At 46.9% G+C, this 140,639-nt stretch overlaps 9 protein-coding genes across 16 annotated transcripts in view; 1 reads left to right on the top strand and 8 right to left on the bottom strand.

Moving 5' to 3' along the window:
* Window positions 1–10,282, bottom strand: part of ap4e1 (adaptor related protein complex 4 subunit epsilon 1) — a 12,284-nt gene extending 2,002 nt beyond the window's left edge. Inside the window, exons 1-21 of one of the 3 annotated variants that reach the window (XM_056598316.1) lie at window positions 9,715–10,282; window positions 9,414–9,588; window positions 8,953–9,024; window positions 8,702–8,825; window positions 8,510–8,583; window positions 8,233–8,354; window positions 7,888–8,047; window positions 7,615–7,781; window positions 7,444–7,517; window positions 7,227–7,349; window positions 6,982–7,091; window positions 6,549–6,688; window positions 5,549–5,661; window positions 5,335–5,453; window positions 4,316–4,618; window positions 3,897–4,008; window positions 3,565–3,703; window positions 3,097–3,367; window positions 2,411–3,019; window positions 1,991–2,190; window positions 287–447 (exon numbers count right to left, since the gene is read on the bottom strand). In XM_056598316.1, the coding sequence (XP_056454291.1) occupies window positions 287–447; window positions 1,991–2,190; window positions 2,411–3,019; window positions 3,097–3,367; window positions 3,565–3,703; window positions 3,897–4,008; window positions 4,316–4,618; window positions 5,335–5,453; window positions 5,549–5,661; window positions 6,549–6,688; window positions 6,982–7,091; window positions 7,227–7,349; window positions 7,444–7,517; window positions 7,615–7,781; window positions 7,888–8,047; window positions 8,233–8,354; window positions 8,510–8,583; window positions 8,702–8,825; window positions 8,953–9,024; window positions 9,414–9,548 (3,328 nt within the window). In that variant the 5' untranslated portion in view covers window positions 9,549–9,588; window positions 9,715–10,282. Of the gene's footprint in view, window positions 1–286; window positions 448–1,990; window positions 2,191–2,410; window positions 3,020–3,096; window positions 3,368–3,564; window positions 3,704–3,896; window positions 4,009–4,315; window positions 4,619–5,334; window positions 5,454–5,548; window positions 5,662–6,548; window positions 6,689–6,981; window positions 7,092–7,226; window positions 7,350–7,443; window positions 7,518–7,614; window positions 7,782–7,887; window positions 8,048–8,232; window positions 8,355–8,509; window positions 8,584–8,701; window positions 8,826–8,952; window positions 9,025–9,413 lie in introns of all 3 variants that reach the window. The other 2 variants (XM_056598315.1, XM_056598317.1) reach the window with 2 other exon arrangements.
* A 35,758-nt stretch (window positions 10,283–46,040) lies between these two features.
* On the bottom strand, window positions 46,041–50,752 carry gnb5a (guanine nucleotide binding protein (G protein), beta 5a). Its single transcript, XM_056598575.1, has 11 exons — window positions 50,286–50,752; window positions 49,785–49,921; window positions 49,614–49,655; window positions 49,456–49,532; window positions 49,219–49,351; window positions 48,098–48,241; window positions 47,916–48,007; window positions 47,508–47,556; window positions 47,245–47,341; window positions 46,991–47,157; window positions 46,041–46,885 (listed from the first exon to the last, which is right to left on the bottom strand). Exons 1-11 carry the CDS (start codon window positions 50,419–50,421, stop codon window positions 46,874–46,876), a joined length of 1,086 nt encoding a protein of 361 aa, XP_056454550.1. The 5' UTR covers window positions 50,422–50,752; the 3' UTR covers window positions 46,041–46,873.
* Window positions 50,753–50,998: 246 nt separating this feature from the next.
* myo5c (myosin VC) lies at window positions 50,999–72,277 on the bottom strand. Its single transcript, XM_056597944.1, has 40 exons — window positions 72,186–72,277; window positions 70,841–70,951; window positions 70,591–70,762; window positions 70,235–70,379; window positions 69,808–69,964; window positions 69,420–69,563; window positions 69,262–69,343; window positions 68,958–69,065; window positions 68,765–68,871; window positions 68,344–68,609; window positions 68,175–68,256; window positions 67,934–68,074; window positions 67,667–67,789; window positions 67,492–67,575; window positions 67,288–67,419; window positions 66,993–67,090; window positions 66,379–66,465; window positions 66,150–66,261; window positions 65,815–66,026; window positions 65,545–65,710; window positions 64,251–64,397; window positions 63,653–63,817; window positions 63,432–63,525; window positions 63,290–63,353; window positions 62,867–63,141; window positions 62,086–62,149; window positions 61,909–61,989; window positions 61,496–61,676; window positions 55,689–55,782; window positions 55,511–55,574; window positions 55,253–55,421; window positions 54,901–54,985; window positions 54,713–54,811; window positions 54,107–54,261; window positions 53,719–53,808; window positions 53,419–53,569; window positions 52,852–53,137; window positions 52,457–52,631; window positions 52,281–52,361; window positions 50,999–52,152 (listed from the first exon to the last, which is right to left on the bottom strand). Exons 1-40 carry the CDS (start codon window positions 72,210–72,212, stop codon window positions 52,000–52,002), a joined length of 5,229 nt encoding a protein of 1,742 aa, XP_056453919.1. The 5' UTR covers window positions 72,213–72,277; the 3' UTR covers window positions 50,999–51,999.
* An 878-nt stretch (window positions 72,278–73,155) lies between these two features.
* LOC130388577 (unconventional myosin-Va-like) lies at window positions 73,156–89,775 on the bottom strand. Of its 2 annotated transcripts, XM_056597942.1 has the most exons (40): window positions 89,540–89,775; window positions 89,224–89,334; window positions 88,748–88,919; window positions 88,230–88,374; window positions 87,516–87,672; window positions 87,278–87,421; window positions 87,001–87,082; window positions 86,742–86,849; window positions 86,408–86,514; window positions 86,058–86,323; window positions 85,850–85,931; window positions 85,632–85,772; window positions 84,915–85,040; window positions 84,672–84,755; window positions 84,276–84,398; window positions 84,029–84,126; window positions 83,851–83,937; window positions 83,132–83,240; window positions 82,628–82,839; window positions 82,209–82,365; window positions 81,635–81,874; window positions 81,214–81,432; window positions 80,985–81,078; window positions 80,741–80,886; window positions 80,377–80,487; window positions 79,711–79,845; window positions 79,535–79,591; window positions 79,125–79,352; window positions 78,820–78,890; window positions 78,651–78,725; window positions 77,270–77,468; window positions 76,964–77,057; window positions 76,722–76,856; window positions 76,434–76,588; window positions 76,099–76,188; window positions 75,838–75,988; window positions 74,504–74,789; window positions 73,887–74,061; window positions 73,415–73,495; window positions 73,156–73,308 (listed from the first exon to the last, which is right to left on the bottom strand). In XM_056597942.1, the coding sequence occupies exons 1-40, from the start codon at window positions 89,564–89,566 to the stop codon at window positions 73,156–73,158; spliced, it is 5,433 nt and encodes a 1,810-aa protein (XP_056453917.1). In that variant the 5' UTR covers window positions 89,567–89,775. The 2 variants fall into 2 exon arrangements, with proteins under 2 accessions (XP_056453917.1, XP_056453918.1); XM_056597943.1 differs by lacking the exons at window positions 89,224–89,334; window positions 89,540–89,775 and having other exon boundaries at window positions 88,788–88,872.
* A 90-nt stretch (window positions 89,776–89,865) lies between these two features.
* Window positions 89,866–91,920, bottom strand: arpp19b (cAMP-regulated phosphoprotein 19b). Its single transcript, XM_056597946.1, has 3 exons — window positions 91,526–91,920; window positions 90,929–91,051; window positions 89,866–90,835 (listed from the first exon to the last, which is right to left on the bottom strand). Exons 1-3 carry the CDS (start codon window positions 91,568–91,570, stop codon window positions 90,665–90,667), a joined length of 339 nt encoding a protein of 112 aa, XP_056453921.1. The 5' UTR covers window positions 91,571–91,920; the 3' UTR covers window positions 89,866–90,664.
* A 431-nt stretch (window positions 91,921–92,351) lies between these two features.
* rsl24d1 (ribosomal L24 domain containing 1) lies at window positions 92,352–94,416 on the bottom strand. Its single transcript, XM_056597945.1, has 6 exons — window positions 94,239–94,416; window positions 93,749–93,862; window positions 93,577–93,649; window positions 93,405–93,468; window positions 93,167–93,252; window positions 92,352–92,823 (listed from the first exon to the last, which is right to left on the bottom strand). The coding sequence occupies exons 1-6, from the start codon at window positions 94,317–94,319 to the stop codon at window positions 92,735–92,737; spliced, it is 507 nt and encodes a 168-aa protein (XP_056453920.1). The 5' UTR covers window positions 94,320–94,416; the 3' UTR covers window positions 92,352–92,734.
* Window positions 94,417–97,614: 3,198 nt separating this feature from the next.
* LOC130389783 (protogenin B-like) lies at window positions 97,615–111,961 on the bottom strand. Its single transcript, XM_056599721.1, has 19 exons — window positions 111,855–111,961; window positions 111,100–111,399; window positions 107,998–108,142; window positions 107,715–107,848; window positions 107,241–107,537; window positions 106,501–106,660; window positions 105,902–106,149; window positions 105,239–105,403; window positions 104,576–104,881; window positions 103,259–103,444; window positions 101,376–101,471; window positions 100,900–101,086; window positions 100,238–100,365; window positions 99,812–99,982; window positions 99,444–99,626; window positions 99,036–99,159; window positions 98,708–98,834; window positions 98,159–98,266; window positions 97,615–98,034 (listed from the first exon to the last, which is right to left on the bottom strand). The coding sequence occupies exons 1-19, from the start codon at window positions 111,922–111,924 to the stop codon at window positions 97,615–97,617; spliced, it is 3,555 nt and encodes a 1,184-aa protein (XP_056455696.1). The 5' UTR covers window positions 111,925–111,961.
* Window positions 111,962–114,787: 2,826 nt separating this feature from the next.
* LOC130389227 (DNA-binding protein RFX7) lies at window positions 114,788–126,566 on the bottom strand. Of its 5 annotated transcripts, none has more exons than XM_056598912.1 (10): window positions 126,189–126,566; window positions 125,583–125,616; window positions 124,459–124,544; window positions 123,225–123,266; window positions 123,000–123,122; window positions 122,621–122,737; window positions 121,918–122,002; window positions 121,600–121,807; window positions 121,124–121,428; window positions 114,788–121,027 (listed from the first exon to the last, which is right to left on the bottom strand). In XM_056598912.1, exons 1-10 carry the CDS (start codon window positions 126,320–126,322, stop codon window positions 117,665–117,667), a joined length of 4,497 nt encoding a protein of 1,498 aa, XP_056454887.1. In that variant the 5' UTR covers window positions 126,323–126,566; the 3' UTR covers window positions 114,788–117,664. The 5 variants fall into 5 exon arrangements, with proteins under 5 accessions (XP_056454887.1, XP_056454888.1, XP_056454884.1 ...); XM_056598913.1 differs by having other exon boundaries at window positions 121,136–121,428; window positions 123,225–123,263; XM_056598909.1 differs by having other exon boundaries at window positions 125,583–126,276.
* Window positions 126,567–132,912: 6,346 nt separating this feature from the next.
* Window positions 132,913–140,639, top strand: part of LOC130389548 (transcription factor 12-like) — a 12,320-nt gene continuing 4,593 nt past the window's right edge. The window contains exons 1-10 of the mRNA XM_056599376.1: window positions 132,913–133,022; window positions 135,599–135,698; window positions 136,640–136,782; window positions 136,888–137,002; window positions 137,242–137,306; window positions 137,684–137,780; window positions 138,067–138,140; window positions 138,309–138,494; window positions 139,376–139,496; window positions 139,757–139,886. Of these exons, the coding sequence (XP_056455351.1) occupies window positions 132,954–133,022; window positions 135,599–135,698; window positions 136,640–136,782; window positions 136,888–137,002; window positions 137,242–137,306; window positions 137,684–137,780; window positions 138,067–138,140; window positions 138,309–138,494; window positions 139,376–139,496; window positions 139,757–139,886 (1,100 nt within the window). The 5' untranslated portion in view covers window positions 132,913–132,953. The remainder of the gene's footprint in view (window positions 133,023–135,598; window positions 135,699–136,639; window positions 136,783–136,887; window positions 137,003–137,241; window positions 137,307–137,683; window positions 137,781–138,066; window positions 138,141–138,308; window positions 138,495–139,375; window positions 139,497–139,756; window positions 139,887–140,639) is intronic.

Genomic DNA, 140,639 nt, shown 5'->3' with positions numbered 1-140,639 from the left:
AAAAGAAAAGATAAACATGATAGAATTATACTTAAAATTTATTTTTGCATTCTTATGCTTTTTATGATCGACAGGAAGGTAGGGGAGAGAGAGAGGAGGACATGCAGCAGAGGAACACTGGCAGGAATCGAACCGGTGTCGCTGCGATCAGGACTGAGCCTTTACCAGGTGAGCCACCGGGGCGCCTCCTTTTTTAAATCTTAACCCGGACCAACAGTCACGACATTTCATTGATGAAACGTATTCCCCGGGTGTGTTGAGGGTTGCAGAGTCTGTCGGTCCCCACCTATGATGTCCACGACGTTGAGCTGCAGTCGGTCCCTCAGGCGGTGCAGTGTGGCCCTCAGGGGGTCAGGCTCCTGGCTGAGCAGCGCCAGGTTCTGCTTGGTGTCGTTTGAGGAGGCCAGCCACAGCCGTCCGTACTCCTCCGTGGACACGCTCAGTGGCCTGCTCCACCCAGGGGACCACGAGGAACCGTTAAAGGGGGGATATTCTTTAATTCTCCTTTGCTTTAGACTGTTGACATATGTATTGCTTTACGTCTGCTAAGCTACAAAAATCTAAGTCTGAGCCAGGGGGAGTATTCGCGCCCTCCAAGAAGGCACCTCAATAAGTGTGTGAAACAGCTTGTTTGCGCTCAAACTTTACTTCTGTAACAGTGGTCCGTCAAGACTGCACAGTGGGCGGTGCTGAAGTGTAGGGGGGGGGGACAATTTGCCGATGCGTAAAGCATTCAAACAATAAGAGCAGACTGGGCTACTAGGGAGGGGGGACTTAAAGCGACATGATACAAAACAGAACGTTTTTTAACAACGCTCAGATTGTTTTTGCCGAAATGAACCGTTTGAGAATAATAAGGGGGATTTCTAACATACAGGCATGTAACCCTATTCAAGTAGTAGCCCTAAATGCCATTATTAACCCTAAAAAAGCATGATATTGGATCTTTAAGATGGATCCAAAATATAACCCTAATTCCAATTTAACTCATAAACTGTTTTTTTTGCAGGCCGGCGGCAGCTTCTCTGGGCCCAAGCTCATCTGAGATGGACTGACACAAAGTGGAAAAGTGTGCTGTGGTCTGACTAATCCAAATTTCAAATAGTTTTTGGAAATTAGGGTCATGTCCTCCGGTCAAAGAGGAAAAGGACCATGCGGATTGTTATCAGCGCAAAGTTCAAAAACCAGCATCTTTGATGGAATGGGGGTGTGTTAGTGCCCATGGCATGGGCAACTTGCACATTTAGATGTGAAGGCACCTTTAATTCTGAAAGGTACATACAGTTGTTCTTAAACTGTTGGGCTATTAACTCACACAGTTGTTCAAAAGTGTTGACCTCGCCCAATCCTTGCTTGCGAATGACTGATGCTTCTTTTATACCAAATCATGACATTGACCGTTTCCAATTAACCTGTTCACCTGTGGAATGTTCCAAACAGGTGTTTTTTGAGCATTCTTCAACTTTCCCAGTATTTTGTTGACACTGTCCCAACTTTTTTGGAACATGTTGCATCCATCAAATTCAAAACGAGTGAATATTCGCAATAAAAAAAACAAGGTTTATCAGTTTAAACATTAAATACCTTGTCTTCGTAGTATATTCATTTGAAAATAGGTTGAAAAAGATTTGCAAATCATTGTATTCTGTTTTTATTTATGTTTTACACAACATCCCAAATTCACTGGAATTGGGGTTTCACAAAACATACTCATACAAGCAGTGATTTGTCAGTGTCTGGGTTTGGCCCGATATCATTCTCTCTTAAGAGCCCAAGGAAAAGTTATTTTATTGACCATGTTCAGACTAATGACAGTAGAAGAAAAAATATTCTCTTGAGCTCATTGCATTTGATTGTTGCCTGTATTATCATGCAAGATACTTTTTCCAAATGTATTTACTAAATTCAGTTTAGGCAGATTTCCACCGCAGAAGTCAGTCAGCAGATGAACTGATAATGACCAGATAAACATAGAGCTTGGATACGTCACCTGATGAAGTCGGGGAGGGAGAGGCCGTAGGAGAAGGGCGTGCTCTGAGGCTCCCCGTCAGGCCGCTGGTAGGACGCCCGGCCGGCCAGCTCCATGTGGACCGAAGGCCTGGTGGGGACCAGGGAGTACTGGTACACCGCCACGCTGTGGCCCTCCACATGCTCCTCCTCCTCCTCAGGGCCACCACGCACACGTGACACCTGCACACCAACAACCAACACCCAATGACTGAACAGCCAGCTGGATGCTTCAGCATCCTACTGTTTGGTTAAGGTATGGTGCTACAGGACCATTATCTTAACATTTGTTTAATTAGTTTGTTTTCCATCCAATAATAGCATCTTTGTAATCTCCATCCGCAGGCCCTGGGCAGACACACGTTACAGAACAAGGTTAGAATACAACGTCCTCAAGAAGTACCTCAAGGTCACCGGAGGTCATCTGCAGTGCAAATCCCCGAGCGGCCGAGTCGGACGCGTTGGAGACGAAAACGACGAGCAGCGAGGAGTGGTCGGTGCGGACGCAGCAGGCGGAGAGCACCAGGCTGGCGTCGCGGCAGAGGGGTCTGAACTCTGAGCGGGGCAGCCCGCACAGCTCCTCGGGCAGATGGGGGCTCAAACACAGGGACTCGGGGTCATAGGGGTCGACCACCGCCACACTGTTCCCCTCGACGACCGTTTCACTTGTGTCGGTGTCCTCCGTGAGGTCCTCTTGTGCATCACATGGTCTGTTGTTGGCGGGAAGGTCATGAGGGAGGTGGGGGGCGGGGTCAACCGGAGATGTGGCGGAGTCAGCCAGAGAGGGGGCGGAGTCAGCCGGAGAGGGGGCGGAGTCAGCCGGAGAGGGGGTGGAGCCGGAGTCCAGTGGGCTGCTGCACAGCAAGTTATCCATGGCGCTCTGAGCGGAGAGAGGGGAGGGGGAGTGGGAGGAAGAGGCGGAGTCACCCGATGGCTCTCTGGCGCCCGAGGACGACCCTTGACCTTTGACCTTCTTCCTGAAGCCATGGCGTGTCGGCTCCGCTTTTCCCATCTGTTGAGATGAACGCGTTAGGGGACACCACGTCAGACCTGGCGGTTCAGAGCGGGAGGAGAGCGGTTCAATCTCACCAGACACGGCCCGGCGGCGCCCTGGGAGCCCAGACCCACGAAGAGACAGGAGGCCAGCTGCTGCTTCTCCCGCTCCGCCTGCAGGCTGGGCCCGGGGGCGGGGGCGGGCAGGGAGACCACGGGCGTCCGTGGGGCAGAGCCTCCTTCCTGGAGGACCGAGAGGGTGCAGGGGACCTCCGTCTTGGCCGCCTCCTCCGGCTTCAACGCTGCCTTTGCGAGGTATCCCTCCTTGCCCCACACCCGTGTCACGCCCTCCAGCCTCAGAGCGCTGCTGAGGAGACGGAGGGAAGGACAACGCGTCAGAGCCCAGCTCCATGTGGGTACACACAAGGGCATCATTCATTAACTACCAGTTACTACAGTCACTACAACATGTGTTTCAGTCAGAGGAATACATTTGACAGGGTGATTAAGAAATAACAATCGCGTTCTTAAGGAACGGTTATTACATTAAGGTCTATACCATACCCTCCTTTAGGTGAGAGCTCGGTGCTGTTTCCCGACAGGCCGGAGCTCATGGAGAGCACGGTGGGAGAGAGTCTCCCTGCTATACTGGAGGAGGACAGGCTGAGAGGCAGAGACAGGCCGTAGGGCTCCACGCTCAGAGCTGAGGAGGGAAAGCAACCACAGTATAATGGTTAAGAAAGTTAGGCTGTGTGGCTCTCAGCCAATAAGAGCTTGGTTCTATTGCCAATGTAGATACTTATCCCACAACACTTATCCCACAACATACGCAGTGTGTCACTCAGGATAAAGGCGGGCCTACAGAGTGGAGGAGGAGCGGTATCTCCCGGCAATACCTTTCTCCTGCGCCAGCTCCTCCTGCCTCTGATGGGGGGGTTTGTACGGCGCAGCCCCCGCAGCCAGGGCCTCAGAAACAAACCCGTCCAGAAAGGACAACGACGAATCCACCTGTCCAGAGTCCAGGAAGGACGTGTAGAAAGAAGAAAAACAAGGAGGAAGTGTCACCAAGTTTTGATTTAGATTATCTATAGTTTTATTAATTGTCTATAGTTGATCAGATTCTCTACAGATATTTGGACTTTTGAGGACTGAGGTTAGAATAAATTAAATAAATATAAAAATATATATATAATAAATAAAAGATATTATAAATGATGAACATCTAGATAAAACTGGATTGCATCATCTCATCAAGCACCACAGCAGCCCAACGGTCCACACATGACTTCAGTGGGTCTCTGAGGGGACCCCTCACCTCCAGGGACTCCAGGCCGTCGCTGCACGGCAGCACTCTGCGCAGCAGCTCGGCGTCTGAGGCCAGGTGCTGCAGCTCGTGGAGCTTCTGCCTCAGCGTGGTGTCCAGGGAGCCGCCGTGGCGCTCGGCCAGCTCCTGGGCCACCGACAGGCAGGCGGGGCCGGCGCTCAGCTTGGTCATGGCCGCCAGCACCCAGCTCTTGGTCTCACTGCTGCAGTGTCTCAGGTCCAACAGCGGGGCCAGGAGTCTCAGGACAGTGGCTGGCTCGAGGCCTTCCTTTACACTAGAGTATTCCCCCAGCACCTGGCCCACAGGGAGCGAGAACAAAATGGCTTAAGGCCACTGGGACCTATGGGAACGGTGAATCCATTGACAGGAATGAATAAATTATAATTGTAATTGTTTTATTTATTAATTCATTATCGAACAATTGCATTCAGTTCTTAAAGCTTAAAAAATGCATATATTTATGGCAACTTTTTATCATTAACACATTAACGCATTATCCTTTATTGACTGCCTGTCAAACAAATCAAGAAGAAAATATGGTAACTCTTGCAATTAGCATTCACCATTACTTTATATAAATAATTAACCTTGAAATATTGTGATGGGCTGCCTCATAGGCAATTAAAGCCCTCCAATGCAGCCCTGATGAGATGATACGCGTGTGCACCATATACCTTCATTCTCAATATATGTCGAGATGATGGACTGCATTTATGTAGCGCTTCTCCTAACTCAAAGCACTTTACAATATGGCCTAACATTCACCCATTCATAAAACACAATCACACACCGACGGCGGAGTCAACCATGGCGACAGCCAGCTTGTCGGGATCAGTTAGGGTGAGGCGTCTTGCTCAGGGACACCTCGACACTCAATTAGGAGGAGCAGGAGATCTAACTAGCAACCTTTCGGTGACCAGCCGACTCGCTCTACCTCCTGAGCCCCATGCTGCCCTTCGATGAGGATGATGATGATGTGGATGATGATGAAGGTGGGCAGTGTTGCTCACCCAGCTGATGACCTGGAGGAAGCGCTGAGGCAGCCGGGCGGGCTGCTCCTGGAGCAGGGACACGTAGGAGTCCACCGCCAGCAGCCGCAGCTGCTGGTCCTCCTCAGCGCTCTCAAACCCTTGGGCCAGACGCACAGAGAAGGAGAGCAGTGAGCAGGTGTTACAAACTAAGGCCAGCAGGTGGGAAGGAACCTCCCTTGAGAAGTGAACATACCCTCAGACAGCAGTCTCAGGAAGCTGTTGGGGATGTCCGGCTGCATCTGGTCTCCGACCAGCAGGAAGACTGTGTTCATGGTCCTGATGAACCAGGAGTTGTCCGGGGCATATGTAAATTAGTTTATAGGAAGATAAACACCTTTAGAAATGTTACGCTACTTCTTCAGTTAAATACCAGTTTTGTAAGCGCTCCTTACTGCTGCCTTGTTCAGCTTTTGGTTTGTTTGGGAAACTATGCTGAAAGTAAGGACTGTTTAAGTTTAACCGTGTCAACAAGCAGCTTGTTTCATCAAATTATGATTATATATGCAAGACATCCTGAGTAATCATCGAAATGCATGAATGATTGTCCCCAATAGATAAAACATTAAAGCTGAAACGGTAAGAAGCAGGTCAGAAGCTGTGTGACCAGCCGTGCTTCGGTGTGGAACATGGACTGCGCAAAAGTAGGGATAAAAAATTACCTTCGAAAATTGGACCGTTTATTCAATTACAATTACTTACTATTTCTTGCATTCCTAGTGGCCATGTGGGTATATTTACCAAGCTCAGCCTTGATTGTTGGAAACATTGGCAAGAACTATGATCAGGGACAGTATGAAACTGTTGATCGCTGGAATGTTTGGTTGATAGCGAGATTGCCGCCTCAATACAGATTTAAAGCATTAGAGACAGGACTCGTACCTAGCAACGTCACTCTTCTAAATTATGAATTGTACTAAATACAATTCATAATCCATGGAGAAACCTCATCACTTCACAGTTGGCTACTCAATGATTGCGTAGAAGTCATTTTTGAATACCTTCTGGCACCCCACAGGCCATTGTTTAAGTCTCTACGTGGTTTAAAGGGGGGGGGGGTACTCAACCTCACTGCTAGAATCCACCTAACCCTACATTGCACCTTGTACAACCTATTACATGTAAGGGAATCATTCCAAGTGTTCATTCATTCATTCATGCACCACAAAGAGCTTGAAATCATTTCTGAAGGATATTTCTCTGCCAGCTCCGTCACCTTTCCCCCGAGGTCTATGGTGACGTAGTCGTCCTTACTGTGACGGAGGAATTCCAGCAACTTTTCCACGATCACCTTAACATTCTGACCATTAGTGATCCGAAACAGCAGCTCCAGGGTCTGTCGTCAACCACAACAATACATTACATGACATTAGGTAAATCACTCTGTCTGCTAAAGTGACTATCATGCCAGTCTGAGAACAACCAAAGTATTCAATATAACTTTGAGTAACTGCTAATAAAATGGATCAGATGGATGAGGCGAGACGAAATTAATGAATTCAGGTATAAGTACTTATGTAAGATCTCAAACCATTTATGTTGTCTAAATTAAAAGATAACAAGTGCACAAGTCAGTTATCTGTCCACACTGGTCACACTTCCAACTAGAAACACTGTGCTTCCTCCCACCTCTCGCTTTATGATCAGGTCTGAGTGATCCAGGCACTCGATGATTGTCATCTGGTGCTGTAGAGCCAGGTTAGCGTCCTGCTGCACCACATAGGTGAGGGCTTTGAGTCCTTCAAGAGCAACGCAGGTTAACAGCATGAACAAGGTTCTATGTATTACTACAAATATATATGTACTACTATGAATATGCTCTTATCATATATAGATTAGATCTAAGAAGCAAGTCATTTCGATCCAAACCTTACCCAAGTATTTCAAGTTTATTTTTGGTGACAGAACAAAGTTGCCAATGCACTTTGCAGCTTTTTCCAACAGCTCAGCTTTCGGGTGAATTGTGTAAATAGTCTTCACACACTCAAACAATATTGCTGTAAAACATTTTTTTTACAAGGAAACGTGTGAGTACAAGGAACAGCTGAGTAAATACATAATAGTCATGAATGCATGATTGATTTAAGGTACCATAGGTGATGTTGTGGTTCATCTCTGCTCGTCGGAGAGACTCATCCAGGACCTCATACATCATCTCACTAGTACTGCAGAGACCCACAACAATCACATGTAAGTCCAACGTATTGCACTAACATCACATCATCCGCACTCATCAAATAGACGATGGAGTCCCTGGGTTACCTCCGATCGTTCTTCCCCAGTAAGGATAGGATTCTGAGGAGCTGGATCTGAAGCCAGGGAGCGGGTACGCTGTGGTAGTTGAAGTCAATGGGAAGTTTCCCACCCACCACCTGCTTCAAGATGGTCACAAAACTCACCACTAGATCCTTGTAGCTCTCCGGCTTCTCCTGCAAGGCAAGAATCAGCAGGATGGTAATACTGTCCTCTGATCATGAATCAAAGCAACATATTATACTTAATACTTAGACATGGCTGATTGGAGGAGGAGCCTACCGTGACCATCTCCAGGTAAATGTGTAGTGAGGCAGACATCACGCCTGGGTCCTTGTCACACAGAGCCTTACGGAACTTGCTGTGAATGTGTTGGACCTGGTTGGGCGCTATCAGGTAGAACTTGTAGAGGGCCAGGACGGCTTTCCTCCGGATAATCTCTCTGTTTAGAAGTTATGAGGGTTAAAACCTATTCTGTTACAATACATGAAAAACACGGAAGGACCAGAAAAACACATCCAGAAGAACAATGTAATAAAAAGAAATGTCTAACTTTATAATAAGTGAAGTAAAGTTTGATACTATATAGAAATTACAACACTAAAAGCTGTCCGTTTCAGTTCTTACTTTGGGTGATTGAGTTTCTCCTCTACCATGGGCAGGATTGCAGGGATCATATCTTTGGGAAATACTTGACCAACAACAGTGAGCGCCATGCACACTTCTATCAGATTTGTGCTCTGAAGATCCTGCAGAGACACCAACAGATCAGCATCTCAGTGTACAAACATCCACCTCATCCAAATGTGCAACCTCCCTGTCACTGTGAGGGGAGGGTTTGGAGATCTAGGTAGCACTACTGTTATCCAAACACACTTACTTTGATTATCAAGCAAACACTCACTTTTAATACAGTGTTGACCAGAAGGAGCAGGAGCTCATGGCTCTCATTCAGAAACAAGGATACAGCCAGGTAACCTAAAAAAAACATAAATATACAAAAATGTATATAGACACAAATAGTTCCATTATTCGAAATGTGTCTACTTAAGAATGTCTTGGTACATTGAGACGACGAAGAAACCAGATAACGTACCGACTCTCTTGTCCAGAGCCGTGCCCTGCTGGGCCAGTTTGATGGCATGGATGTAGCTGAAGGAGGCCTCGTAACCCAGCATCTCACAGTAGACCGCCCGCACCATCAGCTCCTTCATCTGCCTCTGAAGGAGTCCACAACACATCAGCAAAACACATCCCTCATAAGTAACCCATGCATTCATGTACTTTTTAACAAAATGGCAAGAATATATTCCACATATTAAAAACCAAAAAGGAAAGTACCAGTACCATGGTCGTGTTGGGAGAAGACACCTGCTCTTTGATGGAAACAAGTTCACGTTGAATAAGTTTCTCTTCATCCTTGAGGGGGGAATCAGAGAAAACAGTAAATAAACCTGGAGTGTGTTATTGTCCATGACTGAAAGGGGCTGTGTAAGGACTCTGGAATCTGTTTCCGTGTGTTATTGTGTGTGTTAATGTCCATGGCTGAGAAGGACAACCAGTGAGGACAGTGGACTCTGTTACAGCACAACCACAATTCAATTCAATTATATTTGTATAGCCCTAATCACCGGTACAGTCTCAAAGGGCTTAAAAGGCCATATACTTATGACCCAACACTGACCCCCAAGAGGGCCGGAATAAACACTATATTTATTAGCAAGGAGGACATCTTGAGGAGGAACGCAGAGCGGGGGGTTCCTCCTTCCACCACACTGTGTTTCGATGCCCTAATACAATAAACTCACATGTTTGGATGTTAACTCAGTGATCCCCCTGATCAGAGTTCCTAGTTTGGAGGTGGAGGACGGTCTCCCCGGCGAGGGGTCTGAGGACAGCAGGCTGGGCAGCGCCGTCAGTGTCCTCTCCACCACATCACTCATCCTGACGCCCCACACAGGACTGGATCCAGCTGATATCGATCTATATATATTTATAATAATATACCGTTCAATTCATCTCCAAGGAAGGCTCGTTTATTAGAAAGGGCAACATCTACACCTCCATGTTTCACGGTATCCCAAGTTGTGAAATATCATTTTGACATACCGGCCAATGTTTTGATTCGGCAGCGGCGGCGGCAGCTCAAAGATGATGTCACGTCCGCTTTCAATTGTAAAACTGTATTAAAGGGGTAGTTTGGAATTCTTGACGTAGGGCATGATTCCCAAGTTAGCCTGTTCCAATATCCATACTATCCGTACTAAGTAGCTTAGGTATAGTACCAGAGAATGTCTAATATGAGGAGAATGGGCACTCGCTGGTTAGTTCCGGTTTTCTGGACTGGTTGCAGTAATAATCTCTGTCCACGCGGGGCGCTTGCAGGCGAGTCTACTGCGTTCACACGCTGCACGGGATATAAAAAATATGAAAGGGAAAGCAGTACAGTAGTTTATAGGTCTCTGCGGCTTTCTAGATTCTGGATCGTCCAACCAAATCATCGGATTTCCAATATCTGTTCACCAGAATGACCAATCACACGTTCCACTGTCCATTTCTCTCCCTTATCTTTTCACCAGAATGACCAATCACACATTCCCCTGTCCATTTCTCTCCCTGCGCTAAGCCAATCACGGACAGGCTAGCGACGCTCCGAATGCGGAATGGTTTAAACTGTAAAACAACACACACGTTTTCGGCATTCCTGAAAACGATAGTTATGTTATTATAACTCTAGTTCTATGATTGTAGGCGTAGCCGTCTAGGCTTCGCCTTATGGGCTTGTCCCGTGCGCGCGCCTGCGCGCGCTGAAAATTCAAACTATGCACCTATCAGCGTGGGCACCGCCCACATTTCCCACGGTATCGTGTCTATATAACGCGGTGTATACCGTCGCTCATCCTCCACGCTTTTCTTTCAGCATTTGGAGGGTACAGCAGGTGGGAAACTAGACGGCTACGCCTACAATCATAGAACTAGAGTTATAATAACATAACTATCGTTCTATTTCATGTAGGCTACGCCGTCTAGGCTTCGCCTTATGGGCTAAGGTGAAGCTGCGAGCGGAGCCCGATCAATGTACTCCTGCTGGACCCCAGTCAAAACGACCTAAGTCACCAGAACACATTAAGACTCAAAAAGCCAAGGAAGTGTAAAACACAACAGCTTTATAAAAACTAATTCCTCCTAGATCAAGCAAGGCAATGATCAAGGGAGAAAAAAGTGAGTCTGTAAAGACTCCGGCTCTATTCCGTGCTTCATGGAACCCATGAAAAGGAAAAGAAAACCAGAGCAACACGGTTTCCATTAGGTCCGCTACTACCGGGGGCGGAGCTACGGAATTCGGCTCTCCAATAATGGGACTCTCTCGGCCGTTTCTTATTTGAAGAAAACGGCGGGAGTGCCTCACTGGTAAACAAAACCACCAGACAATTGGCGAGCCAATAGAAAACCCCCTAGCCTGTTTTTCATTTGAAAAAAGGTGGGAGAGTAAGAGACTGGTAATCAAGACCAACTCGCCAGCCGGCGAGAGGAAATCCAACCACGCCGCTTTAAAGAACATCTATATTCTTAAGCCGTAAAAGGGGTCCCGGACTCTAGCACAGAGTTGCCGAGTGAGCCCCTGGACATGTCTAACATGTAAAAACGGACAAAGGGGCCGGGGGAAGACCAAGACGCAGCCGCGCAGATGTCTTCCACCGAAACGCCCTTGAGTAGAGCCGTTGAAGCGGCCACGCTCCGCGTGGAGTGAGCTTAACGCCCAACGGTGGCGCCAAGCCCTGCCGAGAGTAGGCTAGGCAAACGCCCTCACATATCCAGCGAGAAAACCGCTGCTTAGAGAGAGCGCGGCCCCTGCTAGCGTCGCTATAACACACAAACAACTGTTGTGTGGAGCGGAACGCTGCCGAGCGATTCACGTACATAGCCAACGCCCGAACCGGGCACAGGAGATGCAACTCAGCCTCCGCCTCACTAGAATGAGGCGGGGGGTGAAAAGCCTTAAGCACAATATCCCTCGACCGAAAATAACTATTAATGTTCTTCGGGAGGAACGCAGGATTAGGTCTGAGCAACGCGAAGGAGCTGTCCTCGTTTAGCAACAAGCAACTCGGGCTGACAGACAGAGCGGTTAGCTCACCGGCCCGCTTGGCAGAAACCAAGGCCAACAAGAGCGCCGTCTTAAATGACAGGGCATCCAAAGGGGCCTGGGAGAGAGGCTCGAAAGGATCCCTGGACAATCCGCGCAACACGGTGGGGAGATCCCAGCGTGGTGTAAGCACGCGTGAAACAGGCCTAACCCGTCTAGCCCCACGCAAGAATCTCTTGACCAGTGGATGGCTGAAGATCGGTCCACCATCACAGCCTGCATGGCCAGCCGAAACGGCTGCCGCATAGACCTTGATAGTGGAGAAGGCCAAACCTTTTTCCAATAAGTTTTGCAGAAACGAAAGCACGCTTCCCACCTCGCATTGAGATGGGACAGCGTGGTTCGTCTCACACCAATTAGAGAAGGCGCACCACTTCGCCGCATAGAGGGAAGAAGTAGAAGGCGCACGAGCACTCTGAATAGTGTTGATAACCGTCTCAGGCAAACCTTTGCCCTGCAGGATCAACCTCTCAGGAGCCAAACCAACAGCCGTCCCGAGACATCGGGCGGGTGGTGCACCGTCCCGTGGGCCTGTGAAAGCGCATCCGGCCTGAATGGTACTGGCCAAGGCGCCGACCGCGAGAGCGCGGCCAGCTCTGGAAACCACAGAGCTGAACGGTTCTCCGGGGCCACTAATATCAGGGACAGTCTCTCCTGTCTGACCCGTTCCAGAAGAGGAAGGATCAGCTGGAGCGGGGGAAACGCATACAAGAGAGCCCGCGGCCAAGGTGTGTGTGCCAACGCATCTACCCCCAACGGGGGAAGATCCCGAGGGCTGAGGGAGAACCACCACCTGCAGTGCGTGTTCTCCCGGGACGCGAAGAGGTCCACCTGCGCTGTCCCGAACCTCTGCCAGATCAGTCTGACAATGTCGGGATGTAACCGCCACTCGTCTCGGCGGGGACCGCCTCGAGACATGAGGTCCGCCCCAAAGTTCTGGGCGCCCGCGATATGCAGGGCTCTCAGACTGCGGAGATACTGATGAGCCCAAAGCCAGAGCTCGACCGCCTTTCGGTGGAGAGCAGGGGAGCGGACTCCCCCCTGTCTGTTGATGTACGCCGCCGCCGACACGCTGTCTGTCCTGATCAGAACGTGGCGGCCGCGCACCAGGTGAAAGAAATGCAACAGCACTTTCCTCACAGCGTCGAGCTCCAACACATGTATGTGTGCTGTAGGGGGCGTGCGCCACTCGTCTCCGACCGAGTGAGAGAGGCACGTTCCTCCCCAACCCGTCAACGAGGCGTCCGTGAAGACCACTACGTAGGACGCCACCCTGCCCAGTGGAACACCCTTGAGAAGGGCGGAGGGTCCTTTCCAATATTCCAGGTCTGGCGACACCGAACGGGGGACGAGGAGCACCATGAGCTTGTGTCGCCTGGGGTCCAACCGTTGGCGAGCAAACCACCGCTGGAGTCTGCGCATAAAAAGCAGACCCAGGGGGACCACGGGGTGGGCAGCTGCCATCAGCCCCAACAGGCGCATGGTGGACAGTGCGGTCACGTTTCTGCGAACGTGAAAACGGGAGAGCGCCGACAGGATGGCGTCTCGCCGAGGAGGCGAAAGCATCGCAGTCATGGTGGCTGAGTCTAGGCAGAGCCCCAAGTAGGCTGTCTGCCGGCTGGGGAGCGGGGAGCTCTTCTCCCAGTTGATGGCAAAACCCAGGAAGGAGAGATGGTTTATCACCAACATGGTGTCCCTTCTCGCGGTCTCTTCTGAGTTGCTCAGAATAAGCAGATCGTCTAGGTAGAAGAGAATCCTCTTTCCCTGACGTCTGAGCGGTTCCAACGCCGTCTCCACACACTTCGAGAAGGTGCGCGGAGCCTGGGAATAGCCGAACGGCACACTGGTACTCGTACGCCATCCCCATAAAGGCAAAGCGGAGAAACTTCCTGTGCGCCTGCCGAACAGGGACGTGGAAGTAAGCATCCTTGAGAGCCAGGGATGTGAACCAATCGTCCTCTCTCACACACCGGAACAATGCTCGAATCTGTTGAGCACGCGAAGATCCAGAATAGGTCTCATTTCCCCTGACTTCTTGGAAACCAGGAAGTAGCGGGAATAAAAACCTAGGTGAGACTCGTGGGGGGGAACGACAGTGATGGCCCCCTTTACCAAGAGACGTGCCACCTCTGCTGCCAGAGCCGTGCTCGCAGCCGGGTCCCGTAGCGTGGTCTCCACCAACCCCATAAAGGGTGGGGGACAACGCTTGAACTGTATGGGATGGCCCCATCTCAACGTGGTGTCCAACCACGATGGCAGAACGCACCGCTCTTGCCAACACGCATAGCGGTTGGAGAGAGGGCGAGCCGACAGCTGAGGAAGACCGTCCAGGAATAACCCGTATTCCTCTGCCCCTACCGCCTTCACACTGCGTGTGAACCATGGGGGGCTCCCCACGAAAGGGAGGAGGCTCAGCGAGCGTAGGAGACGTACCACAACTAGCAGTTGTAAAAACAACGAGCTGTCTAGACGCCGCGCTCGTGCCCGCTGAACAGGGAGCGAGCCGTCCGGCCGCAGCACCTGTGCGCATGCGCTGTCCGCAGGCTGTAGCCAAAGCGCGCGGACCCATCTCCTCACCTATAATGTGGGGAACCAGGAGACCGGTACAAGCGGCCGTATCCACGGGCTCGTGCAACGAGTCTCTGATCCGTCCACGAGGCTCCAAGGGACGCCGCTTCTTAGAAGCAGGTGAACCAGAGGCCATGTGAACACGCCGTCCGACCGCCACCCTACAGCCACCGGGCTGAGAGGGGGAAAGAGGCAACATGGAGGAGCGCACCACAAGCGTAGGACGCAGGTGGCCTGGGGAATATCGCTCTTTAGGTACCATGTACTGCCGTTCGGCCGAACGGTCTTTACTCTTTTCTTTAATAGGGAAAGAAAAAGTAGGAGCAAGCGTCCGGAACTTCCCGCTCCGTGGCGCTGCTGCTCTCCCCGTGCGCGGCGGCTGCGGCTGCTGCACCGGGGCTGGAGTCGGAGGCGGCCCCATGGAACGCTGGGACCGGCCTAGACCCCGCTTCCTCTCAGCCTGCTGGCGGGAGGAGCCCGTGAGAATCGTCCCGAACCGGGAACGATTCTCACGGACTGACTGCTGGTGCGCGAGCACCTCGGAGAACCTGGGACCAAATAGGCCATCCGGCGCTAGTGGACCCTGGACGAGGCTGACCCGCTCTCGTTCCGGCACCGCAGTGTGGGAGAGCCATATGACCCTTTGAATCATGGTAGCCCACGCCATATGCCGGCCGGCCGAAACGGCTATCGGCTGGCATAACTGGAGGATGGCGCTGGAAAAGCGGGAAACCGCCAGCCATCTCGCGGCTTCCTCCGGGCCGTAGGCCTCCCTGTCAGCCGACAAGGAGACCATGGCAGAGGAGAGCAGGGCGATGTTGTTGACCGCCGCCGCGGATTGAGAGGCACAAACGAACACCCTGTCCGTTAGGCCGACAATCTGCTTCTGGAGGCGGTCGGGGGGCAGCGGCTTTTCGTTAAGGAGCCATCCGGCGCCCGGACAGAGACGCGCTGCCAGGGGAGGCTCCAGACGAGGGATCCCCCTCGCCTGAGTATCGGCCCACCCCTCCACGTTGGTGAAATCCGTGTAGGATCTTACCGGAGCCTTCAGGGTCGAAGGGTCCTCACCGGCAGCAATAAACAAGTGCTGCAAAGGCGGGAACAAGGGGCACTGGGTAACCCGCCGGGAAAAAGATGGGGTGCGAAAGCACTCGCCCTGCATATCGTCAGATACGGGGGCGAGAGGCGGGGCCGGCATGGGAATCCCTTTGATGGCCGCCGCCTCACCCATGATCTCCCGGAAGAGATCGGTCATCCAGCGCGGACCCTCGTGTTGTATGACGGTGGCGGTTGTAACCCGAGAGCGGGAAAAACCGGACGCCGAGTCGCCGTCCAGGGAGGCGTCGATGATGCCATCTTCGACGTCAGGTCCGAATAGGTCGATGGCGTCAGCCATTTCCACCGCAGGGGAAAAGAAGAGATGCCTGGAGAGGATCCCCTCTTCAGGCAGCTCCCGGCAGGCGACACAGGAGACGGGGGCCGCCATAGCAGCCGCGGCGTGGTCGGCGCCGAGGCACCAAAAGCACGCCAAGTGCCCGTCACCCGGTGCCAGGGAGGCGGGACAGGAGGCGCATAGGAGTCCTGAAAAGGACCTAGCTCTAGGAGCGCTCTCAGGTGGCCCTGAAAAGGGCCGTTTGTCCGCGGCCTCGCCCGAGCCGCTGCCACCGGCTTGGGAGATCCGTGTTGAAGTTCTCATCTTCTTAATAGTAGTTCTCAATTTCTCGCTGATAAGCACAAGTGCTGAAAGAAAAGGGAGGATGAGCGACGGTATACACCGCGTTATATAGACACGATACCGTGGGAAATGTGGGCGGTGCCCACGCTGATAGGTGCATAGTTTGAATTTTCAGCGCGCGCAGGCGCGCGCACGGGACAAGCCCATAAGGCGAAGCCTAGACGGCGTAGCCTACATGAAATAGAACGACTCTGTAAGGTAAGGGTTTGAATTACATTAAAACACATTTAACACATTTAACACATCCAATCGCGGAAATGATCCACCTTATAAATTCGGACAGGTCATGCTCTGGAAAAGGTAGCGGTATTAACGGTAGTAAGTACGCTCTTCTGAAAACTAGTCTGCAATGTAACTGTTTGCAATTTACATTACAACAAATGCTTTACATTTAAGAACCAATAAATCGCGGAAATGATCGACATTATAAATTCGTTCTACTGAATATAGGGTATTACTTTATCCAAAAGTCTGACCGTGCGGATTGTCCTACCTTGTCCGGACATGTCACTACTTTTCCTTGTCATTTCACTGACTTTGGTTAATTTACTAGCATGTTAGCATCGGTTTAACTTTACTAACTTGGGTCAACTTCTTGTTAACTTATTGCATGTCTGCCTCAGTAGGAACTAGTAGTACGATTACGGTGAACAACCATTTTAATTCACCTGTACGGTAAACAACCATTTTAAATTACATGGGGATATACTAGGGATTATTTTGTATGTATCATATGATTCATGAAGTGTCAAGGTAGGTAAAGGTAACGGTCCCATACCAAATATGATGAGTCCTAGTTTGTACACACAAACACACACACAGACACACACACAGACACACACACACACACACACACACACACACACAGACACATACAGACACATATATATATATATATATATATATATATATATATATATATATATATATATATATATATATATATATATATATATATATATATATGTATATATATGTATATATATATAGCATATGTCTTTGACAATGTATGGTAACTTGGCCATTCTTCCCCTTGTCTTCAGATGTCTACTAAGAAGCATCGAGCCATGGGGTCTGAGGAGTGGGTGAGCCGCCTGGCACTTTGCCCTCCAGTGCAGGGAACAGGCCATCTCCGAAACAGGCCAAGTGGCCCAACCTCTACCAGAAGGTAAACTTTGCCCCAACAGTAAACCAAAACTCCAAAGTGAACCGATTGTGTCCAAGTAAATCATTCATTTCAATTAATTACAGATTGAGTAGTGTCCCACGATGCTGCGTGGGCAAACCTCTATCTTAAGGGTAGCGCAGACATGTACCTGTGGCTTTCACCCCCAGCAGGTAATATTGAGAGCCTGGTGAAATAAATGCATTTTGTAGGCTTACAACTTGTGATGTGGACAAAATCCCATTAGTATTAATGCTTGTTTAATGGTTTTATTGTTTCTGTCTGTCAGTCTGTGAGAAGCCCTGCAGCTACCTCTGCCTCCACCTCTGCTGCGCCTGCACGGAGCCCTGGGAGGCCTGCATTGACGCTGGCGATGGTGAATATTTCCATCACGTTAAATACCATGTCATTCACCTGGGTAGCCATGATCAACTCATCTCAGATCTGTGTGTTTACATAACTTTCATGCGTATCACTGGTGTGTATAATGTTTTTATTTTTAAGACTATTTTATTAAGACTATTCTTGGTTGATTTTCAGTTTGAGAAATCGCGGTTCGGTGGGACTTTGTCTGCTGCAGCCAAGCCGAATGTCAATCTGACTAGGAGGCCTGTTGAGGTAATTGATGTACCTATAGCTGTGCCTGATGCCTTAGAACACAGCCATACAGCCAACACTATCCTTGTTTTGTAATTGTACTTCATCGGCTCAGTTTCCCCCTCTTCCCAGCGTCCCTCCAGCCCTGCCACTGTCCCGTCTGGGAGAAGCACTCCATCCGCTACCCCACCTCGAGTGACGCCCCCTTCCAGTCCCAGCTTCTACAGGCCTGTCTCCCCTTTCTCTCTGCCTCCATCCAGCCCTGTCATGTCGGCGGTGAGGACCAGCTCTTCCCCTCTGGTTAGTGCAACTGTAATAACCTCTACACAGGTCTTACATACTGTAGCGTGTAGCGGATAGATGATTTATGATCTTTTTCATTTTCTTTATGTAGGTTGTATCAGATATGAGTCCTGCTCCTCCAGGTCTCCTCCCTGCTCCTCCTGGTCCCCTCCCTGCTCCTCCTGGTCCCCTCCCTGCTCCTCCTCTTGCTGCTCCAGATCAGTTCTGGCTGCCGGTGGAAATGAGGAAGACCATTCCCCAGCAGGACCAGCGCTGGATTGCGTCCGAGCTGTGGAGGAACCAGCGGCTGCGCCCGGACGTCCAGCTCTGGTATGAGCCACCAGTTCCTGCCCTCATCTACAACAAGGTCCCGTCACCAGACCGCTTTTTTATGCACCCTGCCCCTCCTCCGAGTCCCTGACCAAGGAGCAGTGGTTGGCGGAGAGGAGGAACAAAGATCACCCGTGTTAAATCTATATGTTATATGTTAAAATAAACATGTTTATATATTAACAAATGTTTGAAGAATTATTTGCTGGTCATCTTATTCGAATCATTAGCCAGATCCACTCCACAAGAGGAAGCACCATACTAATATTGCAATATAATATGCACACAAAATGATTTATAGTTGAAATACTTGTAGGTTGAAGATGACGCTAAATTGAGCATACAGGTCACAATACAAATAATAACTAAACAAGTAGCTTGCTAAAGAGTGCACAGGTGTGCTGTGAATAGCTGTATGGCTACAACAATAGTGGAATAGAAAGTAACATAGTAATTAGAATATTCCCATTAAAATAAGTGCATATGTGTGTCAATGGAGGGCAAGGGTAATTATATTTGCGCAAGAGATCTTGAGTACATCCATGAATGAACCAAAAAAAATGTTTGTCACCGGTAGGACTTGAACCGCCGACCTTCTGTTCCAAGGCAGAAGAATTGCAAACAAAACTCCACATTCTCAGGTTTTTATTTGTTTTTTATGTAATGAAATGTTTTTTTGTAATTGATGTCCTAAATTTCTCTCATTCCCTTCCCTTTCCCCTTTTTCTCCCTTTTTCCTCTCTTTTTCCTTCCTTTTCTTCTCCCCCCTTTCCTTCCTTTTACCCCCCCCCTTAAAAGACTATTGTTCCCCAGCTTTGGCGCAATTGGTTAGCGCGGTCGACTGTTAATCAAAAGGTTGGTGGATCAAGCCCACCCAGGACGATCCAATTTTAACAGACCACCAGGCTAAGCATCAGCCCAAAACCGGAATGCAGTACACGTTCAAATGTAAGTGCAGTTATATATATAATATATAAGGCCCACTATGCAACTTCGGGAATTTCTTCGCTGTTTTCTTGGTTTTGGCACGCACATTTCTCTACACAGCGCCCCCTACAGCTTCGTAGTAGATATTTTACAACACTGTCGTAACAACTCGTTGACGACCCTTCCCCATGCACTTCTACGCGAGCCATGGCTGTTTCCCAAAGTGAAGGCTGCAGCCTTGCTAGGACGCGTCCTTGCTAGTCGCGTCCTATGGAGATGAGACTAGAGTGCTAGCTCGAGTGCTTCCTAGCGTTTGTAACGTCTGACTTTGGGAACGATTTGGTAGTGTGGAAGCGCTTCCGCTTCCGCTTTTTAATACTGCGTGTCCGCTTGTAACACATGTGCGCTTATGAATAAAACATGGCAGCAATCAAGCTGATCGATATTTATTTGACTTTTGTCTGTTATGAATGCGGTCATGTCTCCTTCGCATGGAGCCTCTTTGGGGAAGTCACAAAAGCTTTGTTGTGGTTGATCGAATTGTCTTTATTAAAAGGAAAATCCATTCAATTTTTATAAAACTAAGTGAAATTGTCTGAGAACTTAATTCATGCATCACATTTACAGTACGGTTGATTACTATTATGCAGGGGGAAAAAGACAAAGAAAGAGATGATAAACATGTATTTATTTGGATATATGATCTGATTCATTCATTCATATATGCCTACAATCTACCAGTGCTTTGAACACATAAGTATATCATATAAAATACAATTATATACGTTCATTAAAAATTACAAACATTGCAAATGATCGGTTGTGCATTAATTTTACAACATTGGATAGTGGCACTATCCCTTCCACCGGCAAACAAATGTTTGTGCGCCACCCTAAGGCGCACAAAAGCCTCCGTTTGCTGGGCTGACCCTAAAAAAACGTAAAACATAAATAGGTATACATAAATAATGTAATCTTGTGAGCGAGTAAATTGACATTGGTGACAGTGGTGTTTAACACCAGCTACGTCCATGCAAAATATAGCAACGTATCATTAAGTTGCAAAAACGTTTGAAAAGTGGCACAGGCCTTTAGGCTTGATTATTTGCATTAACATGATGAATCTATAAAAAGCAATACTAGGGCTGTGCAATTAATCGAATTTCGATCGCGATATCGATTTTGGGGTCAAACGATCTCCAAACTCGTATAATCGAGTTGAAACGATTAATTTGACATTTTCCGTTTTACAGTAGGCCTAGAGAGTTTATGAAAGTTTATGAAAGAGACGCGCATGCGAAAGCATTCAACGCGGCGAGAGGGAGTACAATCAGAGCCCGTCTACGAAGAGCCTGGGCACTCCCTATACGCCCCATTGTACCGATTTTGGTTGTAGTTCCATGAGACATCCACTGGGGGTGATCGCGGGCGAGTCCAGATTGAATGGGAGTCTATGGGGCTAAACGGCTAATTATGCCTCTTTCACCTGCTTGTCGTTGAAATATCGCAAATTTTATTGCAGATTCCGCAAGTTCAATATAGATTATGGTTCAAAAGTCAAATGAGTGAGTACTTATGTCCTTTCGATTTCTTACAGTTTGGGCCGTTGTTGGCCATACACGCTAGCATTCTGCTAATGAACGCTGATTGGTCAGGGACGGACTTGCGACTGATTACGACCAGAGACCCCTCTTGACGGCATCTGAAGCTGAAGAGCATTCAGAAACGTGTTAACTCAATTTTTGCGTACTGTATTTATATTTTCCTGCAGGCCCTTTTAATTTTTAGATAACCTCTCTCAATTTCTCTCTCGTTCTCGTACCTCTAATAAGAACCTCATTGTGGAAAAGGATTGTTTTTTGTATTTTGCGTTGGACAAGTAAACCCTTTAAAAACATCACGTCGTGGTCCGGTGGATTATTATCGTGGATAGTGGATGAGGTATGCGAAGAAGGGAAAACGGAGCGTCAAGCTGAAGCTTCACATTAGAAACATTGTTGGCCGTACATTAGTCAAAAAAGGTATGGTGAAAGTACATGGGCATAAATGGAATTTCTTCAATTTCTTGTGTTCAATGTTCAATGTGTTATATACATGGTAGGTACGGTATGACCACCTTAAATAATACAGTCAATATCCCGCTCAATATCATTTAATCTGTCATTGTCTATTTTTCGAAAATAAAGATAGTTTAAAAAAGAAATGCCTCGTAAATGTGCAATGATAAACTGCACTTGCAGTGGAAACGGATTGTCCGTCTTTTCGTTTCCCAAGGACAGAAAAAGGTAACGTTCTTGCTTGCTCCTGTATGAATGGTCCTAGGCTACCTGAGGCTTCACCTGGTAAGGAAAGTGGCGCTGGAGCCCGGGTATTATCGCACATGGCTTATTCAAGTTGCGCGCTAGACATTCTCTAAAGTGTCGAGACTCAAGCACTTAACTTACCTTAACCGATTGTTCCATACAAATGGTTAGTTAGCGATTTAACAACTTCAACATCTGCTATTACAGTCGTTATTTTTTTGTAGGACTTGGGCTAATGACCTTGCACAGAGGGAAAACCATCTACACCACTTGTCATTGATTTCTATGCATTCACTGATCTTTACAGATGGGTTTGTTTTAAGCCATTGAATATAATTGCTCTGCCATGCAACACATTATAAGCTACATATGTTTGTTAAATGAGAAATATGGTCTGGGTCACATTGAAACAGTAACAGTTGTATAACAGTAATTATACAAACATTATACCAACATTGCAACAGGCAAGTTTATTCAAACATCACACTAACAAGAACACAATAAGAACAGTAACTAATAAAAAAAAAGAAATGATTTAAAGGCACCCAGTGCAACTTTATGTAAACATTCAATGAAAAATAAACATTCAATTCTAGTCTTTTTTACACGTAGTAAGTTTCAATAACTCCATACCATTACATATCGACATTCAAGGAGCAAAGATGAGACGTCGCTGTGTGGTGAGAACTGATAGAAAATCGTAAACAACAATCGCCGGTGGGGAGAAGCCATTTTTCCAATGACTGGAAGCCTGCTTTATTTATTGTAGGTTACAAAAAATAAAGAAAATGGCGGCATTGTTGTTGTTATCGATTTTCTATCAGTTCTCAGGCGGCTGCATGCTTCAGCGTTGGTGTTACGTTGTTGCGCAAAGTTTACTCAAAGCAATTCATGCTCCCTTTTAGGTTGCGCGTGCCAAGCAATTTACCGCCAGAACAGTAGGTGGAGTAATATGTGGAGTAAAGTTTTTCGTTGAAGACGACCTCGAGAATGACGTCTTTGTCTGTGGGAGTCGTTGGTTTGTATATGTGCCAAAGTTTGATGATCTCCTTTCGCGAGTCATCCGATATCTTCCCGACTCTCACCAAAACCGGCCCTTGTCAGGGAGCAGCTGGCAGATTATGTTTTGTCAGATGCTGACGTGTTTCCCCACCGGTACAATGTGCTACGATTGGGTATGCGCACTGACCAATAAATATATATACATTGGTCACTTGGAAGCATGACTTTTGATTCATTAGTTATCATGTTACACAAGTTACCTAATTTGGTTTACGTCAAACTCATTAATTCATATCCATATAACAGTTTATACAACAGCTACTGCCTTGACAGATGAATGAATTATTTAAGTGTAGGACTATAGCCAAAGGCTTTAAGCTATAGCGCATAATGTCCACATAAATTATATGGTAGGCAGCATTATTAGAGAAAAGGGGTTTATTTATCAAATACAGAAAATAGTCCCACCATACACGCACTTTTTTCATTCACTACACACTCACGCTTTCAAATTTCATTCACTGAAAGAGGCTACTGAACTTATGTTTCACACAGAACATGAACACTTATGTTTCACATAGAACGTGAACACAAAACATTACGTAATTAATTCAAATAGGCTAACACTAAAACAAATAAGGCCAGTAGGCCTAATAGAACGAATATCGGGTGACAAGTTCATTAAAATGGCTCACAATCCCGCATCAGCTGTTCGATGTCGCGCATCAAAATAGCACTTTGCCCCTGTGGAAGGGTTCGCATAATTATGTGCCAGATCGTGTGGTAGGTGGCGGTATGAAAACAGGAAATGTTATACTCCAGACAGGAAGTAGTAACCAGACGAGCAGACCAATCACAGCCTTGCAGGCTGCGCGGCTCGCGTAAAAGCTTACGTAAAAAATTACGCAAGTCTAGAAAAATCGCCCGACGCACGCAAGACGTGAGAAGTCGCGCAAGGGGTGCGCAAGGGCGCGCAAGGGCCTCTTGCGCTTGCGCTTACGCTTACGTAACTGAGCATAAATCAGCCTTTTAATTGGGCAGACTTTAAAGCCTCTTGCTGAGCATGCTGCTCTCTGGCTCTGCTTGCTGCTCCGGCCTGTTGTTACACAGGGCTGGCTGCAGCTTTTTTCTCCTTTACTGGTTTTTGACTTGTATAACAGTGTGGTCTTCTCTGTCAGTTGTACCTGTGTGGCCACATGCTGCTCTGGGTGTAGTAGTACCAGATAGGTTAAATGTAGAGAAAGAATTTCCACAACGGCTTAATAAAGTACACTATTATTGTATTTTTTCTATTACATTTTATATATTCTATATATATATATAGTTTTTTCTATCTGTCTCATTCCAACTGATGAAGTGAATTATACCTCGTTTTATAGGCTACTACCACGTACAGGCTAAAACCTGCAACTGCATGTTAATACTTCAGACAGACTTATTTACTTCTAATGGAATTTTAACTCTAACTTCTGAACTCTTTTATTGTTTTTATTGTACTCAGAAGACGAATAAGCTGACTCATGTAATGCTGTAATAAATAAATGTAATAAACGATACGCTATAAATAAAAGTATTTTTTAATTATGTTATCATAGTTGCCACGGCACTTACCATACACAATGTTCGGTCAAGTAGCTTAGATAGTGTATAGTCAAAGTGTATGTACTTGTAGTGTTCACCACCTCCACATTAACCACCTAATTTGAAACATCTTAACATCTTTCGACTTTAAGAACGACACAACAGAAAAGATTCGCGAAAGAAGAGCTCTGGGCCCTGTACCACGAAGCTCGCTTAGAGGGTTAGCGAGGTATGTTGAGCTCCAAGCCTGGGTTAGTTGTACCACGAAAGTCGATCTCTTTTAGCGTCGCTGTATCACCATGGTGACTTATGCTCGCAACCAAACCTGGTCGGGAGCAGTTTTTCGGCTTAGTCTAGCCGGAGATCGGCTACTTAAATCGGCGTGCGCAGCTTCCTAGCCCCTCCTCTGACAATGGCGTCACCATTTGTGGGTGTTCCCGTGGACCCCGGCGCACTTCTCCGGAGACAAGGGTTTTACGGGACAGAACCGATCCCTTGGCATTGTCTGACGATATTCAGATTTCAGACTTTATTGTCATTGTGCAAACAACGAAATTGGGGTTCTTCATGAGAGATACAGATTCTCATCAGAGGGTGTTCGTTATTTGATCGTCCTTTTGGACCTTATGGAGACAATGATTACTGTTGCGCATTGTGTCTCAGTGACAGAGTGCTAGAGTGGAGGTAGCGCGTCAGTCTTGAATTTTTGCGCGGGGGGTTCAACTCCCAAGTGACGCAAATTTATGTGAAGCTTAAAAAGTCCTAATTCTCATGCATATGGAATACTTATTCACTAAAGCTTATGGAATTATATTTTTGTGCTTATTTCGAACTTGAACCCATATTTTCAAGGCCGTGCTGGCACCACATCTATGGGGGTAAAATGCATGATGATAGACCGGCGAATTTGAACCCCGGTCGCTGGCGTTCGGGTCTTATACTAATTCACTACGCTACAGCCGCTACCTCTCAGCGGTCGAAAACATGCGATATATTTCTTAAATATGGTGTATTTAAAGTGAATTCCCTAAATGATAGAATAAGGCAGGATGGACGTTGCTTATGCATTTTTAAATCATCATCATTCTATTTGGATTAATGGCGAACAATTCTGCATTTGGCATAGTTATTTTACAGACAATATGCAGAATCTTTTCACTTACTCATATAGACTGCTTGATCTATCGTAAAGGTGAGAAAAATGACGCAAAAAACGCCCCTTTCACGTGAACGCGCACTGAACCTAAAGCGGAAAACCTGGTTCAACTAATTGAATCTAAAGTGAGCTTCGTGGTACCATTTAACTCTGATTGCGAGTTGCGGCTCTGTTGAGCCAGGTTTTCCCAAGAAAGCCTGGGTATGTTCAGCGAGCTTCGTGGTATAGGGCACTGGTCTCGACTGATGTTGTCTGTGTGTTTGCCCTAGCATATGATTAGGTGAAAACGGCTCAAATCTATTGGCTGAGAAAATTGAGGGGAGGAGCGCATTAGCATATTAACAGCACGCGTGCTATGCTAATATGCGTTCTGAGCGCGCGCGCAGAAATGCCGGAACGCGTTCTTGGCGCGCGCGCTGAAATGCCAGAACGCGTTCTGGGCGCGCGCGCTGAAACGCCGGAACGCGTTCTGGGCGCGCGCGCTGAAACGCCGGAACGCGTTCTGGAAAACCAAAACGCGTTCTGGGCACGCGTGCTGGCGTTTCAGAACGCGTTTAATTGAAGTCGAATTGTGGCACACTCGGCTTGCCATACAGACTTGCCAAGTACCCGCTTGCAAGTCATCGAGTCCGTAGTACGCGTGCTACGAATTGAGAAACGGCCATTCTCTGGTACAATCTAACAGGCGTGCTGCATCAGGAAGTATGCCGTTGGCAGGAGGCGGGACATGCCAGTGAACCGCCAATCAGCAGCATCGACTGTTGACAGACATGTTGGAGTAGACCTACCGTGTGGAATAATAAAGTTTCAGTAACGTTAGTTTGATGAACGATAACTAGCTCCTATAGCAGACTTTAACTAAGAGTTCTTTAAGGCAGAACTGCCAAGTACATCTTGTATATGTATTTCTGTTTAACAACAATATGATTTTTATTAGGCAGTGATGTTGCTAGGTACGCGTCCTGCGTCCCTGACGCATTAAAATCTGAAAGGACGCACTAAACTCACTATCCATGCGTCCCGGGGACGCATCTCATTTTCCCCATGAAAAACGATACATAGTGAACATTAAACAACTCGTGTTTAATCACAGTAACTGGCCAAAGAAACCTTCTTGGGAGCAGATCGGACAAGCGCATGCGCATCTATACGGCGCAGACGTGATCCCCTGTACAAAGTATCGCGACATGCTAATTTAGCAGCTACCAAAACAACTAGCTCGTCACCGCTGATTTCATTTCAACAATTAAAAATACGAACTTTATAGTAAATAAACCCACGTTTCCACTGCTCGATGCTGTGCTCATTCGTGTCGAATGAGCAAATCAAACAGGATTTTTTTGCAATCCTTCTGATTGAATATATGTACATTTATGACAAAATCGTGAGGACTAGGCTTGTGACACACACACACACACACACACACACACAAATGTGGCGCTCGCGCGGTAATAGCTCATTGGCGCCACCTAGTGATCATTATGTGCAAATGCACAGCCTCTCATTAAAATGACTTAAGGCTGAGGGGTCATTTGACCCCTCTTGCGGCGCTAGGAGTAAGTAAAAATGGCCCGGCGTTTCTAGTGTTAAACATGAACGGTTGAGTACTCCAGCTCTAACCATATCATACCACCATCAAGGAGTTTAACACTATTAATTTAATTTAAGAAATGGAATAATAATAAAAAAGAAACACATTTTTTAAACTGGGGAGTCGGGACCCATTGAATTTCTCAGGGACCCACCCAACTCGCCACCTGTGGGTCCCGGGGACTCACTACATTGAAAACCTATCAACATCACTGGCCATGTGTTTGTTATGGCTTTGTGACTTTTAACTTTGCTATGGAGAAATGCTGGGACCGTTGTTCTCTAGACATTAAATAGGGAATGTATTATTTCAGTCGAGTCATTCGTCAGTGCATTTGGCTGAATATATTGTATTCATGAAATGTTTTGTAAAAATCAAATGTTAGATTCAGAATGTTGTGGCAGACAGTACACTTACACACGAAAAAGGTTTTATTTTGGATACTTACACGTGTTTCTATTTCATAATTGATTGTGTCAATAAATGCATGTTTTCAAACTCAAAAATAATCGTTTGAATAATCGTGATATCAATGTTAACCAAAATAATCGTGATTATGATTTTTCCCATAATCGAGCAGCCCTAAGCAATACGGCACAAAATATTTCTGAAAACTAATATAACTTCTCTGCCATTTTCAAGAACCCGCCCAGTGAACGCAGAGGATTGTGGGTAGTTTTGGCTCGTCTAGGATGCAGCGATGCATCCTTGAAAAATCTCGGAATTCTCAAAAACGAAGGACCCGAAAAGGGGGCGTATTTCGAGTGTCCTCAACATTGATTGGAACAGTGCTTGTCGGCGTTCGATGACGTAGCGTCCTTAAAAGGGCGGCCGTTGAATAAATAATAATAAATAATACATTTAATTTAGAGGCGCTTTCAAAACACCCAAGGTCACCTTACAGAGCATATAGTCATCATACATATTTAAAAAAAAAACAAAAAAAAAAAACAAGACATTGTGGAAAAAATAAATAAATAAATAAATAAATAAATAAATAAATAAATAAATAAATAAACATAAGCAATAAGAAATAAATAAAACAAAAACAAGACAAAACAAAACAAAATCAAAACAGTGATCAGTTAGACGTTGTGTGCGAGTTTGAACAGGTGAGTTTTGAGTTGTGACTTGAAGGTTGTAATGGTGTCTGACTGTTTTATGTGTGGGGGGAGGGAGTTCCAGAGCCTGGGTGCTGAACAGCTGAATGACCGGGCACCCATTGAAGTGAGTCGTGATGTGGGGATACATAGTAGTCCAGCAGAGGTTGAGCGGAGGGAGCGGGAGGGAGTGTATTCTTGGAGGAGGTCGCAGAGGTAACTGGGGGCTAGGTTGTGGAGAGCTTTGTAGGTGAGGAGTAGGGTTTTGTATTGGATGCGGTAGTGTACTGGGAGCCAGTGAAGTTGAATGAGGACAGGGGTGATGTGGTCAGATGATTTGGTGCGGGTGATGATCCGGGCGGCTGAGTTCTGAATGATCTGCAGTCTGTTGATGAGTTGAGCATGCTTCCTTGACATTGGGAAACAGCCCATGTGCATTTGTTTCAAAGAAGCCGGCCAATGCGTGGAGCCATGTCCGAAGTAAATGTTCATAAAGTGTAGGCAAGGTTATACATTTTTAAAATGGTGTATTTGTATTGCAATAAACATAAAGCCATCCTTTTTATAGTTGACGGGGAGAATTTATATCCTAGATTATAATTGTTTTATCTTAGGTTGAACAGAACAATCAGTGTGAGAGTGTTGGCCAACATAATAATCTAAATAAAGAAGAACCTGGATTCGGGTATTCAGTCTGTATCTGGGGGACGAGACAGACGAACAGCAAAACACCAATGGAAACAAAGGTGTTTATATGGTTGCAACCAAGCAAGCTAGAAACATACGGGACTCTCTAAATCGACGCCACTTCGACCTGGGCGGGACTTTACATCCTACGTCACTCGCTATGGGTTTGCATGTGTGCGCGTAGCCGTTTGTCTCAGGGATCTGTTCACGAACTCCCTTGCACTACAGCTTACGAGCGTCAGTGTCATACGCGATGGAGGGTGGGTGACATTCCTACGGTCTGTGATGATAGGCTATATTTCTACAAATGACTTACTATTACTAGCGATTAACATGACGAAACAACACGAACTAAGCTAACATTAGACTATAGCCATACCAAATAACGCCATACCAGCTATTCACTCACCTAACTATTTCTATTAAACTCTGAACCATTTTGCAACAGGCAACTGTGTGTTGGTGCGTCTTATTAATTCCCACGTCTGCGTCTGCATCTTTCCCACTCCTGGCTAGTTTCAGCTTTTGTACTGTGTATCAGAAATGATCACCCTGTACCACACTGCTGACTTGTTGATGTTTTGTGAGCACTCACACATTTCTCTAGGTATCTTAAGTTTCCTACTGGAGTCATCAAAACTTTGGACTTTGTTATTGTAAGAAATATTGTGTTGCAAAAACACTTTGTGTCTTACCCTTAGCGTTACCCTAACCTTAACCCCAGTAACATTTCTTCATAATAAACTACAAGTTACGCAAAATGGCATACAAACATCCAGTCCAATATGAAAGAAAAAAGCTAGCTTCATTAAGGAATCGAACCCCTTATCCCCGCGTTAATGAGTTGTTCTCTGACCACTAACCCATCAGGTCTTAGTACATGCGATTCAAGAGTTAACCACCTGACAATCATTAAACTTCGGTTGCCTAGAAATCTTAAAGACAGTGATGTGTGTACATTGTGCGAGTATCCGTCACTCGCGATGTGTGTGCAGTCCAAAATGAAAGAAAAAACCTTGTTGGTAACTGTAAACAAAGAGATCGCATTTTGTTTAACTGCTAACTAACAAACGGGTTTATGCGTTCACTGAACAAAGATTATGGAAATAAAAGACCACTTTTCCATCAGAAAAATCATCAGAACCGTTATTACCAACCCATAGACACTAAAGCCAAAACCTTTCTCACATGCACACCCATCGCGAGTGACGGCTATGCGCACACATGCACACCCATAGCGAGTGACGTAGGATGTAAAGTCCCGCCCAGGTCGAAGTGGTGTCGATTTAGAGAGTCCCAGAAACATACAGGGCTCACAACAAAACGGTCGAGAAAACAATTTTTACAGGGCTCACAACAAAATGGTTGAGCAAACACATTTGTACAGAGACTATCAACATCAAGAATACCACGAGGACAAAGTTCACCCAAGGGTACTTTCAATTTCAAAAGCAACACGACAAAGTCGGAGTCTGATTTGAAGTCTTATTTTTCTTTCAGTTCACGCTATTCCTGAAAAGCTTGCCCAACGTTTACTCGTGTCTGGCCTCTCTGTCGGTCAGTCTCCCTTTTCTCTTCTTCTGTTCCTCCGACATTGGGTTTCTCTGTCTCTTTTTAGTCGGCTGATCTATGATGAATGTAACAATCCCTTAGTTACTTGTGTTTATATCGAGCCGGTTCCGTGTTTGAGGGTCTGTGCCGCAAAGCAATTCGTTACTTCGCGAGACCCGAGACTCCCTCGAGAGTGGGCGGCGGGTCGCCGGCAGAAACATATTAATTTTCTCCGCCAAGATGCGCAAGGGGGAGTTGAAACAACGAAAAATCGAACAAAAATGTATAATGGAACCATCGCAATGACTCCTAGCCTGTTATATTAAGGTAAATCAAGCCAAAAAAGTTGCATAGTTCCCCTTTCACTCGTGTCTGATCTCTTTTCTCGTCCATTCTTCTTTTGTTCCACCGACAGTCGCCTCTTGGGTCCCTTATCAGTCGATTGATCCATGATGAATGCAACAATTGCCTCGCAACTGGCTGTTTATATCTAGCCGGTGCCATGTTTGGGTGTGTGTCTGTGCCGTAAAGCATTTTCGAAACTACAATCTGACTACATTTTCGAGGATACTTCCGCTGCGTCACATCCGGATTGGCTCGGTCCGAACAGATCAAGTTGCATATGCGCTTTTTCACTGGAGAGGCGACATGGGTAAATGACACACCCACCAATCGACCCAGAAATGGATGCAGAACCATCAGCATAACTCTCAACCTGCATACTTAATGTAATTTTGGCTAAAAAAGTTGCATAGTGGGCCTTTAAAGTTTTCAGAAATATTTTGTGCCGTATTGGTTTTTATAGATTCATCATGTTAATGCAAATATTCAAGCTTAAAGACCTGTGCCACTTTTCAAACGTTTTTGCAACTTAATGATACGTTGCTATATTTTGCATGGATTCTATGCGGCATAGATCTGTTCCTAAAATGTGTTCCGAATGTAGGCTACTGTATACATGGCAGTAACAAAAGTGTCCGTTCTGTCTCTCGCGCACACCTGACACATCTGTGGACCGGCGGCGACATAATGGATGTCTTATCACTATCGGGGATTTTTAATTTGATTTTAATGAAAGCACAGCAGGAGAGAGCTTTTCTCTGCCTGCTCCTTCAATTAAGAAGGAGGAGGACAGCGCAGCAACGTCAATTTCTCGTCAGATCTTTATGTACCTTAAGCTCCGCCGCAAACAAGAGGAATTTGGATGCAAATCTGCAGCCAAGACTGGTGGGAGAGAGTGGTCTACAGGAATTTAGTGACCAGGAATCCTCGAAGGTCCATTTGCGAACTACTGCAGCTGCCATCTCTCTAAGTTAAGAAGTATTTTAACGCTCAGTCTGCAAAAGTACTACTAGTAGCCTACTCATTTACAGTTACCTCGGACGCGCGCGGACACTACGATACGCAAACACGTCATTAATAAACACCCATGTCCCGTCGCTTAGCAACCGGACACGCTTACCGGACTACTTTTACGGAGTGATAACAAAGACGTGAATCAGGCAATAAATCCACTTTCCTTGACAGCGGTGAAGTTCGGTGCGCTTAAAAGTACCGACGGAGCTCAGTGGACCAATTGCGAACTACTGCGGCTGCTCTAAGTTAAACCCCAATCTATTCGGAATAAGTGCATACATGGCGATTAAAACGGACTACACCACCTCTTCTATTCGGCATAGAATCTATGCCGAACAGATAATTGTATTCCGATTGAGGCGTATACATGATCATTTTCTATCTATGCGGAACAGATGTGTCCATGTCAACGCGGCTACTGACACTTGACGAGGGGGTTTACTCGTTGTGCCCTGTAATTATGAGCCGGAGCCCGATTTCAACCCGACATTTGTTACTTAGGCCTACCCTGCTAAATATATATAATATATATAAGTATATAATGCATAGAACCAGTGGTGTAGTCTACGTGATACGCAGGTATACGCCGTATACCCAACCCACTACGCACCAGGATTTGCGTATACCCACTTAAAAATGTGCACGGTCGGATACGTATCAATCGTCTTGTGACAGATCTTTCACTTCTGTGTTTATTTTTCGGAAACATCGGTTGGGTATAACTGCAATAAAATACTTTAAGCAGGGGAAGTTATCGCCTACATTCACCATTCATAAAATTCCCGCTGCGCGCTCGCGCTCTGCCCTGTCTCTGTTACGAAGCGCGAAGCTGCCCCTGCATCTCTGCACGTTAGTTGGCGGGCCAAGCCCCTCCTTCTCGCGTGCGTGGGCGTGCGTGTGTGTGCGTGTGTGTGTGTGTGTGTGTGTGTGTCCAGTCCTCCCGTATTAATGTGTAAACCACATAATAAGTAGTCAACAGAAGACAATGTTTTAATCCCACTTTATATCTCCTTGTTACTTTTAGATGAGAACCCCTGGCCAGCCTTTCAGACTGGGTGTCAGGCTAGGGAATTTAAAAACAGGCATCCTTGGTTAGAGTGGAGGGAAAAAAAGTTATAGGTAAATGTCAGCCAACATACAGTTGGTATACACAATTGAAATTCAGAATGTTAATCACTATGCAAATGAGAGTATAGCTAATTCATGGTCATTTTTAAGGCGCAGTAATTTCACACTTTTACACGATTCAATTACTGTATGGTATGTTAGATCAGTGGTTCTTAAACTTTTTGTCTGGCGACCCCACAAAAAAGTATTGTAAGGTCTGACGACCCCACTTTCCCCAAACCCATTCTAAGTCCTTAAAATACCCCCTCAACAACTAAATCAAGCAAAAAATAGTAGGCAAAGTAATTCGTTTTATTTATTCCATATGAACAACAACCGAGAAAACCAAACAATCACGATTAAACAAGTGTAGGCTGCCGCTATCAGATCAGAACGCTATGTGCGTGGCGCGCGCACACAAAAGCACACACACGCACACGCACACACACACACACACACACACAGCATTAGGCTTACAACGTTACATGAATTATATATATGGCGAGAACAATAACGGTATTTTTTTATTTCGCTTTTCTGGTTTACTATCTTTAACAATTTCAATGGGAAGGGTGGGCCTGCTTCCGTGAACATAGCAAGTTAATTCTAGGAGGAATGCTGCATACGGCGACACAGAGATTTTCCTCCATGGTGCTGAGCCGACATCTGTATTTATTTTTTATATATGCGAGGGACGAAAATGTCTTCTCGCACAGATAGGTCGACCCGAACGGAGTTAGAATGTCCATGGCAGCCTTGGACAATCTGGGGTATTCCTGCGCAACAGACAGCCAGAATTCATCAAGTGATTTTGAGGCAAACGATGTCTGTATGGTTCGGTCACTGGATAGCTCAAGCAGCGCATCTTCGAGCTCAGATGACAGATCGTTTGAAGAGCAGCTGGTGAATGGTTGTCGTATCCAATCATAATTCTCCACATTTCCCGTCGGAAAATATTGATGGAATTTTTCGAGGAGGCTTTGGAGATGAACGTTGATGGAGGCCTTCAATGAATTTACATTCACGTCTTCCTCCTCCAAAAAGTCATGGAGCTCCGAAAACATCTCAAAATCCCCACTCTCCGCACGGACTGCCCAACGCTGCAGCTTTTTTGTGAAAGCATTCACTTTGTCCGAGAGGGTCAGGATGTTAGTGTTAAGGCCTTGTAGTGACAGGTTGAGCATATTTAATTTGTCGAATATGCATGACAAATAAGCAAGACGGGCTATCCATTCCGAGTCAGTGAGATGGTGCGCAAAAGCAGAGTTTGCGTCTGAGAGGAAGGTGCGCACCTCGCTTCGCAACTCTAACAGGCGTGTAAGAACCTTGCCCCGTGAAAGCCACCTAACTTCAGAATGGAAAAGAAGGGATTCGTGTGAAGACCCCATTTCCTGACAGAGAAGGGTGAAGAGTATTGAGTGGGCGAGATTTGATGAAATTCACCATTTGAATTGCTGTCTGGAGAACATTGTTAAGCTCGGGCTCAAGTGTCTTGGATGCCAGGGCTTCTCTGTGGATAATGCAATGGGTGAACTTGGCATGTGGTGCAACGCTAAGGACCTTTGCTTTCATCCCTTTATTTTTCCCCAACATAGCTGCCGCACCGTCTGTGCATATGCTTAGGCAGTTGGCCCATTGCAGCCCTGCGTCTTCCATCCAACCATTGAGACAATTAAAAATGTCACTGCCGGTACACCTTCCTTCCATCGGAGAGCAGAGCAGCATGTCCTCGTGAAGTTTTCCTTCATAACTGTAGCGAACAAACTCCAACAATTGTGCAACACTCATTGTGCAGTAGACTCATCTAACTGTAAAGAAAACATGCAGTTTTTTACTCTCTCGATTATCTGACATTTCATGTCATTAGCGATCTCGACAATGCGCTTGGACACTGTGTCATTGGAGAGGGGTATTTGCTTGAGCGCACTTGCAATCTTTTCACCATGCTTTGCGGTGGTCATCGCAATTGCTGCAGGCAGGATGAGGCTTTCGGCAATTGTGTGTGGCTTCTGTGCTTTTGCCACAAGGTGGGCCACTTCGTAGGAAGCTGCCAAGGCTTTGGCGGGCAAGGTTGCTTGCTCATGCACTGCGGTCTTCTGACCTTGCAGGGCAGCTTCTTTTCGCAGAAAGAAAGTCATTTGTTTTGTAGCTTCCTCGGGATGGCGGGTTTCGAGATGTCGTTTCAGTTTGACAGGTTTTAAGCTCTCATTCGCCAGAACATCGCCGCAAATCACGCATTGTGGGTGGTCGAGGTTACCTTTTACTTGGCAAGTGAATCCATATTTCAGAAATTCTTTCTGATAATGCCGACGCCTCGTTTGTTCCTTTTTATTCTCACCGGCCTGTAGACTTGTCCCAGGCCGGTGGGACAAGCGATCCTCCTCCGAGGATCGCGGAGGAGTAGACGCACTGGTAGATGGCACTTCCGAGCTTTTGTTCAATTTATTAAGCAGCCACCTCTCCATTTTGGCATGCAGGCTACCTATGTGTTTTTATTTTGTTCTACTTCAAATGGCGGCGGGAGCAGATAGTTAAATAGTTTCTATCAGTGGAGTAGCCCATTGGCTGAACCAGATTGAAAAGACGAAAGACTGTTGAAAGACGAAAACATATTTTCTCTCTTCTCGACTTAACTGCGTGTAAAGAGGAAAAGTGTAAGAAAAAGGCCGATTTTTTTTCCGGATTATTATTTTCGGGAAAATATTATTTTCCTTTGTTTCACCTGGCATATTAATAATTTGGGTCATAATAATTGGCGACCCCACGTAAGTTTTTCGGGACCCCATTTGGGGTCGCGACCCCTAGAATCACTGTGTTAGATAACAACAGTAAGAGCTCAAATTAGAGCAATTGAAAGAGTGAAACATTAGTCTCCTGTCATCTCCTTCTCATGCACTGGTTAGCCATGGATGTAAACAGTTCATTAAATTATTTTGAGTAGATTTTGTCCTTGTTTAGCATGTACTATAGATATACAAAGGACAACTTGTCATTTTTGTGTTCTATTTGTTCATACTGTTATTAAAACTGGTTCTTTCCATGATTGTTGATAATCGTTATACTCTTAAATCAGCGGGTTGTAGACCCCTGCGTTGGTGAGTGTGGTGCGACACCCCATAAGCGCCACACACGTACACGTACCGGTCGGACGGGTTTGTACGAGGCTGGGAGGGAATCATCACAGTATACCCACTACAATAAAATAGACTACACCACTGCATAGAACGCCGGTCACTATCGGGAAAATAAGCCCCGACAGGGCGAACAGGCGACCGACGCGCAGCGGAGGTGTCTTGCTTCACCCTGAAGGGGCTTATTTTAGATAATGACCGGCGACGTTCTATACTACATCATCCCGCTTATTACAAGGCTACTTGCCAAGACGAAAAAATAACTTCACATGGTGTGTCTTTTTACAATTTATTCGTTAGCAGCATTCGTAGTGTTGATCAGCAGAGAAATAGTCCTTCAAAGACGTTGACGTTGCTTAGCAAACGAAGACGCTGGGGTTGACAAGTTACCGGACTATCTATGCAAGTGAACGGAGCGTTCCACGGCATTGAGAAGACCCGTGTAATAAAGGCCTATAATATTTCTGTTTATGGCATAGATTTCTTCTCAGATTAGGTCAATAAAGCAATGATTTAAAAAAAAGAGTGCGAATGGAAATTATTGCGGCCGGCAAAAAATTATCGCTCATTTTAATTTATCACGCAATTAATTGATTTATTGCATATCGCGACAGGCCTAGTTGTGCGTTCAAGCGGAGGACTACCTTGGATTTACGTCGCGGTCGGGCTACTGCGTTACTTTCAGTGTGTCGGTTAGTTTGCGTCGGTCATGTCTTTTCCGAAAGTGAAAGAGGAGGAGACTGGTGCGTTCGGATGGACAGAGGAAGCGTATGAGGAGTTTCGCAGAGTTTCCCAAGAGGCCAGAGAGGGGTTGAGAGGAGCTGCAAGGAAGCTGGCGGCCGACGCAGGGCTGTCTTCGCTTCCCGCTCGCCCGGAGCAGGAGCCCGCGGCTCGGGATGTAAACAGACATGGTGGCGCCCATGTTCCAGTTGCCGCCCCCCATGTTCCAGTTGCCGCCGCGTCGGTTAAGACGCCTAAGTACTCCGGTAGGTCTCACTGGGAGGCGTTTCATGCTCAATTTGAACTCCTGGCTGACGCTGGGGGATGGACAGTAGAGGCTAAAGCATTGCAGCTGGCTTTGTGCCTCACAGACGACGCGTTGTCGTGCCTGCTGCTGCTTTCACCGGGGAAGAGACGGGATTACGGAGCTTTAGTGGGGGCCTTGCAGAGGCGGTTTGTACAATGTGTCAAGCCCGAGCTCCTTCGTAATGAGCTCGGTATCCGCGGCAGGAAGCCGGGGGAGTCGCTAAGGGTGTTGGCTAATGACATTGAGAGCCTGACACGTAGGGCATATGCACACATGCCCCCCAGCGTGCAGAGCGAGTTGTCACGGGACCAGTTCATCAGAGCCCTCCTTCCTCTGGAGCTGCGGGTTCAAGTGCAATTACAGCACCCAATTTCTCTACAGTCGGCTTTGGAGATGGCCGTGGAGAGGGAAATCGTGTGGGGCGCGGTCGCTGAGGGGGGCCCAAGAGGGAGTTATCCGGCAGCGGGAGCAGCCCGGGGCCCGGCGGCAGAGGAAAAGCCGGCGTGGGCGACAGAAATGACGGAACTGATAAGGGCCGTATCACTGCAGCCGTCACGCATTCGACAGCGCCCCGACCAAAGAGCCTGCTGGGGGTGTGGCCAACCTGGACATTTGGTCAGAGATTGCCCCACTTCACGTGCGGGTCCGGGAAACACCACAGGGCCCGCACAGGGGGGGATGTGCAGACCTTAAACAGTTCTTCCCCCGCCTCCCCCGCCCCAGCTGTACCAGAAATGGAGGGGCCACGTCATCACAGGCGGGGGAGCCAAGACCCACTTCCCCCAGAAGCAGACGTCATCGAAGCTTCAAGGACTGCGGTGGTGGTGGGTCGACTCGGTGGCGGGGATTCATGCTATGTCCCTGTGGCCGTGGAGGGGGTGCCGTGTTCGGCCCTGGTGGATACCGGTTCATCCGTGACTGTGCTCAGACCAGACGTGTGCCCGGAGTGGATTCGGTTGGAGCCCACTGACATGCAGCTGCGCACGGCCACAGGGGGGCTGGCCCCGATGAAAGGTACGGGGCTACTTACATTGACTTTGGGGGGAAAGGACGTACGTCACCCGGTGTGGGTAGCAGCGGTGCAGGACCCATGTATTCTGGGCTTTGACTTTTTGTAAGGCCACCGGTTGTCTACTCGATCTGGACGGGGGCACGGTGAGCTTCCGAGGGGGGCCTGTGATCACTTTGTTGCCCACTGGCTCTTGTTCGGGGCCGCCCGTGGGGCCCCTCTCGCCGGAAGTGTGTGCAGTAGAGCCCGAAGTCAGCGATCCCCTGCCCGTGGCGTCCGTAACCTTTCCCAGGACTATGTGCCCCCAGCAGCCCAGGCCCAGTCACGACGACTGGAAGGGGGGGCGTCGCCGCCGACCGTGAGGGAGATATGGCTAAAGAACCGGGAGGGGCTGGACGACCAGCAGCAGGAGCGGTTGTGGCAGTTGTTGCTCGAGTTCCAGGACAGTTTTGCAATGAGGGAGGATGACGTGGGCCGGACTCCCTTGGTGCTGCACGAGATCGACACTGGGGAGGCCAGGTCTAAGTGTCGGCCGCGTCGTCTCCCTTTGGCACGTCAGGAGGTGTGTGACCAAGCGGTGGAGGACATGCTGCAGGCAGGCGTAATTGAGCCTTGCGACAGTCCTTGGGCGTCCGCTGTCATCATGGTCCCCAAAAAGAACGGCACCTGGCGGCTCTGGCCAGACTACAGGCCGGTGAACGGGGTGACCAAAAAAGATTCGTACCCGCTGTCGCGCATCGACGAGTCCCTGGACTTGGTCTCGGGATCGTACTGGTTCTCTGCCTTGGACCTCCGCAGTGGGTACTACCAGGTGCCCCTCTCCCCAGAAGCAAGACGCAAGACAGCGTTCTGCACGGGCCGGGGTTTGTGGCAGTTCAAAGTCCTTCGTTTTGGACTGTGTAACGCTCCCGCCACCTTCGCCCGCCTGATGGACCCGGTTTTGTCAGGCATCCCCCGCCAACAGTGCCTGGTATACCTGGACGATATCCTGGCGCATGGCAGCTCCTTTGACTCCGCCCTCGAGTCCCTGCGCCGGGTGCTGGAACGGATCCGTGCAGAGGGCCTGAAGCTGCACCCAGAGAAGTGTCACTTTATGCGCAGAGAGGTACAGTTCTTGGGGCACATAGTGGGGGGGAGGGCATCAGCACAATGGAAGCGAAAGTGCAGGCGGTTGCAGACTGGCCCACCCCGGCTAATCAGAAGCAGCTAAAGAGCTTCCTGGGCCTGGCTTCCTATTACCGTAAGTTTGTATGGGGTTTTTCATGCTTGGCTGCTCCTCTTTATAGGGTGCTCCAAAAGGACAGTGTCTTTGTGTGGACTGAGCAGTGCCAGGGGGCGTTCACCAGCCTTCAGCGTGCCCTGAGTGAGTCCCCCGTGCTGGCCCCAGCTGACCCCTCACTGCCGTTCATGCTGGACACCGATGCTAGTGGCGTCGGGGTGGGAGGAGTGCTCTCCCAAGTGGGGCCTGATGGAGAGAGAGTGGTGGCGTACTTTAGCCGGGCCTTTAACAAGGCGGAGCGGCTTTACTGCGTTACCCGCAGAGACCTCTTGGTCGTAGTGCTCTCCATCCGTCACCTCAGGTACTACCTCTGCGGCCTGCCTTTTACAGTGAGGACCGACCACTCAGCTCTCCAGTGGCTCATGACCTTCAAAGAGCCGGAAGGGCAGGTGGCCAGGTGGTTGGAGGAACTCCAGGCCTACTTCTTCAGAGTGGAACACCGGGCTGGAGCCCGACACACCAACGCCGACGCACTCTCTCGGCGGCCCTGCGCTGCCGAGGGGTGTCGCTGCTGCGAGAGGAAGGAGGCCCGCGAGAGAGAACTGCAGGCAGAGGGGGAGGGATGCGCCGCGGTGCAGCAGTTGGAGGTCGTCTGCCTAGGGTTGGAGACCATAGATGGAGGCGATTGGAGAAAGCATCAGGAGCATGATACCGACCTTCAGCCGGTGTTGCAGTGGGTGGAGGCGCAGCGAAAACCACCGTGGGAGGAGGTGGCCGCCCTCTCCAGAGATGTCAAGGGACTGTGGGCCAAGTTCGGGGTCCTGCGCCTCTGCCGGGGCGTGCTGCAGCAGGCCTGGAAGGAGCCGGCCACGGGCGAAGAGAGGTGGCAGGTTGTGGTTCCCAAGGGCCTACAGGGGGCAGTGCTCGAGGCCATGCATGGAGCCGCAGGGTCGGGGCACTTTGGGGTTGCAAAGACACTCCGACGCCTACGCCAGGGTTTTTACTGGGGCCGGTCCCGGAGGGATGTCGAGGACTTCTGCCGGCGGTGTGACCCCTGCACCGCACGGAAGGGCCCCACCGGGCGCTCACATGCTCCCCTTCAGCAGTTTCTGGTGGGCGCACCTATGGAGAGGGTGGCGGTGGATGTAGTGGGGCCGCTGCCCCGCTCGGACCGTGGCAACCGCTACGTTCTCACAGCCATCGACTACTTCTCCAAGTGGCCCGAAGCCTATGCCATCGCCGATCAAGAAGCTGAGACCGTGGCCGACACCCTGTTGGAGGGCATGTTCAGCCGTTTTGGGGTGCCAGAGACTTTGCATTGCGACCAGGGGAGAAACTTTGAGTCCCGGGTGTTCTCCGCTATGTGTGAGCGCCTGGGCATTCATAAGACCCGCACCACGCCCCAGAGGCCGCAGAGTGATGGACGCGTTCAAAACGCCACCTCAAGCGTTTTATTAGCCGTTTTATGTTATTATTTTTTGCTGGAAAAGGAGGGGTGGGCAGCTGAAAGGAGTCGTAGTGAAACAGATGTTGTTTCGGCCCGCAATCAAGAGGGCCTAGTGCACGGCTCCGTTAACTTCGCGTGTCCGAGGTTTTTCCTTTTACTTAACATGAATGACTTTGATGGGTTTTAGTCACTGTGGTGACTCAAACTGTGTTTAAGTGATAAAGGGATTTTTAGACTGGTTCAGCTGCTGCTCAATGACGCTCGTGTTCCCCTGCTTGCGATCATTGCGATTCACCATTTATTGATCCATTTATTCAAAAGATCCAAAGACAAAGACGGGTGCATTACGGTATCATTTTTATAATATTGTTAATAGTTTGGTGGTTAACATAATTCACCCACGGAACTATGGGTGGGGGGCGTGTTTAGCACAGACTCTTTTAGCAGACGGAACGACCGTCCAGTTCAGTCCGGTTTTTGCCTTTCGAATGTACTGTTTTCAAGTTGTGTTCATTAAAACTCAGTGCTGGATACTCTGCCTCTGACGGACTCCCGGACTTTTGGATTAAAACGGTTATTATTACGTTGCCTACGTCCTCCTTTTCCTCCGGCACTACACTGGTGACCCCGACGTTCGTTTTTGTTTATTTATTGATTACAAAAACCGCGAGAGCGTACACTGCAATTCTGCAACATGTCCGCCCGAGGAAGATGTTCACGGCGGCAGACATCACCGTCTCCTGTCAGGGTGATGCAGGACGTGCGCACCCCCACTCTTAAGCTGCCAGAGTTCTGGGACTCAACGCCTGTTGCATGGTTCGCTATAGTGGAGGCGCATTTCAACAAAAGCGATGTTACCGACGACGACGACCGGTACAACCATGCTGTGTGGTTGTACCGGCTATGTTGGGCAGCTCCACCGCAGCGCGTGTGGTGGGGTTTCTGTGCGACCCCCCGACGACAAACAAATATGAGCGCCTCAAGGCCCTGCTCCTGGAGACATTTGAGCTGTCCACCGCGGAGAGGGTGACGAGAGGCCCTCTGCACGTATGGAGAGGACGCTAAACCTGCTCGGTACAGAAGACCCCATGATCCTCTTCACAGAGCTGTTTATGCGCACACTGCCAGCTCAGGTCAGGATGGCGCTGGCTAACACCACCATCGTTGGACCCTGCGCCTTGGCCAGGGAGGCGGACCGGTTCGTCTTGGCCATGCCCCAACGGTCCCCCGACCTGCTTGCTCCCGCGGCTGCCCCGCCACCGGACAGTCGCAGGAGAGCGAAGGACGACGCCAGACCCTCTGGCCTGCAGGGTAACGCTGCGGGCCATTGTTTCTACCACGCCACTTTTGGCGCCCAGGCCAAACGGTGCCGCTCGCCCTGCTCCTTTGGACCGACGGGAAACGGCAGGGCCGGCGCTCAGTAGTAGCCCTGAGCGCTGGTGTCACCAACAGGCTGCTCTTCATACAAGACACCGTCTCCGGTCGCAGATTCCTTTGTGACACAGGTGCCCAGTGGAGCATCATTCCGTCAGGGAGATCGGAGGGGGCGAAGGGGGAGCACGGTCCGCAGTTGGTGGGGGAGCACGGTCCGCAGCCCCTGGGCGTCTCCCCTGCACATCGTCCCTAAGCCTGACGGTGGGTGGCGCCCATGTGGGGACTACCACCGCCTCAACGACGCATCCAAAGGTGACCGCTACCCGGTCCCGCATGTCCAGGGCTTTTCGGCGCACCTGGCGGGCAAACGCTTCTTCTCCAAGGTGGACCTGGTACGGGGGTACCATCAGGTGCCAGTGCACCCAGAGGACGTCCCTAAGACAGCCGTCGTCACCCCTTTCGGTCTCTTCGAGTTTCTGCGGATGCCCTTCAGCCTGAGTAACGCGGCGCAGACCTTCCAACGCCTCATGCACTCGGTGCTCCAGGACCTGCCCTTCCTCTTCGTATACTTGGATGACATCCTCGTCGCGAGCACCACGGAAGAGGAGCACCTGTCCCACCTCCGGACCCTCTTCACGCGGCTCAGCCAACATGGGCTGATTGTCAATCCGGCGAAGTGTGAGTTCGGACGGGTCACCCTTGACTTTCTCGGGCATCAGGTCTCCGCGGAGGGTGTGACCCCCCTACCCTCGAAGGTGGAAGCTGTTGCAGCCTTCCCACGCCCCTGCACAGTCAGCGAGCTCAGCCGCCAGCTGTCCTTTGACAGGGAGCTCCTCGGGCTGTGGCTCGCGGTCAGACACTTCCGTTTTTTGCTGGAAGGCCGTGAGTTTACGGCCTACGTGGACCACAAGCCGCTCACACACGCCATGTCCAAGACCACGGAGCCGTGGACCGCCAGCAGCGCCAACTCTCCTACATCTCCGAGTTCACCATAGACATGCAGCACGTGGCTGGGAAGTCCAACCTGGTCGCGGATTGTCTCTCCAGGGTGGTGGTCGGGGCGGTCCAGCTGAACTTGGACTACTCCCGCAGGCTGTGGTTCAGGCCGCCGACCCCTCCGTCCAAGCTCTAAGGTCGTCGAACACGGGGCTGCGCCTGGAGGAGGTGCTCTTCAGTGATAGAGGGACCAAGTTCCTGTGCAACGTTTCCACGGGTCAGCCAAGGCCTGTAGTCCCCTCCAGCTGGAGACGCCCCGTCTTCGAGGCGGTACACAGCTTATCTCACCCAGGTAGGAAACCGTCCTCGCGGCTGGTGTCAGAGAAGTTCGTCTGGCACGGGCTCAAGAGGGATGTGAGGGCCTTTGTCGACACTTGCACTGCCTGTCAACGTGCCAAGGTGCATCGCCATGTCAAGGCCCCTCTGGAACAGTTCTCGGTGCCAGAGCGGAGGTTCGACAATGTCAACGTGGACCTGGTGGGACCCCTGCCCCCCTCGCAGGGCTTCACCTACCATGGTGTACAGGACGACGCGCTGGCCGGAGGCCGTCCCGCTCTCCTCAAAGACAGCCCCCGACCTGGCCCGGGCGTTCATCGCGGTGTGTGTCTCCCGCTACGGCACTCCTGCTGACCTCTCCTCTGACCGTGGCCCGCAGTTTACTTCAGAGCTGTGGGCGGCGGTGGCGGAGAATCTGGGGGTCAAGCTCCACCGCATTACTGCCTACCACCCGCAGGCTAACGGACTTGTGGAGCGCTTTCATCGCTCCATGAAGGCTGCCCTTCGAGCCAGCCTCACGGACAGCAACTGGCTCGACAAACTGCCGTGGGTCATGCTGGGGCTCAGGACAGCGCCCAAGGAGGACCTCCGGTCATCGTCGGCCGAGCTGGTATTTGGACAGCCGCTGCGGGTCCCTGGTGACTTCATCCCCAAGTCGACCGAACCCTGGTCCGCCTCCACTCAGCGTGCCTCCCTGCTGGACGGCGCCAGGTCCTTAGCCCCGGTCCCGACCACGCGGCATGGTGTCCCTGCTTCGCGGGTGCCACTGGAGCTGCAGTCAGCGGGTTATGTTTTCATCCACCACGACGGCCACAGGGCTCCGCTACGACCTCCCTATGACGGACCCTTCCGTGTCATCGAGGCAGGAGCCAAGAACTTCATGGTTGACATGGGGGGTAAGCCTGAGTGTGTCTGTTGGTCGCCTCAAACTGGCTCACTTGGACCTTCAACTGCCCCCGGACTTGGCTCTGCCACCGCGCAGGGGCCGCCCCCCGTCCTACCCCCCCTGCCACGCCGTGGCCGTCCCCCCCCTCCAACCCCTACAAGCCCCCACAGCTTGCGGCCCTCCGGTTGTCGCTGCCCCTCGCCCCGCCCAACAAGAGGATGTGATGGACGATGTCACGCCTCCTCCCGCACCTCCTGACTTTGCCTACAGTCGTAGGGGCCGGGCCATATGCCCTCCTCGCCGCGAGGATTTTGAATATTGAGGTGAACACTGGGGGGGCTGGTGTAGTGACTACATTATGGGTTCTGGGTTAGGGTTAGGGTTAGAAAATTAAAAAAAACAACCTTGATCAAGGAAATGTAACATTTAACATTAATACCACCTCCAGCTTTCTTCATGAGTGCCCGTTTGTTTAAATGATGTGATGTGGGCGCATCTGTCTGCGTCACATAAATACCCGGCGCATTTACTGACGCAAATGACGTTTAGAAATGTTCAGCGTAGTGTCCGAATTCTCGTTTGTTCGTTCCCTATGTAGTGCACTACTTCATGAACACTATATAGGCACTAGTGAGGTGAATAGGGAACGATTTCGAACACAGCTAGAGTAAGTCCCTCAAAATGCAATGTAATGCAAGGTTGGCTTTATTTCTAACATTATTCTATCAACACAGACATTTACATCGACCGTCTGGCGTTATAGTTGATTTTCCTCGGGTGTACTGTGGAGTGGGTAAGACTGTTTTATCAGCGGGCTAGTATTGCCCGTTTCCGTGCGCTAACCTAGCACAAGCAAACCCTGCAACTAGAATGAAATGTGCTGAAAACTGTCTTCAATGATAAAAAACACCAAGGCTAACTTGGGAATCAGGACCTATGTCCAAAATTCGGAACTATCCCTTTAAAGGTTTGTAAATGGAAAAAACAATAACATATCGAGGACGTATTTTCGTCCCTAAATGTAATAAATATTTTGATGTTTGTCTATGGGTTTACCAATCACAAAAAATATGTCTGTAACTACTTCGTTAAATTTCTTGATTGTTTTAATTTTCCTATTTATTTAAAGACGACAAATTATACCAAAAGATGTGAGTGTGTCTAGCAGTTACAAACCGTTTTGACTCTTCTGACTGACATTATAGTTGGGCAACTACGGAAAACTGTAGTTCCACGCTAGAGATCAGACGTAGGTTAGGAAAAGTCGAGTCTAATTCATTTTAAGCAGTGCTGTCTTTCCCTATGTTCGAAAGGAAGCACATTTTCATCCCTCTTTGACCCGCTGACGATTTCCACAAAGGTTAAGGAAAGGAGGCATAAAGGTTAGGAGATTTGACGATTCGTAAAGGCCCCTGGTGTCCGAGGCATCTGGATCACACCACGATCCAACCGGCACACATCTAGGGTGACACGCCCAATTGTGATGTCAGAGGAGGCGGATTTTCACAACGGCTTGAAGCGGCTAATCACACCTGGTGGTATAATATGTCATCTTTAGATAAGACTTACACAAAAGCAACAAAATAATAAATTAAATAATAATAAAATTAAGTCAGTCAACTAACACCTCTTTTAAATTCAAACTGTTCAATAAACCCTGCACTTTAAGCAAGCACTTTTAGTAGTCTAGGCTTTGTTTGACCATGTTATGATAATAATGTATTTTTAAACCTATTTATGATTATATGTCTTTCTAACTTATATTATCAAGTTGAGTGTCAGCGCAGTCTTGAAGCGAAGTCAGGATTACATTTCAATGCTTGTTGTACAGGTAGGCCTATTACTATGCATGTGACAAAATAAGAAATCTTGAATCTTGAAATCCCGATTTATTGTTTTTGTATATATGGTATTCATAACATTTCCTTAAATAACTGATATGTACACTTAGCTACAATAAAATAATTACAATAAATATGAAATCACAGACATAAGATATCTCAATGAGGGGGACCAAATTCTGAGAGCTTAAACACATTTTCACATATTATGGAAAGGGGCCCTAGTAATTCAGGGGGTATTTTATGTGGTGGATTGTGCACATAACGCAAGTGATTTGTAGATCAGGGGGGAATAAAAGTAAGAACCAGCTTCAGGCTTGAAAGAATCCAAAAAATAACATGACCACTTACCGTTCACCTAAACCATAGTCATATTGCCATGTAAGTAACTGAAAACACAGGCAGTTCTGGGGTAGGTGATGTGTGTTATAGGATATACAATTCGGACGCATATCGTCTTCCTGGGTGCAAAACAATATCCTACCATATCATTTCATTTCACCTCTATCCTAAATTGACATTGTACAATTGTAACTGTCTGAAATATAAATTTCACAAGTAACTATAGCCATTACCCTGAATATTGTGCAATTTTGCTTATCATACTACAGTATACTGTATTATTCCACAAGGTCGAATAATCCTATAAATGTATTTTTTATCACGGATGTATATACAGTGCCCAGTGTCATCGTTTAGTATTATATATGTATGTATGTATATATATATATATAAATATATATATATATGTGTATATATAAAACAGACTATGAGACACTATTTTCATGATTGTACTCAAGCAAACTGAACTTTGAGCATCTTCTCTCCAATAGCTCTCTCCATTACTAAGTCTTCCTCTGCCTCTCCATCTACCTCCTCAAGCCCAGACCTGGAAACAAATAAGATAAAAACATGTGACATTACAAATGACAGTACACAACGTTGTCATAGTAAGCCATCCCGAACAGAGTGCTGCAGACAGAGGTCCGCCTACCCTGAGGGTGTGGTCCCAGGACCCGGTGCAGAAACCCGTCCCGTCGGGGGACACACGCAGGGTGCTGACCCGGTTCTCGTGGCCAAACAGAATGGACACCCGGGTTCCCTTCAGAACGTCCCACACGTTGATGGTGTAGTCATTGTAGCCGGCGAAAAGTAGCCTCCCTGGAACGCAAACGGCAATCAAATAACGTCTGAATGCACTAGGAACTCAATGAGCAGGTGTTGTAAAACATCTTTAAAAACTCTTACCACTGAGAGAAAAGTCAACACTGGAGACACCAAAAATGATGCTTTCTTTGGAATAAATGGCGACCTCTCTGTCCGCTCTCAGGTCATATAGACGGCACTGTGATACAAACACAAAGTACGTTCCAGTCTCAGCAGAGCAGTTTAAATGTGCAGCCAGCTGCATGACATGAGCCACCTTCAGTGGGACAGGAGCTTTGGGGTGAAATGAGGTGTGAATTGTGTAGCATAGTACTATAGTAGTAATACAATCGTTGATCACTCACAGTAGCATCGTCAGAGCCAGATGCAAACGCATCTCCACTGGGGTAGTACCTGTTGGAATTGATAGAGAAGACATGTGCACGTTACAAAACATAACGTGCACATGTCTTGGACATGGCGTGTGTGAGCGGCTTGTAGTCCACGTAGGCCGTAAACTCACAGCCTTATATTCATTTGGTTAATGTGAATAACAACAATTTGTATATTTTGTAACGTGCATTTGATGGTCTTCCGATTACAAAGGGAACAATCTCTATATCACTAATTTAATTGTATACTTTATTATTCTATAATTTATAATTAATTGTATGACTTAGACTCAATAATAAATGTATTCATTCCAAAATGATATGTTCATATATTTACCTCGATATAGATTTCACACAGAACATACCTCATGAAACCCTTACCTGACACTGTTGATGTCTGAGTCATGGGTCTCAAAAGACTGGATGCATTGTCCTGACCGCATGTCCCACACATTGGCCTTCTTATCACAGCCCTTCGAAGCACACATAAGAAGGTTTTAGTAGCTGCAGACATATGTAACAAAGACAACACCGTGTTAAACATGGCAGCCAGTCCTTCTCACCCCTGAGACAAAGGTGTTTCCGGTCTCGGACGGGGCCAGGTCCAGACAGAGCACGTCGGCTGCGTGGCCATGGAAACTCTGCAGCAGCTGGCCACTCTCCACATCCCATAATGCACATGTTCCGTCGCCGCTGGATGTCAGGATCTGGTTTATAAAGGAGAATATGGTCGTAGCTGTTGAGAATATGTCATGTAATAACAATCATTTAAAGTGAGGATGTCAGAAATCCGTAATTAATTTGTAATTATGTTATTGAGGTTGAGCAAGGTGTGCATTAAGCAACAGAAAAGGATGTTTGATGGAACCAAACAACCTCCCCACACAGCAAGGTTAGATTTGGCTTTGGTTTGGTTTTATATTTTGTTTTAGTTTAAGGTTTAGTGTTATGTGAAGTTATATGTTGTGTTTACACCCGTCGTCATCCGTACAGCACATGTTCCAGTCATCCCTTCACTTAACTCACAACCGATTACAGGTTGTATTCTTATGTTATTATTATTTCTGATGAATTTCTTACATTATCCTTTAATCCTGTGGGGAAAAGTCTTTAATGTGGACCTTTGAGCCAGGTCCTCACAGTGCCTAGTGACAGCATGTGACGGCACTTTGGAGAAGCACCACCTCCACATGGAGGTGGTGTACTTTTTGATATTTTTTAAGATATTCAGAAGGTGTGCAATGGAAACATCCCTCTATGATATTTTATGGGTATTTACATTTTTAGTTCCTGTTGTCCATCACTTTTATGGCTTCTCTTATTTGGAAAAGCCTAAAACAGCAGTATTTAAATGGTGGTTACAATGGAATGCTGTGAATGATTGATGCTGTCAATAAGGTGCAAAGGGTTCTTTGCATTATGTTTAGTCTTTGAATTGATCCTGTGTTCAGTTGCTTATGTTGCCTTTTTTTTTTTGCCAGTTCACAGGTTGATCCCTCAACCTTCCAGTACAACAAGGCGTAGAAGGCGTATGGACAGGTGTTTGATTGGCCATGATTGAAGAGCTTAAAACCCCGGGATCATTCAGTCCAATGGAGCTCCCCCATTGTGCTGGTGAAGCCTGGTGGTGGTAAAGGCTCTAATCAATCCTTCCACTGGACTTGAGTCTCCGAGCCGCTCTCACCTGCATGTCTGAGTTGGTGAAGCTGCAGGCAGACAGGTAGTTTGTGTGCATGGCAACAGACTTCTTCTTAGCTGCCAGGTTTTCGTTCTTGTCCAGAGACAGAGGGTAGACTGAGCATTTGTTATCCAGGCCCCTGTTCAATCAAATGTTGGTTTAGCATCACAGTACCTGATCAAATTAATATGCATTTATTATAATGAGGGATGGAGGAATGTGAGATTAGGATGAGACACTGACCCACATGCAACTGCACAGCCGGAGGGTGCGTAGGCACAGGCCATTACCCAGGTGCAAGGCATCGTCACTGCATGCTCCTAAAAACACAATGTATTCATTGATTTGGGAAAATATAGTATTTATGCAAATCCATTGATTATGCATAACAATGACAATACCTTGTTGGTGGTGAACGCATCCCATACAATGACTTTCCCATCCTATCACAACAAATAGAAGATTTTGATTATTGCCAATATCACAACAGAGTACCTGCTTGTCTGCAGTAAGAGCGGGGAATCGTGGGGTAAGTCTGGTTATGGGTTCTAGCCGACGGCTGATTTCCACACCTGTGAAGAGCTGACAATCCGTCTCTTGTCCTTGCACCAGTCCATGCAAAGAACTTTGTTGCCATGGCCCTTCAGAGTTCTCCGAGTCTTCATGATGAACTGGCCCAACCCCTCGATCTTCTCTGCCACTTGGTGTACTGTAAACACAGTGCATACCCCCGTCAGAAGGGATTAAACCGGATCCAGCTGATTCATTATTTCTACATAAACTATTAAACCAAAGTAGGCATGAGCTTTATGATGCGTTTTAGAGTTGATTAATTTTTTAAGCTCCTTCACATTGCCAAAAACCAATAGGAATTTAATATCGCCTCAATGAGACACGGAGATGGTCTGTAATTGCAGATGAGGTCTGCAATCATCGTATTAAACACTGCAGAGAAAACCATGAGCGACCCCGCACATCCATGAGGAAATATCACTGGATCATTTAGCGACAACACACGGACTCGGACTCGGACACAGAGATGAATCGGGCCTATGAAACCTCACACTACTCACACTCGACATCGTGCAGCTTTGCCCTTTCCTCTTCGAGCTTCGACTTCAGCGTCTCCGACTCGGTCTTGAGATTGCAGAGGGTCTCGGTGGGTTGAACCTCCTGTGTCGCCATTTCAGGGATGACAGGGGATCTCATGTATCTGTGTTCTACGAGCAGCGATGGGCAGCAGAGAGGTGGACCTGGCTCCCAGCTGATGTTGCCGTCGTGACGTCACATGGAAAAAGACGCTCGTCTAGTTTCTAGGGGAGGAGATTGTGTGGTGATGCTCAGCCTGTATCCTCACCTCAACCGTGTCTTAGCGGAACCGTTTAATCACCACACACACATCAAAGGTTAAATCCGAACGCTAATAATACTAAGACAACTAATGATACTAATTATAGCCCTAATAATAATCTAATTATAATAATAAGAACGAATCATCAAGCATTACATATTTTTTAAATAGATTCAAAATAATAACAATATTAGCTGCTCCTCATTTTTCGGGGCATCTTCGTGAATTGTCTCAATTCACTGAAATCAACTAATATAGATCACACACGCGCACGCGCACGCACACACACACACACACACACACACACACACACACACACACACACACACACACACACACACACACACACACACACACACACACACACACACACACACACACACACACACACACACACACACACTATTCCAAAAATAAGGAAAAACATTTCTGGCTTTTATTAAATAAACAGTTGAATATCAGGAAAAGTAAAGAACTTCATACATTAACTTCATTAAACTAAGAAGAAAACTAAAATGCAAGTGAATTTCCTGTTTCAGCTGTAATTCGAACACTATGAGATTATAAAAAATACTTTTTCGGCTGAAAGTTCTGGCAAGGACTTGGAGAGGGGTGGGATAATCACTATGGTTACGACCCCTGGCAAGTTTGTGATACTTTTTTAGTAAACAATTTTCTTATTTGCGTTATAATGACATGTGTTGTATATGAAATGCTCCAAACAACGTGGCGTTATACTAAAGGTCTCGGGGAAGTCTAGTCCTCTCTTGGACCCCCACAACTAAGTCAACGGCTGGCCAGAATGAGTTCCACCTGTTTGGCCAATGTTATACTAGAAGTATCCGAGAGGCTTGACCATCTCTCAAACACCGCATCCCACACTTAAGCAGACAGACACATAGCGAGAGCAGTACATGTCCACGCACACTTGGCCACCGGTGTCCCTTCATCGTGACGTCAAAGAGTATACTATAAGGCACTTAGACGTCACAGAAGTAATGCTCCATGCGTCCGGAGCAGAGTGGAAGGTTCACAAACTGTGAGGAGGCATAGGATTTCACGTTCTGCGTCATGGAAGGAACTACGACTGGGAACTATGGACGTTTGCATCTCGGACTCGGTCTCTGTTCAGAACAGTCTCCCATGAGAGAGAGATATAGTTATAAATAGATGTACATTTATAATCATATCGAGAGAGACACATATATATGCAATTATTTTACAATTAATTTAACAATGATGCATGAATTTACAATAACATTCTAAAAATCAAAGAATAGGCCAATCATTAAGCTTGGTTGGCGTGCTAGAGGAATGTGATAGTTTGGGTGATAAGGGGTGGTCAGAGTCAGCCCAGGTGCAGACTGCTGGGGCTAGGGTTAGGGCTAGGGTAAGAGTTAGGGTTTAGGGCTAGGGTTAGGGCTAGGGTTGTGGTGTTATAGTCGGGTGAGGAAGCCCAGGTGCAGACTGCTTGGGACCTGCAGCAGCTCCAGAGCCTGAGGGGACGGGCAGAAGGGGAAGGTGACCTGGAAGCGGTACTGTGTGTCCAGCATCAGCTGGGTGGAGCCCTCGTGGTCCTGCAGCAGAGCCTGGCATTAGAGGGGGAGGGAAGAAAGGAGTGTGTGTTGAAGAAAGACACAGTACTGTATCATCACCGTGTGTTTGAGCCAAATTGAATGGAAATGATATCAGAAGACCAATGAGCTGCACAAAGCACCTGGACTTTGCGAACAAAGGAAGACGTCACTCTTTTCTCAAAAGTATCGATCGGCGTGTAGGAGTTCAGGATCTTGATGATCTACAAACAGAAACCCAGAAAACACGATGAGAGCATGAGGTGGGTTTGGTTCTATGTGGCGCGGCAAACAAAACCACGGCATCAAGCCACGGCACCTGGACGGGGTTGAGCTCGGTGCAGTTGTCGGCGATGTCCTTGGCGTCCTCGTCGGTGGACTTGTTGACCTGCAGCAGCCAGGCAGCCTGGGACAAAGGCTTCAGGGTGTCCATGGCGCTGGAGGCCCCCAGTCCCTGCTCCTTCAGCCACTCCTCCAGGTAGCTGATGTTACACCTGACCACACAGCGCACAAGGCTCCGGGTTGACTTTGACTCTATTGTTCATATGCATACATGTTTATATGCACTCAGGCCAACACACACACACAAAAACACATGGCCACGCCCCCACAAACACACACACACACACACACACACAAACTCAAACAAACCCCCACACACAAACTCTACCAAACCAACACACAAACACACTCTAACGAAACCCACACACCCACCTGATCTGCATGCCCTTCCTGCAGGAGCACAGGTCCTTGCGCAGCAGGACGTTGTTGAGGGTGACGGCGCCGGTGAGGAAGAAGAGCTGCTTGACGGCCTGCCGGAGGAGGCCGGCCTCCATGCCGTGCTGCGTCATGGTGCCGTGGAAGGAGCTGAGCATCTGCAGGACGGAGGTGATGGTGTGGGCCTCGGCGCCCGGGGGGGCGCTGGCCGAGCGCTGCCTGAAGCCCGGGGGCTTCATGCTGAAGACACCCTGCAGGCTCTCGTGCTCCAGCATGCCAGGCACTGCTCACAGGGACACGGAGAGAAACGTCAGAGGACAGGACATGGAAGGCTTCCAACCAGACACCGCGTTAGGCTTGCCGCGCATCGCCAGACCAACAGCCCACTGGAGCGGGAGTCTGGAACCTGTCTGTAGATATTTAATTGACAAGGCACTCCTACTTTCTCATTACATGAAACATTGTCTTACATCTTTCAACCTGCCTCAATTCCAGAGTGATCTGCAGGGAGACACAGCAGGTGCACTGTGACACAAGGGTTTAAGGCCGCTGTGTGGGACAGACCTATCATTGGGGTGAGGGTCTTCTCCATGACGGTGAGGAAGCGGTGATAGATGTGGATGGCCAGGTCACTGAGGATCTGCCGGTGCTCGGAGAGGTCAAAGTTCTTCAAGCAGTTGTTGTTCTGCCGCGGTGTGTTCTGCTTCATGAACTCCTGTTTGAGAAATGGAAAGACTTGATTTAATCCACAAATTAACAAGAATGGATAACACACACACACACACACACAGATATATATCTTTACCCCCCCCCCCCCCCCACAAGACAAAAACACACACACACAGAATAAAAAAAAAGGCATACCTCCTCTCCGCTGTACTGTTTTAAACAGTTGATCAGGTGATTTGTGTTAGAGAGCCAAAATGAAAGTGTTTCAAAGTCTTTTTGATGGTCCTGTAAAGAAACACAAAACACATTTTTGGTAAGACTGCCAACAGTACACACTGTTAATCATGTCCATCCCTTTCCTCTGCCTGCTTTCTAAGCACCGCCAACAGTATAATGAATTTATACTCCAAAATCTGCCTTTTAATATGTTTTAACAGGCTTTCTGTTTGTGTAAAGACAGGACAGTAAAGACAGATAAGGGACTGGGCTGAAAGAGAGAGAATCGACCCTGGGTCCCCATTATCCGTACTGCCCATGCTGTCCTGTGTGTGGTGAGCAGGTAGCAGGCTGTGGGCCGCCTCACCTTGATGACCGCCTTGACCCCGGTGATGACGCCGTTCATCAGGCTCTTGAGCTTGGTGCCGTCATTGAGGTAGTCCGAGTGGCGGATGCACATGTAGATGATATAGGCGGCCAGACCGGGGATCATGTTGACCACCACGCCCCGGGGCTTCAGGTCTGAGCACAGACAGGGGTTAACAACACGCCTCTCAGGGGTCAACAGGTCAGAGGTCAACAACATGCCCCTCAGGGGTCAACAGGTCAGGGGTTAACAAAGCACTCCCTCTCAGGGTTCAACTCAACTCATCTGTTAGGACTGCATCTGTCCTAACAGATGAGTTTTGTTGACCATTTCCATGAAGGAAATTGAAGTTGAATTGAATATAAATAATAAGAAATAATAATAAAATATAATCATATATGTCTTTCTCTAACTCTTGTTTCCATAATGTAGTACTTAAAGCAGTTTCTTATTTAATTGATTTTATGTTCTCTTATGATTCTTGCACTTTTTAGGTCTTATCTTCATGGTAGAATGCATTGAACGTTGTACGTTACTAATGAACTTAATGTTATCAACAGGCCTGATTGTGAGTCCTGTAGCAAGGTGAAAGAAATGGACAAGTACCCAGGATGATGTTTTGAATCAGCCTGGTCTCGTCCTCTCTCTTACACTCCAGCATACCCAGGTAATCCTTGGGGATCGCCGGGGAAGAGGCTGACTTGGCTGCAGGGAATAAAATAATCACAATATAGCAGTTAGAGGAGAATAGGTTAAGATGACACCATCACAGTGCAAAGTCCAAAAACACAAACCTCTCTCTGATTTCTCAAGGCTCTTTATCTGACTCTGGAGTTTCTTAATCAGGCGGTCCTTCTTGTCCAGCTGCTCTTCAAAGTCCTGTCACAGTGTACAATGGTATATTATATTTATGAAGGCTTCAACCTGCAATATGCAGTTTTTTCATTGCAGCAATAACGTCATTGTTTGAACAAAACCCAATTCCCTGGGGGCACAACCAACCGAGGGATATGTTCAAGGTAAGTCAATCAGTGTGAACGAAAAGAGAATCTTAAAACTATACCAACACCACTGCAATTAGATCAACTTCACAAAACACAGATACACACACACACACACACACATAACAAACACACACACACATACCATATTGTCAGCTGTTAGCTGCGAAGCCTCTTGACTCAGCCTCGTCTTGGCCTCACTCTCCGCCAAGTGCTGCTTGAGGAGCTGCTGGTTCTGCTCCTGGAGCTCCTCCACCCTCCCGTGGAGTTCCGTCCTGTCCGTCTCAAGCTCCTCTGCCTGCTGCTTCAAGTGCCTGAGCAGCAGCGACACCCATTTCAGCTAAGAGCCATATAAATAATATATTAATCCCCACAGTGGGGACACAATGTGAGCTTCACTCACATGCACTGGGACTGCTCCTCTTCGATCTTCTTCTGCAGATTGTTGGTGATCTGGTCTGTTTTCTCTATCCAGTGGAAGGTATAATGAAAGGAGATATGTTAGAAAACACATCACCACAAGATCCCCGGTATAGAATTCGTGAATTTGTGATGCAGTGTTTTGGTTTTGTTCTTCCAACCAGCGATCTCTCTGGACTGCACTTCAACATGAGCCTCCAGGTCCTGCTTCTGTCTCTGCAGCTCAGACACTTGTTGCTTTAGCTCTGGTATGATCTTTGAATAAGAAAACAAAACCAAAAATAAATGAGGTAGGCTGCAGTAAGACCCTCCCATCACTTGGCAACCCGGTCTCACGAAAAGACGTGACACTGTCACGTTATTTAATCTATTGAAACGTGATCACACATGAGCATATTCGAACATGTTTAATGGTAGTAATTAGCTGTCGAAATTGGAGGCCTTAATCAATAATGAGCAGCTATTGATTTACTTTCCGATAGAAATTTGTGACAAATGACACATTATTTAGCATCTACACGTTGAGCTGAGTCAAATGACACCAAGCATGACACTCTAGCAAATGTATTTTACATGGTACATATGGTCTAGGACATGATCTCGGTGTGGCAAGAGGGCAAGCTTGATCTCATTGGACTCAGCTTAACGTGTAGATGCTAAATAACATGTAATTTGTAAAGAATCTCCATCGGGAAGCAAATCTATAGCTGGTCATTATTGATAAAGGCCCCCAAAATCGACAGCTAATTACTACCCCGAAACATATTCAAATATGATCATGTGTGACACTGTTGCAATCGCCTCGAAACGTAGATGTCAAAGGACACCTTGTTTTCCCCCTTACGCCTCCGGGAAGATATTTTCATACTTCTAATGGATTGATTCATATTTTAAGGTTCTCGGAGTGAGACTTTAGGCGGCTGCAGCAGAAGTGTTGAGACGAAAGATGATATCAAGACATTTATGGAATATTCCGATTCACATTATGATTCTTCGTCATAACTATCCGACCAAACATCCTTCACATTCACTGAGCGAAGATTATGAAAGTCCAGGCCCCCCCTTCCTGCACTCGGGTTCCGACTGGGCCAAGTTTCGGGCAGGAAGGGCCCTCCGGGTCCGACCGGGCCAAGTTTCGGTGCGGGGGTCCCAGTTAGGCCCTAGAATAAGGTATTCAAATTTCAGGGCGGTACGACCTTCCTATCTCAAAAACTGTTTTTCCACCACATTCTGGACCATTAGGTCTTGCAGGCAACACTTCTGAGGGGCTTTGTCCAAATGACAGTCCATTTGGGAAAACTTTTTTTCTCTAAGGGCTACAATTCCAAATCTCGGATATGTCGTTCTCTGGGCCCCGGGAAATAAACATTTCAGTATCCCTAGCTATCTCGAAAAGGCCGGAAAAGGGGCGTGACCTCCAACAGTACAGTAAATGTACATAAGACAGAGGTTAGTTTCTAGTCCCCATTTTTTGTGGGATGGATGTGTACATTTGTGGCTTAAGGTGTGTAGACACAGCTGGCCTGTGGCCACGTTTTTGAAGTCTGGGGTCAAAAGGTCAAAAGGAGCCGGCACCACGCCGCTTATGAGGTAACAAAAAGTTCATGTGTATTTCTCTCATAACTTTTTGTCACTATTAAAGAGAGGCCTGATTCTAAGATATGCATGTTGGATGGCTAGGGTGTAGGTCTGGGAAGAACTTCAGGCCAAAATCATACAAGCGAGCCGCTGGGTGCAGGTGCAACGAGATGGAGGGGGGCCTGGACTTTCATAATCTTCGCTCGTTGAATGTGAAGGATGTTTGGTCGGATAGTTATGACGAAGAATCATAATGTGAATCTGAATATTCTATAAATGTCTTGATATCATCTTTCGTCTCAACACTTCGGCTGCAGCCGCCTAAAGTCTCATTCCGAGAACCTTAAAATATGAATCAATCCATTAGAAGTATGAAAATATCTTCCCGGAGGCGTAAGGGGGCAAACAAGGTGTCCATTGACATCTACGTTTCGAGGCGATTGCAACAGTGCCACACATGATCATATTTGAATATGTTTCGGGGTTTATGTGTAATTAGCTGTCGATTTTGGGGGCCTTTATCAATAATGACCAGCTATAGATTTGCTTCCCGATGGAGATTCTTGACAAATTACATGTTATTTAGCATCTACACGTTAAGCTGAGTCCAATGAGATCAAGCTTGCCCTCTTGCCACACCGAGATCATGTCCTAGACCATATGTACCATGTAAAATACATTTGCTAGAGTGTCATGCTTGGTGTCATTGGACTCAGCTCAACGTGTAGATGCTAAATAATATGTCATTTGTCACAAATTTCCATCGGAAAGTAAATCAATAGCTGCTCATTATTGATTAAGGCCTCCAATTTCGACAGCTAATTACTACCATTAAACATGTTCGAATATGCTCATGTGTGGCACCATTGCAATCGCCTGGAAGCGTAGATGTTGAAGGACACCTTGTTCGCCCTCTTACGACACCGGGAAGATATTTACATACTTCTGATTGACTAATGAATTGATTCAGCTATTCCCTCAGAAGTCTGGGGTCAAAAGGTCAAAAGCAGCCGACACCACGCCGCTTTTGAGACAGCAAAAGTTTATGTGTATTCCTCTCATAACTTTTTGTCATTATTAAAGAGAGGCCTGATTCTCCGATATGCAGGTTGGATGGCTACAGTGTAGGTCTGGGAAGAACTTCAGGCCAAAATCTTGCAAGCGAGCCGCTGGGTGGGTGCAACAAGATGGAGCACTTGCTGAGTCATTTCCTGTAAGCCACAGGTTGAAGCGTATATGCGTCCTTTGAGACCCCCTTTGATATATAAGAGACCCCAAGGCTTACTTAAATGTTGTCGACTCAGTCACCTATTGCATCACTTCCTTTAGGGCTTCGGCCTCCTAATTGATCATTGTAGTATAATTGAATGCCCTCTTTCATATATATGATACCTCCACCACCGGGACGTGGCAGCAATTCTCCAAATCCATATGGGGAGGGGGGGGGGGGGGGGGGGGTGATGCTTGCTGACAGTAGGGGTGTACACTAGACATAAATAGGAAGCAAACTCAGGAGAAGGAATGACCTCTCATAAATATTTATTCAATAAATTGTTTCAAATAACCCTGCCTCGTTAAATCAATGAGCTTGGTGTTTTGCTTTCAAAAATAGGTTATAGAAGAAGTCTAAACTGCACAAAATAAAAACATCCAAGCTGCCTTTTAAGGATACCTTGGAATATCTGTCTATTTTTTAACCATCTGACCCTAGTTTACGACAAAAACAACACAATGGACGGCAGCTCCTTTGCCGCGTGGTTTTTTAGAACCATGTAAGGATTAGAGGGGGCGGTCGATAGCAACCACCATAGCAACCATGACGGTCAAGTGACTGGATGCAGCCCCGTTGAAAAAAATAGAATACCACTCGACACACTCAGGAGATTAATGATATTGAAATTATTATGAACATGAAGTCTTTATTTGCATGGGTTTACATTTCGTTCTGTGTAGCATGGAAAAATCGGAGAAACACTCCCATTCATCACCCAAGTGGGTGCTACTCATTGGTGGTGGTTAGTGAGGTCCCCCCTTCACTGTAGGCGTCTTTGAGTGTTATTAATTATTATTATTATTCATGTTTAACCTCTGTTTTTCTTTTATTCCTAGTCTGTTTTACATAGTTTTGAATGATGACTATATGCTCTGTAAGGTGACCTTGGGTGTCTTGAAAGGCGCCTCTAAATTAAATGTATTATTATTATTATTATTCAGAATGCATTGGTTTACATTTCGTTCTTTGGAGCACAGATATTTTTATTTATTTATTTATTTTCAGTTTTTGAGGAGGTGCTTCAAAGATGCTAATTTTTCTGCAATAATCCAAAATATAATGGAAAAACCCTTTGGCTTTTTGTCAAGGGAAACCAGGGCGACGCTCACTTCCGGGTTGGGCAACATACGTCAGCCCTCCACCACGCTATACTGTAAAAACACATGTTCAAGTTGAATGATAATGCATGAATTTATTCTTTATTCTGCCATAGAATTTATTTAAGGGGGGGGGGGGGGGGGGGGGGGGGGGCATACAAGTCTTTTGGCCATAGTGGATCCAGATCTGTTCCGGAGCATTTCAGCTCCCCGGGCAACAGCGCAGGGTTGCCAGGTCCTGCAAAAAACGTCCCGCCCACATACCGTTCAAAATCCACCCAAAATGTCCTAGAAGCAGCCCAAATAAAAAGGATATTCCACCTTGGCCAACGTTTTGAAAGTAATAATAATTTAGGGAATATCTGCAGCGAAATGCATTGTGTGTGTGTGTGTGTGTGTGTGTGTGTGTGTGTGTGTGTGTGTGTGTGTGTGTGTGTGCTAGTTTAGCGAAAGCAGCGTCCTTAGCAACCTGACGCAGGGCCGGATCTACCATTAGGGCACACGGCACTGTGCCCAGGGGCCCCAACCATTCCCAGCCAGTGGGGGGGCACCACACGAAATATATATATTTTTTTATTTATTTTTTTTATGAATGTTTGTACTCTTAAAATAGTTATACATGGTATTATTAAATAGGGTATTCATTTAAAATTCGTTATTAAAACGAATGTCATAAGAAAAGCAATATAATGATTCTGAACAATATAGTGGCCTAATGTGACAGTTAACCACCCTCCCATAACCTGTCAATTGAGCCAGTCCACCTATGGTGAAAAAGACATTCAGACATTTGTGCCCAGGGGCCTATGATTTGTTAATCCGGCCCTGACCTGACGTCATTGAAACATGCGAGCAAGCCGATAAAATCTTCCTAATAACTATAAAACTAAAGATCATACGTAATCACTGACTAAAGATTATGCAAGTAAAAAGTATATTTCTCGCTAGAAATGTTATTAGAAACAAGTTCAACGGTGATTCGGTCCTAAAAAAGGCCTATTGCATTTCCCATTAGATTAATAAAGAAACCAATCCCGAGATATCCCCGGACCCATGCAAGTGAACGGAGCGTTCCACGGCATTGAGAAGACCCGTGTAATAAAGACCCATAATATTTCTGTTTATGGCATAGATTTCTCCTCAGATTAGGCTAATTTATGATAATGATAAAATAAAAGTAAAAACGCTCGATCAAAGGCCCGGCCCGAGGATAGTGATGGGAAATATCGACCCGACCCGGCCCGCGGGTCGGGTCGGGCTCGGGCTCGGGCAGAGAATCTAAACACTGACTGGAACTACTTAGCAGGGGTCTGGTAGGCCTATATCAGGAGATAATACACACCCTGCAGCCAATCAGAATACGAGTATTCCCCCAGACTGTGGTATAAACAATAAACAAGAGTTATAATCAACCCCTACGCATCAATATTAATGATAACCCATTATTATACGGTATGACTTCTAGATGTCACGTCCGCTCGCGACACTGGACTTGCGAGGCATCGACGCGGACTTCCATTCACATAGCCAAAAACAAGACAATAGATCTATGGTTAGATCAAAACATCAAGACATACAATTCTAAAAAGATCAGATTAAGCAGCTACCCTTTTTTCTTTCGCGGTTTGCCTGAGCAGCGCACCTGCATTTAATAGCCTATATCCGTGAATTGTCACAATTTCTCAGAATCAAAGGTGAAAGTAGAAACGGGTGGCCTAAAGCTGTCTTATTGTTCACAATTTGTAACAATAAATGTACTGTACGGAGCTCCTTAAGGGACATTAGGGAGAACGCTCCCGCACAGAACCTTAGTTTGGAAGTCGTGCTGGTGACACGACAAATACTTCCAATTGAAATACATGGGTTTGAAATTTGTGCTTGTAAACATGAAAAATTTGAAAATACGTGATCCTGATCACGTTTCAATAGATTAAATAACGTGACAGTGTCACGTCTTTTCGTGAGACCGGGTTGCACTTGGAGAGCAATGCCAGCGAGCAGAATCTCTGTGGTCACGTACTGAGTTCTCCCCGCTGAGTCTGGCCACCTCCTGGCGGATGTCCTCGTTGACGTTGCTCTTCTCGTGGAACAGCTTCTGTAACTGGTTGTTTTCCTTCTGGAGGTGCTCCAGTTTCAGCGTCAGGCCGTGCACCTGGTTCTCCCAGTTCTCATTCTGCTCCCTCCTTTGGTTTTCCAGCATGCTGCAGTCAATGGAGGATTATTTCATAGGACTACTTTATGTTGAAGCACAGACACCATTCCATATTCTCAGCAAAACATTTGCACTCACACATTAAAAGGCACATACACATTGAATCAAAGAGGTGAAGAAGTGTCTCTTTTAGACAATGTTGAAGACCACCAATCCAAGAAGAATGCTAGTCGGTAAAATTAGTCCGCAGAAAGTATAAAAGTATAATAACTCAATCAAACCTGGTCGCTTTCTGAAGACCGTCAAAAGCAGTGAGCAGATCTCCGATGTCGCCGTGTTTTTCAAGGTCATCTGAACTCGACCTTCAGCCATAAAACAAAAGACAACCATAACATCAATCTCCATATGACCAAATTGATATCTAAAACATGTACACCATAGTGAATATTGTACATTACCCAAAAATAAACTCCTCTTCAGCCACACCACCAAGGAGCTGTCTTCTAATCACACTCATTTTGGCTACAGGAGAAACAAAATAAAGCGTTAAATTAGCATATGAAATGTTGCATTAGCACACAAGTCAGCTTGAAGGCATGGGAGGGACTCAAGACAAAGAAAAATAGAAAAGTCCTGCAGTGTAACAGTAGAGCAGGGATTCCCAACCTTTTCTGTTCCGAGGACCGACATATTCATAAAAAGATTTGTTGGTCCATGAGTAAATTTGAATGCCTTCATTTTAAGATACATCCTTTTAGGAGGATGCATATAAAGGATATTATATATATATAAAGGATATGGCTATTTTTCATGTTGGTTTATTAGTCATATTCACAACAATTAAAGCAACAGCAATGAAACGCTTTAGTCTCAGGCTCCGTTCAACAAAAGCAATAATGTAAAAAACTAAAATTTTTAAAAGAAACACAGAATCACCTGCGACTTCAATAAACACAAAAGTAGTGCAAAGACACTTACAGTGCTTCATTTACATTGGTTTAGTTGCATATTGATAGATTTTATATCTTATGCTATGAAGCTATGATTTTAAGATGAAATAACATGACTCGTAAAGTTAATAAAATAATATAGATAAAATATGATGAAAAAAATAAAAAAATACTGTATAAAGACTATATACTTTATATATTTTTTTATTTTCTGGAAATATTTCAAGGCCCGGTACTAACGGGTCCGGGGTCCGGGGCCCGGGGGTTTGCAATCGCTGCAGGTGAGTACCTCTGGCCTGCTCCGCCTGCTCCCCCCTCCTCCGGTTTGTGGCGTCCCTCAGGGTCTGCAGGCTGCAGAGGTCCTTGCGGAGCCCGGGGATGGTCTTCACGTGCTTGGTGAGCTGCACCACCTGCTCCTGGAGGTCCGAGTTGACCTGGCCTTCCTGGCTCATCTGCAGCTGCAGACGACCCCGCTCCTCCTTCAGCCTCCTGATCTCCTCCGTCAGCTCCACCACCTCTTTCTCGTGGTCCTCCCTCAGGATCTCCATGTTGTTCTCTGCAATCCTGACGACAAGAAAGCCATGAGGGTTGGATTCTGTACACAAAACCGCCTCCCCCTCCCTTCCCTTCCATCCCCCTCCATGTTAAAGCCTCCCCTCCCTACCCCTCTATTGTTAAGGCCCATGTTAAAGCTCACCCCTGTGAAACCTACTTTCTCAGTCTTTCCTCGGTTTCTTTCTCTTCCTTCAGCACTTTCTTCATTTGATCAAAGCGGTCTGTGGAGGTAATCATGTGTAAAAATGATTATCTCCAAAGACTAGAAGAAGAGGCTTGAATAAATGCAGAATTCTCACCCTTAGCTTCTTTGGAGGAAACCTCTAAGTTTTTCTCCAGGGTTTGCTTTTCAAGTGTCCGAGCCTCCATCTCCCTCTGAAGCTGTGCCAGTTCCTTCAGTAAAAAGAAGATAAGACAGAAGATCTCAAGAAGGGGACTGGAACATCTGATGGCAGACATGAGGCAACACCAGTCAGGCGTGTGTCTGGGCTTCATGTCCCCAAGTTCGACCCCCACTGACCTGACTACGGTCCTCTTTGGCCTTCTTCTGTCTGCTTTCCAGGGAGACCTTCTCCCCGGCGGCCTTCTGCAGCTGGGCCTCAAGCCCGTGGAGCCGGTCCATGGTCTGACCGTGGCTGCTGGCCAGGCTGGTGAGCCTCTCCACTAGTCCTCGGTTCTCTTTGTTCTGGGAGATCGCACGGTCCACGGGTTTACCAACCAGATACCAACCAAATGGGAAAAGATTCAAGGGTGAATTTGACGTATTGAGACGGGTCGACCAGTGTGGACAATGTAAGCTTTTGCTAAACGTGTCCCCTCAATGTAAATGTTGACAGATGTTGATATAAATGTAGACTCTAGGATGATGCTATTGGGGACTGTTGGCCCCTGATGTTCCCTTCTTCTCCATTTACATATCCATCACATATACTTGTACAATTGCATGAAGTCATTGCACACAGTGCAGCGCTAGAACCAATTCAGATTCCAGATTCATAGAATCTAGAATCCGGGGATCGGATTCTAGGAGGAGCCGGGGATCGAACTAGAAACCTTCCGGTTACCAATCAAACCGCTCTACCTCCTGAGCTACGGTCACCCTAAGGGACAGGCCTCACCTGGTCCTCAATCTTTTTCCTGAGGTTCTGAACGCGGAAGGACAGCTGGACGTTGATGACCAGCCGCCTCATGGTCTGGAAGCGGCGGCGGGCCAGCCAGGCGCGAGCATACTTCTGTAGGACCAGGGCCTTCTGCACCTCCACCATCTGAGGAGGAGGAGACAGGTGGAGCAGAACAACACCGGGTTACAGTCGATTAGACTCTGGACCTCAGCAAGATGCTAAGCTAAGCTCAAATACAAATATCGTTCAAATCAAGGGTGACTTTAATTTAAAAAGTACAATACGCAAACAATCGTTGCTGTATATGTGCTCTCAAACCCATTCCTTCATGTAGACACTGACTGGTTCATCACTCCAACTGTGGCTGAGTAGACAAATCTCACAATTCGTATTTTCTGCAATCCATGATTTTAAAGCGAAGTCGATGTTTGTTTGTTTTTTAATTTAGACTTGATTTAAGGAGAATTTGGCTGTGAGCCAGTTTAATCTGTGAGCTCATTTATTATTTGCTCAGGCAGCTCCCATCCAGACAGATTTCCAGCCGACCACGGTCTGACAGAGGTGCTGGCCAAGCTGGGGAGTCTCTCCGATAACCCACGGTTATTTTTGTTCTGCGAGATCACACGGCCTACACGTTTACCAACCAGACACCAACACCAGACACCAAGAGAATGAATTCAAGCACCTTTTGGAAGAATTGACACTCGTCAACCAGTGTGGACAAGCGTAAGCTTTGGCCAAATGGGTCCGCTAAATGAAAATGTTGATTTAAATATAGACTTGTGGCCCTGGCCAAAGCCAGACCGGGCCAATCCCAACCTATATTGGACGTGTTTGTTACCACGTCTGAACAAAGGCCCTTGAAGTGAAAACGACCAAGATGGCTGCCGATGATTTTGATCCGTTGAGTCCACCATAACCACCACATTTAATAAACTGGACAGTATGTATTCTCTCAAAGAGGATTAAAGAACTGCATTCAAAGTCTTTGTTGATGAGAGAGACACGTCTGCGTACTTTGAAAGTATTCGTTAAAGTTTAATTTACCAACCATCACTAATCGTAAAGTCACACGTTTCGTTGCTCTGATTGTTTTTCTATCAAAGAGCGTCCAGAGTAATTTTATCTGAACCGGTTGATAACGTTCCTTGTAGATCGAAAATGAAGAGTTTCAGACTAATAAACAGTAGAGAATTAGTCTGGAAATGTCAACTTAGCTTGAAATAGCAAACCTTAAGTATCATACCTTTAATTAATACAACAATAAAAAACATTTTGGTTCAAATCAAACCTTTTTGTATCGTCTGCGGGCGATCCAACCCCGGGTGAAAGCCTGTATGGTCACAGTGGACAGGCGGACCAGCAGGTAGATCTGCCTCATCCTATAGCCTCTCCAGTGTCTCTGGAGGACTAGCGCTGCCCAGCCATGTTTGATGGCCGCAGCGCTCACCATCTTACTGTTGGGGGAACAAACCATAGTCAGGAGACACTCACTGGTTATTGGTAGAACAAACAAACAAGAATAATCCAATTGGACCTGGACCTTTTTAAAACTCCTCACCGGATCTGTCTCTGTCCGCGAACGTACTGCTGCAGCACGATGACGGCCTCTCTGGTCCGGAGGTACCACCTCCTCTGGCTCCAGCCCCGGACATGCTTCTGGAGGATCACGCAGGCCCCGCGGAGCCGGTCCAGACGCAGCTTCTCCAGGTACGCCACCTGACCAGCCCTGAAGAAGATCTTGGTCCGGCCAAATTTGTACTGGTTTGAATCCTTGAAGTAGAACAGCACATGTGACCAAAGTGAGACACTCGTAGGCAGCACTAAGTGATTGATGTTAATAACAATACCTTCTGGTGTTACTTAAACATATTCCCTATACAGGCGTTGTTGAACCTGAATTATCCTTTGCACTGCAGTCTTGCAGGCTTGTTGCTTGTCCTTAACGGTCAACTCCATTGGAGTCATCAGGATACTGTAGCGGTTGTAAAACTCAATGTATGTCCACCTGCAGACCAACATGGGAAGTACAGCACATGTTACATTAGCAGTGAAATATCATTATCCTTAACACTACTATTCGACCAACATGACAGTATGAAGTCCAGTGCTGCCAGTGTCGTACCTGGAGGGGTAGCTCTGAGCGCTGATATGAATCGTCTCAAGGACTCCACAGGCCCGCAGCTGCTGCACCACCCTCCTGGAGTCATACCTTCACATACACACACACACACACACGCACACGCACACACACACACACACACACACACACACACACACACACACACACACACACACACACACACACACACACACACACACACATATTATTCACAAGGCCATTTTGGTTCTACAAATACCGGTGTGCGTTTTAATTGTGTTTATTCACTAAGCCGCCATCTTTGTTCTAAACGTGTGCTGGATGAGGCAGCGGAATGTGGAGTTCTGAATCCGTAGTTATTCAATTAATGATTCAGTTTGAAGCATTGAGTGACATCTAACGGTGCAGATGGGGTGGTCAGTTGGTTTCAATCTGCAATCTGCAACTTCACCACTAGATGGCTCTAAATCCTACACACTGCACCTTTGATTATACAAATTATAAGAATGTAGTCCAGTTTACATGATTCTCCAATTCAAATATCAAAAGTTAGGTACACATATTATTAAAAAAGGTTGCAGATATTAGTTTGGCCACCGAAGCTGCGCCCCCCGCCCGCGCCCTGAGTCTGGACTCACTCGAAGGGCAGCTTCTCATCGTTGGGCTTAATGCAGCGCACGTAGTGAGGGGTGGTGGCGTTCAAGGTCTCCATCAGAAGGTACAGGGAACTGCGGAACTATAGAACCAGGAACGCCAGGAGCACCAGGAACGCCAGATCCCATGGAAAACCAGATATCAGCAATAATAAAAGAAAAAAACGACAAAACAAACACAAAATCCAAACTGAAGGGCGCCATTCCAAACTGTAAAGCAAATACAAGATATGGTCGTTTGGCTGTCGCTGTGCATAGTGTACACAGTAAACATGTTCACCTTATCTCCCACTGTGGTCCTTAGCTCCTTATTGGCTGGCTTCACCCCAGGTCGGGCAGACTTCACTTGAAAACCCTTTGTGGGTTTAATGCTCTGCGCCTCTTCATGAAAGAAGTTGGCCAGGAATTCAAACTGATGAAGAAGGAACATGTTGAAATATGGAGGACGTATCTACCTTGATATGGTAAAGTATTCAATGAATACCTTGCTGGCTCGCATGATCTCCAACAAGTCCTCATAGAGTGCATCTCTGTTCTTCTCCAGAAATCCTTTGCTCTGGTATTCTACCTGTGAAAGAAAGAGCAGAGGTTTTATTGTTGCTGTCATGGCACTATTCGTCGATACTGAGTAGACACCGGCACCTCATGACCACACACACCTTGTCTGCAAAGTGTTGGATCATAAAGGCCTCATTGGACATTCTTGGCTTCTCAAAAAGAGGGTTGTCGTGCAGGTAGTTGTACAGCTTCTGAAGCCAGTTCTGATCTGTTCCTTGAGGAAACTGGACGATGGTCAACCAGGAGACAGAGAAACACATAGGTCAAACATGTATGATATGAACATCAGAATAAAAAGAGCCAAATCACCGACTTGAAGCTAGCAAGTGAAGGAAAGTTGGATCATAAACTTAGCTTGATCATCTCACCAGACATTCTTCATCCAGGAGATCTAGAATCCCCATCTTGGCTTCAATCAGATCAATGACTGGCTGGTTGTCATAGAAATCGATCAGGGTCCATGGGATGTCCTCCTTCATGTACTCCTCCTGCTCAAGTTTGAACACGTGCTAATCCAAACAACACAGAGACTAATGGTTATACTAAACCGCTTATGAGCAGGTCGGTACAAAAGGATATTTGGGTTTCGACGTAAGTTTCACGCTGTACCAAGTTAAACTGCTGCTGAAGTTTCTCATTTGCGTAATTAATACAGAATTGTTCGAAGCTGTTGGTGTCAAACGTCTCAAACCTGTTAACAAAGCAGCAAAAAGACAATCAACCACAGAAGGTATGGATGATTCAAACTAAAGCAACAAAGATTCAGAAGTCCCCTTACCCGTAGATGTCGAGGACGCCTACGAAGGCATGTTGTATTCCCGGGACTTTCAGTGCGGCGTTGATCTTCTGGATGACGCAGTCGAACAGCTTGGCATAGACCTGCTTGGCCAGGGCGTCGCGGGCACTGGTGGCCCGCTCCGGGGGCACCGGCATCACCACCGTCTCCATCACCAGCACCATCCTGCGGTTACACAGCCAGCGACACAGCTCCGGGGCACTGACATGCAACAGGTCGCAGAACACCACCAGGTGGGGGTCACTGGACTGGGAGAGGAGAGGGACAATCAGGTTTAAAGGATGAAGTAAGTTAGGGTTAGAGATGGTGGGGCTTCAAACCTCAGACCTTTGAGCTGGGAGTGTAACCCCAGCGGAACCCTGAAGGTTGTGCAAAATACATGAAAAGCTGCATTGCGACTCACAGGGACAGAGGAGTGTTCACCACCGGCGGCTTTGATCTGAACATTTCCCAAATGCAATATGGCCGCCAGAACCCGGAACACATCAGACTGAAACTCGTCGGTCAGTCCTGGTGGAGAGCGGTGAGGGAAGGAGTGTAAGTAGTGTGGAGTTTAAAAAAGCTGTTTGAGGAGAGCCATTATTTGGAACGCTTACCCAACAGAGAGAAGGTCTTCCGTGTCTCTTCCATGTCTCTTCTGTCATCCACACCTTCGATCCCGATTTCTCCACTCATGCTTGTGTACTGGAACTTATCTGCGCTCGCTAAAGATTAAACAAACACTTCTACATTATAATCAGGAGCACAGACAGATAACACAAGGTCAACTGCTTTGCCTTGAGAGACCCAGAAGAGGACAGGGTGAAATCGGGGGCTCATGAGAAGTGTCATTTTAACGTTGGCAGTTGTGTTCTAAAGACCCTCACTGTGAACAGTAGTAAGACAGTAGTAACAACTCACACAATCTCAGAGTCTGGAACTCAGGCAGTTCTGCACAGGCACACATCTGGTAGAAGATGTGGTAGTTACGCTCATTCTCTGCCTGCAAAGGACAAAGGCACTTCAACAACACCCCTCCATAATAACACATCTCCTCCAGTTATTTTCTTTAAAACTACCTGGAAGACCACTCTGGATTTCTCCAGAAGATATGTCCTCATGTTGGCTCCGATGATGCGGTACTGCTTGTCGAAGCTGATCTCGGTGTACTTTCCAAACCTACTGCTGTTATAGTTCCTAGTGGTCTTTGCGTTGCCTATCGCCTGGCATAAAGACACACAAGGCCTGTGGCATTAATGCATCCACCACAAATGATGAGTGAACTAGTCATAAATTACTTGAAATGTGTTGACATTTTATGATAATTTGAAAAGTGTATGAAATTTTTAATTGAAATACTAGATCATGGAAACATAGCTTTCTGTCTGGTCAATGTCCACTCGTGAGATTACGCTCACAAGGAGCGAAGCACCCCTCTTTCATGGCCGCCGTGCATTGGGTTCCTACCTCAGTGATGGGATTGGAGGCCAGGACCTTGTCTTCCACTCTGGTTTTGCTGCCAGACTTGCTGACTACAGCAAAGTACCTCATTGCGTAGCGGGCAGACACAGTCTTCCCTGCGCCCGACTCCCCGCTGACGATGATGGACTGATTCTTGCGGTTTCTGTCAATGGGATGTCAGTGTAGGTGTTAGGGTGATTACACATTGGACCCTACAAACTCCAACACCCGACTCAAGAAGGCTGGTTGAAGCTGGTCTCCGCAGCAAACCACCAGCAGCAGATATAGCAGATATGACACACTGGCCCAATGAGTTTATTGGTTGTTGGGACGGTGTGTAAGCACATTCGACAGGTGGCTTTCTATCTTACATCCTACATAGCCTATGTGCTGGAAAGTATTAGTATTACGTATTATTATAACACATTCGTACCTGGCCATCTGTTTATAAGCCTCTTCTGCCACTGCAAATATGTGGGGGTCCATGTCCCCCATGTTCTGGCCTGAGTAGGCCTGGATGACGGCATCCCCGTAGATATGCAGCTGTTTGTAGGGGTTTACTGCCACCAATATGATGCCTGCAAACAAGGAAGTATAGCGAGAGTCCACGCTGTGCTTTATCACGGTTTCACAAAGAGTTTCAAGAGCTGATATGTTTGAAGAGATTTACTGCCACATGCACATAATGCTTGGCCTGCAAATAAGGAAATGGAGCAGAGAGCAGTCCTATGCTGTTGGTGCTTTATTCATGCGTTTCAGCAGCTCATGTTGCCCCACTAGCAGGCCTACCGCAGTAGGTGTAGATGATTTTGGACTCCACAAAGCGCACTCTGAGGTTGTGAAGAACAGCAGGTTCGTGGAGGTAGCTGAGAGCCGTCAGGTCGTTCTCTCCTACTAGGATGTCGGGATTCCGGAGGTGGGGGAGCAGGGGGCTCTCCAGGTCAACCTTGTACTGGTATTCCTGAAGAAGAAGATTGGTCAGATGTTGCTATAGCTGCACCTGGCTTCTGCATTTGATTTATCTTTTTATTTGACTCACTGTGCCATCTTCAAGACGCAGATCCAGCACACTGTTGCCAAGATGGAAGTCTCTGATAATCTCTGCAGACTTCCATACGTGTTTTGGATCTGGAACCCATACTCTGTTGTACTAAAGGGATGTCGAGGAACTAGTTAGGGGTCCGAGCAGCAAAGCTGTGTCTGCCCGCTACGCAATGAGATACTTTGCTGTAGTCAGCAAGTCTGGCAGCAAAACCAGAATGGAAGACAAGGTCCTATACTGTAAGTCGAAAACTCTTGAAATGTTTAGGGTATGGTTACCATTAACCCCCACTACCCATAAACCCAAATTTGTGGTAGTACACCCAAAGGTGGCGCTATGGAGAAAAAAACATGAAGTAGCCTTATTTCTTCTTACTAGATTGACCTGGACTCAAAATTCTTTCATCGTATTCATCTCTAAAATAAGATGCATCTTTTTCACCCTGTTCTTCTGCTCTAAAGATATTTACTTTTCCCACAATTTCATAGAAAAGCCAAACTTCCACAGTCTCAAACCATTTTGCCTATATGACCATTTTGTTATTGTATAACTACCATACGGCTATTATTAGGTGGATACAATTAACAGTGCAATTTTTCAGATCTGTGCTCTTTTAAGAAAGCCCTTAATTCACTTGAGAAATGTGTGCTTGTAGGTTTCTGGATGTTGTATGCTTATCAATAGACGTTTTGACCATGTGAATGAAGATGAAGTTCAGGTTCATCAATGGCTCAATGGGATAATGCCTTGTAAAGGTGATCCTTAGGATGAGAGTTCGAATCCCGATTATAGCATGCTGAACATTACATTCGGCCATTGCTTTGCAGCTCACCTGAAAGCGAGGCACAGACAGTATTGCATAAAGTGGAACATCTTCATCCACATCTTTCCTTCATAGTTATTTGTCATATTTATACATCTTCCATTAGTGTTTTCTTGACTTTTAATTTTGCTCGGACCCCGTTAATCACCGCTTGTGGTTATATTTAATATTTGTAATACTTCGGGAATGTAAATTACGAGTTTATTCAGTAGTGTCAAATTGTACATATCGCAATTGCTATCGAAGGGAAACGGTTTACTTCCTTCATTCGTTCTGAGAATAATGTACATTTAGCCTGTTAATGTAGTCGAATCCTGCAGTCTAAGGACCTCAAAAACATTTCAAAATCAATATAGACAATGAATAATTCCGAAGTTTGCCTTAAAACGCAAACGAAGTGAAACTGCAATGTGTCTTTCCATATGCCAGCGGATGTCCTTCTGTGTCACAGAAAAGGATCTAAGTATTACCCCGAACTATACACAATAAATCGTTCATATAGATATGAAACTCTCCTACCTCTGTGTAGAGCTCCAACAAGGTCATTCTCAAGCATTATTGTTATCCACTTCGACTGCTGTGCGTTTTATTCTTCCGCTGGAACAATGTGGTGCTCCCAGGGTAGCCTAGACGACTGGTGTTTGTTGCGCACCTTCAGGCAACAGGTGAACTGCGGCGTGACATTTTGCGTTCCTCTGCGATCTTTTGCGCTCCTCTGCGCGCCGGACTTTGACTCTCTGGCCCCGCCCACGCGTCTTGTGACAGCAGCCTGATACATACAGGGGAGTGCTGTTTTGATCAAGGACCTGAGTCACTAAAGAAACAGGATACGGGCCCCTCAGCCAGCTCTGGCCCCTGTCTGACATGGTGGTGGGTCTGAAAGCGTGCTATTCGCTGGCCAGGTTAAAAGTCCAAACATGACAAATTATAAATATTTTTTATATAGAGATATGATTTTTACCACAATCCAATTGAATTATAAAAAAACAATCTGTAAAAACTGATACATTGCACACATTGTTTTCTAAAAGAGAATTCTATCTTTTCATTTGGTCAAGGCACACACACCGAAATCCTCCTCTTTGGTTGTTTTTGATATTTAGCATCTTATGATATATTTCACCTTAATTAAGTGAAAAATAAGTTATTTGGTAGAAGTTCTATGTCAAATCAGGAATTGGGTTTCATAAAGACATGCCATGGGATCCATGGGATCCAATGGCTGCCTTAATACATAGCAGACCTTTTTCCACAATATAAAGTGCACATAGCAAAGGTTACGATTGACAAATGAAATATTTTGGACCACATTCCCACCCAAGCTAACATAGATACCTGCACAAACAAACCTAGATACGCCAACACATCACATTAGACTACCAGGAGAATGAAGAGAATGACACCTTGGTTTAAAACTGTATCTCAACCATCGGTGAAATGAAGGCAGACATAAAACATATAAATATAACATAAGAGCGTGGGGGGGGGGTTAGACCCGGGTGAGGAAGCCTAGGTGGAGGCTAGCGGGGATCTGGATGGCGTCCATGACGACCAGTGAGGGGACGAAGGGGATGCTGATGGGGAAGACGCTCTTCACGTCCATCATCAGCGTGGTGGGCTCGCTGCGGTCCCTCAGAAGGTCCTGAGAACCACAAACACAACTCAGGAAGGAGACCAAGAGTCCAACAGAATCACAGTCCTCCCAGCTCCCCTCTGGTCTCCACACAATCTGTCTCGCCCCGCCTCACCTGAATGGTGGCGATGAAGGTCGGGGACACCCTCTCCTCGAACTCAATCACTGGCGTGTACAGATTGAGCACTTTAACGATCTGTGGCAAAGAACACAAAGGAACACGTCATTAGACCGTAAACGTAAACTCAACTTCATGGGGCTTTTTCCCCAACCTGCCATCTTGGTTCTAAACATAAGCAGGGTGGGAGCATTCTGCACCCTACCCCCCCCCCCAGCTAGCACTATGCTAGCTTAGCCACCTAGTGTCTATCTTGGTTGTAATCATGAGCTAGTGTAATGGTAGCTTAGTCAACTAGCGGCTGCTTTGGTTCTAAACATTAGCTAGCTAGCGTTAATAACAAAGAGAAAACCATGGGTCAACTGTAAAGGGTCATTTCCTAGGGGCGTTCCATCCCCTAGCAACTGCTAGGTGCAGAAACGCCCGTGAATGTCACGCGGGGTTTTGTTGGGCCGGTCGTCATGGTGACCTGGGGAGCTGTGAGAGCGCTGCACATGGCGCAGATGGCCTGGGCGTCAGCGGGCGTCTTCTTGTTGATCTGCAGGAGCTGCGCGGCCTGGACCAGCGGCTCCAGGGCCTCCTTTGCCCCGCAGTCGGACAGCTCCTTCTCCATCAGCCACTCCTCCAGTTGCCACGCCTTGTACCTGCAGCGGGGAGCCACAGTGAGCCACACACTGAAATCTCCCTGCATTAGGTCCTGATCCGGATTGGATATCTATTGGTATATTTGCTGTTTTATTTTATCTGCAAGTTCAAGCCCCTGTATATTATACAGCCATCCTTGTATTCTCTGATGTATTATTTAACAAAGTATGCGTGTCCACACACCTGTACTCAAATGCAAAGCAGAATAGTACTATTTAAGATTGAATGTCAGGAGCAGGTAGAGGGAGGGCACTGTGCCCTAGGTTGCCCACATGTTGGTTGCTGAGATGGGGGTATTGAACCCAGTTCCCTCTAGCATGGAGTCACCTGAGGTTCTATAGCCTACGCTACACTCCATCGTGCCCTCTAGTTCACAGACCAGTACTCATGCACAGACTACGTTTGGGTAGATGCTATGCTAAGTGCTACGCGCCGTGCTACCTGATCTGCAGGCCCTTCCCCCAGGAGCACATGTCCTTCCGCAGCAGCAGGTGGTTGAGGGTCACGGCGCAGATGAAGTGGAAGAGCTGCCTGACCGCCTGCCTGACCAGCTCCTGGTCCATGTCGTGCTGCCGCATGGCACCGTGGAACAGGCTGAGCTGCTGCAGGATGGTCTCCACGGTGACGGCGTCAGCCTCCTCAGCCACGCTGGCACCCCTCTTCCTCTGGCCGGCGGGCATGGAGCCCAGGACCCCCTGGGCCGTCTCGTGCTCCAGCATGCCAGCCACTGGCCCGGGGAGACGGGACACACAACGTGAGCATCCTGCAGTGCTTTATCCCATTCATAGTGTTGTGGTGGTAGAGGACCACATAGGAGGACATTATCAACATCATGTTGTATGTACATGAACATAGGTTACAACTACAGCCACACAGAAACACTGTGTCGAGTTCAAACCAGGAACATTTTTGGTGTGAGGTCTTAGGTGGCAGTACATTATCATATATATATATATATATATATATATATATATATATATAAATAATAGTGTTTAATGTCCCCAGTCTCTGGCCCCCAGGCATATTCAGAGATATTTAAAACCATATTTTAGCCAAATATTATTGCCTTGATGTCTGTTAAAAAGATTGCATGCACTTTCAAGCACGAATGAAAGGGTCATATCAAAAACAAGGAGGGTTATTATTATACTTAGTATATAGATGGTTGGATTTTTTTAGAGCCACAGTATTGGGGATCTAAGGTCCCCTTTAAGCGAGGACGTTTGCGGGTAAAAACAACATAATATTTGATCGGAAGTGCCTTTTGATTAGATGGTGACGGCGTTTTTGGGGCTTAAAAACGCAAAAATCTGAAACCACCCTTCAGAGTGGAAAACTTGAATACGCTCCGCCGTAGCGTGACTGGTAGCGTTACCAGTGCAGGGAGGGAATTAAACAAACATGTTGGATTATTTCCATGCGTCGGACCGTCAAGCTGCTCTGGCAGCTCTAATAAAGGTACAGGCGTCTTTCCACGAAATGTACAGGATATGTACAGATAGTATACATATATAGGGGGGGAAATATTTGTTTCTATAAATACCCTGCTACGTATAAACGTGGCCTTAGCCGCCTGGCATGCCCACCCAATCTAATTCCACACACTTTTGCGTCACCGTATGCACGCAGATTTCCTACCGAAAACGCTTGTGTAAACGCGGAATAAAACGTGAAGACGCGAAGTCACTTTTGCATCTTCTTTTCAGACCGTCATCATGTAAACGTAGCCTAATACACATTGAGCCTTATGATCCAGAGGAACAGAGCCCCCTCACCGATGAGGGGCAGCAGCTGGTCCTGTGTACACTTGATCAGCTGCTGGTAGATCTGAATCACCAGGTCCCCGAACACCTGCTGGTAGCCCGACAGCTCAAAGTTGGTCAGGCAGTGCTCGTTCTGCCTGGGCGTGTTGTGCTTGGTGAAGTCCTGCAGGAGAGGAGAGGCCAGCAGACACAGTGAATAACGGTCAGACAGGTGTAGGTAAGCGAGTAAGTCAATAGGCATCATGCTGACGTGAGTGTGTTGTTTGAGCGCACCTCGTCTCCACTGTACTGCCTCAGACAGTGCAGGAAGCGACCGGCGTTGGCCAGCCAGAAAGACACTGTCTCAAAGTCCTTCCCTCTTCTCTGTTGGGCAACAAAGCGGTTTGACAAGTGTATATGTTTCTACCTCACATACCAAAGCATCAGTCACCAGGGCTTCTGCTACCATTATACGGTTCATTGGTATATTCCCATGTTGGCATTACCAGGAAGTTGGAATACAGGGAATTTTTTCACAAAGAATGTGTTCTTTGTGAACCAAATCAGATCAGATTAGCAGGGTCGTTTTCAGGGTAAGTATCGTCTTCCACGGGAGTCGACCTCTGCACCTTAATGACCCCTTTGATGCTGATGATGGTGGAGTTGAGCAGGGTGCTGACTCGTTCCTCGTCGTTGATGTGGTCCGCATAGCGTATGCACATAAAGATGATGTACGCTGGCAACCAGGGCAGGGAACTGACTGCCACACTGCGGGGTGTCAGATCTGAGGAGGATGCACAAAACAGGAGAGTGAACAAACACACACAGAGCGTGTTGAAGTTTTTAAATGCTCTGTGAATTCATGGCTTTCTTTCCGGTTATTGAATTAATAGATCATTAATAATGAGTTATCATACCAACGACCAGATTCTTCAGCAGCATGCTCTCGTCTCCTTCCTTATACTCCAGCATTCCCTGGAATACCTTCTCCTTGCGTGTGATGTTGACCGGAATGCCGATCTGTGACACGGTGCTCTGTCTCCGGGCGCAGGCTGGACATCAAGGGTAAAGGATTAATATCACATCTCTGTTGTGGTTCAAACAAGTGTGTCTGTATTGTGCAGCAGTATTATAAACACAGGCCATCTGGATGAATTACCTTCAAACTCTTCGAGCCGTTCAGCATAGCTCTTAAGCTGCTGTTTCAGGACGCGCACGGTTTTATCTTGGCCTTCTTGACGTTCCATGAGATCCTAGACAGAATAAGTCAATAAAGTACAGTTTTGACAGAAACAGAAGAAATGTTTACTTTTTTGCAAGAAAATAAAATCTCTATCCCTTTATTAACATTTATCTATATTCTTCCCTTTAGTATGTCACTTTTTACTGCTTCGCGACCACTACCAAAACACTTGTTAACCAGGTGAGGTCAGAGGTCGCTGGGGAGGCGCTGGGGTCCACCCACCAGGTTCTCGTTAGCCAGCCGCGTGATCTCGTGCTGGAGGCAGGCCTCCACCTGCGCCTCCTTGGGCAGCAGGAGACTCTGGGCCAGGAGCTGCTGCTGCCGCCCACTCTCCTCCTTCACCCCGAGGAGCTCCCGGCGTACCTCCTGGACCTCCTGCTGGTGGGCGCGGCCCTGGTCCTGGAGCAGCCCCTCTAGGACCCTGGGGGGGGGGCAACGAGCAGCTAGCAGTTAGCATCTGCACTAAGCAGATAGACAAGGAAACGCCTGGAGGGCGGCGAATAGGGGTGGAGATCACAGCCTCACAATACAATGCCATACGCGTTACCGATAATACAAGTGAAGTTAAAGGTTGGGTATGGAATTCTCTTTTTTGGCAATTTTTGCAAAATTACTTGAAATACTTATCAAAACCCACTTACAGCCAATGAGTTACAAGTACTGACATGACAATTAAACAAGTCAATCATCTGTGGAACGGGCAGGGCTCGAAAAACTCCAGCCAATGATTTCCAGACCCACCGAGTGGCATTGGACAGTAAGTACGTCAATCAAACGGTCGTACTGCACTCCCCCTCCCCCCGCGCGTGACCCCTTCGTGCACGTACTCAAAGCTCGTGACCCAGAGCAAACTTCTGTTTGTTGTTATCCTGCGGTAGCTACTGGAGCTAGCTAACTAGCTCCACTGTTCGCTCGTGCATGATTGCGCGTCCATGTACTTGGAATGGGTGGAGTCAGAGTCAGCGTCGAAGAAAAGGGGGTAGGACCATTTGAGTTGTGTATTTTCAAAATCTGCTGGCGTTTCGCAAATCCCATACCCAACCTTTAAGTTATCCATTATCCGTGGATGAGGACGTAGGAGAGTGTCTTTAAACAGTATGCCACGGATGCCCCCAATAACACGATACAGCGAGTCTAAGATAATCAATATACTGTTGGACAATCCTTTAACGTTACTATAACGAAACGATCATCAGAGATATACCACGATATCTCTCACGATGAATACAACATTACTCAAGGTAAAGTGCTGGATTTCGGTCTATATTCATGGGGAGCTGGAGATTCATATATTCATTCTTTATTCTCGTCCTTGGATAGTTAACTTCAGTTCAAGTTTCCTTCATTCACCTTGAGGAGCAGGGAAATCGGTTTAGAACGCCTTATTTATTAAAATATCTATATCTTGGGTGATATTTCCTGTCTAACTTCATGAATAAAGCATAAAAATGCTAAATCAATTCTTAAAAAAATATTAATAAATATTATATTCATATTTGGCCCAGTGTATCCATTCTTGTATGCACGAAGCAGGGCGACGATAAATGGCCGTACGGATATGTTGTCCCACCCCTAGCGGCTCCACCCCCTGGTATCACCCCACCTGTTGGTCTCTTTCAGGCCCTCGTAGGCCAACCACAGCTCCCCATCCTCGTTCAGCGTGTGCAGCTTGGCCGATCTGAGAGAGAGGGGGTTGGGAGTGTAGAGGATCAGAGGGGTCAACAGGTGAGAGGAGTGTCAGTGCGTTCTAGATAACGGACGGTTGGACCCACCCGTCATTGCCCTGCAGCAAGGAGATCTGGTTTAGACTCTGCTTCAGAGACTGACCATCAGTCAGGGAGTCCTACAGCCACAGAGCACAGAACCACAGATAATAATCTTCATCATAACATGTTAATCACATGATCAGGAGGAGATGATGATGATGATGATGATGATGTTGACAATTCAAATTCAAATTCAAAAAAAAAAATATATATTTGTCCCCAGGGGGCAATTGAGGGTGATGTCAAATGATGATGACATCACCAGCACTATGAACCCTTGGTCCTGATTCTCCTCATTCGACTCCTCCCACCTTGTGTTTGAAGGCGGTCTGCCGGACCATGTGGGACCTGAGGAGCAGCACCTCCTCCTTCCTCATCTCCAGCTCCTCATTGCTGCAGTCCAGCTGCTCCAGGAGGACGTTGTAGGGCATGGAGCCCGGCTTGGGCGGCGCCAGCGGGCCGCTGTCGTCCGTCAAGGACTTCCGCAGCGAGCCCAGGTCCTGCTTCAGACGCTTGTTCTCCGACTCAAGCTCCTGGCGCTGGGAACCGCCACGGAAATATGATTCACATGTCCTCTCTTTGGTTTGGCCAACAGGACCATAATACACTTATAATGCAGAGCAATCCGTCTTAATTCCATGTTTTATTATAGAATGGGCTGTAATGCTGAAATCAGCGAACACGTTTGTTCGAGAGAAGATCACGATGTGGAGAGCGCTACCTTGAGAGCCTCTGTGTCCAGTTCAGCTCTGTTGACCGTCTTCTGATCCTCCATCTCCTGCTCCCAAAGTACAGAAACACATCTCTCCATGTAAGGTGAGCATCAAGCATCAATCTAATCCCGATGACCCTCATGAGACAGTAGATGACATGGACTCTGGCTGTAGTACAACCCACCTTGGACTTCTCCTGCTCCGCCTCCTCCCTTCTGTTGAGCTGACCAAACAGAGAGCGCTTCTCCTCCTCCAGCTCCTTCACCTTCCTCTGGAGCTTCAGCAGCACCGGCATGTCTACCGCGGCCCGGGTCACATCCTGGAGAACACAACAACACAACGTCACATCCTGGAGAACACAACAACACAATGTAACATTGTGGAGAACACAACAACATACGGTAACATCCTGGAGAACATAACACAACGGTAACATCCTGGAGAACACAATAACACGGTCACATCCTGGAGAACATAACAACATAGCGGTAACCTCCTGGAGAACCCAACAACACGGTCACAACCTGGAGAACACAGAACACAACGCTCACATCCTGGAGAACACAACAACAAGGTAACATCCTGGAGAACACAACAACACACCAGTCACATCCTGGAGAACACACAACACAACACTCGCATCCTGGAGAACACAACCCAACACCCCACAGCACTCCTATTACTACTCCTGCACAGAGTCTACAAGGTTCACACTTCTACAACTCATTTGGTATATGGATGTAAATAAATGAATCAAATGCATTCTTCTACTTTTACTTTCTACTGTGACACCGTTAGATCCCATGGTGTCTTATCTCCCGGCCAGGCTGTGAGTGGGTCTTCATGGTACCTCTCTGTGTGCGGGGCTGTCCCGCCCGTCCGTGTAGCCCGAGCCCTGTGTTCCCTCAGAGGAGCTGCTGCTCTGGAGGGAGTCGCTCCTCCTGTGGCTCGACGCGGCGTCCTGTGGGGTGGTGCCGTTGTTTAAACCATTAGTGATGTAATTGCGTTTGATTCGGGATATGACTAGAAGCCATTATGACATAGGCCTGGTGGGGGGGGGGAGGAATGCATCGCTATCTACTGCCCGGGGCATGTTGAGCGAGGCACAAAGTATACTCCAGAAAGTAAACATATTGGCTAGCCAAGCGGATAATGTTGCAGAACCAGTTCTACCCAGCGTGTGTGAAGGTGAGAACAGCGTAGAGGCGTCTCACCGCGCTGCTGCGGTTCATCTTGTCCTGGAGGTCTCCATGGCGTTCCTCCAGCTGCAGGTGTTCACTCAGCAGGCTCTGGTAGTGGGCGCGCTCCTCCAACAGCTCCTTCTCCAGCTGCCTGTTGGTCTCTAGAGCCGCTTGGCTCTCTGCAACAACAAACACAAAGCAATCTCAATGTTGTCCAAAATAGCTTGAATTATGTTACTATTAGGAGACTTTGAGTTTAAGATGTGATGCCATCTACCTGATGTCTGCCTTGCCTGGTCTTGAATTAACCTGTTCAGCTCCTCCCTCTCCTTGTTCCACATGTTCATCTTTTCGATTAGATCAGACTCCATCTGGTGGTCAACCCAGGTACAACATGTTTCCTTTAAGGATTACCTCAACAACAACTGTTGATAATCCTAAAATGTTGGGTTGGAAATACAAAGAAAAGAGAAACTGTAGTGTGTGTGTGTTGGGTGTGGCCGTACCTTGAGTGTGTGCTCCTGGTGGGCCCTGGCCTGCTCCTCCTTCTCCCTGCCCACAGCGTCCAGCTCCCGGTGGAGGGAGGCCAGCTGCTCCAGCAGCGAGGGGATCCTGTGTGCCTTGGTCAGGGCGTCCAGCTCTGCTCCCCTCAGCCTCTTCTGCTCCGCTGCCTGGGTCTTCTCCAGGGCGCTCTGCCTCACACTAGCTTCTCTGTGTTCCTTTTGCTGCGGGGGAGAGAGAGAGAGAATCAGAGACTGAAAGGGCGAGCGGGAGGGCACATGTCAGATGCTCATGTCTGCCATGTGATCAGCCACCACCTAATGATATCAGTTCCTCTGCGTTTTCTGTTTCTTCTGCTGTTTAGCAGCAGAGGCCTAGTGAGTGTCTTGGACGAGGACGAGCGTCGGTGGACGACACGCTCCTCACCTGCTGGTCGATCCTGCGCTGCAGCTGCATGATCTTGTTCTCCATGCCCACGTTGAGCTTCTTGAAGTGCTCCACCGAGCGGGCCTCGGCCCTCAGCCTCTTCAGCTCCCGCCGGGCCCCCAGGCGCCGCACGCAGCTCTGCAGAAGGACCACGGCCGCCAGGTAACGCTGGTGGCGTCTCCGGGCCAGCCAGCCCCGCACCCAGCTCTGGATCACCACCGTCTTCTGCTCGTAAAGCAGCTGAGGAAACAGGGAGGAGATACAGAGTCATTGTGGTCATGGGTCGCAAAATGTCGGTATTGTTTCAGTGTGTATTTTTGTTAGAGAGTATAGTCTCAGTCTGCTCTAATATATATAATGTGATGAAGATTCAGACTGCGGTTCATTGAAACCTATTATTTTGATTATTTGCAAATAATGTTTTTAAGATATTTTATGTTTTTTCAAATACTTTCAATTTCTAAATAGATTACTTTTCTAATGGAGGCCCAGCGACTCTTCGAAGAAGAAAATGTGTTTTTAATCTTTCTTACTTGGCTGTGGTAGTCATAGGTGAAGTGTGCTGGGGCCTAACCTTATAGTAGCTCTGTCGGGCCTTGTAGGACCTGAAGCAGCCCTGGATGGTGACAGCAGCAGACCGCTCCCTCTGATAGGCTCTCCTGCCCGCCCACATCCTGACGTTCTTCTGGATCACCACGGCTGCATTCGTCCAGCGCAACAACCGGACAAAACTGTTTGCAGGACATTGCTGTGTTTGACACGGTGTGATTTAAACCATCGGACAGACATTTTGACATGGGTTCCAATCTGTGTGTTCGTGTTAGTTATGCTCCTAACCAAAAGGTTCAGGGTTCAAACCCCAACGGCTATAGTGCACCTTTAGGCATCCCTGAGCAACATGCCTCAAGTTGTTTTGAATAAACTGTCTAAATGATGACTCAATAGTACCGATGGTAAATACCATAAGAACAGAAGAAGAAGCAGTGTGTGTACCGGCATGCCTGTTGGGCACGGACGTGTTTCTGGAGCACCACAGCAGATCTCCTCATCCTCAGGTACTTCTTGCGGGCCAGCCAGCAGCGCAGGGTCTTCTGGATGCTGACGCACGCCAGGCGCAGCTTCTCCGACCGCAGGTCCTCCAGGTAGGCCACCTGGCCCGCACGGAAGAAGATCTTGGTTCTGCCGAATTGATACTTGTCTCTATCCTGAGGACCAAGATAAAAGAGATAGACAAGACAGGATATCACTCAGTGTTGTAATTAACGAGCACTCACTGAATATGCTAATGTTTAATTGAATAGTTCAATTATTGTTGCTTAGTTAGTAATATCAGTTATATGTATATTTATATTAATAGGGCGTCCAAAATATGAATGGTTACTGGTCTATCACGGAAAAGGATTAATAATCCGGAAACTTCTCTGAAACTATAATAACCGTACTGCAAGAAATAAAGCCTTACCCTATATCTTACAGGCCAACTCTCAAAGCTCGTACCTCAATCAGTTTCTCAAGGGCCGTCTTACAGGTCTGATTGAAGTTGGTCTGCACGTCCTTCTGCCTCACCAGGACCCCGTACCGCTTGAAGAACTCCTGGTAGGTCCATCTGTGGTAGAAGAAACCCCCAAAGGATTCAGTCACATTGGGCGTTCTTTGAAGGCCTCAACATATCGTAACAGGTCCATTCCTCCTGGTAATAAAACCAACGTGTATGTGTATGCATACGCATGTTTGTGTGTTTATGTATTCCTGTATATGTATAGATATATAGATATATTTATGCATACATATATTGTCAATATCAGTGTTTCCCCCAGCACTGTATGGTTAAGGCGGTTGTATATATTATTGCGAACTGAAACCCGCACCGAAGACCCCCCCCCCCCCCCCCACCTTGACTAAGACATTTTCTCGGGGAAACACTGAATATATACATATATATACCTGTACTTGAATACTGGGACACTTCTTTGTTTACATTTGCATTTACACACTGAAGTACTGGTACTGAGCCACTTTATAATAGACACTTTACACTTAATTTATATTGTTTAAAACAACTGTATTTTATGCCCTGCATTTCACTTTATCCTTTACCTAAGCGTATATTTTTGTTCTCATTAGTATTTTGTCTGTATCTATCAAAGCGAATCAGGGCCATTCAGGTGCCCTCCTCAGAGGTACCCAGGGACCCAGTCCTGAGCAGGACCCAGTACCTGGAGGGGTAGCCTGCAGCGGAGATCCGGATGGTCTCCAGAACTCCACAGGACCTGAGCTGCTGCACTGTCCTCATGGGCTCCAGTCTACCAGGAGGAGGACAGACAGACGCTGTGAAGGATGAGTGGTGTGTCTGAACAGAAGTTGAATGAGATTAGCGGGGTAGCTCTTCCTCACGTGAACGGGGCTTTTTGGTCGTTGGGTTTGATGCAGCGCACATAGTGAGGAGTTGTAGTGTTCAGCATGTCCATCAGCAGGGTGAGTGACTGACGAAACTAAGAAAAGGACGTGAAACATTGATGAAGGGGCAGTGTGAGGAAATATCCAAAGACTCTGTCAGACTGACATTACCAAGAAACCATTGTGTTTGTTTTTCCTCTTTTTTTGAGTTATTTTTCTTGTGGTTCTAACTCGGTTCTCTCACCTGCAGTCCAACAGTCTTCTTGTGAACTTTACTAGCCGGACCTTGACGGCACCTCTTCGATGTGGAACTGGTGCTGTTTGTGTCTGTCTCTTGCTCTTCCAAAAGCATCACTAGCAAATCAAACTAAAGTGAAAAATAATGACAGTGAGGGGAGTTATCGAATGTGGCTGGCATTGCCAACACTGCCTGCTGGTGGCAGTGTTTCCCGCTTTATGGTATAATTAGACATATTTCCTAACAACCTGGTGTTTCCACAAACCTAGGGTGTGTACATTTACCACAGCAGAAGCAGGCATTGCTAACTGACAGTACATTTCCTGAGTGAACTTTTGTGTTTCCCCCTGCCTTGAGACTGCATTCCATGGAAAAAACTGAAAAATAAGAGACTGGTTTCACCTTGCTCATTTTCAGAACATTTATATGCTCCTCATTGACAGTGTCCTTGTTCTTCTCCAGGAAGCCATCACACTGGTACTCCACCTGGTAGACAAAGGCCTACAGTCAGTCACCCTGAACTAACGGGGGAGAACTGGCCTACAGTCAGACACCCTGAACTAACGGGGGAGAACTGGTGTACAGAACCATGAATTGTCTTTCCTATACGTCTTTTTAGATATACTGCTCCTACTGCATATGTACCTTGTCTGCAAAGTGGTGGATGATAAAAGCCGTGTTGGACAGTCTGGGCTTGTCAAAATGAACGTTCTGTTTCAGGAGGGTGGTATACAGTTTCTGGACCCACGTGTCATCAGAGCCTTTGGGCATCTAAGGGCAGGAAAGGACGGAAGGATTGAGACATGATGACTCATATAGGAAATGCCATGACTTGGCTGGCTCACAGCCAGCCACCCTTTAACAACAGAAACATGAAACAAACGTGACACGTAGTGGTGTTGCTCAGACGTTGGCGTGATCAATGGGTTAAATGGGCTACATGCAGCATATCCTGGTTCTGTACCGAGACTGACATTTTGACTGTACTGACAATGCGTTGCATGTTAACTGTGGGCAAAGAATGGTCTCGGAAAAAATTATCTGAGCCGGTCGACCGGTGCAGAAACATTGAACAAACAATCAAGAGGAAGTTAGGAGGGCGGGCACCATCGTTCTGAGACAAATGTGAGTGTGTGAGGCTGTTCTGGCCCTGACCATGACCTGACAAAGCCAAAAGTCTACCTCAACTTAAGCCCTTCTTATACAATACCTAAGGATAACCATTTCAGACCTTTTAATAAAACATATGCCGCTGTCATGCTGCTCCCAGATGTTTTTTTTTGAACAGATGGCTGAAACTATGATCACAGTAAATGTTGGTCCATTGTGAACAATCATCGAAGCCCAATCAGGAGAGCCTACCTTGCACTCCTCGTCCAGTAGGTCCAGGACGCCCATCCTGGCCTCGATCAGGCGGATGCAGGGCTCGTTGTCTGAGAAGTCGATGAGGGACCAGGGGATCTCCTCCTTCATGTACTCCTCCTGCTCCAGCTTGAAGACGTGCTGCAGAGAGGGACCATTGAGTCAGGCCCAGTTTTGGCTCAAGGCGTGGCCAGATGCCATCGGAGTGCAGCACCTACCAGGTTGAACTGCTGCTGGAGTTTCTCATTGGCATAATTGATGCAAAACTGTTCAAAACTGTTGACATCAAATGTTTCAAATCTGAAAACAAATAGATATGGAAAACAATGAGAACTCAGGCATTGCTTCCTCCGGCAATATCTGTAGAAAAACAGGAAATTAAAAACACACAAAGAATACTGAAACGACACCAAGAACTTAAAATACCCGTAGATGTCCAGAATGCCAATGAAGCAGCGACGGGTGGCGGCAAACTTCAAGGTCCGGTTGATGCTGTCTACGATCCAGCCAAACATCTTGGCGTAGATGTGCTTGGCTAGGGCATCTCGCCCGTTGACCGCGGACACCTTGGAGAGAGTCTTGACAAAGGTTTCTGTGGCCGTCCTGAGCTTCCTGTGGCATAACCAGTAGGCCATGTCCTGGTAGGCCACCCCCATCAGCTCACAGAACATAGCCAGGTGGTGTTGGTCTGGCTGGGAACATCACAAAGCATGTCGATGGGATGCAGATGTATGCTGATGTATCAGAGGTAGCCAGGTCTAGGTCTCCGTGCCTACCGTGATGCTGCTGCTGTCTGCTGACTGAGCCTTCACTTCTACGTTGCTGAAGTGAAGAATGGCAGCAAGGATTCGGAAAAGTGACATTTGGTCACTGTCACTGAATCCTGTCAAAGGTATTATGTCATTATTAGTCTAATTTTAGGGTCACCTACACATATGTGTTGGGAAGCTGATTGAGTATACTGACTGAATACATGAATTTTGCTTAATGGATGTAGCAATTTAGTTCTTACCGACAGCGGACATCCATGTGTCTATTGTGATGTGGGCTGTGAGTAAAGTATTGTTCTGGCAGCGTCTGAATGAAAATAAACACCATAACCCCACCTACCTAGCAATGTTAAGGCTCTCCTAGTTTCAGACATATCTGCAGCATCATCCACGCCCTCTATAGCCAGGCACTGGCCTTGGTTGGTGCAGAGGTAGTCATCAGCACAGCCTTGACATTACAAAAAATAACATGCATTCTGTTATCTTCACATCGCAGGTGGATCCAGATAGGACTCTCTACAGAGCATGTATCTACAGTGAAAAATAACACTTTCAAAGATGTTTCAAAAGGCTGCATGTCATTAACACAAATCACTCACTTAACTTGAAATCTTTGAACTCTGGCAGGTGAGAGGAGGCACACAGCTGATACAATATATGGTAGTTCCTTTCTCCAAGAGGCTAAAAGACATGAAGACAGAAGAGGAATAACTGTGTTTAAATCAATGTATTTATACTTTGTAAGTTAAACTTATTTCATAAAAAAGTTATACTCATACATGAGACTATTTCAACAAGAACCCAAATTCAAAGCCTAGGTCTGTTGAAATCCAAGAATTAAGAATCACTAGTTATCATTTGTGCTGTTAAGTTGACCTGGAAAACCACTCTCGATTTCTCCAGAAGGTAGGTCTTCATCATGGCCCCGATGATGCGGTTCTTCTTGTCAAAGCCTATCTCAATGTACTTTCCAAACCGGCTGCTGTTGTCGTTCCGGGTCGTCTTCGCATTCCCGATGGCCTTTGATCAGAGACGTGCATTGAGGGAGGGTTACTGGCCACCAGTTCAAACTGTGTACTGCTGTGGTCTGTCCCCTGAGGGTGTCCTCCCCTACCTCCATGATGGGATTGGAGGCCAGCACCTTATCCTCCACATTGGCCTGCACCGAGGAGCGGCTGACCGTGGCAAAGTACCGCATCACGTACTTGGCCGAGACGGTCTTCCCGGCCCCAGACTCCCCGCTGACGATCACAGACTGGTTCCTCTCGTCCCTTGGGGAGGAAAAGGGAGTTTATAGTTGATAGAGGTGTTCCGATACGATTCCAATTGAAAATTCCACCAATACTTATTTAATACAGACGTAAAGACCCTCACAAAAACACTTGTGGTGTTATGCTGCGTTCGTTAACGGAGGTGGAAAGTCGGAATGGGAAACGTGTCATCTCCGACCGTGCATTCAAGAATACAAATGTATTTTTATAATTATAGATTTAAAATGTATATGATCTAGTTATGTACAAATATTTTGCCAACAGTAAGTGAACAGAGTGTACATTGCTGTCATTGAAAGATTACCTTCCAATAAGAACAAGTGTTATTAGTAATTACAATGCTATATGCTGTATCTGTATATAGTCGGAATCGGCCGATAGTCAAGTTCAGGAATCTGAATCAATATCGGGAAGGAAAAAATGGTATCAGAAAATCTCTAGTTGTGGATGGGTAATTTTTTTTTTTCCAGATCTGCTGTGGAATGTAATGTGACACCACAAATGAAACGGTCTCTATCAAGGAGTCGCAGTCTGCTTCGTCTTCGTTGTTTAAAGACCTGGCCATGTTTTTGTATGCCTCCTCGGCCACGGCAAATATGTGGGGGTCCATGTCGCCCAGGGTCTGCCCGCTGTAGGCATGGATGATGTCCGCCTCGTAGATGGGCAGGCTGCTGTACGGGTTGATGGCCACCAGCACGATGCCTGGAACAGGGCCACAGACCACCAGTTTAACCCATCAGTCCATGTTAGTCCCAGTTCAGTCAGATGTGTTTCAGTTGACGTAATATGCAGTGTCTACTTCCTGTATCATAACCTCATCCACTATTATGTGTATGCTTATTCAGCGCAGAAGGTTATTGAGCCATTGGATAGAATGCATACATAATAAATAACCAGAGGATGTGGTTAAATATTTCCCATTTCATATTCTTCAGCTTTAATACAATGAGAACATGAGTAGTTGAGTGCATTATCATTGCATCTTGTCTGATTGTGCCATACTGCACTGTGAACACGGCTCCAAAGTCTACAGTGGCACGATGATAGTGAGTCACACGAGAGAAGGGCTCATTACCACAATATGTGTAAATGAGCTTGGAGTCTGTGAAGCGCACTTTGAGGTTGTGCAGGACGGCCGGTTCGTGGAGGTAGCTCAGCGCTGTCAGGTCATTCTCCCCCACCAGGAGGTTAGGGTTTCTCAGGGGTGGTAATCTGTTGCTTTTTAGGTCAATTCTGTGTTCCAACACCTGGGATCATGCAGGGGGTTAGGGTTAGAGAATTTCTGCATGACTCAATTTTCTTAGGCTTACCTTTGCCTGAACAACTATTGAGGCCTCGTTACCATACCATGCAAGCCCAAACTTGATCTAATAACGGCAGGCACCGAAAGCTTTGACTAGAAACGCCAGACTATCAAATATTGAATACATCGATGTGAATAGGCTACACTTGTTCTCTATGTCTAACATAACCAAGTAAAATACTCGAGCAATAGTGTTATTCTGCATGGTCTATTTTGCATAAATTCCCTATCCACTGTCTGTCTCTCACCGAGCCGTCCTCCAGTCGTAGTGATAGGACTTGGTCTCCGGGGGTGAAGGCTCTGGTGAGCTCCGCGGACCTCCACACCTCCTCGGGGTCAGGGAGCCAGACCCGGGCCGACTGGGGAACAAGTCCAAAATAAACATCTTGAAACGCTACACTAACACCGATAAAACAAACCTTTACTTGAATAGACAGGACACAAATCACGACAATTTAAGAGTCAACGAACTTATCAGTGGATGATGGCAAGTCATTTAATTGTTTGAAAACTAAGTAAGGAAGATACGTTTTTATTATGGTAAGATTATTATGCTGTAGTTACCTTTGAGTACAGTTCGGAGACTGCCATGGCAGTGGACCAGGGAGCTCTCTCGCCGGCTACTGAGGAGAACCTCGCTGAAGGTACAGATCCATTTCAGTGGAGAGGAAGTCAGCAGGACCGTTTAAAATAACGAGATTTGAGGAGAGCAGGATCACATATGGTAGTGAGCCATAAGGTGGGGTGTAACTTCAGCGGTAGGAGCGATCCTGCGGTCAGTGAGATCAGCGGGAGCGCGCGGAGAAGCTCTGAATGACGGCCGCGCCCCCCAGCGGTCAAAAATAAATGCAATACACTTGCTCAAATAAATTCGATACGCTGATTCAGTTATTATGCAAAACTTTTATTTACAGAAAAAACACGGTAGTGTGTTTGCACTATAAATGTACATGCACACTTCAGACATATTGGAGCTGCTTGTAACCGCTAGGTTACTTTGACCTGGTTTTGCTCATGAAGAAAGCACTTCTTTACTTTCAAGTCCTTTCCAGAAGTCCGTATGATTTGGAACTACAGCAGTATTCAGAACTACAATTAATTAAAACGCAACCAGCTAGCAACAGCTGCCTTACCAATAAAGTTTATAGAGTGGGACATAGGTGACTTAGGATAATCATAAAAATAAAAAAAAGATTTACCTGCTGTTCCTAGTTTTTTTTTCCCGATGGCTTCACTTGTTTAAAAAAAAGTTCCAAATATATGTAGCTATAGTGAAACTAATGTAAGCATACAATTTACACTAGTCCTGCAATGTGCATCATTTCAATCAACTTTTTGGGATGAAAGTACAGCAAAATTGAAACATAATGTAGTGTAGGAACACGATGAAAAGATCCTTTAAATGAAAGCTACAATGCAGAGAATGTTCCAGGAACACAATCTTGTATTTGCATTTCCAGGTGACTTAAACAGCAAGCTCATAGTCAATCTAAATGTTCAACAACTTTAACTATAGATCTGCTGAATACCACAATATGATGACCCTATACTTTGCCATCTCCAGCTTTCAGCTTACATTTTCAGTAATCAAAATGGTGAATGATAAACAGAAATAGAACTTGGCAGGTTGCTATGCAAGGCAGGTTGGAATGGACACATAACAATGTACATAAAATGCTTATCAATAAATCAACCAGCGAGTTTGCTGGCTACAATGGAAGGCTTTCTCTGCGGCAGGTCCTGGGGTGTGGGTATGTGGTCTCCGGTGATCTCAGTCTTCTCTGTTGGAGCCATGGGCAGCTGTTTGTTCTTCATTTTGGCTTTAGCCATGTTGTAGTCACCAGAATCAAAGTACTTTTGCTGTGAGAATAAAAATGAAAAGTATTCGTTTAAATGTTGTCAATGTTAAAACTGCTAAAAGGAGAGCTGTCCTTATTAAAGTATGAAACACACCCCCTTCTGAAGTCTTTTCCTGAGGAGGTCCGAGCCCCCTGGCTTGGCAGCCAAGTTAGGATACCTAGTCTTCAGTTTGGCTTCCTCTGCCTTCTCAGGACTGATGACTTCATCCTCCATTTCCTATGAGGACAAGTCATGCAAAGGCAGAGAACAAAATATTTATCTTCAAAAAGAATGCAAGAATCGATACATGATGCCAGGTGCCAGATTTGCCCCGTTACCAACCAAAGAAAACACTTTTTATATATTGGGTGTCCTCTCAGAAGAAAACACACTCCTGCAGAGACCTGAGCATGCTATTTATAAATCAGACCACACTGCCCTGTGAGCTTAGCCGCTAAACTAGCGCACACTTTGAACAACAACCACAACTCGGGGCGTCTCTGCAGTTTTGCACGACACCCAGATGAATGGTTTGTGTGAGAAAGTATGCTCTTTTAACATGTATTGTTGAGAAAAACGTCCTGCTAGGACCCCATCACCAGGAAGCTAACTAGCTTGTTGCTAATCGCATCTCATCCATTCATGTTGGTGGGAGCTACCTCAGCTAGCACCGCCTGCTAGCTAACACGTCTGGGGTAGACTTTGATTTACCTGCCGTTCCTCGGGATTAACTGCGCCGTCGACCTCCTCGGACATCGCGGTCTGGGCCCAGGTAACAGGAGTACGGGAACGAGATGTCAGCCCTCAGACAAGCGGAGGTGAAGCGGCAGAACGTGGGGCGATGAAGCAGCTACAGCAGCTAGAGCCAAGTGATGAGTCCGGCCCCTAGGAGGAGCAAACAAGGACCCTAGGAGGAGCAATCAAGGACCCTAGAAGGAGCAACCAAGGACCCTAGGAGGAGCAATCAAGGACCCTACGACGCCTCAGACACGTCCCTGCTACCAAAACAAGAGGCGGTATTAGACATAAACACACTGTCAGACCACGGCAGGCTCCTGGGGACCAAACACTACACCTCCACACGTCTCAGCCCTATAGTGGCGAAGTCACGCCCCTTCTGGTTGAGCCCATGGGACCTATGAGATCGAAAAATATGAATGGGTTTCAATGGAGAAAAATAAATTATCTTCTGATCTGGTTTTTTGGATGTTTTTAGTGCAGTCAGTTTTAACCGACAATGACATGGATTCATGCAAGATTGTGGTTGCTAGCAGAATAACATGATTGAATGTGCCCCATTTTAAAACAGCTATTCCAATTTTTTTTTAATTATGAATCTTGGAATCTATTGGCCCCAAATATTTAGTGTTATACTGCACATCTCAGATAATGAAGTGGAGACATCAAAATTATCCTGAGACTATCCCTACAAACGAGCTGGTAGAGTTGAAACTTTTTTTACCATGATTGCCTTCAAACTTTCTATACCACATTTACTTCTAAAAGTATTCTGCATTAATGTTGGGCAATTGTCTTTGCAAATATCAATTAACACATTCATGAGTACAATTAGCTTTTATTTAGTTTTCAAAATATATCATCCATTTGTCACATTTGTTAGAATGGGCCAACTTGAAGACCCGAACCACGTGTGCAATATGGAATAAATGGTTAAACAGAATAACTTATATACAGAATATTCCAACGGTTTTGTCAATTTTGAATTATTTTCACTGTTTAACAAAGTAATATTATCCGAGGGAATAAATGCTCATTCTGAACATTGGTACAAAAAACATTGGCGTAATACAGCTCACTGGAGGGGAGTTTACATTCCTTTAGGATCCTTAGGAAATAAAAGAAAAGGAACAGCTGTTGCTATTTTATTGAAGTATGGAGCACGATGGATTAAAAAGTGCATCAGTCCGTGGGATCAATGTTATCCTCTGCCATGACCACGTCTTCTTCCAACTTCTGCAACATCTTTTCTTCCAATTGTTTGGCTTTCCCTGGAAGACAGACAAATTGATTAGAAACAATCTTATACTTAAAAGAGTACAACATTCAAGCATTCTAGAAAGGAGTTACAAGGGCCACACATCTGATCACGCTGTGACTGTTTCCATCAAAGTTGACTATTGTAATTTAGTACCTGTATGAATGATGCTTTTATCCAAATAACTTTTTTTAGACACGTCATAAATAAGCAGGTAGGGGTAAGGCATCTTGCTAAAGGATGCCTATAAATAAACTGCAGGGACAGGGGTTTGAAACCAGAACCCATCGGATGGGGGTCAGGCCTCCTCATCCCCAGACTATCTTGGATTTCATTTGTTGTGCCAGCTGACTCACCCGCATGTGGTGCCCTGATCAGGTGAATGTTCTTCTTGACCGAGATGATGGCCTCTTCCTTGTCCAGCTGTTTGCCCTTCTTCAGTCTAGAGATGGGGAATAGTGTTAAAGGCGTCGGTTTCAATGCTGAAACTACCAACTCTCTCCTACAACATCCCATGTTTATGGAGTGTTGACATACAATATGGCATTGGTAATTGATGTTAGTATTGACCTCGGTATGAAAAGTACTTCTTACCTGTTTATTATGAATCGCGCCTGTCGTTTATTTTTGATCACTTCTACTTTCTTCATTGCTTCCACTGGAATAGAAAGGACATTATAGATTCAGAAATGCAAATTATACATTTGATTGAGTTCATAAAATCAACCGAAAAGCATTTCTAGCTTTAAGTGGCGTTGAGATTTACCTGTCTTGCTCCAAAGCTCACGCTGGTATTTAAGGGGAATATTACGACGTTTCTCAAACTCCAAAGCATTATCCTGAAAAATTAGCAAAGTTGTGTTAACAAAGACATCCTAACAAACATGCATTGGGATACATGGTGTAAATATATTGAAATCAAATAGAAACCAACCCACCACTGTCAACTCCTTTCCTGCCGCTTTCCTGAAGGCTTTAGTCCATCTGGTCTTTCTTGGATTACGCTTCTTCTTGAAGTTTTTGTGACATTTGGATTTGCAAAATCTGAAGACCTAGAGAAAAAGAAACAAACGCAGATGAAGGGAAATAAACTTAATGGAGGGTCCTGGCAAACAGCCAGGGGTGTGTTCCGATAACGACCGGTAGAGGGCGCACGATTACAAGAGAAACATCGCATTCTGTCTTATTCATCGACTATTTCACATTAATGTTGACAATAATTAACTACTGACAATTTCCTATAAAAGTGACATGCTTTTAGTATCATCTCAGAGCCACGGATTACTGAACAGACTATGTCATAGTAACACGTGAGAGCCTCAGCACGTTTAAATGGCTGAAGGTAGCCTAGCCTGAAGGCTAGCACTGCCGAAAAACAACCGTACAACACCAAACTACCGGCGGTCACACGACCAGACAGTGAAATACCTTGCAATCATTTCGAACAAACATGTTCCCATGCCCGGGGTAGACAGGCCCCGAACAGAAATAGCATTTTTCAATGCGCATTTTGGGTCCTCGTTCCTGAAGAGGACCTGGCGGAACACGCTGAGGAAAACAAGACCGTGTGAATGTTTTCTTCTTCTGTGTTATGAATCACTCCGCCAGCCCCTGCTCATTACCGTCCCCTGCCGGTTACGAAAAGGCCCGTTGCCCCTTCTCAAACCCGCCTCCTGCCGGTTAGGAAACACCCGCTGCCCCTTGTCATAACCGCCCCCTGCCGGCGTTTTACTCCCAATGTCTCTTATGTGTGTATTTGCTGAATGCAATTGCAATGTTTGACCATGGGGTGTTTTGATCGAATTAATAAAAAATGCTAACAAAAAATGAAGTGTTTTGTAAAACGTAATATGCCCAAATCTAATTTAGATTGTATTAAGGCCTATACTCATTCAGTGTAAAAAATCCATGAAGGTGTTAGACCTTAACAACTTCTGTTAGGATCAAGGCAAAGGCAAAGGCTGCCATCTGCTACTGGTCATTTTTCAATTTTTATATCTGATGGTGCATTACTCATTAAATGTTCAAAATATATGGGGCTATGGATTAATTATTTATGCAAAAATATTGGCCGTTCTTGGTGTTTCGGACAGATCACAGAACGGTTTTTACCATGAGTGTAAAAAATAGCAGATATCCCAGTGCTTTTTGCCTGTTCGTGACTATGGAGACACTGTATCAAATTGCTTCAAAACTGATACGGCAAATTTAGATGTCACATTGAATAATTTATGCAGATTTATTCTACATTTTCAATTTTCGACATCCCCACTGTATAATGTACATTATCTGGCAGTTCATTTTCAAATGTATATATATCTATTTACAGGAATATTAGTATCTATTTAATATCTATTTGCAGTATTGAGGTTAATTTCAAAATCCTCTTATCACTCCCCTCACACAGCCTGCTCCTCTTATTTATTTACTGTCTATTTACTGTAATAACTCAGGTCTGGCTGTCTAGATTTCTCATTGAGTTTGTGCATGGTGTGTGAGTGTGTTTGTTTTTGTCCATAATTAGTCTAATTGTAACTGTAACTATGTCTGCTCTTTCTTGCATATTGTGGTGTATCTCATGTTGGGTCTTTTGTCAGGACTCCTTGATGCTACATCTCAAGGGGGTTTATCCTGAAAATAAAACTTTCAACATTAACACACACACACACGCACACGCACACGCACACGCACACGCACACGCACACGCACACACAGAATCTAATCACCACATCCCAAATAAAGTGAGTGAAACATTCTGTTTTTCAGTGATCGTTTTATTTTCTACCCGTGGCCATCTTGAGAGTATCAAAGAGGGATTTAAAACATTTCAGAACAGAAAAGACAAAAAAAATATGGAAGTTTAACGTGGGACTAAATTATGAACACATTAAAACACTTGAAATGAGAGAAGCATAAGTTAAATAATAACAATAAGAACAAATTCTCCTTTTCAATTGGCATCGGAATTCAGGTAGATTAACTACTAGCGAACACCATTTGGCCATATATACCAATCCATTCCACAGGGGAAAAATACACGACAAACCATTAATAATCAGGTTCAGACATGGATCAAAAGAAGTTTGGGATTTTGGAACAAAGGAATATGCCAAAAGTTAAAATCAGACCAAAGTTCTGTGTAACTGTAACAACCTTAAAGTGTTCTTAAATAGACACGACCAAACCGACAGTGGAACACCATTTGATCTCTCAAGCTTGACACAACGCAACAGACTATCCTGATAAAACGTCTTCTAAAACTCTTAAAATACCATCACATATATATGCAATATTTTTCCAAAATGCAAACCAAAGAAAGAACAAATCACTTAATAGCAGAGACTTCTCAAGTTTCTTAGGCAAGATTTATTTTGTTATATAGATATAAAATTTGATTATGTTGCTCTTCACACAGAGGGTCAATATTTTGATAGTCAGCATCCATGTCTTCATCAAGACAAGACATAGGGATGTTATGAAAGGAGAGATCTTCCTTTTATGGAGAAGTAGTAGTGACAGATATCCCTTGATAAAATAAATCTTATCGTCACCATCATAATCTATCACTCGCAGAACCCACAATCTTTGGTCTGTTGTCCATAATATCTACCGTATCACAGCCAAGGCAGAAGGATATGAGGCGAAACCCATCTGAGGAAGCGTACAACTCTTTGGATAATAGCGTCGGTGTCACTGCTGCACTCAGCAGCTCTTTAGAAGGCAAGTGGAACACAAGGCAAGGAGTCTTGTGTTAAAGCTTTCACCAAGAAACAACAAGCCAAGTACAATAGCATTAAGGGAAAAGTAACACATATTCAGCAAAACCATTCATACCACCCCTCCTGGGTTCCTTAGATCGTTGCTAAGAAAAAGGTTTGGAATATACACTCATAATGTACATCTACATAGTATTATTTTTTGGTAGCACTTAAAAATTCATCATTCTTTGGACACATTCCCGTCTTTGGATCCACCTTATCCATAAAACGCCATGCCCTTCAGCAATAAGGCCATGTTAAAGCTATTAGAAACCAGTGCACTGAGATGCCAGCCGTCGTTTTTTGGTATGATATTACTCAAAAGTCAGACAATGTCTAATGCACTTATTCTTTTCACAGCATGCTATGAAATGTGACATATAAAAAGCAGTTTATAAAAGCAGTAAATAATATGTGGAGAAATGGCGGTAAAACCAAACCCCACCCAACGATAACGCACCGACACAGGTAGACGAGACGTTAAAATGCTTCAACCTTGCCCCCTGAGTCTTGTCAAAATACTGCACCACCTACTATGATAAAAGGAGGTAGAAGGGTACATACAGAAACAGACAGTTGAGGTAGACAGTGAGTATCAAAGGGATTAATCGCTCCTGCTGCTCCAGTGGAAGAAATTAAATACAATGAAAACTTATCCGAAATTGAAAGACATTTCTTGACATTCTTTTAAACATTCATCATAGGTGAGCTTTGGTTCAGGTCAGACAATGCACAACACATGCCCGCACATTGACACACACACATATACACGCACACACACATGGCCAGACAGACAGAAAGACAGACATAGAGACAAACACACAGACACACGACACACACAAAGGCAGATAGTCAAAAAAAAAAAGGAAAGAAAGAAAGTAGTAACAACATGCAGCTTAAATCCTGAGATATGCCAGAAGAAGCACCACCTCAGCCCTCGTCGCCGGCTCCCTGATCTCTGTCCCTGAAAAGCCTGCAGGTCAGGGAGCCCAAAAGGGTCACTAGTACTGGTGGTGGGTCTAAAAAGGCTGTGGTGGGCGGAGGTGTCAGGAACCGGCTGGGTGGGGCGGGAACACGGACGGCAGGGAGACCATCAGCGCCTCAGGGGGCCAGTGAGGGAGGGCGCAGATTTCAATCTTGTTGTCTTCCACCCTGAGCGATGGAGTGAGCTCCCCAACCACGGCAACGACCGCGGGGCTGTCGGCAGGACGGGAGAAAGGCGGTTCCGCTGGGCCGTGGCTGCTGCCTGACGAGGAGCTGCTAGTCTCCTCCTGGGAGTAGTGTCCCGAGTCGGCCGTCTCCTGGCTGCCCTCGCCGGTGTGCCAGCTCTCGGGGGGCTGGTCCTGGTGGGGCTGCGGACCAAAGATGATCTCCCGGGAGAATGGCGGCAGGGCAGCGGACCCCGGCCTCTCCTCGTACCGCAGGACCGTCTTACCCGCCTCGTACAGGCAGGCCCTCTTCTCCGCCTGCGGGCCCGAGAGAGGAATGCAGTTTGAGTGACTCTGTAGCAGTACCATTGGAGGTCTGGGACCATTGTCTTGAAGACAACGCTGAAGGTGAACACTGTTACTGAACCTGAACACCACTTACATCACTTATGTTTGGATTTTGCTTCTCCCTGGAGAAGAGTCGCCATTTCTTGGTCCTGGTGGCGCTGTGCAGCGGGCCGGAGGGGCTGAGCAGCCTGCTGGGTCCGCCCTGGAGACAGCGAGACGGGGATCGGTTAACCAACGACATTACAATGAAAGAAACATGAAAAGGTTTCCTATGACTAACTCAAGACTCACCTGTTCAGAGTTCACCTAGACTCTGCATAGCCACCCAGACCCACCCCTCCTACCTATTGGATGTTGAACATCCTGGTACTTAATGTACGCACTTATTGTATGTCCTACTTATAGAACTTTGTTGTGTAGCATCTCATCCTAATAATCTTTTTGTTAAACAGGGAATGGGTTAACCCATGTTCTATGAACATCCTTACTGTACCGACAGCGATATACGGATTCACCTTCCTATGACAAATGTACGCGTAAATGTAAGTTGCTATTGATAAAAGCATCTGCTAAATGCCCTAAATGTAAATATAATATCCATGCCTGGTCTGACCTAAAGGGGGCGCTGTTTGGTGTCTCTCACCTTGGCGTCTATGAAGGGCGGTCTCATCATGGGTACGAGGACCTCAGCGTTCTCCGAGGGCGGCTGCCCGCCCGCCTGCGCCCCGTCGCCGCTCAGCACGCCGACCATCTTCCGACCGGACGGTTTCCTGTCAAAGACGAGAAGTCAGCCTCCATCCACGAGAACATCATGTGGTTCAGTTATTTTCTGTATTTTTGTCATGTTGCTGAGGCTTCTGTTCTAAACGACTTTCAGTGAAGTCAGACACATGTGATTACAGAGGGGGTACTCGTGGAAAGACATCTTGTTAGAGTCACCCTAGCCACTCCCTCATCCTGAATTCCGTTACCTGGATCTTCCCTTGTTGATGAGGATAAAGGCACACAAGACGATACAGGAGAGCGCGATGCAGACGCCCACGATGATGCCTGTCATCGATCGCTGGTCTATGTGGTAGACGCTGTTGGAATGGGCTAGGATGCAAAACAAACAAAGCATTTCACCATGAAGCTATTACTATTTCATCAACAGTTACTGAAACACCAGCGATGAAAGACAGAGAGAAGGAATCAGTTACTATCCATATTTAATTCACTGGTTGAATAATTGAGGGCGATATCAATCAGAGATACGGGAGCCTCTACTTTCTGAATAATTTAGATTTTCCATTGGAACTTTCACACAATTATATTCTGATAGATTGTTTATCCAACTAAGCAGGACTGGAGTGCCATGCTGTTCTGGTCTGGTTCTGTACCTGGTGTTTCGGGGAAGCTGTCCGAGTGCCGGGGGGTCTTGCTGCGGTGCCCGCTGGCCCGGGGCAGGGCCACGTCCACCAGGCTGGAGTAGGGACCTTCTCCGAACTGGTTGGCAGCACAGATCTTCACCAGGTAGATGTTCCCAGGCTCCAGCTTCTCCAGCAGGGCCATGGTGTTGCTCCCTGACATAGTATAAAAGTCAATTCAGATACAGGTTATCATTGAGCAGGTCAGGGCATTGAGTTTCGAACCCACAATCCTTAAACACCATAACTAGGCACTCAACTATCTTTTTCCCCCTACGGTCCTCAGCGGATGAGCCATTGTTTCTCAAACCCCAGCCTGGGCGTTTGGTGGAGGGCCTTACCGTCCCGCTGCAGGATCATCCAGCGCCCGGCCAGCCAGCCCTTCTGCGAGGCGTAGAGGAGGGTGTAGTGGGTGACCACCAGCAGGGGGTCCGCAGGCTCCCGCCAGGACACCAGCACCGTGTCGTCCTCGATCAGGGTCATCCGCACGGCCAACGGCGGCTGGGTGGGGGCTGTGGACGCGGGGACAGACCGATCACATCACAGATCCATCACCGCTTATACACTGGAATAAAGGCTCTGTGCAAACTACGTCACCTGAAGGAGGATACCAAATCCCCCTATAAGACCATAATGATGAGCAGTTCTATCCACTCAAAGTAGTAGTTCAGCCAGGCCCACCGACACTTAAGGGGTATTAGCTCAGTAGTTTATGGATGTTCCATAAACCTGGAATAACTTGACAAAATTGAAGCTAGATGAATTACCGGCGGCGGGGGTCTGGTGGTAGACCACTGAGCTCCAGGGACTGGACATCTGGTCCAGTTGAAGACGGACCACAAACTCATAGCGCGTGTTTGGACTGAGGTTCCGGACTGTCATGTTCTGCTTGATGCTGTGAACAGATGGGAAACAAAGCATATGGTGAAACACTGACGTACCAGGACCTCACTCCACTCACGTATTGGGGAGGACAAACCTCCAGAACGGTTCCTAACAAGCCAAGTACAAATTATATTCAGTAACAGGATCAATAAAGGAACCAATCAAGGAAATGTGAAAGCCTTCACTTGAAGTTTTGGTAAAGTGTCTTTAGTTTTGATGTATAGCTCAATGTGCCATGACCCCTCATAAGTTCTGTGTATGTGTTGTATAGACTGCCTTTATATAATGCTTTTCTAACCAGTGGCCGCTCAAAACATTTACAATATGGCCTAACCCACCACCCATTCATGCACAAATTTACGAAACCGATGGCGGAGTCAAGCACGCAGGTCGACAGCCACTTCGTCGGGAGCAGTTAGGGTGAAGTGCCTTGCTCAGGGACACCTCGGTGACAAGCCAACCCGCTCTCCCTCCGGAGCCACTTGCCGCCTCTCATAAGTTTGTAAGTGTTAACTCTTTACTTCCACGAGGCGCTGCGTCTTACGTCTGCAGGTAGCGTACGGCGGTGGCGTTGTGCGTCCCCACGGGGGTGCAGCGGACACTGAAGCTCAGGGCCTTCCCTGCCATGAAGGCCGGGCGACTCCAGCGCACCACCACCGAAGAAGACCCGTTGGCCGTGATGGTCACGTGACTGGGGGCCGGGGGCACGGAGGACAGGTGGTCTCTCACCGCTGGGGGAAACAGACGCAGGAATGCACATTTCAGGAGTCCATAGGTTGTTTGACTCCAAGCCAAAAGGTTCTGGATTCGATCCCTTTGCATCAGCATCTACCTGTATGCACCCTTTAGCACGTCATAGCTGCTCAAAAATTACTTGAAAAATTATCCAGTTATATATATATATATATCATCGTCCAAAGTTATGATTATTTACGAATATTCCCCTTATTGGAACATATATATGTGGCTTGAATGCAGAACAGCTAGCCCAGTGGTGTGGCTGCTGAGCGATCCACTTACAAACACATCCAGGAGTGCTGATGGTCTGGTCTGACTGGTAGCCGTCTCCCAGTTGGCTGAAGGCCAACAGCTTCACATGGTACTTCGTCCTTGGATCTGCAATAAAATGGAGGGGTTAGCATTTCTAACATGTGCTTTAAACGGCAAACTCCACTAAACATGAGATGTGATCTGAAGATTATCCACACCACAATTTAAATTACAATACAACTACCATGCTCTGCTGCTGCACAGCAATGATGTTATATATAGATAAACTTTTTGGATTTAAAGATGGATTTTTTTTCATTAGAATAGAAAAGAAGGAGAAAAACCCACTTTCCACAAAGTGTCTCATTCAGAGCAAGAGGCCAAGCAAGCAGCTCTGTGTTCATGTCTACCCCCCTCCCCACCACCACCAGCCACACAGTCACACGTCATCTATCATGGGCTGTCATTGTGTTAGGCTGGCAGCCCTACCGACGGCCTGGTAACTAGAGTGACCAATCAATACGGCCTGCAAATAATATCGACAACACCATGACACCCCGGTCTGTATGTTCCTTTTGAAGGCTTAAGGTTTAACACTGTTTCTTTCTCTCACCAGGGGAGTTGGGGGCAGTTGGACTGAAAGCGAAGATGGCAACCTCTAATTTCTAAACTCTCGTGTAACTAGTAAGACAGTAGTCACAAGTAGACACTAGTAGATGTGATGAGTTTCAGCCTGTGAGAAACAGAGAAATTAGGAGATGTTCAACGAGGCCATTCTGTGGTGTTGTTGCGTGAGGGAGACATGGGCTATCGCTACGTCTTCAGCTCTAGCTCAGGAAGACCGGGGGAGGGGAGGTCTGAGGTCAAAGGGTCTGGCCAAGATAGAACAGACGGAATCCCGGCTCAGGACCGGGGGCCTCTTTTGTTTCCTCTGGCAGGGCTAAGTCTTCCTGAACCTGACTTCAGCAAGCCCCACTCCCAACAATACAACGGATACTGAGCTAGGTAAGGTACAAAATAAAACCATCTGACAACAAGTACCGTATTTGCCATGGTTGTTCGTTTCATTTGAGAGACATTTGAGAAAAGATGTCCCTTGATCTTTACCATTGGGATTCCAGCGAAAATGCAGAGTGGACCCACACCCTACAACAACGGCCACATAGCAAACTATGAGGGCAGTTTTGACCTTATTCACTTGAATATGCTCTGATGGACATGGCAGTGGACTACAGAGGTCCAGACTTGATCGTTGCAGACCATCTGCATTGACAACGCAGAGAGAGAAGTGGGAGGGGGGTGAGAGGTGGACGGAGGTCACCCACTCCGTCCAGCTCGGTGTGGACAGTCCCTGGAGACCCGGTCGGTGTCCAGCTGAGGAGGCTGTGGGAGTGGTGGGGGAGGGGGCCAGTTGGGGCCAGGATCTCACAGGGTGGGTGTGGCCCCTGGACCCAACACAATAGCCAGGGGGTAATTATGCAGGGCCGGGATGGAAAAACGGTGTTGGGAGGGGACATCTGGAGGCCGGTGATCCCTTGTTTCTGAGAGTCTGAGCTCCCACAATTAGCATTAGGCAGGCTGCTGAGGGCCGCTGTTTGATAAAGAGGGGTCAGACTGTATTGATCACCGGACAGCGGGCCCTAATGCAAATAGGCCGGTCGCTGGTCAGAGTTAATGGCCTGATGTAGAGCAGGACTCTCGTTGATCAAGGGCCAAATGGGCTTCGGCCATTTCCAAAACCGTCTGTAGGAACAGTGCTTTAAATATCAAGATGTCAATATAGATACTGAGTTAGTTAATATCCTTCACATAGGCTTGGTACAGTCAAAAGCCCAAAAATATAAAAACGAATGAAAAGGACGCTCCTGGTGGCTCCTGAGGCGGGCTGTGGACACCCTGAGGGAGGGACTCACCGAGGCCGCTGATGGTGTAGTGTGAGAGCAGGGCCGGGAGCTGGACGCTGGGCTGCTCAGGGAGGCCTTCCTCGTGGTGGGACAGGCGGTAACCCTGCACCACCACGCTTCCTGGGGCTGTCTGCCAGCGGGCGATGACGGAGGTACAGTTCAGGGGCTCCAGGTGGAGGAGGGGGGCAGCGGGCACTGGGATGAGAGGAGACACAGAACACACAGACAACACGGTCAGGATAAACACAGAGAGAGGAAGAGAGCTGCGTTCAAGAAATGACACATGAAAACATGAATGCTAAACCCTGGCTATCTCCAAGCCGATTCACAATGTGTCATGATCACATGAAATATGCCCATGCCCAGAAAAACCGTCAGGTGAAAACAACTCATTCATAGAGTAAAATGCTACCCGCTCAACAAAGTTACTTTATTGCTTTAGTATCCTCAAAGTGTTTTATGGCAGTGTGTTATGAGCATGTTGTATGCTAAGAGTTGGTTCTTCAGAAGCTGAATGGATAAGAATAAATACACGGTTTCAATAGATCCAGCAGCCTTTTCATTAATAACCCCCCCCCCACAACCACAATGCCTTGCCTATTGACGAGTTCTCACACAGGCCTTATCCGGTGGGCTATCCCTCATTCATAGTAGCATATTTGCTATGAGATATAGCTACTTATTGGCAGCTACTACTACTGTTACTTTATCATACCACATTTCTCATCTCATTATTTAACATTATTTAACTTGCCTCTAAACAGATCAGAAGTCTGCACGAGCTGGACAAACAACCAACTCCTCTTTTCAAGGCACCCGGCCATGAAAAGGGGCCATTCTTCCCCACACAGAGATGCCCCAGGCCCCTCTTTTATGACCCGTGACTGAGGCCACTCCAACACCACTGACAGCCGGGGCCAAAGGTCCCTGGGTAACCAACATAAAGACTGTGGGACAATGCTGCCGGGCCAGCTCTAGTCATGAGCCCGCTGCTCTGCGTGGGGGCACGGAGGACCTCTCTGCTCAGAGAGCAGCACAACACCCCCCCACAAGAAGTGGCCCCGCGTTCCTATGGTCACAGTTTGGGGCGCAACAGCAACACTGTTTGCTTTTGATCTTTTCAATAACTTTCATGTGACCTAGGAATATTTATCACATACTGATACGGCAACGTCAAATGACTGATAAAACCTCCCCTTCTAGCCATGGTGGGTGTATGGTGGGTCCCCTATATATGGATATATATATATAGATATATATATATATACATTGAGCCCAGATTAACCATCTCAGCAGCACTCCCTGTTCTGCTCTGCTAGTTGTTACCTTTGCTGCTCGACACCCTGGGCGTGCGGTGGGAGGTCCAGGCGCTGGGCTCGCACCAGCCCACGCGGGTCGCCACGGCGATGCGGAGCAGGTAGATGGTGTCGGGCTCCAGGTGGTCCAGGTGGTGCTCGGTGGCGTTGCGGGGCAGGTCCACGGCGGTGACGTCGGGGTCCGCCGCCGTGCGGTAGGACAGCCGGTACGCGGACACCAGGCCTCGGCTCAGCTTGGCCGGCAGCGGCTGCCAGCCCACCTGAATGTCGCTGGTGTTCCGGCTGGTCAGGCTCAGCTCCGGGGTCCGCAGGGGCACTGCAGCGCAACACCAGCAGAGGAAACCACGGTAAACCACCTTTATACACTTTAAACTCATCAGAGAGGAAGTAACTAAGACAAAGGGATTCCAGCTGATCGTCTTCATCAGACGAAGAAAATTAAAACCATCCGTGTGAAGCGCTGCTATCCCTGTCCTTGCAGAAAGTTCGACAGTTGGTTTGAAAGAATGTAAGAAAAATAAAAAAGAGTTTCAGCGGGAAGCGGCGAGAATGCGAGCCCCTCTCGCTCCCCATCCCGGACACCCCCGGTACACTCTACAGCCACATTAAAGGGCTGCTGCCTTAAGTACTACACTGATTTACTGCCAGGAATGCCGGCCATCTCTGTGCTCACCGTCCTCCAGGGTGTGTTGGCTGACTTGGTCGGACATACGGCTGGCCCCCATGGGCATGTAGGCCACGATGTAGAAGGTGTAGTTGCGGGCGGGCTCCAGGTCCTCGATGATGTAGCTGGTGGTGTCGTTGCCGATCACGGCCTGGAGCTCCTCGTTGTTCAGACCTGGCGGGGGGGAGCAGACCATTGAGGACTAGAACACGAGGAGAGAGATGACTGACGGCCTGACTGGAGAAGACAGTAACATAAATCTAACGGTCGATGTCCAGGAACAGGCATGTAATGTAAACCAGAGGCAAAGGAGCGCTGCCAGACTTCCTGAACACGGGATGTGTTTGACGCTCCCCCTGTTATCCATAAAGACGACCTTATAGCAGATACAGTGAATCTGTCCGTTTGGATGCAATGTTTGAATGCAGATTTGCACCGCATGGTGTTTACATCTCGACGGAGTCAATGCATTGTTGCTTGTTCCCATGCACATATTTCTATATATTTAACATATTTAACAAAACTGACCTTCATCCCTTCATCTAATAAAGTAAACATTCCATCAGGAGGCAGATTACCAGCACTCACAACTGATAATTATAATCACAATCATAATAATACACTTTAAGAGGAGAGAAGAGAGATCTTGTTAAATGTCTGAATGTGTCTCACCCTCAGCCTTCATGTAATGGATAGAGTAGGCGATGACTTTGTTTGCGTTGTACAGCGGTCTCTCCCAGGCCAACAAGATGGCGGAGCTGGAGATGGTCTCGGCGTGGACGTTCTTGGGAGCGCTGGGACGGTCCTCCGACATGACCACGATGAGCCGCGCCAGGGACAGCACCATGCCGTACTCACTCTCCGCCACGCACTGGTAGATGGCGTCGTCCTCAGGGATGATCTGGGTGATCACCAGCTTGCTAGGAAACCATAGTAGAAGAAAAAAGGTTAGAACACACTAAAGGGTTCTCCTGATCTTCCTGAGTTACACTGAGTTTCCTGAGGATTTACTCTTGAGTTCCTGAGGTATACTCCTTCCTGAGTTATACTCCTGAGATTCCTGTGGTATATCCTGAGTTTCCTGAGGTATATTCTGAGTTTCCTGAGGTATACTCCAAGCCTTCATGGTCAAGTTAGGTCCATTGTAATTTAAATAGCCCTTAAGCCCAGTTAAAGTCTCAAAGGGCTTTCCATGCCCCATTATACTACGGGACCAACGGTAAACTGTGATGATAACATCGATCTGTCTCACCATTATAGTGAGTACTTGCCTGTTGTACATCTTGATCCTGCCGTTGAGGTGCACCTTTTGGCCATTCTTCAGCCAGCTGATGCGTGGTTGGGGGACCCCTTCCGCCTGGCACATGAACCTGGCCGTACCAGCTCTGGGTCGGGTCTGGCTCTCTGGCCTCTCAACAATGGATGGACGCACTGGAAGCACAGACGTGAGAAGAACAATCATCACATACTGCTCTCTCATTTATTCACTAACACGATTATTCATCGACATAACCAAAACACCTGAACGTGTTAAGGATATCTCTTACACCTCCTACCTGATATATGACTGCGAATAGTATTTCCCAAAATGAAGACCATTTAACCAATATCCACGATTGACTGTATACCCCTCACAACAAATGTCAGTCCATTGCAGACATTTACATTTACATTTAGGGCAGACCCCTAATAAGCACATTTGTCAGAAGAAAGAGAAACAATATATCGCTGTCGGTACAGTAAGGTTGTTCATAGAAAAAAGTGCCAAGAACTAACAGTTATTAGGTTAACCCATTCCCTGTGTATAACAAAGACAGCTAGGATAAGATTCTACACAACTAAGTACTATTTTTAAGTGCAAGGACGTACAACGTACAATAAGTGCGTAAGAAGGGTGGGGGGGGGGGTTTGGTAAGGGGGAGGCTATACAGACTCTAGGTGAACACTGAACAACTGAGTCTTGAGCCTTTTGCAGCAGTGCAGTTGAGTAAGGGTAGTATGAAGGCCGTACCCATGACGGTGAGGCTGGCGGAAGCTAGGGTGTGGTTGCGGGTGCCCGGGGTGGTCGCCCTGCAGAGGTAGATGCCGCTGTGCTGGGGCTTGACGTCGGTGAGCACCAGGTTGCCGCTGCCCAGCACCTTGGCGTTGTAGACGTCGATGGGCTTGCTGTCCGCCCGGCTCCACGAGATGATTGGCTGAGGGTTGCCGGTAGCAACGCACTCCAGGACGACCGTTTGATGCATGGCCGCCGTGACGTTCTGGGGTCCAGCGATGATTCTGGGCTTCTGGCGAGATTTAGGGGCTGTCCCTGAAAAAGAGAGAGGAAAAGAGATAATTAAAACCATGACTCAGGATTAGGGGAAGGAACACTGGGGAATGTCAGCACACTTCCAAACTATGGTTAGAGTCGTAAGTCTTTTTACTTGAGATAGTTTAAGCATACACATACACGTACAGCAGGGATGTATGCATGGGGTGTACGTACCCTGGTGGACCGTCAGAGTAGCCTCTTTGCTCTTCATGCGATTGCCAATGTTGGTCGCTACGCAGCGGTATTGTCCGGCGTCTTCCAACCGTGCTTTCTGGATCTGAAGCACTCCATTTGGTAAGATTGTGATTCTTGGAGAATCAACAGACAAGAAACATGATATATGACACAATCAGAACATGTGAAAAACGCACCAAGCATGTACCCAGAACTAAAGCACAGACCTAATACACGGGCATGTACGATTCTGGTCATAATGTGGGGAGGGCAGCAGTCCTACCTGTCGGTCTCCAGGGGTAACAGACTTTGATTGAGCTCCCAGGTGATGGTGGCCTGAGGGCTGGCAGCGACGGCGCACCAGAACCGAGCCACCGACCCCTCAGAGACCCCCGCAGGCACAGGATGGGCCAGGAATTCAGAAATACCTGTGGACAACAAACATGAATAAAACACAGATAGGTGTCATGAGGTTGGCTTCTATGACTGGCTCCTCAGATTGGATCCATGGACCCCTCGGGGCGGACCTTGAGTCCAGGTCGAGAACAGGAATTGGACTCTTTGATACATTGTTTTTTTTGTTTTTTAATCTGGCAAATGCTGGTGTGTTATACATGAACAGCCCTGAGTGTGTGATCAGTGATTGTGTGCGTGTGAGCCATTGATCATCTCCAAGCGCCATGATCTTGCCTTTCAGGTGCTGATCTTTAAGGACCAATAGTGACCAGCTGGTCCAATCAATAGATCAATGGTGGAATGACAAAGGATGATGCATTGTCATCGCTAAATGTTAATCAATTCACTCTCTCTGCACCGAGAAGACCCCTCATCTGAGTAAAACCAAATCTTGAACAGTCTGTGAATAGATTTAAGGATTTACATGGTTCCTGTATCCTGTAAGGCCTAAAAAAAAAAAAAAGTTTGGTTCCTGTTGGTTGTCAGTTGAGGTCATGGGTAGGTAGGGAATTTATTTTATTTTTTATTTTATTTTTTCCAGCGGCAGCAAATGATAGGTAGGTTGTTTTCATTTAAAAACGAGAGAATGCGCTCATCCTTGTACAGAATGAAGAGGTCTCGTACTAAAACGTTATAGTTATATATAGTTTGCATCAAAACTTTTTTTTTTTTGAGATCATAAAATAATTTGAGTCGCACATAAATTGGCGGTCGGTCGGAAACCGGAACCGAACAAAAAAATTTTTAGGCCTAAGATACAATTGTATAGGCAGGCAAGTGATATAGTCTTACTTACATGATATATGAATATGATATATGAAATATGAAATCATGTGGATAATAAAATGTAGACAATAATACCAAAATACAATAAATATGTAAATGTATATAAGGCTGTTAGTTAGCACTATTCATTAAGAGGAAGCCTTCCCATCCCCCAGACTAGAGGAAGGAGTCAATACCATATTAAAGGAAATCAATCATTAGGGCTCCAACTGAAATCAACATTAAGAACGTCTACTAGGGAGCATTCCCTATTCATTTATGGTGTACTGGTATCAATATGACACACATATTAAAACTATTTTCAGACCCTTAGCACTGAGAGTTCCTTTATTATGTTTTCATAAATCCTTTGACTGAAGACGTGGTGGGCTCTTACTACGACTAAGAAACCGTTACGACTTTATTTTGAAATTAATTTGTTGTAGTAAAGGTCTTTCACAACAGAACATACCCTTAAGGCAATGTTGTTTGTAAAAATCTAAAAACCCTTTCTTCCCAACAGAGCTGGTTCAGCACAGACTGCTCTGCTAACACGGTCTGCTCTGTCGTAAAGCGTGAATCAATAGTCGGGTCAAACAGCACAAAGATTGCCCTGAAGAGGTCAGAGTTCCCCCCCACCCCCTGTCCATCTCATTTTAGCCCTCGGTCTGGGACCCAGATCGAAGTCAGCACACATATTGGTACACAAATGGTCCCAAACAAATGGTACCAAATGGTATTTTGATATTGGTGTATTGCTCCAACACAAATGTTGCCACAACTCTCACTAACCAATTGGAAATGACTCAATAGATTTACTCAGACAGAAGAAACACAAGTGAAGAGTGGTGTTCATGGTTAAGTTCAAACCACTATATATATATATAAATATATATATATTATACACATATAATCAACCGACTTGTATTATAGCCTTTCGGGGGTTTGGACTATTTGTGGACCTTGATTAAACTGTTTGCTCAAATAACAACTGAATCATCACTGTGGGATTAAAAAAAGGAATGCTATTCACTCAAGTGTGAGAAATGTGGGCTTATAGTTCTGACAAAAGACCTCAACTTGACAATGACAGGAGGAGAGGCTGTGAAAGAGAGCCTGGGCAGAGAGAAAGGCCAGCCGGGGGCCGGGCCCACTGGTGACATCACAAAGCCGCTCCTGGTTGACCTCCGACCCTATGGGCCTCTGGACAGAAGGGGAGCTGAGAGAGATCCCATCCTCCACCCTCCAGCTGACCAAACCCCCCCCCCCCCCCTTCCCCCTCAACTCTCTGCTGGACAACAAACCGAGCCTCCACTTCCAGCTGACCGGACCACCACCCCTCCCTCCCCCTTAACTCCTTTAACACTGGGCTGGACCACAGACACAACCTTGTGATAAAGAATAACACCTCCACAACAAAACAACAACTCAACAAACACTATAGAAAGGAAAGTGCAAGTGACCCTGAAACCTTGTTTACACCATCCTTGTCTGCACACATGACATCACAGTGAGTCCTGGTTCAATCTCTCATTCTCGATATTAAAAAGCGAGCTCCTTGCTGGGTCAGGTTCCTGCCCTCCTCACAGGAGCCACACCAGAGCTGGGAGGCGGTATCCATGACTCTACAATGTGATGTATATCTGCCACACAGAGTCCAACTGAGATCTGACTGTGGCCGGCCAGGCCTATTGAATTACCATCTCTATCGCCGTGTCTGCTGATATATGGTCCAGTGAATAGAATGAGAACCAGCCTTTTCTTCTGGGCAGCGGGGCCAGCCAAACAAAAGCCAACAGGCAAATGGCCTTTTAGAGATTCCTCTGTGTAGCAGACCAGGGACCAACCATAGAGAACGGTTCGGGCACTGCAACGCTGATGCAAATGTCGAAGTGGCTCACTGATTGCAGTAATGGGAGTAAATGATGTAGCATCTACAAACACAGTCTCTCTAGATATCCTTTACTTCACTTAGATGTGTGGCTGACTACAAACACACAGAGGTGTATATTTCAACATAGGCTTCCATGAGTCAGTGTAAGTACACAGGAGTACCATACCACAAATAGGCCTGTAGGACGTGCATAAACATCTTGCCTTTCCCCTGAAGGTAAGTCAAAGACTTTTTTCTCCCCCCTCCCCTCCCATAGGGGTTCATACTCACTTGCGATGGTCAGGCGTGATCTTTGGCTGAGTATAGCTCCATATTTGTTCTGAGAAAGGCACTGATAGAATCCTTCGTCAGAGTCCCCCCTGTCGTTCTTCACGGTCGGTATGTACAAGGAGCCGTTGGGCAGGAACTGTGCATGTTCGCTTGCTGCCATAGGTACTCCGTTTTTAAGCCACTTCATGGTGACTGGGGGCTGCCCATGAGCCAGGCAGTCCAGCACAGCTGAGTCCTTTGGTAAGACAGTGATATCACTGGGCTCTGTGATGAACGATAACTCACTAAAACATAAAACACCTGGGGAGGGGAAAGGCATAATAATCACTACAAGTTCACTGTCTGCAGTTATCATTGCATAACATCATATACATATATCTTATAATGCTTAATGCATGTTGTATAGAGCAATTATAATCAGAAAAATAAAAAAGGAAAGGAGAATTTGAGGGAAGAATCGTGGAGATGAAAACCGTGAGCTTTCTGCATACATACAGCAATGACCGAATTCGTTAAAACAACAACATGCATGCATAAGGTAAATACATACGATTTAATCTAATACGAACAATCAATAAAATAAAACGGCAATAACATGTGAATATAGGCTCCTTGGTGAAGCAAGTCAGTGCCATAACCTGCAGACTACTGTTTGTTATCACATGCAACGGTCCCATTAATGACCAGGAATCAGACCAACTTTAGCATAACACAAACCTTTAACAAACAACAGAAATAATGAACACTTGACTTACTGGATAGAGGGAAAAAACACCAAACAAAAAACACCCGTAGCCGGAAGGTCTTCATTTTGAACTTTGCCATTTATCCGAGTCGCTCTGTCATGTCCCCCTCTCCGCGGCCGCTCTCCGCGGCTCCCAGATCACTAATGACCCCCGAGGCCCGACAGAGAGAGAAACCATGGGCCCGCACCCACCCACCGCCCAGAGGCGCATGCGCGCAGAGTCGCGTACGTGTGATCTGTACGGGCTGAGGTGAGTGACCAACACTCTTTGGAGATCAGGCAATTTTGGTTTATCTATCAAATCTCAATCATAGTGGTCACACTTACACTTATTCTACACTTTACACTACACTACACTAAACTACACTACACTACACTTAATCACTTATTATTACTTACCACTTTCTTAGTTTCTCATATTATTACTGACTTAATTTTAATTTAACCTTATAATTTATTATTGAGATCTATGCTGCTACTTAATTTTTTACATATTTTTATTTGTACTTGTCTTTACTTACTTCATCTTTTATTGTTTCTGGTTGCGGCTGTTGAGGAACCAAGCCTAATAATTGTATCCTTGTGTACTTAATATTTGTACAATAAGATGTAATAAAGGTAATACTGATGCTGAATCAAGAGACCTGGATCCGTTATCATGCAACTCGGATGAAGACAGGCCACTCTGGTGCAGCCTGTCATATGTAGGCCTGGAGGAAACATGGAAGAAACACTTTAGACGAATACCAGAAGTTTCACAAACATTGAGCAATGGGCTTTTTTAGAACAACCTAACCACCATTAGTGACTTCAACTTTCTTTTAACCAGCCCCCCTATGACACTTTTATAATCCTATTGACCAATTTGAGTGGGGACAGGATATAGAAGTGTCCTCCTAGCCCAGCTGCTGAGGACACAGAAGCCAGTAATTATGAGAAGATATCGATGGCTTCAAGTTAGCTGCTTAATGAATTCAGGTATTGATCCGACAGCCGTGCGAGTTGACAATGACCACACCCCCCCACCACCACCAAACACCCACCCACCCACCCACCCACCCACACACACACACACACACACACACACACACACACACACACACACACACACACACACACACACACACACACACACACCACACACACACACACACACACACACACACACACACACACACACACACACACACACACACACACACACACACACACACACACACACACACAGACACATGCCCTTCCATCCCGATCCCTCTGTCCTCATTCAGCAGCAACACAATGGCCCCCAACTGAGTGATGGCCCATGCAGTATCAGCAGAACCTCCCCGAAAACACACACACCAAGTCACTCATCCAATCTACTCTGGGAAGTCCGATCAGAGGAAATGAGATGTTGACAACAGAGGGGGGAGATAAAGAACACTTTACAACAGGCCTACCTGAACAAATATAAGCTTTAGGCACATCTCCTGTGTGTAGCCATTATATGATGTTTAGATGGTCGGTTGGAGGAACAATGAGGGCAAGACTTCTGTACCTGACCTAGCACCTCAGTATCCAATCAGAGGAGGCGGTAGGGGAATCATATTGATTAGAGCTAACTATTGATTTAATCATTGTATTGTCTCTGCTATATTCCCACAGCTCGACTTATCTTTAAGAGCACGTGTGTCGCATAATATTCTGTCTCATTCGTTTTATATGTCCTTCTGAATTCATTTGACTGTTTTCTCTATAATCATATTGAGGCTATCATATCTTACGTTAAACAAAGCCTAATAACAAATGTACGGCAGCCCTGTTTAGAATCCTCCTTCATGCACACTCAGAATATTCTGATAACAACATTACAACATAATGATAACCTATCTATACTAATGGCTATAGGAGATGAGTTCTGACCCATGTATACTGTGTATATAGGAGATGAGTTCTGACCCATGTACTGTCTATAGTAGATGAGTTCTGACCCATGTATACTGTGTATATAGGAGATGAGTTCTGACCCATGTATACTGTGTATATAGGAGATGAGTTCTGACCCATGTATACTGTGTATATAGGAGATGAGTTCTGACCCATGTACTGTCTATAGTAGATGAGTTCTGACCCATGTATACTGTGTATATAGGAGATGAGTTCTGACCCATGTATACTGTGTATATAGGAGATGAGTTCTGACCCATGTATACTGTGTATATAGGAGATGAGTTCTGACCAATATATACTGTGTATATAGGAGATGAGTTCTGACCCATGTATACTGTGTATATAGGAGATGAGTACTGACCCCTGTATACTGAGTATATAGGAGATTCCATAAAAGAACAGTGAGCAGTAGTAGTGTGGTAGTGAGTAGTACTGGTGAGGGCTAGGCCATGAAGAGGCTCCACACGGGGCTGGCTGCACGGCCAAACGGATCAATAGGGTAAAGGTCATTAACATGTTATGAATATCATGAGGCCCTGGGAACAACGCAGAGCCGATGGCCGATGGATGCTGCTCCGATTGGTCGGCGGCTCTGTGTTGGAGACACCACTCCCCAAATGACCCCCCGGGGTCAGCTGAAGAGCTGACATGACCTTTGACCCCCTGCTGAGAGGGTGATTGAAAGGTTTTTTAGCTTCACATAAACTTGACTGTTAAAAAACATATTAGCCTACATATTATAGTGTTATATATTATATTATAACATATAAGACTATATATTATAGTGTTTGGTGATACATTTGGGGGCGATACACAGAGGCAAGCAGAGCCACGGAGAGAAATGGATCATTGACTATAGAGTTCTGTCTAGCCTGTGAACAGTGAACAGGCATTTCAATGAGTGTTTCAACGTAGATCCACACGGACGCACACGCACACACGCACACACACACAAACAGACACACACACAATGCTAACCAATAAGGAGACGTCGGCCAAGAGAACATTCTTTAAAAAAGTTTATTGGCTTTTAAAACCACTTTAAAAATCTCACCAGTGAGTACTTTCCATTGAAAAAAAGGAAACAACGCAGTTGCAATATCAACAAGCTACTGTACATGAAGCAGTACACCAGACAACACCACAGAGGACGGCTATTCTACTGGTAGAAACGGACAGTTGGTACTGGGTCAGTCGGGGGTCAAGGTTCAGAGGCTCGTGTACATCTTTATGGTGCATTGGTTTTTTTTTTTTTTCCTTCATTCAAATTGAAATATCAGTGCCTTATTAACATAAAAAATGAAATGATGAGAAAGATATTAACTTCACAAAATGCTATGTGAAACAATATGTAAAAATGGACTAAAAACATAGTCAGAACATATAGCATTAAGAACAATATTAACTTAGTAAACAGCACACAATGAAAGTTGCGCAACTCAAGAACCAGCACTGTCTGTCTGATTAACAGAGCCCGCCCAAATCACATGACAGTGGTCACCAAGATACAAAGTACGATAGAATTCATCACACATGCGTGCGTACAATCATTTTTATCAACATAATGAGCATGTAGGTTTTAAAAGGTTATTTCAACATTTCTCTATCCTCAATGCTTTTATTCTCATGTATGAGAATGAGTAAGAATGTGTATCTCACTGAGATTAAAGCACATTTTGCTACAAGACAATTATTCAGTCAATAATTTGACAATTCAATTAAGTTTCCTTACTCATGTTGTCATAACAAAAATATTTTTTGCGGGTATCCATCATTACCATTTGTCCATAAAGGTGTGGCAAAGCCTTGAGTCATACAAATTTAGTGCAACAATGTGAACTTCCAAAGTTTGTTTGAAGTATAATTCATTGACTTTTTTTCTCCAGTGTCGGCTTAAAGGCTTTGAGCGCAATGTTTGTCACAGAAATGTTTTCAACCAGCCTAAAGGATTACAACTCTTTTTCTGTATCCCCTCATCAATACACCATGCCATTGTTCCCGCTCCACAGCACACATCACAATCTGCAACGGCAGAGGCCTATTAGCATCAAAGTAAAACGGAACAGAAACTAAATACATCAGCAAGCGAGAGACCCAATAGACAGCATCACTTGAACAACAAATCAAGCCAGAAATGTAACACATAACACACACAGTATTCTTGCCTACTATAATTTCGGTAAAGTTTTTTTTTTCATGATGGCACCATAGACTTAGCTAGAATAATGGCCATAATATAGTGTCTTGATACATCAAATAGCTTTGTATCTATCCTATATACAGATGGAGCTTTAACATGACTTATACAACAATGACGATAGTCAGAAACTCAAGCATAGCATCCTACTATATCACATAGCCTACCTGGCTAGCCGTGATGGTTTCAACATGCTTTCTGGTCCATAGTTGCCTATAAAGCATAGGAGGGACCATTTTTATAATGTACATACTTTACATAGATTTTTGCAAATGAATGTTGTTTTATTTAATGCCATAAAACTCTTTTTAAGTTAATCAAAAAAAATCTCTAATGCTGCCAGTTTCCCTTCTTTCTTAATGGTAACAAGGAGTGTATGCAGATATGATCATCTCAACGTTATAACAAATCATCTTTGGTATGGAAATAAGGCTGGATTTCAACTAAAACTGTCTCACAACTAGCCTAGCCATGGCATCGCACCACCCAGGCTCCACAGGTAACGTAGCCATTTCCATACCATCGATTCTCTAAATGCAACCCAAGGGAATGGGGTGGGGAGGGGTAGAGAACGGCAAATGATCTCTAGCGGAATGCATGTCAGCCAAAGGTATTCATAAAAACGCCAACTTATTCTCCATATACAACTGGTAAGGGGACAAGTTCATAGTCTATACAATATGCATCATCTATAACACTGATAATTAACCCAAAAGATAACGAATGAACAAAGATGAGGAAATAGTGCAGAAATGATGAGCAGAAGAACAGCTGCCTGGATATGAGGACGCCCTGGGTGTTTCTGAGGCGGCGTAATACTATGTACAGTGTCTCTAACGTGGCGTAAGGCCAGGACTTTGGGAATAAGGCAGCCAGTTGTTCCTATCCACGTGTGAAGTCCACAGAGTGGCCTGAAGTTCACTCTTCTCTCTACGGACTCGTCTACTCCCTTTGTAAGATAATAAACAGTACAAGTAGTATAGGCTTTTAAGAAAAATGTCACTGTTGAACAATGCTCCGACAAGAAGTCTGGATCTTCACCGTTTTGGTTTATGATAAAATATAAAGATTATGTCATAAATTCAGCACCTGGTAGCGAGTTGCTACCCGTTTTATATTCAGATATGGCAGGCAGGTGTACTATTTCATGTGCATATATTACAATCCCAATATGACCTTCCTCATGGTTGTATGTGAGATGCACACTTTAAAAACACGTGTTGACAACATACAGATTGGTCTTTTGTGCCAAATTTCCAACTTATCTCAATATTAAGTGTTTGTTGAATACAAATATTGCATTATTGATCGCCTATAATATGGAAGATTAAGCTTCTTTCTGTGTTCATATCTTAGAAATTGATAAATACACACACTTGAAATGCATACATTTCTGATTTCACATGAGACAGAGAGAGAGATAGGGAGAGAGAGATAAACGGACAGACGGACACAGACAGACAGACGGACGGATAGAGAAAGAGAGAAGTGGTAAAGACTGTAATTCAGGGTGACAGAAAGTAAAGGTAAGAAATGCTGTAAAGATCAGTAGGAGAGATTTTCTGGTAAGCCTGGCACTTTAAACAGGACAAATGGCAACGTCCAGACAAATCCCAAACAAACAATAGTATAAAAACACGTACACGACGGACACGCCACACGAACAACGGGGGGAACCCACAGAGAGTTTAACCTCAGCCCAGCATCTCCACCGTGGTGGGCTGGTCTTTGCTCTCCAGCCACTCGAAGCCAGAGTTCACGGGGTCACTGCATATCTGCTGAAACAGTGGGTCGTTCTTCAGCTCCTCCAGTGTTGAGTCTTCATATTGTTCCTGCGGCTGGTTGGGGTCAAACAGCAGGTTGGGGTCCAAGGTGTTCAGGTCAGTGATGCTACTGGACAGATCCGAGGTCAGTCTGATGTCGTTGGAGAAGTCCGAGGCCACGGCGTTCAGCTCCGAGGCCACCTGCCCCACCAGCTGGGAGCTGGGGTTCAGCCCGTCGTCGCCCAGCAGGTCCTTCACCGTGTTGTTGAAGTCCAGCTGCTGCTGCTCCTCCTCCGCCGCCGCCGCCGCCGCCGCCACCGCCACCTCCTGCTGCTGAGCGCTCTGGCGGAGGAGCTGGGCCTGCGTGCGCACCGCCGCCGCCTCCTGGAGCTGCTGCTGCTGCTGCTGAAGCTGCTGCTGGTCCTGCCCACTGGGGCCCGCTTGTGCTTGGGCCTCGTCGGGTCCCGGGAAGCCCCCCGGCTCGGCGGGGCCGCCGGTGAGGTAGCCCTGCTGGAGACCGAAGGCCGCGGGACTGGAGCTGGCCGGCAGCTGGGCGGGGTGGGCGGCCCCCCCGCTGAAGGAGGCGGTGGTCTGGAGGATCTGCGTGAGGTTCATGCGGGCGGTGTAGTTGGAGGGGAGGTTGTTGATGCCCAGGCCGCGCACCGCCTCGTCCCCCTCCGAGTCCATCTTGCTCAGGAGCACGCTGGTGATCTTGGTGTTGTTGTTCTGGCCCTGCAGCGGCAGCAGCTCGCTCTGCATCATGATGTTCAGAGGCACCGATTGGCTGCGCTGGGCCATGCTGTGGGCCGAGCCCGCCCCCTGGCTGTTGGACAGGATGCTGAGCATCTCGGAGGTGATGGCGGCGTTGAACGGGGAGATGACGGCGCGCGTGGTGGTGGTGGTGGTGGTGGTGGTGGTGCTGGTGACGGCGGCGGTCGGGGCCGCCGTGGTGCCGCTGAAGTTCCGCTGGCGCACCGCCGGGCTGACACTGCGGCAACGGAACGTAGCGGAGCCCGAGGACGCGGCGGCCTTGTTGTCCAGCGGGGCGGGCACGGCGAAGCTCTCCTGCTTGGTCGGCGCGGTCATGTTACTCACCTGCTGCTGCTGCTGCACCGGAGAGATGGGGGTCAGGCGGCCAAAGTGGGCGTCCTGCCTCGACTGGACCTGAAAGGACTGGCCGGGGACGGCGAAGGCGTGGGGCTTCCGGAACTGGTCGTCCACCAGGTCCTGGTAGCTGGGCAGGATGCCGAGGCTCTGATTGGACAGCGGCCCGCTGCTGCTGCTGTTGTAGCGGTTGTTGATCCAGTCCAGCTTGGCCTTGTCGGGGTGCGTGGCCATGGGCCTCTGCATGGGCTTCACCGGGCTGCTGGACACCACGCTGGAGTCGTGGTAGCCCGCCATGCTGGAGTTGATGGGCGTGAAGGAGAAGGGGTTCCTGCACTCCACCGGGCTGGGGGGCACGCTGCCGCTGCAGTTGGACAGCGGCGTGCTGATGGGGGTGTGGCGCCCCATGGCCCCGTCCACCGGGGTGACCACCGCCATGCGGGAGCATGGGCTCTCTCGGGTCATGCTGTGTCCCAGGGTCATTTCGGAGGTGGGGGTGGGCGTGGGGGTCGGGGTGGGGGTGGGCGTAGGGGTCTGCACGGGGGTGGTGCTGCTGTGGGCGGAGTGGAAGAAGGCCGGGCCCGTCGGGTGGGCGTTGAGGATGGAGGCCGGGGGGCCGGCCGACTGGCCCTGCAGCGACATGTCCACACAGGAGCTGAACAGAGGCTGCAGGCCCTTGAGCTTCATCTGCTCCTCCATCTGCACCAGCTCCTCCACGATGCTGTCCTGGGTCATGTCGTCGTCGTTGAAGGGGAAGTAGTCCATGCTGGGCTGGGAGCCCGAGAAGTCCAGCATCTCCTGGGAGAGCGCGAGCTGGCCCGAGGCCTCGCCGGCCTGGCCCATCAGGGCGAGCTGGTCGGCCTGCGCCTGGCTGTGTTCGGCGGGCGTCTGCTGAGCGAACGCCTGTTTCTGCAGCGCCTCCAGCTGACCCTCCTCCCACATTGTGCTCTTGAGGTCACCGAGGGCCGAGGCCTCGTGTGCTCCTGAGTTGGCTGGTATGAGGTGAGGGTCGGCGGCGGCCATCTGCTGCAGCAGCGCCTGGTCCGCAGCGCTGCTCATGGGGGCCGCCGCCGCCACCACAGTGGCCTCGCCGGAGGCGGCTCGGCACTCGCGCTTCACCAGCAGGGCCTGGGGCCTCACAAGGGTCCGGGGGCCCGAGGGCTGCGTGAGTGGCAAGTCGGAGAGGGCGAGGACCTGTGCCCCGGGGCCCAGCGAGGTCTGCTTTACCGTCACCTTGCAGGGGGCGCTCTCCGGGCGGGCGGCCGGCCCCCCCACCGCCCGGGCGACCCTCTTGGCCGCCGGCCGGCTCAGACCGGGTTTGGGATTTTCGATGAAGGCGACCGGCTGCTGGGAGATGAACACTCTCTTCACGGGGATGATGTGGGCATCCACCCCGGGGCCCGAGCGCTTCCTGGGGCCCTTGGCATCCGAGCCGGGCTCCTTGGGGGACAGGGTGACGGCCGGGGAGCCGTTGGGCGGCTTCTCAACAGTCAGGTACAGATGGCTGTCCAGACAGCCGCCGTTATTGCTCTCCTGGGCCCCGGCCGCGGCCACGGCGGCGGGAGGAGACTGGGAGTCACTTTTGGTCCGGGCCACTTTGTCCGGGATGGGCGAGAACTTGACGAAGAAGCTGGGTTCACTGGCGGCTCTGAACTTGGTGGAGGAGCCCGGCTCGCCCTGCTCTGCCTTGCCGTCGCTGTGGAGGGCCAGGACGGGCCCCGGGGCACTGGGCCTGAGTGCCGGGGAGTGAGGCGTGTTGAGCGGGTTGGGGCACCGGATCTGGTGGGGGTCCTCCGAGACGGAGGCGACGGCCATGCCGGTGGAGGCAGGCCGCAGGTTCGCTCCGCCGCCGCCGCCGCCGCTGGGCGTCAGCGAGATGGCCGTCATCTTGACCACGTTGACAGAGCTGACGTGGGGCTGGGGCATCACCGTCTTGATGGGGCTGTTGGTGATGAGCAGCGTGGGCGGCGAGCGCAGCGTGATGGCGCTGGTGGCCGAGGGCTTGGGGAGGATTTGTGCGTAGCGGTGCCTGGCCAGGCGGTCCCCCACCGGGCTTGCCGAGATGCTCTGCTGGGTCTTGGGAGACTGCTTGATGGACTGAGTGACCACTTGGAAATTGACGGGCATCACCTTCCCCTCGGCGCCGCCCACGGGGCTGGGCGAGGTCATGGGCTGCCTGCTCCTCTGCACCTGAGGAAGTGACGACACACATTAGTCTGGTTCCTCAACAACTTCACTTGACTACAAAATTTGAAAAAAGAGCGGAACTGGTTTATGGGTTCTTACAAATCCCTGTACCGTGATGGGACTGGGGACGGCGGACACCACGATGCCAATGGTGGGCTGCGGGGAGAGGAGCGCGGGGCTGCTGGTTGGGATGGTGGGCCCCGGGGTGCTGACCTCCGTCCGTTTGATCTGGCTGTCGCTGGGCAGGGGCGAGTGGAGCTTCTGCTCCTGCTGCTTCTTCTGGATCTTGCGCTGCAGCTGCTGCTTGGCATCCACCGAGGGAGAGGGCAGGGTCTTCACCTGGGGCTGGAACGAGTTGGCCTCGGCGGTGGGCACGAAGGCCGAGGGCGTGGGCGTCTTAAGGCCTGGAGAGAGAGAGGCACGCATTCCTTTGTTTTATTGAACCGCAGAAAATTATGATTTTAGTATTTCTGAATTCTTTTAATTTCATGACATACGAACGTGTCCTGAACGAACCGAGAACCATCCCTGTCAGTGGGTGTTCCCGTCATAACAGTTAGCAGAACCAGCCTTACCGGTGGGCGTTCCCGTCATAACAGTGAGCGCCGCCATGGACTTGGTCCCGATGTAGTGGCTGTTGAGCAGGAAGCGGGCCAGGTCCTCCACGTGGTCGAACTGCCGGGTAAGGACCTTCTGGGCCCACTCACACACCAAGCCGCAGGCCGCAGACCGCATCTCGTCCTCGGCGCTGGGAGACTGACCCATGGGCTCCATCAGCTCACACTGGGGGACAGGGGCCCAAACACAGTCACGTTAGACCAGAGGGGCCTGAGGCTTCAGCAGCAGACCTGCTCTATGGCTTTGTAGACTGTACAGTTCTTTGGGGCTCTTACCCCATCTCCAGACTTCTGCAGGTCCAGGTTTGGTAGGGACGGCATGTGAACAAAAGCTTTCTTCCTCAAGCCGCTATAACAGTATGTGAGAAGGAGTTAAGGTTCACACTCTTTCCGTGTGGCCGGTGTGTAGCAGGAGAGGAAGGGTCATGTTCCCCACATGGATGGCTGCTGATATGAGAGCATATGTAAGATGTTACCGTTTTCCTGAAGAGGTATAGCGTGGTAATATATGAAGAGATAAGCAGAGATGCTTTTGTTTCCAGTTTGGCTAACCCCCTCTCATCCTGACCCTATTGAAATGGCTAGGAAGGCTTCACCAACCACTGCTCTTAACACAGAGTTTGCATTTAATTCACACAAGACCACTTGACAACTTGACTGTCACTGATATGAGATGTGTGAGTGTCATGTATGTGTACGGTTTCAGTCATATTTTTAGAAGCAAGCACTTTGAGAGCACTTAAGACTAGCAGATTTATACTTAGCTGAGGTAGAGGTGTTAATAATAATAATAATTTATGAAGGACAGCATTATGTACAATATACAGTTCCACGACTACACTAATGCTACAATTGTACCTATAACTCTTTGGAGACAGAAGGAGAAAAGCATCAGGGCTAGATGCCAGGTAAAACTGAAAGAGTCATTCATCCTAAATCGTATTGAATCAAGTGACAGCCCATCACTGTTAAAGGATATTTGGATTTCCCTCTCATGCCCAGTCGACGTGCCTTCATGTTGGGAAAGACATTCTTCATTATCTTTCCAAAGTCTGCTGCACTCAGTGGATTGTAGCCAAGATTGTCACAATAACTTCTGAAAGTAAAACACAAGCATGGAAGATATTATATAGGAGGTCACCACATCGTCACAGACCAGTACAAACAGTATCTAAGATTCTCTAATATAACTCTATAAGGTATTCATATACTTTTAGCTTTTTTACTGTGCACCAAGGACGGGGAATGGGGATGAGATGAGTTCACTCTTCCAATTATATCAAATCGATCCCTTTCTCTAGCGGGGGTTGCTGCATATGATTCTATGTTATTGTCAGCTTGAGGAGCTGTGGCCTTACTTGTACTCGTCGTACACCTCTTGCTTTGGCAGGGAGGTCTCCGGGTGCTCCTCCAGGTGGTTCCTTATCCAGTTGAATGCATACATTTGTTGAGTACGGCTCGATGACATGGAATTCTGATCACTATTGTGGAGAGAAGGAGAGACGGACATACACATCAGTGGAACAGGATTCAGGCCTGTAAGGGGAATTTTCTTGTCCTTTCAAAAGAGAAACGTTTTGTACCATAGTCCCGGAGTGGAGCAACCCCTCTGATTCTCAGTCCTACTGTGCAGTATTTGGCAGCAGGGTGGGGTTGAAGTTATGAATAGATATGGGGAAACAAACGAAAAACACAAAACCACTGGTATAGCATCTATCTACCAGTAATACATTTACGACATCATAAGAATCAAGCAGGGTGCTGAAATGGATGCTTGGACCCCACCGATTATTTGAACAGAACAAAAAAGGATCTGATTGACTGACCTTCCCCTAACCTCACTAGGGGTGCAACGGATCACAAAGCTCACGGTTCGGATCGGGTCACGGTTTTTGAGTCACGGGTCGGATCATTTTCGGATCAACAACAACAATAAAGATAACAAGACAAATGTGAGTTTAGATAAAATCTTTTAACTGTGTAAAAACAAAATAAAGTGAAAAATTAGGTAATAATCCTGCTTCCTTTAAGCATGGTCAATATTTTTATTTATTTTTAAATATTATAAACATTATTCCTTCTTCTTTTTAACATGGATAGGATAGTAAATAATCCCTAACCCTGGATTTACAATTCAGGATGTCTGCATTGCCTGGGGAGTTTAGAGTCTACACTCTCCCAAGGCAATGCAGACATCCTTATCTTCCTTTTTTTAGTTTGGTAGCGAAATACAGTTTCTGTGGTGTTTTATTTGGCATTTTGTAAATCCATTGATTTCGGTTGGGAGACTCAGGCTCATTGCATGAGTCTCATGAGTTGGTTGTTGGTTGGTCTTTTCGCTCGGTTCTAGCCCTACTGTTGATACGCGAAAAGACTACAACCAAACCTAAAGACGTCCGGTTCCGGTTTACGTTTCAATGGGATTTACGGAACGCCAAATAAAACACAAGAGAAACTGTATTTCGCTACGATACTTGATGATGTTGTTAATACCGGAATTGTCCTCTAAACATGCGCTGATCACGTCAACGGACAACTTTTTTTTTTAATCAGCCGATCCGCGGATCACTTGCGTCCCGAACCGTGATGGTTGATCCGTACGGATCACGGGAAACCCGTGAACCGTTGCACCACTAAACCTCACACTAACATTGAACAGATAGTACAGCAGGTGAATACACAATGACAACTTGGACGATTGAATAAAAGCAAATCAAATCAAATTATCCAAATTCCAATTAGAATTGTTCATTCGGTTGCTAATGTGTACTTCAATTCTAAACTACACATGGATGCCAGAAGGGGAATAAACAATACCTTTTGTCATTGCCGTTGCCTGGACCAGAAGGCAGCTTGAGGTAGAGGTAGAGCTTTTCGATGTCTGTAAACTTCTCAACATCTTGCTGCAAATGAAAAGATGTATATTTCAAGATAAATATTTGTATTTATGTGTCATGATTAGTAAATAACAAAATATGAGTTTCCTAATCGAGCAACAAAATATAATAAAAAAATTGTCATCAAGAAACAACACAATAGTCCTTAATTTAACAATGAAAAGAATAATAGATTATCAAATGATTATTGTGCTATTAATATTGTGCATTTGGGGATAATAATTTTTACAATCGCCAGAATATATATAAAAAATACCAATAACATGAGAGACCATTTAATCTTTGATGAGCAGTAGTCAGGAGAGGAGCTTACAATGTATACATTATTGTGCATAGTAAAATGTGCATAAATGGAGGAAGAATAGAATAATGTGTATTCCTCCTCTTAGAAGATTCAAACTAGCCTGCTGCTCTTCATATAGCATAGTTCAATCTAATCACTTGGTAAAGACTTCAGCCTTGTTTTTTGTGATTATGACTCCACCCTATATTTCTGTCCTATTATTTTATCAGGTTATTAAGAAGGCATTCATCTCGATATTTCCTAATGAATTAGCCACTTTGTTGCTACGGGAACCTATTTCCGAATACATGAGGGTAAAACCGTCACGCAAGTACTGAATTAATCAATGAATGAATGGATGAGTATCTGTTGTTAAACAAATATCCAATTAATCCCAATATTTTCCAGTTATCCATCAATTCATACACATCGATTGGGATGTTGTGCAGGGCACCGTGGGCTATTAGTTCTTTCTTGGGACTATCCTGAAAGGGTTTTTCTTCGCATCACGTAGGGCTATAACTACATCACTAAATCGGAACTCAAAACAATGTGCTATATGTAGGCCATGTGCCTGTGAAACCCAACAAACAGGGTCACATATATTATGCTGTGATAATCATTTATATTACAAAACCACAAAGATGTAAATGGTAAGAGAACATTACAAAGGGCTCACATATGAAGCCGTTAATATGTGGTTAATTACGGTTAACTGACTAGGTGATCAGGTTGGCGTAGCATGCATCATATTTACTCACCAATATGTTGTCCACTTTTGATTGTACAGATTTGCTATAATGACGAACAGAGCAGAAACAGCACTCAGATGCATGATTCAAAACAGTCATGTACATATTGTCATCAACATCTTTGGTCGACATGCACGTTGTGTAGTGTGTACTATGCATTTCAGCGTCAATCGACGATGACTTGTAACACATTGATTAAAAAAAATATTTTCCCTTTATTGGTAGAAACCATCACACATCCACGGCCCTAATGGACCGAGGGTCGTCCTTTAGGGGAGCCTAGGTGCTCAATAAGGAAGCTCATGGAGCATCCAGTGTGACACCTGTCATGCACGGTGAGCATCAGCCTCCTCCTTGACATGGCCTCTGCTGCTCGGGCTCACGATTGAGGCTGAGCCTGTCTCCACCCGGATGGTCCATCCTGCACTAACACTACACATCCACCCGGTTATAACCGTCCCGAACACACGGTATTACCCGGTCATAAGCACCCATCGGCCGGGCCGTGTCCCCGCTTTGTGCCCCCCTGTCTCCCGGCACCTCCGACGCTACGCTAATGACAGGGCTAGCAGAGGACACTGAGTGGAGGCTGAGGACTGGTGTTCTCCGTCTTACCAAATTGAGTTTTTTATTTTGAACTGTAACGCATTTGCCTCGGGCCCCTGGAGTCCCGGCACCAGCGTCGGAAGAGAGCCCGGGCCCGCCACGGAGGGCCTCTGCCCCCCGGGTTGTTGTGGATCCTCAGCCATGGCGGAGGTTGTGGGGCGGAGGGGAGCTCAACGGGTAGGCCTCGTCCTCCGCTGGGCGGGCATCACCCCGGGTACAGCCCGGCTAGGTGGAGCTGCAGCTGGACCCGCCGTGAAACATGGTCACCTAGACTACGATCTCAACCCCACGAAAAATATAAAACGACAACAAAAACAGTCGGACGTACAAAAGACATCCAGCGAAGGACTCCACTACTGCCGCAAATAGCACGCCTGGCCCTGCAGCCGCTACAGGGGGTAGTGCTGCTGTCGGCCGCTAGGGGCGCAGCGCGCAGGCGCAGGAAACGCTACAGGGGGTAGTGCCGCTGCCGGCCGCTGGGGGCGCAAAGCACAGGCGCAGGAGCCAGCATGGACAATCCGATGTTTTGCAAGCAGATCTATTGTAGGCTATCTGCATGCACCGATATTCATACAAATACGCGTAGGACTCCATTTTAGGAATGTGTTATCACGTTGAAGGGGGGTGTTTCTTGCAGCATCATTCAGATTGGTTAATATGCATTATTGTTGTTTACAGCTGTAGCAGTGGGCTATGGCTGTTTTGCCATTCGACTATTATTGTAACATCATTATATATATTACAAAGTCGATGACATTGTTTATACCAATAGGTGTACAATGTGATTGCACTTGACGATATCACATCTGTAAATCATCAGCGTTCAGAAATATCTATATATAATTAAAGGATCAAGTCACTAGGTCAAAACAAGAGCCACATTCTCAATAGGTATCCAATACCGCCTCCCACTGGTCACAATAGGGACGACCACCATCCAAAACGCCAACATGCATGTGTAGTCCAGGCCTATATCTTTTTTGGAAAAAGTTGATATTGTAAAATGTGGCTTTTTTTGGCATTACATCTGGATTCAACATGAATACATTTTGATATTATAAGTGATTGGTCACTGTTTTTAGCCTTATATTTAATAATTATAATAAAAAAATAATGTCTATAATGTATTTCTAGCAACTATTACATGTTTGTGTTTGGGTATACATGAGCCAAATGCAAAAACGCACGCATGGCAAATTAAATGTATAATTATATACATATATATGTATACATATAATTATATAAATATGCATGATTCAGAAATCATGCATATTTCCTTAATTGACTTACAATACATGACAGGAAACACAGGTCATGGCCTGAAAACATCTCAGTGATTTGACTCAATATAGCCCCTTCATCATCATCTCACAGATCTATCAACCCGTGTTATTGGCTGACTTGTTAACAGCACTGGAGGTGTGGACTGCTGACACCTCCTCCAAAGCACCAGAAAACATTGTTTCCTTTAAGTCATTGTTTCCTCCCTCTATTTTTGACTCTGTTCCCATCTATTCTCGATTGATTTATTTTACTGTCAATCTCCTGTCACATCTGATTTGAGTGGTGGAGAAGGAGTTGGTCTCAGAAGTCCTTGTCCTTGCTCATTCTTTCCAAACGTTAAGATCCAGTCTTTATGTCATTGACCTTGTTTACCAAGTCTATCATATCAGCTCACTCATGCTGTGACAATACCTATCTGGGTGACTATTGAGTTTTATAAAATAAGGCTATTCAAATAGTACATGAAGTCCCTCAATGAAAACCACCTTGTAGTTTACAATCCTCACATGTCATTAGAGCTAATCTCCTGGGAATAGAAGCCTACTAATTATGGATAATTAACCCCTACGGTAGGATCCATATGGTAATACAGAAAAACCATCCCCAATATATAGCCAGGATTACACATAGCTCATATGTCTGTGTAAAGTGTCGACCCTTGTTCAGCTGTCCTCCTAAAATATAATTACATTTTTCTTTACCATACATGTAAAGTATGCGTGTGTGAACCCAAACCAGCCCCTTGAACCCAATACATCATAGAGATAATTGATTGTCTCTTTACATGTTGTATGCTGCAGCTGTCATGGAAACATCGAATGAGTGGATTAAAGAATGGTCTGTGATGATCTGGAAATCTCACGATGGTATTCTCTAATTAAATCCCAGAAAATATCAATAAATGACCTTGAATACCAAAATGCACTAAAACACACTTAAGTACAGTAAATTCTAGCTAGGCACTAATAAGCCAGTAGTCATACGCCACTTTGATAAATGAGTAACAGTCAATAGAATAGTACTGACAATAAAAACATTAGAAAGGTCCAGGCTGGGCTGAGTTGGCTCAAAACAAAGCCTTTTCCGACCGGACACTATAGAGGCACCCTAGACCCTTCTCCCTCCTCGCAGGTCTTAGTGAATGTAGGCCAACTCTGGTCACCATGGGTGCAGAGGTCAGTCAGTCTAGTCCTCACGTGTGCTGTGGCCGTCGCCGCCCCAATCCTCTTACACCCCCACGTCTTCTGGCTCTCTGTGTCCCAGATCAGCCCTCCCTGTCCAGCGTCTTATCCCTGGACACTTCTCACGCCACCGCCACACCAACAACAGGTATCAAACACCAGCTCCCACTCCCCCGCCCCGGGGTGGGTCAGTGCTGCTATATGTGACACTCGGCAGTGTGTGTGATGGATGTGTGTGGGAGAATGCGTGTGTGTGTGTGCATGTCTTGGACCTAGTGATGTGTGTTTTGAGAACCTTTTTTCAAGATACACTGATTACAAGTGTGACTGCCATAAAACAATTCATAATAATATATTTTCAAGTGTATGTTTAATTATAATAATAATAATATATAATATATGTACAAATGATAATCTATATAAAATCCCTAAAAGATGATTGAAAGACGGTTACCTTAGGGCCAGATTAGGTAAGGGCAGGAAGGAGGTGTAGTGAACTGTCTACAGTGGTCGGCTCCTAGCCAGCAGCGATGGGTTAAACCCCCGCTCTCCGCAGACTACCTGTAGGCATCCCAGAGCAACATGCTAATCCCCTACTTGCTCCTTATAACATAAATCTGAATTCACTGTAAGTTCCTACTTGATTAAAGCATCTTAGAAAGAACTACTAAGTACACCCATTATATTCAATATATGGCGTTCACTAGAGAAGTCAACAACAAATGTAAACATTTTTTCAGAATTTTGTGTTAATCCACGTGTTCCACGGCTCTGGTTCCTGTGTGTGTATGGGAGACCCAGGTTTGACGTCAGTCCCTCCGTTCCTCGTTGGCCGTCTGTTGCTGTAGTGGATTCAGACCTCTTCACTACGGCGTGGCGGTGTCCCGTGGAAAAACGGATGGGGAAACTGTGATGTCATCAACCTTGGCCCAGCGGGACAAGGGAGCATGCAGAGCCTCGGGTGGCTGGCAGGATTTGGCGCCCGTGTGGGTGTATATGTGTTTGAGTGTTTGTATGTGTGTGTGTTCCTTTATATGGTTTATTTGTGTGTCATAAGGCTGTTTGTGTGCATACATATGTGTGTTTATAAGTGTGTGTGTGTGCGTATATGTGTGTGTGTTGATATGTGAGTTTGTGTTTGTGTAAGTGTGTGTGTGAATACAAGAGAGTGTGTGTGTGTTTGTACATATGTATGTGAGTGTGTGTGTGTATGTTTGTTAGCGTGCCCTGTAGATGCAGAAGGAGAGAGTGTGTGTTTGTGTGTGTATACATGTGTGCATGAGTGTTTGTGTGTTTGCGAGCCCCCATAGATGCAGAATGAGGGTGTGTGTGTGTATACATACGTGTGTGTGTGTGTGTGTGTGTGTGTGTGTGTGTGTTGTGTGTGTGTGTGTGTGTGTGTGTGTGTGGTGTGTGTGTGTGTGTGTGTGTGTGTGTGTGTGTGTGTGTGTGTGTGTGTGTTTGCCTGCCCTCCTGGACGCAGAGGGTGTGTGGAGCCCGGCTGCGCTGCACCTGCGTCCCAGCACGCTGATTGATCAGTTTGGTCATGTGGAATGTCACCATCTGCTGCCCCCATCCCACTCACTCTTTCTTGTGTGCGCGCCAGGGCCCTGGCAGGAAGATGGTTATTTAAGCCATGTCAAATCAGGCACATGATGCTGAGCAGTATGTCAACAACACTTGAGAGATCTGCCTCGTAGGCGCAGAAGGGGCCGGCTTATCGTTTACAGCACCGTCACACGATTGCTTTGATTTGTCAAACAGCGGCTAACCTCTTTTTTTTTTATTCGATTGTATGTTGTAAATTCATGGGTGATTTTTTAATTGTGCTGTAAGACCCTGTTGTGTTGACATGCTGTGCGTGCGTCCCAATGGGATTGGAGTACTTTGCCGTTTTTGTTGTTGTTGTTGTTGTGTGTGTGCCATTGGATTAGACGCGCTACATACGTACAGTGTATTTTTTGTGTTTATGTTTATGTCTCTTTAATTCTCTCCAGTTCAGCTTCTCTCCCTCCTCGGCGTCTCGCTGTCTAGCAACATATCTGGAGGGCCATCGTGCTGGCATTCTCCTTTGTTGAGCATCATAACCACTGACAGTTCAACAAAAGGAAAATATAGATATGCTAATGTGCACTCATTAACATTTGCATTACCTGTTTGAATAATCATGCTCCTGACAAGACTGCTATTAAGTAAGATTGATGCAAAGTTCATGATTAGGGCCCTGTAGATATTTGTTCTTACCGCATGTGCACCCATTCCTATTATCCAGGAGCTTAGTCTTTGATTATTAGGACACTTAAGAAGCCTAATGTCAGAGGAAAAGGCCACGTCATTCACGTGTTATCATTGGGGTTATTCGTTAGGAAAACAGCTTTTCCGTTTACATAATCCTCCTAATTATCGACTATCATCTCATAATGCATAAGCTCATTGTTTATAAAATGAAAAAACATTTGATAATTTTTTCAATTGAACAGGGTGTTATTTGTGTTGTTTGGTCTTCTAAAATAGAGAAGCTGCCCTCCTCACCGGGCTGACGGTGTTGTGGAGGCTCGGGATTAAAGGAGTAACCTGTTGTGGAGCGGCTGACCTCCTAGGTGCTGGAGCCTGGAGGGGGTATTAAATCAGCAGGTTAACGCATCTAAGCTGTTCCCTGCTCACCTTAATACTTCACTATTTCTGGGAAGCAATGTTAGCCAATCATTGTTGTTGTGTTTTTAAATAAAAGTGTCGGACAAGTTGATTTTAGAAAGGTCATGGGAAAGACTTGTGTCCCATAATGAGCTTGACGACATCCAAACCCAGTTTCCTTGTGGCTCAAGCATGAACACTAAGGTAGCCTAACTCATCAAATATAGACTTAATTTACATTTAACTTAAGGGCATTTAGCAGACGCTTTTATCCAAGCGACTTACAGTAAGTATATTTGTCAGAAGATGGAGAAACAATATATCTCTGTCGGTACAGTAAGGATGTTCATAGAACCAAGTGCAAAGCACTAACAATCTCTAGGTTAACCAAGACTACAGACTCCTGGCTAAAGAGAAGTCCTCGATTGGGTTTTCCTGAGGTCTGTCTGGGATATTGCTGAACTTTACATGTCTCTTATTATTATCTTAATTTCAGTGAGGTCTGCCTAGATATATTTTTCTGATTTGATTCAATGGTTTCAAACATAAGCCTTCTGTTCTCACAAAGCCTTAACAAATGTTTTGAGGTCAACAGAACACAATAATACTTTATTGACTAATTGGCTATTTTTCATGGACTTTTTGTACATGTTCATTTATCCTTCACAACAAAAAATCAAGTAAACCTATTTTTAATTAGGACCTTTCTGTCTTTGGGCCTACAGTAGGTTAGTAGGTCACATGGGAAGACGTTGTGCCATAAGTGCTATCGCCCAGACTGATTAAAGTATCCATAATCTTTTAGCCTGTCATTAAAGTCAGAAATCACACGTGTCTCCAAACTAAGGGAAGGTTCTCCTACCTGTTCAGAGCTGTCTGTAGGATCAGAGGCGCTGCATCCCATTAGGCATACCAGGCAATTGCCTGGGGCCACGCAATTGCTTGGGGCCCCGGGCCACTACTAGGGGGCCCCTAGAGCCAAAAAATAAAAAAATCGCTCCATACTCCCACCCCCCCCCCCCTCAACAATCGCTCCATAACCCACCCCCCCCCCCCCCCCCGTCAACAATCGCTCCATACCCCCCCCCCCGTCAACAATCGCTCCAATCGGCCCCCACACTCCCTAGAATCGCCCCTGTGTAGGATATTGGGTTTTTGTCCTTCACTTGGTTTGATTTTAGAGTAAGGATGACAGTCGTGCAAAATCCATTCCCATGATGTTTTCTTTCAAAACCAGATGCCCTTCTTAAAATTAGATGATTGGTCATATGGAAGGAATTCACTCATGTAGGCCTATTTCTGCAGCAAATACTCGTTTTGTAATACTTCGTGATTTAGGCATACAATACGTCAGTACCTCAGCTTTATTTTATTTTATTTTTTTTCATCGATTATTTTTACTTCAGCGCTTGATTAGTAGGCCGGTCCAATTCGGTTTTAAATATCCCATTCCATTTCGTCCGCGTTTCAGCCATTCCGGGAAGGGACCGAAGTGACCGTTCCCTGGGTGCATGAATGGTACGGTCCTCATTTGCATAAGTTGTCTGCGGGGACCAGCGGGAGGGCGGGCCGGGAGGAGGCGTGCACGTGGACGACGTGCACACACGAGGACCCGAGCTGGGAGCTGCGGGGACGCGCCGCTGACTGTGAGTCCGGAGTGTTGAACAGGACAGCGATGTACTGCGCTTATCCTGTCCCCGGGACGGGGAACAACCCCATGATGTACTGCTACAACATGAAGCCAGTGAGTATCTCTTTATACTCTTTTCTTGTTTCCCTCCTCTTTGTGAGCTCTTGTGTTGAAGTAGGATGCAGAGATTGATTGGATCGTGAATGGTTAAATGCGATACTTGTGCTGCGACACGGCAAGCACATCTTATTATTGTGTTGTTACCAATGATATGCATTGCATGTGTACACATCACGTATTACCACACTCTGGGAGTGATCGTCGGTCCTGTATACATGCATATGTTCACAAATAACACTCACACTTAGCAATGTGTTTTAACCATCAGCTTTATTTGGATATTTTTTTAACACACACACTTCAGAATGTGTTTTAACCATCAGCTTTATTTGGATTAAATAACCTCACATAACATGTTTGGTTATGAGTTTGGCTTCAAAGTTTGATAAAGTATCAAAGCATTTGTTAGCGTTTGCATGAACGGTTGTAAAATTAGATGTAGTTCCGAAAGCTTAGAGTATCCTATTAGTGAAACATGTGGTGTTGCTGCTGTAGGCTACCAGCTTTTATTATTTGCTTTTCTGTTTGATCAGCCATGCTCAGACCATGCGGAACTCCTCTCGTCATCAGGACCAACTCATTGGGTTCACATCCCACTTTGTACTTTGTAAGTGCTGAGCAGTCAGTCCACCGGCAGCAGCGAGGTTCTGACATGAAGCAGACTGCCGCTGTTTCTATTTGATTTAAGCCTGCTACGTTGCAGCGGTCCCTACACCACTACAGCCATTATCAAAGGCGCTTTGATCTCCGAGACTAACCATATCCAGACATCATGGATCACAGAAGCAGAAAATTGGTTGCATGTGGCTAGAGTTGGCCGGGGTACAACCGCAAGCGTAGGACTTGAAGAGCAAGTTGATATTCCACTCATCTGGTGCCATAACTCACCCAACATTAATAAGGGAATATTCCTGTGTGCTGCCACTCCATAACACTGGCTGCTTGTACTGTTTTCATTCAAATATTTGATTCAATAGGCTATTTGGTTAAATGTTTGTGATGAAAAAAATTACTTGTTCAGGGGAATTGAAAAATTACAAAGGAACACACCCTAAAAGTATCCTAACGCACAAAACAAAAAAGATGATTGTTTATGCAAAATATAAAATTTGAAGTTAAGGTCTTTATATCCAGAGCGCGTCCCTTATAATTATGGATTTCCTGATTGATGGTTCCTAAATCAAGGCGGTGTTAAAAGAGGATTCCACGCTGACGGGTCCTCTCCGGGGGGTGGGGGTGGGGGAGGGGGCGGGGCGGGGGTGTGGCCATTATTAACGGGTCGCCTGCCACGTTGATGGTAAGGAGGACAATTGGCTTTATCCTTGGCCATATGTTGCTCACGTCGGCTCAGATGGGCCCGGTGTCGGCAGGGGCTCCTCTGTTGGCCTCTCGCACAATCACCATGGGACCCGTGCCAGCCAAGGTCACGGTGTGTGTGTGTTTGTGTGTGTGTATGTGTTATGTGTGTGTGTGTGTGTGTGTGTGTGTGTGTGTGTGTGGTGTGTGTGTGTGTGTGTGTGTGTGTGTGTGTGTGTGTGTGTGTGTGTGTGTGTGTGTGTGTGTGTGTGTGTGTGTGTGTGTGTGTGTGTGAGTGTGTGTATGTTTTTGTATATTCTAACATGAAATGTGGGTCCCCGTGTTTGTATATCATTGTTGGTGTGTGAGTCAAATGTGTGAGTGAGTGTTTGGGTGTGTGTGTGTGTGTGTGTGTGTGTGTGTGTGTGTGTGTGTGTGTGTGTGTGTGTGTGTGTGTGTGTGTGTGTGCGCATTTTTGGATGTGTTTGTGTGTGAGTGTGTGTGTGTGTGAGTGAGTGTGCGTCTGTGGATGTGTGTGTGTGTGAGCGTATTCAGCCTTTAATAGGCTGCTTTACAGAACTTGTCGTCCGGGTAACTGACACCCCATTGATGTTGAGCAGGGAGGTTTATTTTCATTTCCTGGGGCACATCAAAGAAATTGAGGGAGGTGCAGGTGCAGGCCAGACCTCTTGGTGTGTGTGTGTGTGTGTGCGTGTGTGTGTGTGTGTGTGTTGCTGCATGTGGTTCTGTGTTTATGTGTGTGTGTGTGTGTGTCTGTGTGTTTGTTTGTGTGTGTGTGTGTGTATGTGTGTTTGCGTGTGTCTACATGTGCGTGTGTTTGTGTTTGGTGTCTTTGAACATGTGTTGGTGTGTATGTCAAACACTTTTCTGCAGAATGCAGGCCTGTATTCCTGCATCCAATTTATTTGTGCAGAACACACGGATAGTAGAAGCGGACCTCTTGGAGCGCACAACACATCATAACACAAACATCTCAGCTGCAGAAGCACACCAATTAGTCTAAAATACTATGAGCATGCGCACACGGTCGTGTATCCAACAGTCATGTGTGCACAGACAAACCTTACCTCGATTAGCGTGGGGATTTCTCCCGCTGAATGCTTCCTAAATCCGGATGAGGAGGAGCCTGGACCTGCAGCTTAAGGATTATCCCGTTCTGACCGTACTTTGTTCCACTCGCCTCGCCGCCGCCAGCAGAATTGCCCCCAGTGTTACTTTATTAATTAGAGTCTACTTTCTACATTTCCTTTTAGGTTTATGGACAATGTCCTGACAATGAGGACATCAACCAGAACACCACATCACACCTCTCCCACAAGACCCCCGGCAACGTGTTCGCCAACACCTTTTTTGGTGAGTGCCAGCGCTGCTCTGTGTGCCCTTTGAAAATAACACCAGAGGGATCTCTCAACAACACCAACCAGTTTCGTAATGGAAGTGCACTGAGTCTTGCTCATCACAGAGAGGGCCAAGTGAGCGGTAGGAGAGAGGGAGAAGGGTCTGGCTTCAGCCTGTAGGATATGGATATCCACTTCCAACTGCTACCGTCATTGCCTCTCGTCCAGTGGCAAAGCGTGGTTCCCGGGGCGTAGGCGTGGAACGTTTCAATCTCTTCTTTCAATCCCTAACCCTAACCACTACGACCGTAACCCTAACCCTAACCACTGCTACCCTAACCCTCACCACTACTACCCTAACCCTAACCACTTCTACCCTAACCCTAACCCTAACCCTGTTGCGCTAACAATTAAGCCTGTTGCGCTAGCTTCTTAGCCCGATTTTTGCTCACATGTGAATGCACTAGGTTCTTTCCATTACATGTATCGTTTACCAAGGTACATGGAAAATAATGAATCATGAAGAAGTGCCCCAAAATATCAATGTTTAAAAAGGGACATAATTTACTAAACATCATCGCTGGCGTAAAACCTATGATGATTTTGATGATAGCAGTTGATAGCAGTTGGATGTCAGGCTGCAGCCAGACATTATTGGATTGAGGGGGGAATGAATGTCTACTTTTGCTTTGGTCTACTTTTGAGCGTCTACCCGCTTTTATTTTGATACAGTTAACTTGCACTGAGAGAGGAGGAAATGGGTATGGGAGAGGTCTTATATGTCAGAGACAACAATCATGTAAGAATTACATTAGGGATTTGAGTTATATGAGGCATAAAACTTGCATAGCTTTCTTCACTGTGTCCACGACATATTCAGAATTGACTTCAGCGTAGCGTTGCTGTGAGACACAAGATGGCAGCACATCTGTGTTGACACTTGTGTCCTTAATGCAGAGGGCACCGGCAACTCAGCCGACATCTGGAACACGGCGAACGGACTGAACCAACAGGGCTACGAAGGGGGGCAGCGAGGGGGGCTCACATCCAGCCACACAGAGCACGGGAACTACAACAACATGACGTCACACAATCACCTGGTAAAAACATTTCATGAAAACAAACCCAAAAGGGGTCAAAAGTGCCGACCTCTGACCCGTATAAATGTATGACCGCCAACGGCTGGGTTTGGTGACGTGTTCCAGGTCTACTCGACGCAGGCGGATATGAACAGAGGCCTTCCCCCAATGTCCACCTTCCACCGCTCGCACCCCCCTCGGACCTCCTCCTCCTCCGCCAGCCACTCAGAAAACTCCTCAGGTCAGCTTCGGTTTGGGGTGGGGTGGGTTCAGAGGTCATGGAGTGAATTCACAATAAATGTGTATGTTTATATGTATATATGTATGTATATTTATATGTGGGGCTATATCTGTCTATATATATATATAATATATAAATATACGCCCTGTATTTTAAATCCATTAGCTGTATATGAAGGGTCTTTGTGTGCCTCGAGAAGCCTTCATAAACTATGAATTGCCGCTCCCTTCCGTGGACAGGAAACCAAGGCAGTCTGCCCCGAGGCTCGCAGACGGGTGACGCGTTGGGCAAAGCTCTGGCATCTGTAAGTACACTCAACCCCGACCCTGTTAAACCCTGTGACCGCGTGGCTTCCTGTTCCACGTCCACTCAACTCCATTCAATTGATAAAAAGAAAAAAAGTCAATCTGCGCTGCAGGGTGAAGTCAACCTGGCCTGTACCCTGACGTCTTGTGTGTTTAAAGCTGGGCTCGCGGGTGCTGGGGTTTTATGGGCCTGCTGTCATAGTAAAATGTCCGCAATTGATGAGTTTGGTTTGGGATTATGAGCCGGAGGTGGGGGTGGCTGTAAAACCCCGCAAAGACATGATGAGTTGTGCTTTTAAAATGATCCATGTGCTGGGCAGTGTAGCTCGCTCACCCCCTCCTCTCCCCCCCCCCCCCCCCCCCCCCCCCCCCCCAGATATACTCTCCTGACCACACCAGCAGCAGTTTCCCCTCCAGCGCGTCCACGCCGGCCCGCTCTCCCTCCCCCCCGCCGGCCCCATCCGAACCCTCAGGTAAGACACACACAGGACCCCCCCCCCTGCTGACCACATGATACACCAGATTTATACGCTTTATTTTATAAAAATATTTTATCATTATTCTTTAACTTTTTTGTTTGTGTATTAATTTAAATGTGGATTCTTATTATCTATTTTAATTTTAATAATTAATGAATCAATGAATTCATGTTTTTGATGTATTGATGTATTTCTTAATTGAGTTATTATCCTTCTTATTATCTACTGTGACACCTCCTCACTACACCTGGACATGCTTTCCCCTTTCCTTCCAATCCAGGCCCCCACATGCGGCCCTGGAACCCAGCCCAGTCCCCGGCCTCCCCTGCCTACGAGTCCTCCCTCATATCAATGGTACGACGGGGCTCCTGTTTTAAGAACACCGCTCCTCATTGGTGTGTCACTCTGCCACGCCCCCAGAGAATAATACATAGAAAACACAAAGGAATGATGGGAGAAAGTCTAGCCCCGTCTTCATGTGTGTGTTTGTGTGTGTTTGTGTGTGTGTGTGTGTGTGTCTAGTCTCAGGTGGAGGACCGGCTGGACCGGCTGGATGATGTGATCCACGTGCTGAGGAACCACGCTGTGGGCCCCACGGCCGGGCTGCCCGGGGACCTCCACGGCCTGCTGGGCCACGCCGGCCCCGGCCCCGCCGCCGCCTCACTGCCGGCCCCCATGCAGCCGGCACCCGGCCACAACGCCGCCATGGTGAGACATCGCCTCTGTGTCCATGGGCCACCACAGAGCATTCAAATGGAGTGGATAGATATGGAGAGAGAGTGTGAAGCTGTTCAGGGTGTGTGCGTGCGTGTCCGCAATTGGGTGGGTGCGTGTGTGTCTGTGATTAATACCGGTAGAGAGCATGAAAGAATAGGCTCTCCAAAGAGTGTGTGTATGATGTGTGTGTGTGTGTGTGTGTGTGTGTGTGTGTGTGTGTGTGTGTGTGTGTGTGTGTGTGTGTGTGTGTGTGTGTGTGTGTGTGTGTGTGTGTGTTTGTGTGTGTGTTTGTGTGTGTGCGTTTGCGTGTGTGTGTGCCTGTGTGTATGTGTGTGAATTTGTGTACGTGTGTGTGTGTGTGATGAATACAGTCAGAGAGCATGAAGGAATCGGCTCTCCAAAGAGAAAGCTCTGAAAGCTCATTTATTCTGAAATGTGTTTAGCATTCAACATTTTTTCCACATGTGTTATTTCCCCATGTGACGTTTCCACATGTTTTCCAGCCCTGAGCGGGGGGGGGGGGGGGGGCTGGCGGGAGGGTGCGGGTGGGGGTCTGCGTGGGCGTCCCTGGAATAGGAAACGGGACACAATGGGGGAATGCTGTGACGCATTGTCTTTGTACGGATATGACCACCTCCACTATGGAGTCCGCTGCACTACGGTCAACGTTTAGGAGACAGGCTTCAGCCCGTTGGGATGTCAGAAGTAATTTATTCCTTAAGGTAATGAGCAGTAGTTTGGGTGATGAGTAGTTTTTATGATGACAAGGTTTTAAGGATATTTCCAAAGGTGTGGTGTGTGTCTTCCTAGACAGGGTTTTAATAATCCTTGTTTTTTATTACGTATACTAACTGTTGTTTGTGGCTCTGCAGGTGGAGGCGGTCACCATGAACACCAACCACCAGGTGTTCCAAGGGCGGATCCAAAATGGCCACCCATACGCCGCGAGGCAGCGACTGGCGCTCCAGACGGTACAGGGGTGCGGCGGCAGAGGTAGGTCCTTCACTGGGGACCGCCCACACTCTCCTCCAGAGGCAGGGACCTTTAGACGCCTCATGGAGGATCAGCTCGGGGTGAGCCTCCTGCTGACCTACAGGGGGGCGGCGGTCATGGAGGGTCAGCTAGGGGTGAGCTGCTGACCTACAAGGGGACGGCGGTCGTGGACTTGGTGTCTGTTTTCAGACTTGGTTCTGAAGTAGACCCAGTAAAGTGTACGTTGAAGCGTGTGTTCAGTGTGTGTGTTGTGCTGATAGGCAACCAGGAGCTGAAGCTGGAAGGTGTAGACAGGGAGGAGATGATGCACACCAACCACAGCTCAGACAGCCAGCGATCAGACGAGGAGGGCGAACACAAGCTGCACGACGACAACAGCACCCCGGCCAGGTACGCAGAATCTACTTGGCAACAACAGGCTCCTAGTACCATTGAAACAACCAGTGGTGGGTAGTAACGCGTTACAAGTAAAGCAAAAATTACAGATTTTTAAATCTGTAATTTTACTCTTACTCATTAAATGTTACTCACTTTACTCACTTAATATTTGATTTAGAATTCTACTCTTTACTCAATTACATTAAAATTAGTATTTTGATAAAGCCATTATCTTCGTTGACTGTAATACAAGCGTACACGTTAGCGATGCGGCCTCCCTAGGTTCCATCATTGTTGCGATTCCTTAGCAGAGGAGAAGAGTCGACCGTTATGTTGGGACTGAGGACTAAAAAGGAGGGGGCGGTATGGTCCAGCAGAGTTTATAGAATTCTAAAGATACAATGTTACACAGGCTCTGTATTCTGCGGACCACTCTAGAACTTGTTTGTCATTGTTGTGTCTGGCTGTGAGTGTGCGTGCATGCTATGCGGAGGCTGAATAGCAATCGCGTCAAGACAAATCTGATTGGCCAATCAGCTTACCAAGCCGTCCTGTGTAGTGTTCCTACAAAGCTCTTGCCTTTTGTCATATGCACAGAGCTGAAATCTCTTTACATTTTTAGTGTGTCAATTAGTTTGAAATGACATGAAATTCATTTTGTTGTATGCATTGTTGTATGTATGTTTAATGAGCAATACACACAATGAAGAAATGTTTTAAGAGCACATCTTTCTCTCTCATTCACTCACTCACACACACACATTA

The sequence above is a fragment of the Gadus chalcogrammus genome, chromosome 9 (assembly GCF_026213295.1).
Source record: "Gadus chalcogrammus isolate NIFS_2021 chromosome 9, NIFS_Gcha_1.0, whole genome shotgun sequence".
Classification (NCBI taxonomy): Eukaryota; Metazoa; Chordata; class Actinopteri; order Gadiformes; family Gadidae; genus Gadus; species Gadus chalcogrammus.
The sequence above is the reverse complement of the archived record's forward strand: the minus strand, read 5'-3'. Positions and strand labels throughout refer to the sequence as shown.

Bases quoted from the DNA above. Each gene is read 5' to 3' on its own strand.
- gnb5a (XM_056598575.1), bottom strand. From the start codon at position 50,421: ATGAGATCCCCTGTCATCCCTGAAATGGCGACACAGGAGGTTCAACCC. The intron at 49,922-50,285 runs GTGAGTAGTGTG...CTGTGTTTACAG, and splicing joins AAAGCTGCACGATGTCGAGT to TACACCAAGTGGCAGAGAAG. The intron at 47,342-47,507 runs GTGAGTGATCAA...TTTGTATCACAG, and splicing joins CTGGCTCTGACGATGCTACT to TGCCGTCTATATGACCTGAG.
- myo5c (XM_056597944.1), bottom strand. From the start codon at position 72,212: ATGACCTTGTTGGAGCTCTACACAGAG. The intron at 68,257-68,343 runs GTAAGGGGACTT...CTTTGTTAACAG, and splicing joins GGCGTCCTCGACATCTACGG to GTTTGAGACGTTTGACACCA. The intron at 65,711-65,814 runs GTGAGGAGTTTT...TTCCCCCAACAG, and splicing joins CGCGGACAGAGACAGATCCG to TAAGATGGTGAGCGCTGCGG.
- LOC130388577 (XM_056597942.1), bottom strand. From the start codon at position 89,566: ATGGCAGTCTCCGAACTGTACTCAAAG. The intron at 81,875-82,208 runs GTTAGGCCCCAG...CTGTTTCCTCAG, and splicing joins CCCGACAGAGCTACTATAAG to CTGCTTTACGAGCAGAAGAC. The intron at 79,353-79,534 runs GTAGCGCTCTCC...GGCGGTTCCCAG, and splicing joins TGGACACAGAGGCTCTCAAG to CGCCAGGAGCTTGAGTCGGA.
- arpp19b (XM_056597946.1), bottom strand. From the start codon at position 91,570: ATGTCCGAGGAGGTCGACGGCGCAGTTAATCCCGAGGAACGGCAG. The intron at 91,052-91,525 runs GTAAATCAAAGT...TTGTCCTCATAG, and splicing joins TTAATCCCGAGGAACGGCAG to GAAATGGAGGATGAAGTCAT. The intron at 90,836-90,928 runs GTGTGTTTCATA...TTATTCTCACAG, and splicing joins GGAAAAGACTTCAGAAGGGG to CAAAAGTACTTTGATTCTGG.
- rsl24d1 (XM_056597945.1), bottom strand. From the start codon at position 94,319: ATGCGCATTGAAAAATGCTATTTCTGTTCGGGGCCTGTCTACCCCGGG. The intron at 93,863-94,238 runs GTATTTCACTGT...CTTTTTCTCTAG, and splicing joins TTGTTCGAAATGATTGCAAG to GTCTTCAGATTTTGCAAATC. The intron at 93,650-93,748 runs GTGGGTTGGTTT...CTAATTTTTCAG, and splicing joins CAGGAAAGGAGTTGACAGTG to GATAATGCTTTGGAGTTTGA.
- LOC130389783 (XM_056599721.1), bottom strand. From the start codon at position 111,924: ATGGCAAAGTTCAAAATGAAGACCTTCCGGCTACGGGTGTTTTTTGTT. The intron at 108,143-111,099 runs GTGAGTATGAAC...TGTTGTCCACAG, and splicing joins ATCACGCCTGACCATCGCAA to GTATTTCTGAATTCCTGGCC. The intron at 106,150-106,500 runs GCAAGTACTCAC...ATGGTTTCCTAG, and splicing joins AGGATCAAGATGTACAACAG to CAAGCTGGTGATCACCCAGA.
- LOC130389227 (XM_056598909.1), bottom strand. From the start codon at position 125,765: ATGTGTTACAAGTCATCGTCGATTGACGCTGAAATGCATAGTACACAC. The intron at 122,738-122,999 runs GTAAGGCCACAG...TTTTACTTTCAG, and splicing joins GAGGTGTACGACGAGTACAA to AAGTTATTGTGACAATCTTG. The intron at 121,429-121,599 runs GTAAGGCTGGTT...CTCTCTCTCCAG, and splicing joins TATGACGGGAACGCCCACCG to GCCTTAAGACGCCCACGCCC.